Here is a 137,761-nt window from a genome sequence, read left to right on the forward strand (position 1 = left end):
CCAGTAAGGTCCCAGAGCAGGCCTGGAAGAGGGAAATGTAGGTCAGACGAGGTGCATCAAAAATGTGCCCTGAAAACAGGACATGACATTTGTTTTCATAGAAAAAAATATTGTTCACAATATAAGTGCAGGACCTACAGTCTGTTTTGTGGAGGGAATTTGGAGGGACTCATGGGTGGAAGTCAGCTGGGAGGATTGTAAACCAGCAACCAGTGCTAAGTAGGGATATCTCTGGGCAAATCCCAGAAGCACATGTCACTCTTGTCTGGCAAAATCCCTAAGTCTGTACAGAGTGGACATGCTCATTCTAGAAAGGATGGACTCTGTCTTGTCCTCTCCAAACCTCCCCACTGCCATCAAAACAAACCATTAACCTCAGCAAACTGAGCTTCCAGGGAAGGCAATGGGAGTATTTCCTTTGGCCATCATTTCAGAGTTGGAAAACAAATGAATTGTGCTGAGCAGTTTTGGAAGGAGGTTCAGAAGAAACGCTCTGTCTCCCACTGAATAAAACATGAGCAAGGATGTCAGGTGAAAAAGGCTGGTGATGGTGTAAGTTTGGAAATAATCCAGTTCCTCTCTGGACAATTTCTCACGTACTTCCCATGTGTGTCTGCTGACATGCTTTGCTGGAGCAGAATCTGGGCTCATAAATTTTCTAAGAGGTTCACTGAATCACTATCAAAGGGGAAAAAATATTCTCTATGGAGAAAGTAAAGAGCTAAATTCATGACTTGTGTAGCTTGACTGAACTCAGTGAAGTTACAACAGGGATAAATCAGTCCTTGATTTGGCAAAAAATTGATATAATGGCCTTTTCAGTAATAGAAGTCTGTAATGAGCAGGCAGTGCTCCCCTCAGAGCCGAGCTGGTGACTTCAGGAGGGCTGTTCAGAGATCCTACTCCTGTTCCAGCCCTGCTGCCCATCCAGACTTTTCACAGATGTGAGAGATGGAGCATCTTTGACACCAGAGACTTGGTTTATACTCAGTTATGTGGTGGCTCTGCTGGAAGATCAGTCATGCTGAAACAAAGGAGCTGCTTCCAAATGGGAGCAAAAATCCTAATTGGAGGTTTAGCTTGAAGCTCTCAAAGACACTTGAGATGTTTATTTCCTGGAACTGCAGTCCACAGTTCTGTACTCAGGTGAGAGACTCTGCAGGCCAGGGGAGTGTCCTGCAGTCCTGGCAGCACTGTCCCCCAGCAGGCTCTGCCTGCAGCATGTGGTTGCTGTTTCATGGCATGCCTTGCACAGGGATGCTCAGAGGCTCACCCCACACAGCACAGCTCTGAGAATTGTGTCACACTGCTGTACTTGGCAAGGAGGTGCACAAAATGGCTTTTGGGTATTCCTGCTGAAGAACTTCCCTGCCCTGGCAGTGCTGCTTTGAGCTGGTTTGGTCACCTCCATCAGGAAGCTGTCTGTGGGAAGGGCAAGGAGAGCTCCCTGTGCTCCAGGGGAGAGTGGGAACAGGGCAGCACTGTGTTCCATCCATCGCCCAGCTGCATCAGCTCCTGGCTGTTAATTCTGGCAGCTCCCAAGCACAGACAGCTTCCCTGTGCCCCCAGCCCAGCCTAGGGAGTTCTGTTTCATGAAACTCGGTAAGCAAATTAAAAATGCATGGGGAAAGAGAAATGTAATCTTTCAGTTATGAGATGAGCAGTATTCTCCTTTTCTGTCTTTTACACATGCACATATGTATTCTATCAACAGCTGAGGTAGAATTGTTACTCTTTGGCTCCCAGCTACCTGTCTGGCTGCAAAATGCCTTTTGAACTGATCCTCCTGTATGAACTACCTTCACAGCCCTGAGCAGAAGTAGCTATGGATGTCTAATGGGGGGAATTATAGCTTCCAAACATGTTCTGCCTTTTCAACAGCTTCCAGTTGCAATCTATTCCTCTTAGCAAAAGAATCTGACTTGCCCTTATGGCTATAGTTTGGGGGATGCAAATTTATGTAAAAATCCCCTCCCAAGTGGAAAGGTTGTCCAAATCATTGCTTGATAGTTACTGGGGCCAGTATGTCCTTGTTGAGTTCATGTACTTCTGGTTAGAATTATTGCTCAAAAAATATCATTCTAGACACACAGCTGGGCTCCAGAAAGAATCACACTTTCCTTTGAAGCTGTGAAAGTCAATCCTAAGCAAAAGTCTGGCACTTAAAACCTATTGAGGGTATTTTAGTGGGGCAGCTGCTTTTATTTCTTCCAGGTTTTGCCAAATCCTGGCAAGGCAAAGGACTGTCAAATGAGAAAAGCCCTAAGTCTGTTCCTATTCAGAGGCATTAATAAGCAGGAGAGACAGGCAATTGCTGCTAAGTCAAAACCAGACTTGAACTTTTCCTGCAGCCCAGACCCAGGTGAGAATATAGCAATAGGTTGTTTAGGGTGGCTTGTCCTGGCAGTACATAGTGGGATTGAGGGATAAAAAACCAGTGATCTCCACTTTGGACCTGTAGCTCCTATTATGACGTGTCTGTGGGTAGAAAAGTTCTCCAGGGAATGATACAGTGATAATTGTTACCTACTAACATTACTTGAGTTTTCCATCAACAGTCTCTCTCCAGCATAAGATGCTGGCACTTGAAAATGATCTTTTTTTTTTTTTATTGCTGTTGAAACTAAGCAGGGTCTTGAAGGGTGTTTTAGTGTCCAGCAAAATAAATATTACAGACACCTGATTGCTCCTCACTGTCCTCATATTCCATATTTTCAAGAATGGTTGTAATTGCTCAGATGAGTCTGTCAAGAAATGATAGATATGATGTAGGGGTTATCTCCTGTGCAAAGTTGATTTTGCAGGATGTGAGAGATTGCTTCTGAGGTTAGTATATTCAACTTTATGGGAAAATTCCTTATTTTTAGGGTAAATTTATTCTTCCACGAATGTAAATGCAGTACAACAGAAAGATCTTCAAGTACTCAGCTAGAAGTCAGTATTAATTACATTGACAGCTTCTCTATGAATTGAAGAGGAAAACATATTGAAAGTCCTGAGCTGCTACTTTAATTTCCTTTTACTATAGCCCCTAGGCTTCCAGGATTTTAGGTTAAGTCCTGTTAAATAATTCCTTAGAAAACACCTACAGAATTCCCTAGAAGTCATCAAACAGCATAGCAGTTTGGGCAGCTATGGAAAAATAAGGTGATATTTGCAGCTTAGCTGAAAACTGCTGGTTATCTCAGCTAAGAAAGTCACAGGCAGAGTGGAGTGATGCTGTCTGTAATCAGTACACTGTTCTAATAGAATAATCCTGTATTTTGTTTTTAGCTACAGTGTTGTTTGCTTTATATGGCAAAGGATTAAATTTGTATAAACAGAACTAATCCAGCCTGGTAACAAGGAGCATCCAAGAGTTTCCTGTGGTGGAGGTTCTGAAGTGCTGGGTCACTCCTTTCAGTGTCAGGTTAGAGAGGGGCAGGGAATGCTGAGCAGCCAGACTGTTCTTAACAAGCAGGGGCTTGCTGACTTTCATGCATCTTTCATTGCTCTCTGATCCTGTGCAACTCCATGTTTAAAAACACCTTCAGTCTGACCAAGAGGCCTTTCATCTCCTAGGTCTGGTTTCATTTACAGCATTTCACTTTCCTCTTGGGCTGCTGGGAGCCCTCCCACCATTGCATAGCCAGGAGAGCTTGCAAACAGCCCCACTTTCCACCTACAGCACTGAACAGGTTTTCAGGAGGATGTGATGATTGTCCTTGCTTTGTTTGCCCCCATGGGCTACACCAGTTTGCTCCTGAGAGCTTTAAAACAAAACCTGCCTTTTGCAGCGTGGGAAAGCAGCCTGCATTCATCTCCCTGTGCAGACCTCCTCTCTGGTGGCTGGCAGAGCAGGAGTTAACCACTGTCCTCTTTTCTGCCTTTGCTGGCTGGAGTCACTGGCATCCCATCTGGTCCAGGCTGTCCAGAGCTCTTCCCAGTGTCCTCTGGGGAAGGCACTACAATATCCAGGAATTTGAACAATCCCAAACAGATTGGGGGCCACATATGGATGAAAATGATTAGATTATAAGAAATCCAATCACATTTGCTGCCCTAGCTGTATATTTTTAAGCATTTGAGATCAGGCTTTTTGCTCAATTACAAATATTTTACATGCAGCATAGATAAAGTCATTATGTTTGTCTCTCCAGCTTGTCCCCAGAGGAATAGTATTGGTTTTAATGTTTGATTGGAGGAATTTGATGAATAAAATCTGCCACTTTTGTCATAAATCATCATTCTGTTCATGATAATCAGACTGCAGAGAAGGAACACTGGACATGATCATACTTAGGTCTATAGGAGGGGAAATGCTTTTTTCCATGCTTTTTTCTCCATGCTTTTTTCTGCCTTGTTTACTCCAGTGTAGGGTTTCTTTTCTGTGCAGTTAAAAAGAGATGGATATTTCATGGAAGGCCTTAGCAATAAGAGTTTCTGTGAAACAATTTTTTGTTTAGCAATGTCCTCAGCTGCATGGAAAGCACCTTCACACTGACATGGGCACCTCCAGGCCAGTCTGTTTCCTGTTCCTTGCATTCATTCCTTGTGGTCCTCCATGACTCCAGCACCTTGGAATGCTGTTCCTGCCCCATCTGCTCCTCAGCTCACCTGTCTCCTTTTCCTCCCTGGCTGCCACCTGCTCCTTTCTCATCTTTGCATGGGGCTGGGAAATGCACACACCAAGGGGCAGGAATACAGGTCCTCCCAAACTTGTAGAGAGCCTTGCAAAACCACCAATGTCGCTTTTTGTGCAAAGGGAAACTTAAAAGGTCACCAAATAGCAGAAGAATGCCCTGGGGAATGCTCATAGTGGAAAGAGGGAGCTAGCTGCTCTGGTTCTTCTTGCTTCCTTTCTTCCCTTCCCAGAGACCAAAAGTTTTGCCTGGGGTGAGTTTTCCACTTAGGAAGTTTTATTTTAAGAATTGTCTTGCTAATTCTTATTTTGATGTCTTGGATAAGATGTTAAGTCCTCAAGCAGCCCCTGAAGGAAGCAGCCTGCCAGGCTGTGGAAAGTGGGGAATGCTCTCCTAGGACAGCCCAAAAATCTCAGAGAGCTTTATCTGGCCCCTGACACTGGTCTGCATCAGAAATCTTAGCAGGAGGTTTTGCTGTGGCATAGTAGCACACCTAGGACCAGTGATTAACAGCAGTGGCTGCAGCCAGCTAATGCTTCAGGGCCTCTGTGAAAACCACACTGTTGATTAAAAAAAAAAAAATAAAAAATTAAAATTACTGCTTTAAATTTACAAGCTACTTTATAGACTCATTAATTTTTCATGGGGGAAGGATAAATGAGTGGCTGGGGAGGAGGTCAGAATATGCTATTTACACTTAATTTATAAATTATGAACTTGAAAGCTGACACTTTATGGTGCTTGTATCATTTCATAATGAAATGGAATGAATCTCTCTGCCTCTGTGCTGGATCTGGCATTAACATTTATGCTTGTGGGCAGTTCTGAGCAGCAGGGACTGAGCACAGCTCAGCCCTTTGGTGGAGCAGGGATTTCCTTGGCATTTCCCTTGTGCTCCCTCTTTCCCATGGCAGGTGTTTGACCTCACATTGTGCAGATTGCAGGTTATCCTTTAGAGTCCCAGAACAGCCTGGATAGCAAAGGTGACTCTGTCCTGACTCCAGAACCATGTGGCTCCATCTCCACCCCCATGGAAAGACCCCGCTAAATCACCTCATGAGGCCTCTGCAGCTCAAAGGAAAACTAGGATGGCTGCAGTGGCATGTTCTGAGCTGTCCAGGGCAGGGATAAGAGAGATTGTCCTTTCTGTGCCTCTTGTATTCAAGTGACACTCCCATCCCCATGGCCAAGGTGCTCTGACAGGAGGTGCAAAGGCAGGACCACAGAGGATTTGGGGAGCCCCCAAATGATGACCCTTCCCATGAAGCTTCCTGGGGCTGGGTTTGTCCCGAAGCAGAGCTGGGTGTGCAGGGAAGGTGCAGGGGAGACCTCAGGGTGCTCTCCCTTTGCTGACACAGCTACTGGAGTGTCAGACTGGATCTGTGTTAAAATGCTGCCCCTGATATTGGCTTGGCTCTGATGGTGTCCAGCTTTTCAGAATTATTCCTAGCAGTGGCCTCATTTATCTTACCACTTGGCCAGTGGCTGGTTTTCTGAGACTCGTCTTTAGCTTTCAGTGTGAAATTACATTTTTACCACCTTGTCAGTGCTCCCTATGAGTGTACAGCTCTCCAGGGAGCTGCTTGGAGCTGGATTTGGTGATCCTTGTGGGTCCCTTCCAGTTCAGGATATCCTATGGTTCTGTGGCTGCCTCAGCAGAGAGTGGTTTGAAAAGCCTGTCCCATGACTGATGTCCTGCACTGGCAGCCTCTTGGCTTCTTGCTCCATGCCCAGTTTCCTCTTGGGGGTTCAGGAAATGTAATGGCAAACCATTTCAGGAAGAAGTTTCTTCAAAGATTTCAAGAGGAGTTTGTCAGAGGAGTGATCATCAGAAATCCTTGAGCTTTACTTCTCCATCTGTGAATTTAATTTAGTGCCTTGGTCCTTCCCTACATGGAACTGTTCTTGGCTTGGGTCAGACTTGATTCTAATTTATGTCTGTCTAACACTAGGATGGTTACTAAGAGTAAGTTACCTAACAGTGTGACATTACCAGAATGTTGGCATCTGTAAGCACATCTGGAATATGTCAATTGACATTCAGTTATATTTTCTTTGAGCAATGATGACAGATTTCTTGTTGCTGGATTTCACCATCCATAAAACAGTTTATCCATAAGTATGGCTCACCCTGGGCCATAGGAAGCAAACCCATTCCCTGTTTTTGACATTCCCTGCATTTTTCATGTGGAGGGCTATTGGCGTTTAGGTGCTGTTTATTCTTCAGGCTGTTGGGATCTTATTTTTGTTACAGCTCAGAGTGAGAGGGGAGCTGGGGGCTGTCTCTGACCATTCCACATGGGGAAAAACCAGATTTCATTGCTCTGAAGGCACAGGATTGGGACCAGGCTGATGGTGGGGTGTTTCTGTCACAGAAGGGGCTCCTCTGTGGAAGCTAACATGGAAGTCAGCAGGAGGAAAAAAACATGTGGACCAAGATGTGCTGGTCCACAGGGTAAATAGCAGGCAATCCCTGAGCTTGTGGAGGAGAAAAGGAACAGAGCTTGAGGAGGTGTTTAATTTTCCAAGCAGACATTGCACTAGGAGGAGTCAGGGTCATAAGGCAGGCTCAGGACATGTCTCTCCTCAGGAGCAGCTCCCTGCTTCTCTTCAAATTCACTTAGGCTTGGAAGAACAAAAGTGCTGCTCCAGATGGCAGGGGTAGCACTGTGACATGGAGAGGGGCTGCTCTCTGAGGGCCGGGGGGGTGAGGGGTGAATAGGGAGCCAGGAGGTCAGGCAGAGGAGGGAGTGGGAGCAGCCACACCATTTTAGCTCCAGGTCACTGCCTCCAAAGGCTGGGGCTGGCAGGTGGGGGAGCCTTTTGACAGCCAGATCTCTTGGCTGGGACAACGTGCACGGCTGTGTGATCTGTTCTGTTGTTTCCACAACCTGGCATTACAAAGGCCAAAGAATAAAAATATGTCCCCTCTCACCTGGCTTCTGGGGTGGGCTTGTCTGGCGTATGGTATCCCAGATTTATAGTTCTGATTTATGGGAATAAATCCCCTTTTCCCAGGGGATGAGAGGAACAGTCAGAGAAGTAGAATTAGCAACTGCTGGGAAACCAGTGATCAATGTCCACTCCGGGAGGAAACATTGCTGACCAAAACTGCTCCCAGCAGTATTGTCAGGGAAGCCACAGCCAATTCCTAGAGGAATTAATTTCTTCATAATAATCTTTAATGAGCATCTTTATCATGCTAGCTGAGTGATTGCTCTGCTTCCAGCAGGGAACTTCTGCTAATAGATTAAAAATGTTTTTTTCACTTCTTTATGCACCTGACTTTTCTTATGGAGAAAAAAATCTGAAAATGCATCTTGGCTCAGAGAAAAATGCTAAAATAAAGTTGGAGGAGAAAGGTGGGGAAGTAAAAGTGGATTTTCTCAAAGGATCTACTTGGAAATACAGAGGAGGTTGTCAGTGAAATGCATTCAAGGGATAATGTCTCTCTGCCATCATATTTCAAGTACAAGACCACAAGGAAATGAAATTCACCTTCACACTCCAACATGCCAATCTGATCCAGCCATGGATGGAAGCAAAGCCAGGGAATGCATGCTGCAGCCATATGAAGACATGAAAACTGACAGGCAGCTGAGGAAAGTCAGCAGTCTAAATGGTCAAGACAAACGAGCTGTTATTTGGGCCAAGCTGGCTTTGTTCCTGGCTTTCAGAAGCCCACACATGAGCTCTCTGAACTTGGGAGCAGATGATCAGGTTAGCTCCATTGTGCTGTTATGAACCAATTCAAGAAAGTATTTTCAAAGTGCCGTTGGGGTTTTTTTTTAATATAAATGTCACACCTTTACAGAGCGACCCCATTTTCCTTTCTTCCCAACAACAGTAAAAGTGCTGGAGGGCCTCAATCTGCAAGTGCTGCTCATGAATTATTAACAAGGCTTCTCCTGCCAGAGAAGTTATGCACAGGGTGAGTGGTTATGGAGCTGAGCCTTTGGCCCAGGGAGCCCATTCTGCCTTAGAAAGGTGCTGAGAATGTGCTGGTAATGGCATATTTTAAAAAGCCAATTAAAAAATGATTAGTGCCACAAACAGCACAGCCTGACCTGCGGTGGGCCCCTCATCTATGAGACAGAACCCCCCAGTACACTCATTTTCATCATCTCTATGTAGCTGCTGAACTCACAAAAGGGGCTGAGAACTCTGGCAGTCTGACCACATATTTTCCACTTATGAAAATGAAACGTGTGCAACCATTTCTCCCAGCTGCCTCGAGAGTATCCTACCTATTAACTTTGCACGTAAGAGATTTCCCTGAGATTTTCCACTTCTCTGAAAACCCTTTCCCACGTTGGCAGTTCCCACAGGAGGATCTGAGGCTGCAGCTCCCTTCATTATTTGGGAAGCCTGAGGGGGAGGTAAGTCAGTACTGCTGTGCAGGGAGAGCACAGGTGCAGATTGTATTAATGCTCAGGGAAAGAGATTGCTTTGATACCCCAGTGAAAAACCTGCTCCCTCTCAGCTCCCCAGCTGTAAGACCTTTTTGGGGATAAAGAGTGGCTCAGTAGCTGTGACTTCTCTCCCTGACTGTTCCTGCTAGCAGACACCTGCACTCCACTGCCGCGTCCATGCTCCTTCCAGCTTAACAGCCAGGAAAAAGGCTGGAAGCTGCTCTTTCCTTGTAGGACAAGCTAAATGTCAAATGTGGCTTGCAAGACAGAAGAGCCCTCTTTGAAAGTAGAGGATAAAGCTTTCCTTTGCACAAGCATCAGTGTATACCAGTACTTAAATATACAGATGCAAAGGCTCCAAACTGTGCATGACTTTGAAGTCCTGTCACAGAGGTCTTCTGTCCAATTTAGATTTTCTTGGGCCTCTTTTGCTGATCCTGTCTTATTTGATTAAAAGAGAGAAAGCCTACTTTCTCCTAGATGCCTTTCTTAGGCTTCTCCTTCCTCGGGCAACAGGGTATGAAAACTGTGCTGGCATGATATAGCAGCCAAAACAGAGGAAGGCAAGTACTTTCGTTGCATTTCCTTAGAGCCCTGCCTATTTTCCATTTTCCTATTTTCTCTACATATTCCCACCTCTATCAATCTCATTTTATTTTCCTTCTATTCCTAATTTTGTCTCCACTATTCAGGCAATTTATAATTCTGGGCTGGTGTTTGTCTTTGGTCTGCCCTTTCTGTTCAGTGAGAAATACAATACTTTTACCTTCTTACTAAACCCCGTGTCAGGAAGATTTAAGAAATATTTACAAACCCTGGCAAAACCACAAACTGTTCTAGGTGCCAAAAATTAAAACAACTGAATAACCATCTGGAAATAATAACAAGAGTTTCACAGTTAACTTATAATAGTCATGGCATGGCTGAAGCTGCTTATATTTTACCTATAGTAAAATACCAATTTCTGAACAATAACAATAGAGGTTAGACTGCACTTTGTCAGTTTGTGCTGCCCTTGAAATTTCTGCCATCAAGCATATTTTAAAAAGCCAATTGATGACACCCTGTGTGGTGACAATACCTCTATTTCTGTCTGTCAGTAATGGGCAGCATGTGAGAGCTGGTATATCAACTTCTCAATTGCGTTGTAATGTATCAAGTTTCTTCAGCCTGGATTAGGTCTCTGCCTTTGACCTTGGGAGCCCTGAGCCAGCAGGTTTCCCTGCTGCTCTTGGCAGGAGGTGACAGTGAGCCCTGGCTCTGACACTGTGCATCACTGGGGTTAACAGTGGGGTTTGAGGGCACACAGGCAGTGAGGAGGGTGTGACTGACTGACAGACAAACCCTGGGTGTGACGCTGGCCTGAAGCAGCTCAAGGGATTTTGGGACAAAGCCCAAGCTTTGGTGGCTTTGGGCCCTCTCTAGGGTGAGCCCACAAAAAGGACCCTCAATATTTTCTGGGGAGGCTGCCTTTGTATTTAACACACATTTAGAGAACTGCAGCATCAAATGAAGACTGTGGTCAGATCTGTTCACTGGGTCACCTTGAATGGCTTTTTTGACTCAGTGCCATGCATGTTCATGCACAAGCCTTTCCCCTCTCCCATGGACAGAGCCATTCTCAGTGTGAACACTTCCAGCAGGATTATTTGCAGCAGGATCATTCCCTTGGCTCCCAGCACAGCTTTCCAAGCACCTCCTTTGTGTGAGGATGGGACAGGCAGCGTGGTGATGAGAGTACAGGTGGTGGGGACAGTGTCAGACGTGGGACTTCTCTCAGAGGTGCACCAGGCATGGAGATACTCCTCAAGAGAAGTCCCTGTGAGACAGAGGGGTGACCCTTGCTGTGTGGCAAATCTTTACAAACTCTCTAAACTAAAGCAGCTTTTTAAGCTAAAATAGAAGAGCGCTTAGGCTCTTTGAACACTGGCAGTACTACTTGGTGACAGATTTGGTACTTTCCCTGCTAGCCTGTCATTCAAAAGATTTTAGCCTGCGTTCTTGCCTCACCTGCTGTGCCTCTGTATTTTAGAAAGAAGAGGTTCCCTCTTTGCAGAGTTGCTGCTATCCAAAGGACAAAACACCAGCCAGCATGACTCCTGTCTCCTCTGTCACAGGTATCAGGAAAGAGGGAACCTTTATTAATGGAAATTTAATTTGTCATATGTGATTTTGCTGATGAACAGGCTTATTTATAATGCTGTAAAAGAGCTGTGCTGAGGGTAGTGGTACAAGAATAAATTTACTAGAATGAAATAATAGTACTTCCAGTTTAAACAGGGATCCCAGCCCTCTCCAGTCAGCCCTAAGAAAATGCAGAGCATTTAACATCTAATTCTGTACTAAGGAGTTTGGGGACGAATTCCTCATACTTGTGTGTCCAACCACAGAGCCTTTGGGATGCATCCTCTTTACTACACTGACGGGAAAAAATTTCACTCCGTAGACAGGGATGAGAACTTGCACAGTTAGTGACTCCACTTGTGTCACAGTGGGTGAAAATGAGAGCTCAGGTTGCTTGTGTCCCTCATGAATTGGTCTTGAGTCTTTAATTGTGTGACTGAGCTCCTCCTGCCCTGCAGTCAAGTCTGCTTGCAGACCATGACCCTCTTGTCCTTTCTCTCCTGGAGCAGGGTGGGGATCCAGCTGGGACCCAGGCCCTGAGCTGAGCTCCTCTGGGGAGGCACAGCTGGGAAAAGCTGAGCCACTGCTCTGCTCCTCAGAAGAGAGAAGTAGGAGGCAAGAGTGCTTCCTTAAGGCCTTCCTTCAGAGGTGGATGGATGCATTGTGAAATGAATGATAATCATTTAATCTGCTACTGCCTATGGTCTGTCTCAGGACATTTATCAGTGTTATCTGAGAAGGACTGGTGGGCAGGTTTGTACAGCACAGCTTGATGTTGAGAGTCCATTAGATTTTCATCATTTATTCTCTTTATTGATTCACAGCCACACTGCTGCTTCTCAGAAGTCAGGTAAAAAAAAATAGTTCCTCAATTTCCTGACCTTCACTGAAGTCCTAAATTTCTTTGCTGAGTTTCCAAACAGGTCCTCACCTCATTGATCTTTTTCTTTGACATCAGGAAAGCAACTTGATCACAAATCAGATCTCTATTTTGGACATGCTGAGTGCACATTGCACTGCAAGCCTTAAATTGATGCCTTGGGTTCCCAGTACTTCATTCTTCCCTCCAATTTGCTTTCTTCTTCACTTCTCTGGGTGAGAGATCTCTGTATTTCTATTTTCCTCCCAATACACCTCTCACTCCAGTCAGATGCTTTGATAAGGATAGAAACAAATGCCCATCAGCACAGTCAGAGGCTGTGCAGAACCTGGTGCCACAGAGGAAAAGGGCACACAGAGGTTACTGCAAACTGGATGGAAGCACCCTGAAAACTCTAAATAATAAACAAGGGTAATAAACAATTTAAATAGTTTTGAAAGAAGTTTTTAGACAGGGAGGCTATGCAGTCTCATTGCATTGAGTAAAACCTGAGCAAGCACACTGCTTGCACTCTGTGTGGAGGTGAAGCCACTCTCCAGAGCAGTTTGCTCCTGGCAGCCCAGGGGAAGGATGGGCACGGTCTTGCTGCACCTGGTGCCATTGTGTTTGTCATGTCTTTCCTGCAGTGTCTGCTCTGGAGGTGGACATGGGATGTCTGTCTGCAGAGCTGCCAGTCAATAACTGTCAGTGATAGTCACCAAATTTTTAGGCTAGAGAACAATCACACTGCACCAGGAGATAAGGCCAGCTTGATGTGTTCTGCTGTTATCTCTCTATCTGTGCTTTTCCAAGCCTCACACACAAAGTCTCTGGAGAGTTCACTTTCTGCTGGATACCTGACTGCTAAGTTTTGTAGGGAAATTAGTCCTTACCAGTCCCACTAATGGCCCTGCTGAGCCTCAGCAGGGACTCACCCACATGAGCCGTGCCCAGGTGCTCTGTTTAGGCTCAGACTTGGGTTGGCACTTCTGGCCAGAGCCCTGGTGCAGGAATGCTGGTCTCTGGCTCATTTGTGCTTGTGCCTGGATGTTTGGGTTTCTGCACTCCACAAGGAGAGTTTTGCTCTGCTTTGTCTCAGTTCTGCCAGGAAATGCTTGTGGAGCAGCACCAGGTTGGCAAAAGCAGCATCCTTTGTGTTTGCAGTCAGCCAGGCACTGTCCAGAAGTGCTGCATGCCACTTGGGAGAGCTGTTGGCATAGAGCCTGGAAAGATGAGGCTCTATAATGTACTCATTGTATCCACATCTCAGCAGCTGTAATTCACTTTTGGTTTGACTCCTTAAAGGTGAAGAGGAATTAGATTGTGCTCCTGTGGCTTCACAACTTCTTAATGCTGGCTACTTGTTATGTGGCAGACTGCTGGGTCCCAGTTTGACAGCTGAGGCAAAAGAGGAATTTAACCATTCTTTAAATAAAGCAAGAAAACAAAAATCAAATTTTATATCAACCCTCACAACTACAACTGTGCTGGGCTCCCTCTCAGCTCAGATGTGGAAAATGTGTCCACATGTGAGTGTCTGGAAGCAGTTGAGACACCTATTGTGCATCTGTCTTTACAGCTGATTCCTGAAAGTCTTTCTGTCCATCAGCACCCCTGCATGTGCCTTGTGAGCCAGCCCAGCAGGTGTGTGAATGCTGCTTGTTTGCTCTGTCACCAGAACTTGGCACGCACACAGAGTGGGCAGGGAGAGCTGCTGGCCCTGTGCGTGTCAGGGCTTCCTGTCCGGCTGCACAGGACACCGACAGGCAGAAGGGATGCAGACAGGGGCAGTGACCCTGGCAGGCTGTTTTCCCAAAAGGCCTGGGGCCAGCCTCTGCTCTCAGACACTCACCATCTCCAGTGGGATTGACAGGGATAACCAGCAGTGAGCAGTGGTTCCACGAGCAGATGCACTGCTATGGTCAGAGCAAAGCAGCAGTTAAATTTGATATTCAACTTGCCAAATTAGCTCAGCTGAAAGTAATTTTGCAGCAACTGTGCACAAACTCAGCAGGCAGCGGTCCTGGAGGTGAATTTGAATTACTTGATAAGTGCTCAGCAAGTCTCTGTCTGCCTTTTATGTTTAGGGAACCTTATTCCTAAATTGCCTTACTCTGCATGCTTCTTATTTTGGCTATGTACTTTGTAATTGGGAGTGAAGGGCCAGAGTCTTGGATCTTAACTGGAGACAGATTTTGGTTGCTGCCTTTGAAATTTTCTCAAAGTGGGATAGTGTTCCTTCATGGAACTATTAATATTGTTTGGAAGGGAGGAAAACACTGCCCCATATCAGCTGTGAATGTAACAACACCTCTGAATAGAGACCAGGTTCTTAAGTTAATTTCTCCTTCCTTTTAGGTTTGCTCAGACTGGTCCAGGATTTCTTCTATAAGCTTGTCGTTGTTCTTTCTAGAAAAATGTTTTAAACTAAAAAATATTAGTCACACTTGAATATCTGCAGTTCAAACGCCACAGGGATGGATCTACTAATGTTAAAAGTCTTTGTGCATTCACGCCTCATGAGATCTAATGTCATGTGGTCTGTTTGAATCATCCCAAACAACCAAATTGGCTTAATCAGTAAAAAATTGCGTAATTATCCAGTGTGGTTTGTAATTAAGGATAAATGTTTGAAAGAAGCTCCTGTGAAGCCTGTGGTGAGGAATGCTGCAGAGGAAGGGTAGGAGAGGATGAATGTGCTGTGTGGAGAGCCCGGACTCCCTGATGCAGCCTGAGCCACTGTTTGAAGGTGGGAGCAGGCTGCTGAAACAGGGAATGTTTTATTTACTGTGCCATGCTGTGCATCACACTGAGCATTTTGCTTCCTTTCAATTGCCTTCTGCAGCAAGTCAGATGGGATGTAAATCATTAATTAGCTTCAAGTGTTATCACTTGTCCTGGATCTGTACATGCAGCTATGCCATGGGAGCCTTGATTTCCAAACAAAGTTCAGGCAGGATGCAGAAAGTATAATTGAGGATGGGCCGAGAAAAATAATCAAGGGAGGTTAGGTATTTATGCCAAAAAGAGCCTTCCCACAGATACACTTGAAGGTGGGTGTGGAGTGAGGCTGCCCTGCCTGGCCCTTCCTCAGTGTGCAGAAGTGGAACATGCTGGGAGAGCTTAGAAACTGGAGTTGAAAGCATCTGTGCCTTTTTTTAAAGCACTGAGCCCTGCTCTCAGCTAAAGGTGAGCAGAAAGCTGCCGGGGCAGTCAGACTGTGCAGTCCATGTCCACACTTGGTTCAGTGTCTGCTTTGGTGCATCCTGTCTGCCTGACAGCCTTCCCTCCCCTCAGTGTCCCACTGCACTGGCCACTTCTGTTTCTAGACCCAGCCTGCTGAAAGGGCAAAGGGGATTAAGAGGAAAGCCTTGCAGGTCCTTCAGAGCCTGGCAGCCAGCAGGCTCTGCACTCCTGAGAGCCATGAAATGGTGCACTAAGTCTGCCCTTAGCCCTGAGCACTAATTCCCTTTCCCCAGTGACAGCATTATGCCCATTTCCTGAAAGCTTCTTAGTGCCAAGGGGTGCCAGAGGGCTCAGGCTCTGCTCTCTCCCAGTCCTCCCAGCTCTTGCAGAGGCACTTGGGCAGCCAGGGCTGGTGCCAGGGGTTTGAACAGCAGCACAGGGATCCTGGGGCTGGGCTTGCCTTTACTGCTGAGCTTGGATGGGCAGGGAGAGCTGGAGGGCACTTGGGTGTGGGAAGGCTGCTCCCAGGTGTGGAGACGGGGGATTTGGGGAAGGGGCAAGGAGAGATGCCTTTTTCTCTGTCAGACCTGTGTTACCCCGTCCCGTAGGATGGATGGACAGCAAAGCATTTGGAAATGTCTTCCCCTGTTCCCTCCCCATGGGGTGGCAGTGCAGCTCCTTCAGGGGGTGGGATACCCAAAGGCTGCCCCAAATGCACAGAAATGAGTATTGGCAGGTCCAGCTCCACTGGAACCCTGGGTCTCACCTCTCTGAAGCTTTCACTTAACCCCACTTGGACATGGAGGGCGGAGATGTTGCAGGCACAGGCAGGGCAGCAGTCACAGGAGCTTTTTTAGATGTTCCACTGGTATCATCCTGTTTCTCTAACAAACACAAGCCCTGCTGTCCTAATTTGCTTTTTAATTCACTATATCTGCTTGGTTGCAGACAGAATTTTTGAATTCCCCAGATTTTCTAGTCAGAGATGCACAGAGGAAGCTCATACCTGAGCCATTGGCATTGCCTGTTACCTCCTGTATTCCACTCCCTGGCATACAGGGAATCCACACAGATTAATTCCTGTGGGGCTCTCTTCCTCCCTCTTTGGGGTTCACAGCTGTCCCCATGTCTCTGCTGTGAGCAGTTCTCCATGGGAGTTTCATCTCCAGTAGTATATTTATGAATAAAAAAGCCAAATTACAAATGAGAAATGGGGCTCATTCTCCCAGAATGCTGTAAGGAATTTGCTGAAGTGTGTGTCACTGGGGCCAGGCAGGGACCTGTGTCCCCAGATCCATGTGCTGATGGCCATGCATGTCACCTGCCAGCTCTGTGCTCATAGATGAGCTGGAGAGAAATGTGGTGTGTTCGTGGCCAGTCTGGGAGATCCAAGGGATGTGCTGCACCAGAAGATCCCTCATGAATCCCTTGCCTGGCACTGATGGGAGCCCAGCAGCCATGAATGAATAAATATGCCCTCTCCAGTAAAAATTGGGTTCCTTAATGGAGATGCAAGGGAAGTCCTCCAATCTTCCACGTTTAAAACAAAATCTGCCTGCTTGTTAGCTGTCATTTGTTGTTTTTGCTTGGGTCCTACAAATGGAATGGATTCAGAAGGTTAAGCCCAGATGAGCTGCTGCTGTTCAGCTGGATGATATTAGGAATTAATCCCTTTGCGTGGTTCTGTGTTCTGTAATACTTCTCAAGCCTGATGATTGCAGCTGTATTTTAAAAGCTTTGTTTTTAAAGATAATCTGGTGGAAGCGTGCAACTGGTACAAATAAATATTCTCTTCTTTCCATAGAAAAGCCACAGTATTTGGTTCCATATTTAAACTTTTCTTTGAACTGGCTTGCAAAACAAATGCAAGATTGACTCGAGCCTTCCAGTGATGACTTGTAAAATTCAAATCTGTGATAGTGATGCAACTGGTAATGTTTCCCACAACTGCTACAAGTAATTAGAGGTCTCCTTCACATGTTTAGTGACCATTTTGTTTCGTGGCTGCTCAATAACTCTTTTGTTCCCTGTGGTTTGTCTTTGTGCTGCTGGCAGTTAGCAAGGCTGGTTTCTGGGAGCCCATGAACTGCTAGGTGTTTTACATAGCTCATCAGCCAGGTCATTTTGTTGCCTTCTGGCTGTGAGATAATTAAATGTATGTATAACAAATCTACCCTGTAGACTGAAACTCCAAGCATGTGCTTGGTTGACCCAGGGGTCCCAGCAAGGGTTGTTTATTCAATTCCACTGATAACAGAAGGTTTTGGGGATTTGCTGCTGATGGGAAATCCTTGTGCCAGGGTTCTGAGCCATCTACCAAACAGCTGACCCACTCATCCTGGCTAACCTTCTTGTTTCCATCTGTGTCACAGGACTCAGAGGGTGGAAAGTAACAGGAAAATAACAGACTTGCTCTCTTTGAAGAATTGTGGGAACACTGCAATGCCCTGAGTGTTTGCAACATGCCTCTGAGCTAAATGTCAATTAAAGTAAGCTTACTTTTGAAAGAAAGCCAGAGGATGGCTAACTCTGGCTTTCCTTTGAATTCTCCTGATTTTTATTTACGGCTTCTGTGTTTAAAGAAAAGGTAAAAGAGAGAGAGAATTCCGTATGGTTGCAGAGAAACATGATCTGAGCAAATCCTAATAATTGCAAAGTCAGAAAGCAGAGTAAAGGGTTTAGTACAGGTAAGCAGGCCTGTCTTTTAAGGTCTGAGCTAAACTTTAAAGTCTCCAGAGCACTGTGGCCTTGGTGTGGTCTGTCAGGAGCTGTGAGGAGCTCTCTCTCTCCTCCCAAACAGTATTTGTCAGTAGATAAATTAGATTGAACAGTATCAGCTGTTACTCTGAGCTCTGTGTGAAGAGTTGAACTCTGCAGCACAAGGCAGTGGGGCTGGTTTTGTGATCTCTGTGGTCTGTAAGTCACTCCAGCAATTCGGAGGTCCTGGCTTTCTGTTTAGGAATCCTTAGGGTTACCAGTGCCAGGAATGAAGCAGAAAGTAACAGAAATGATGTTTGGAGGGGAAGTAAGTGACAGAGGAGAAACAGATGGGAGGGGGAAAATCACCTTATTCCTATGTCATTCATATGTTTAATTTTTTTTTTTCCATGTGTTTCCTTGATTCTTTTTCCGCTCCTTCCTCTGCTCTCCTTTTCTTCTTCTCTCCTGCTTAGGTTCAAATATTTGATAGAAAACATTTCTTCCTACTTTTTACCTGCAGAAATGCATAGAAGAGATTAGAGTTTAAGGCACCCCTGGTCCAGGTTGGAATTTGTGCAACTAGAATAGATTAACAGCATGGAAATTTGGCCAAGAATATTTTGGCTCTTCTGTTGCTAGAGAATAGTTGGTCTTAGAGCTCATGAATTTGACTTGACTGGGCCAAATGGGAGGTGTAATTGGTGCTAAACGTGAGATTTTGGACTACTTTTTTTTTTTTGGTTTTGATTGGAATGGCTGTACCCAGAATCCAGTCCCCAGCACCTCCCTGGGTGGCTGTGTAAAAGTCTTTGGGGAGTAAATGTGTTGTTGGAACGTCCCTGCTGCTGTACTTTGTGAAATTTGGAGTTCCAGGAGGTGCTGCTGCCTGCTGAGCACTCAGCACAGCAGCTCTTTGTGCCAGACTGGAGATCTTCTGGGAGAAGCAGTGGGGAGATCTCCAGAGATTTCACCTGCAGGAGGTGACTTCCCATCCCCTGGGCCTCAGGGAACACACCTGGAAATGAAAGGCATTGCACTGAAGAGGAGAGAAGCACATCTGGAAAAGGAAGCAGAACTTCCTGCCAGCCCAATTTATAGAAATGATGTGCTTATTTAACAGGAGGGGATCTTCACTGGAAGATTTAGTGGGGAAGTGTTTCTGCATGCTGTGCCAGGGGAAGTGTCAATAATGAAGCTTTTTGAGCTCTTGTTGGACACATGTGTGGTTTCTCTTCTGCTCTGAGGTGTGGACTCTCCACTGTAATATTTCCAGAAAGGGGGGAAAGGAATAAATGTAGGCAATCAAAGCAGTAACACTGGCAGTTCAGGTATACTCTGTGTATTGTTAAGAATGTGACAAAGCAAGAGTGACATAAAGGTTCAGAGCTGTAAGTCTGACTTCAACCACCATTTGTTTTGCCTGAAGGAGTGGCTGAATTTTTTTTAACCATATCCTGGGGTGCACCAGGAGGTCAAGGGAGGGATTGTCCTGCTCAGCTCTGCACTGGGACAGCCTCTCCTCAAGTGCTGGGGGCAGTTTTGGGCACCACAACTTAAGAAGGGTATAAAGATGCTAGAGAGTGTCCAAAGGAGGCCATGAGGATGGGGAAGGGCCTTGAGAGGAAGCCGTGTGAGGAGAGGCTGAGGTGCCTTGGTCAGCTCAGCCTGGAGAGGAGGAGGCTGAGGGGAGACCTCACTGCAGTCACAGCTTCCTCCTGAGGGGAAGAGGAGGGGCAGGCACTGATCTCTGCTCTGTGCTGGCACTGACAGGAGCCCAGGGAGCGGCCTGGAGTTGTGCCAGGGGAGGTTTAGGTTGGATATCAGGAGAAGGTTCTTCACCCAGAGGGTGTTTGGGCAGTGGAACAGCTCCCCAGGGCAGTGGTCACAGCCCCAAGGCTGGCTGAGTGCAGGAAGTGTTTGGACAATGCCCTTGGGCACGGGGTGGGACTCTTGGCAGTGTCCTGTGCAGGGCCAGGGCCTGGACTTGGTGATCCCTGAAGGTCCTTTCCAGCTCATCTTATTCATTGATTCTACAACCTTGGTTGAATAATGGCTACTTCAAAGGAAATCATGATCCTCTAATTTGCTGAACTTCAAGTACCCCATTGAAACAGTGGACAAAGGCATATTTTGCTTGTGATCTCAAAAAAAATTCTGTTGCCAAAACCACTTCTAAGAGCTTATCAAAGTACTAAGCTATTATGGATTAAAGCAATGTCCTGCTTTACCTACAGGTTAAAAGATAAATGATGAAAAGCTTTTTAGTTAAATTTTATCGCAAAGCTGCATTAACTATGACATACCTCAAGATCTTAAGACCCCTGTTAAATTGCACAATATGCAAGGAACTATTTTTTTTTTTTTTTGAGTTTAAGGGAGATGGACGTGAAAGGAACTCCAAGGAGATTACAGATCTCAGTGCTTTCCAATGGCAAATTAAACACAGAATCAATAAATGCTATATAATGTCAAAGGAAAGAATTAATTAATTTAAAACATGAGAACTGAAGCGTTGATAACTGATTAATGAAGGCTTAGGAAAAGGCTTGAATGTTGCTGTGCATTGCTCAGCAAACTGTGTGACAGGTCAAAAGACAGGTAACTAACATATGCAGGACAGAAAAGGGGGCTGGAGATGTGCCAGAGCATGGGAGAGCTCTTACCTGATGCCACATTTGGTCCTCAGCAACCTGGGAAATGCATTAGAAAATGAAAATAACTTATATATCATATCACATCACAGAGCAGACAGTGTTTTGGGATCATGGCACAGTGTCCCCAGAGTGTTTGGATTGTGTGTCACACCCTGGCCTGGGGCAAGCTTGGGAATGCACACATTCACTTCAGACTTGTGCTTGTCTGTCTTTATTTGACATGACTGTCCAACAGCTTGGCTGCTTTTTGTGAGCCTGCACAGCTTTTCCTGAAATGGCAGAAAGAATGCAAGGGGAGGACTCTGCTTTTACCTGCACCCACTTGTGCCAGGGATGGATATTTCAAGGGCAAGCAGACACTTCTGCATCACCAGCTGCCAGGGCCAGCAGGGAGGTTGCTCTGGAGCCCTGGACCAGCAGCTGAGCCTGGTGAATATTTTGCTCTGCTTGGCTGGTGACTCTGTCATGAGTCAGGCCAGCTGTCCTGGCAGTTTGAAGGGACAGGTAAGGTCTAGGACAGAGGGAAATAGCTTGGACTTCACCTTGATCACACCTTTATGGTACTTTGAAGGCTGCTGGGTCAGGGCCAGCCCTTGGGTCTGCTCAGTCAGTGTGGACAGAGCTGCCTGTCCCTGTCACCTGATCCCAGCCCTGCAGGGATGGGGAGGTGCTCCCTGCCTGCTCGCTCATCTTTGGGCTCCTGCCCTAGGAGTGCAGCTCATGGCAAGAAATCTTCGTACACAAGAGCTGCTGAGCATTTCCTCCCTTCAAAGGTTTTGCTGTGCAGAGGGGGAAGAAGGGAAGATGAGGTTATGATGTGATGCACGAAGGTTTCTCCTTGGGAAGGAGGAGGAAGGAGCAAACGCCTCAGGCTTTCACCATTCTTTCCAGGTGACTGAGCAGCAATTTTATTTTTAACAAAAGCTAATGCTGGGGAAGTGAACAGAGCTGATGGTACATCTGAGAGCTCCTGTGTCACTTCCTGCACAGCGAAAATGTGCTTAGGCTGTGGGAGATGCATTGCATTGCCTTTTATTGATTTTTCTCCTTCGGGATCGGTGTGCCTGGGAGCTTTCTCCCCTGTGACAGATTAGCTCATCCCTGCTGAAGGTCACCGATGGCTTTCCAGCATCTTTCTCCTTGCTGGAGCTTGGGGTTTTGGCTTCTCTGTCTGTGCTTGTTTTGGCCAGCAGAGGGTACTAAATGAAAGGTTAATAAAGGAAAAAGTTTTCTCCTGCTGTCAGGCTGGGCTCAAAGTTTAGAACAAAAGCTGTGCTTCTGATAATAGGAAGGCTTCTAACAGACAAAACCCAATTAGAAATGCTGATATCCTCAAATTGGCTTTCTATGCAAGTTTGCTTTGGTTTATGATTAAAACATTTGAAATTAAATATTGCTAGTCATGTGAATGACTGCTGGTTTTATTCAGTATTCCGTTACCAGTGTATGTTGTTTCATGTCCTTGATGGCATCTTTTGTAGAAATTAATAAATGATAATAAGAAGGCTGTTTTTGCAAAAATGGAGCTATAAAAGAAGGCATGAAGAGATTTCATTAGGGGGAAAGAAAAAATAATTTACTTTAAAGAATGCATATTTCAAGCTAGTGCTTGAAAGCATCAATCTGAAGTGTTTATCCTGTAAGATTAACGTGGAATTTTCACTGACTATTTTTATCCTCTTGCCACTTCACTTCCTCTTAGGTCAGAGCTGGTGTAATCCATCTCTCATTGCCAGATGTTGCCTGTCCTGCACTGGGAGGGGCACTAGACCCCCCTACTCTGCCCATTTCCAGCCAGGCTTTTTGGACCAAGATCAGGCTCTGCCTTTCCCTGCCCCTCGCTGCCCTTTTCTGAGAGCCCCAGGCACTGTCAGTCCCTGTTCCAATGTGCAGCTTCCTCCTGGCTGGAGGGAAGGCGGACTGGAGGGATGCTGGGAGGATGCTCTGTGCCAGCAGCACCGTGTCCCCTCTGTGTCCCCACAGCCAATGCAGCCTGGCTGGCATCTGGAGCATGGTGACACAGGGGTGCAGGCAACAAGTGTCCCTGCTTCAGCTCATTCTGTGGCATCTCCGTGGGTTTGAGTTCCCCCTGGCCTGCCACCTCTGCAGAACAAAGGTCAATGCTGTAATATTTCACTGCAAAGTTGTGACCTGCACTAATTTTTTTTTTTTATTTTAAATGTGTTATTGCCATTTTGCTAACTTCTCCAGTCTAACCTTGTATTCCCATCTGGGAGTAACTACATGTGGAAGAGTGAAATATAACATTTGCCAGGAAAAAATAGGGCTTTCAGGATATATTGCTAGAAAAACAGGCTAGAAAGAAATAATGGTGGCATTTTTCAGCTTGAATTCTTATACAAGTTTATGTTACATCTGGGAAATTCTTTCATCCAACATTAGAATGGTATTTTTTAGCTGTATTTCATATAAAATGTTTATCTTTTTGTCTTCCTGTTTTGTATGTACAATAATATGACTAGTAAAAGTGACAACCAAGTATTTATCAGGAAATGCAATTTAAGGTTGAAATCAAATGGGAGTGAAATGGAGAACTGGGGTTCAAAAAAATCGCAGGTGAGGTTCAAATCCCACTTCTGCCCTGACCTGTGACACCAGCTCCCTGTTGGATGTTAATTGTCAAACAAACCCTGCCAGCAGCATAGGGAGCATGGTAAGCCATGGCTGTGTGGAGGCTCCCTCAGAACTGCTGCACAGTGGGTGGAACAGCCACAGTCCTTTGCTGTTCTCAGCACTCTGCACCTTTCATCCTATAAGCTGCAAAAAAAACCATGGAAAGCCACAACCTTTAAGGATTTTGTATCAGAAAGTGAGAGGGTGTGAAAGAGGTGTTAGGATGGAAGCTGGAACTGGACCCTGACGATGTGAAGCATGTGTCTGCTGGCTGGCAAACTCAAGTGGGAAAGAATGTTCAGAAACCTTCCCATGATCTCTTGCTGCTTCTCCAGTTTCTGCCTGCTCTCCTCCTCAGTGCTGTGATGAGGCTGCTGTCTGTCCCTGCTCTCTGGAGTCCCTTTCCTCCCAGCCTGCTCCTGGGCTCGGCTTTTTCTCTAGTGATTCTTCCCATGCCACCAAAGCCTCTTGAACACCACAGAGCTCAAATCAAGCACAGCCTCTTCATCCTTCTGGGCCAGTCAGCTGCCTTCAGCATCCCTCTCTGTGCTCTTCCTCTGTCCTTTGCCCTCTGTGACCCTGTCACTGTCCAGCCCTTTTGTCAGCCTTTCAGCAAAGTCTGCTGGAATGTTCTTCTGGAATGGTCTGAGAGGCTGCTGGCAAGATTACAGCAGTTTTGATCCCATTTTCTTCCTTCTCTGCAGCTTGGCTGCTGGAATTCTTGCCTGCAAAGGCCCAAAAGCACTTCCTGATGTGTAAACTTCAGTACCCTTCTCTCCTGAGATCCCCTCCCTTGGCCAGTCCTGCCGGCTCCGTCTCAGTGTCCACCTTAGCAGAGCTTTTGAGCTTTCCTTTCTGGCTGCTGTGGGCACCACCACGTGCTGGTGTGACTCGTGGTGCTGTCTGCGGTGTGTAGACCTCTGTAGATGTCCCTATGTACAAAAAGGGCTTTATTTCACAAGCTGACCTGGAGGGAAAGCTGTGAAGGATGCAGCCCTTCCTTTCCCAAGCACTAAACCTCCTGCTCAGACTGTAACCCTTCACATCTCTGTTAGTGCACCGTGCTCCTCTCCATTTTAGCAAACCTGCCTGCATGCTCATGGCAGGCTGAGGCAAGGACTTGGTCTTGATTTCAGTCTGGTTTGAGTTTCCTGCCTTCCCCCCTGCTCTGTTTTAGCACATGGGATGTTACTGACCTCTCCTTTGGCTGTTTTTACAGTCTAGTGCCCCTGACCCCTGGGCAGTGAGATGCCAAACCTTGCTTCTGACTGGCCCACAACAGCCCTTTGGCTATGGAAAAGTTCTTGTTATGTTTGATTTCAGTACAACAAATTTGTTCAATTCCTCTGGGCTTTCCACAACAAATACTAGCAAAAATTATACTGAAAAAAAAAAAAATTATGTGAATTTCCATCTGAATGTTTTCCCAGCTGTCCTGTGTCTCAACTACAGACTGAGAGGTTTAAGAGTCAGTGCTGGTGGTGTGCTGGGATTGCTGCCTGTCACAATGACCAGTGCTGTTTTATTGGGTTTGCACTCCTGTGCTTTCTCCTGCCCCTCCTGTCTTGTTCTGTACTAGATTTGAGCCTCTGGCAAACAGAAGCTTCAGGTTTTCTCTCTATATTATATCTCCTTCTAACTGACAGAAAGGATTAGTGGACAGAAGTTAGTGGACAAAATTAGCCCCCCCTACTATTCCTAAAATGAGCACCTAAACAAAAACTAGAGGAGTTTAACTTGTAAGCCTAGATTGCCATACCTGCCTTTGTTTGTTTGCAGCATAATCTCCCTGGAGAGACTCCATCAAGGTGTGAGCTGGGAAGATTATCTCCACTGCCAGGGATAGGACAGCCCTGCTGTGTTGGAAAGGTGATTGGCAACGTGGAGAGTAAAAGTGGGGTGCTTGATTTAGAAATCAGCCCCAAGATGCCATGCTGTGACTCTGAGATCAGGTGCTCAGCTGGTGCACAAACCTGCTTCCAGAGGGGGTGTGAGTTGTTGAGGGGGTTTAGGTATCACCTAAACTATTATTAGGTATCACCTAAACTATTATTAACTATCACTATTAGGTATCACCTAATAGTGCTGCTGTATTTTATATTGTGACATAATCCTTACTGATATTACCTCCTTGTACTGCTAGACTAATTCTTGAATTTCCTACTTTTATTTACCTCTTTCAGAGGTTTGTCTGGAGATCTCTATGCAACTCAAATCTTTAAGTGAAATTTAGGAATTTCAGTAATTTTCAATCCTGTTTTGCCTCAGTTATTGCTAAGTGTTCACTTCTGCTCTTGGATGCTCAACATGCTGAGCAAGTCAGATGAATTTTTCTAATTCCTAGATTTTTTCAAAGCCTTCTAGCATTTAAGCCACAGAATTCTCTCTAAAATCAGTAAAAGCTGTGTGTCTTCAATTCTCTGTAACTGCCCTGAAAGACTAACTGTAGCTATCATTTAATACTTCTACAGTATTTTTCTGCCTTTGATTCTTAGGAACAGCTGTAGGTTAATTAAACTATAAACTAAGCTTTCAGTGAGTGATTATCATCATTATTTATTCAGGATTAATAAGGCTGGTGAGCACAGGTCCTTGTGCTGTGACAGAAATTGCTTGTGTGTGTGTGTGTGTGTGCACTCAGGACAGAGCCCCACGAAGCCGTGCACGCAGCCTGCCATCAACCCTGCCAGCTGCACCCTTCATTCATGTTTTGTGTGGAGCACAGCTACACACGGAATAAAGATTCATTGTAAACCCCTCCCAGGGCCCTGCTGTGGGCCTGGTAGGTCAGCAAAGTTCAGCTCCCAACACTGGGAGCTTTCATGTGCCAGGAGCACAGGAGGAGGAGGAATCGTGTTGTACAGTGCCACATAATCACAGAGAGCCCTGTAACTGATACTGCTGCCCCAGGCTTGTTTTTGCAGTTTGGGTTAGACTTTACAGCTAGTCTGCTGTCTGAGGAGGGGCTGAAACGTGAAGCAGCCTTGTCCTGCTCACGTCAGAATCAAACAGAATGCTGGCCAAGACAGCCATTAGTGAGTTTGCCTCAGTTGTGATTTCACATCCTGAGCTCGTGTGAAGGAAAGCACAAGGAGCTGCTCACTGTTTTGCACTGCCAGGCACTGCAAAACATTTTTCAGTCTCTTAAAGGGCTTTGCACTGGTAATTAGAGTAACTAATGCCTCATAACTGCAGTGCACCCAGGAGGAACTCCTGCTCTGAGCAGGTGCCCGTGCCTGGAGTCTGCAGGAGAGGCTTCATCCATTAACACTGGTCTGAGAATACAAACCCATTCAGCCAGCTGTCAGGGCCTCTGGTTACTTTCAATTCCCATCTGGACAAATTTGAACCAGTGACATAAAGGTAAAAAGCTTGCTGTCCTGTTAAAAATCCCCTGAAGCTCCTGTTTCACCAGCTCTCTGTGCTGGGAAAGCTTTTTCTGTAATGGCTGCCTTCACATCCTGGCTGGATGGGGACTTCTCCCCATCCCTGGCCTTAAAATCCAGGCAGCCTCACAACTAAATTACAGTTCCAGACCATCAGTAATGTTTCTAAAAATGCCTGGCTGTCTTGGGCATCCAAGAAGGGATTAGCCCAGAGGCATCTCTTAGTCTAATTGGATAATCACCCTGTGCTGTGAGGGCAGCTAAGCATGCGTCCCCCCCACCATTTTTCATACTATTTGTATGTATTTGGGTGACATAATTACCAAAATGCTCTGAGTAGCTGTTGATGCTAATTACAAGGCTGCATCTGGAAATACTTCTAACCCCTATTTTTGCTATGATTTTCCAGTTTGAAAAACACTATCAGATTTTAAAGCTATAGATTGCAGCACAGAGAAGAGAATGTGTGAGCAGTCCCTTGGGATTTTGCTATTCAAAGACGCTTTCACAGAGTTTATGCATCAACTTTTGATTGTAAGGCATTGTACAATACCCTGAAATATCATTAATTCAGCAGAAAGAACAAAAAAAGCTCATCCAACTGTATTTTCATTTTTCTCACCTAAAATTCCACATCTTACAAAGTATTTTTTGTATTATTAGGGTAACCTTATTCCTGTGTTGAGGATGTAGTATCAGATCCAGTGTGGATTCTGTCCCTTTAAAGTGGAATTTAACCCCCCTGTTCATACAGGCCATAAAACCCCATCCCAGTGTATGCTGTTAAACAGCTCCCTTCATTAGGCAGAAATTGCAATGACTCCACAACAGTCACTTCCATATTTTATTTATTTTCTGTACACCTCCGTAGGAAACTCTCAGAAACCATTCAAGATTTGGCTATCCAATAAAGTATCTCATTTAACAAAAACAGGAAAGCAATTTATGTGAGACATGGGAGATGACTGTGTAAATTATATTTAGAAAATGTTTTTCTTATGTCTAAAAAGATTTTATTTAGCATAAAGGAATGCAAACTGTTCTGGACACTTTTTGTTTTACAGCTGGAATATTTTGCTTACTTCTTTTAATAGGTGAGTGTTAGAAGTAACATTTTGCATTTTATTTTGTTGGTGTAATGCTTAAGATCTAGAATTACTTATGCTGAGTTTTAGTTGTTTCTGCAGTATCAAGCCATGGTCCTTTTCCATCAGACCCTAAGTCTGGCTCTGTTGATGTGAGGCTTCTGTGGGAAAAGCCCCTCTCTGTCTTGTGGCATCCTTTGATTCCTTGTGCCCCACAGCTGAGGGATCCCACCCTGGGATAAGCTGGGGGCTCCCTTCTGCCAGCCCCCAGCACACCCTGGGGGCTCTCAGCGTGTGCAGAAGAGGAAGCTGTGCAACTTCTGGTGATTTGGGGTCTTGTTTATGTGTCTGGAAACATTTCAGGGAGGAAACAGTCCTCTCCCCTGAAGGGACAGTACAGCATTTTTACAGGGTTAAACCCCATAGACAGTCTGGATTTAGCTGGGAGAGAAGAGGGAGCAGCTCCTGTTAATGCCATGCAGCTGCTGGAATGAGCACATTGCTGGCTGGAGGCAGCAGCACAGCTGCTTTAAGTAGCTTATCCAATCTGAAGCTTTGCTGTTTACTGCTGCCCTTTTGTTTCTTCTCAAAACACGGACAAAAAAAAATTATGTTTGTTCTTACAGAATAAATACCTGTTCCACTCTTTCTCTAGGAAAAAAAAAAAATTGAAATTTTTTTCTTCTGAAAAGCAACACAGGAAGTTAAATAGTAAGCACAAAGATGTATCCCAGTTTCCCGTGCTTGTTAGGAATGGGCCCCTTTTCCTGTGGTCCAGACCTTAGGGTAGAGGTTTTTTATTTCTCTCTCTCTTTTCTCTCTCTTTCTTCTCTCTTCTCTCCTTTTCTCTCTCTCCTTTTCTCCCTTCCTTTCCTGATGGTTCCCTCTCACTGATCTCATGGAAGGTGGCAGAGGATTTGGGAAGAACAGAGAAAGCCTGGAGCTGCAATTAAGGCACGGAGTGAGCATCTCTGAGGCTGGCCCTGGGCAGGCAGGGTGGAAGTCAGCACATTGAACTGCTGCTGTTCTTCACCCCCTCAGAGCACATCAGGAGCAGAGGATGCTGAGAGGCCCCAAGCTGGTTCCAGTTTGTAGTGGCTCTGCAGAATCTGGATCAGGACCAGGTTTGTTAAAACAACTTCAAAGCACAAAGGTTTTACAGGGCAACCTCTTTCCCCTGCTCCTTTCCCCATGTGGAGCCTGGAGAATTGGGATCTCACACGCTGGCTTTTCACAGCCTTTGATACATGAGCATAAAATGCTGTAGTGCTGGTCAGTGCCTCATAGGCACATAAAAGAGGGAAAAATATTTCAATTATGTATAAAACTCAACAGCATAATTAAATCCCATGCTGCTGAGGCAGTAGAAAAACAAACAAACAAAAAAACCCAACAAAACCAAACCATTGGCACTCGTTCTTACTTTATTTATTTTAAAATGTGAAATTATTAAGTAGAGCATACCAGTTTGTAAAATTATTTTGTTATGGATGTCTTCAATATAGTGTGCAACGTGAATTCAAATCAAAACAACTGGCTACTAAGGAGCCAGCAACAAAACAATTCCTGTATGAGCTTGTGAAAGGAGTCAGCCTTCATTTTATTTTTAGATATGGGCCTGGAAACATCATAAAACTTAAATGGAATAGTATAGAGTGAGTAATTGCAATCACACTGTAACTTTATCTAAAACTGAGGAACCATTTAAATATATTTTCAGAGAACACTCCATTCTTTTGTAGAAATAAGGTTTCAACAATAGAAATACATTAATGAAAGCCCTTACTGAGAACTGAAATTAATTACTGAACTCTTCATAAAAGGACTTAAATGATTAAATTAATACAGCAGAAAATTCATAACATTAATTAAAATATAAATGGACTATGAGGGGAAAAAAACCCTTCAAAGTTACTGCTTCAATGGGATTCTTCCATTGACTTCAGGAGGGCTGGGTAGGGCTTTGATTGCAGCAGAGCTGGAAGGAAGGGCTGAAAGAAGGCAAGAAGTGAAGGAGTACTCAGTGAGCAGTGAAGGAGTAAATCAGTGAGCAGTGAAGGAGTACATCAGTGAGCAGTGAAGGAGTGCACCAGCAGTGAGCAGTTTCCTGGAGGTGATGCAGGAATGGGCCCCAGCTGTTCTCCCTGTGCAGGGGCTGCACCACCAGCCCTGCAAGCCTCCAGCACAGGGGTTGCAGCAGGCTTGGCTCTGCACAGCTCCCCAGCACAGGGAATTGGGGTCAAGCACCAGGCTGCAGGGAGGGACTGGACCTGGACAGCAGCAGGCATCAATTACAGCTCTGAGCAGTGTCAGGATAGGGGCTTGCAGGCACTGAGCTGTTCTGGGGCCAGCTGGCCTGACCCCAGGGCTTCCCCAGCTCCTGTGGGGCAAAACTGCCCTCACTGTGGTGTCCAGCAAGTGTAGCCCAGGCTGTGTCCCCACTGCTGCAGGTGCAGTCTCTGTCTCACATATGCAGATTATAGGGGCTCTTTTTGGTGCTCTAATGTCTCTGAGTGCCAAGGATTTATACATCCTAGCATCCCTGTGTGCATAAACCCTGTCACAGCACCAGGTATTGATGCAGCTTATCTGTCAGCTGAGGAGAAAAATCTCTGTCGTTGAGGTGCTTGTGACTGGAATAGAAAGAAGTGGCTCATCCAGAAATCTCCAAAATCTGCATGTTCCACCAGTTCCCTGTGTTGGTAGGGCAGTCCGTAGAAATGTCCTGCACAGATTCCTGCTGTTTGTGATCAGGATGGTCATTAAACACTGCCTGTATACGGGAGAAAAGGGCTTGGGTGCAGTGGGGAGTATTAATCTCCCATGCCTAGGTGCTGCCATGAGCAGGCCTAGGAGCTGGGGTAGGTAGATGCACATACCAACAGGAGCATGTGGCAAGGATACTTTAAAATTAAACTCTTTATACTCACCTAATTAAAAATGGCTATGCTGTTCATTTAGCATTTCTGGGCTAGAACTTAGATGATCTACTTCAGGCTATTGTACAGCTCGAGACAGTTTAAAAGGAAGAAAATGGCTATTCTGGATAGGAAAAGCTCCTAAACTATAATTACTGCATCAGCACTTAGATCTGGTAATTTAGCTACAAATGTCATTGCAGTAACTCAAGAGCAGATGGACAGCATGCTCTGTTCATGTGCTAACTGCTGAAACTTTTTTTCCTTTTCTCCTTGGATTTTCTCTCCCCTTTTGTTTAGGCTGGATTTGGTGTTTGGATATTTTCAAACATCTCCCATGAGCTGTCATACACTTGGAAGAGTTAACCTGCAATGTGTTCCTCATACTGCATGTAGGCTTAAACTAATAAAGGGTGCTTTGGAGAAACAGAGGGAGCTTTAATCTGCTTTGTAGCCCGGGGTGAGCAGCACTAATGCTCTGCTCTCCTCCAGAGCTGCACCGTGCCCTTGGGAAGTGACCTTTGGGAGGCTGAGTGCCTTCACAGGGTAACAATATACTCACTGTACACACAGCTCCTGAGGCTGCTGGGCAGAAACTGCCCTCCTTGCTCTTTCCTTGGATGCTCAGGAGGGAACTTCAGCATCCACTGTGCTCTTCCTGAACATGGTGTCTCAGAAATGACAGCCCCCATGGCCAGATGAAGAAAGTAACGCATGCAGTATTCTGGAGTGGCTAGGGTCAGGCTTCTAGCACAAGCAGCCTGTTTCTCTGCTGGCTCAGAAGCTCCCAGACTGATGACAAATGACTCAGACAAAAAGCCAAATGACCCTCGTGCAGCTGGCCAGGTCCCTGGAAGATGGCTGTGTCCTTGCCTTTCTGCAGCCGGCCTTGTGAGCGCTCCCGTTTGAGACCGCAGAGATTTTAGGATGCCACAGGGTAAATGCTTGGCAGAAATGACTGTTATTACTGTTCTGATTGTTGTTATTACTGCCGTAATTATGGTGACGGTAAGAGCCAAAAGCCCAAGAGAGTAGCCCATTGATCCAATTTGAGACAGCTTCTCGAATTTTCAAGCTATTTACATACAATGGACAAAAGACAAAAAAGAGAAGCTGGTTTATGAAATTGGATCAGGCAGTGTTTGAGCTGAGTGCATTCCAGCCTGCAGCCAGTAGAGCTGTTACAGCTGGGGTGGGGGGGAACTCCAATTAATTTTCTATCAATGTCCTGTAGCTGTTGTCCCTTGTATTAGCTATAAGGAAAATTCTGTAGCATTTGCAGGTTAAACTTCTGTGCGGCAAACATTTGTTGATGCAGAATTTGCTGGATGCCCTTATACAGGTCCATTTCATTCTCATAAGCACATTAAAATCTATTTTAGATAGCTATATCGAGTGCTCAGATACCAGAAAAATTCCTCTTGGATCCCTTGGGGTGCAGCTCCCTCATTCTGCAGTGTCATCCTGTGGTGCATCATTCTGCTGTATCACTGCAGACAAATCAATTCCCTGGCCCATTCCATTAACCCATGGGGCTCTGGTGCCTCCTTAGCACATGGAAAGCTTTTCCTGTTCTTTTGATGGTACAAGAGGAGCTCCCTGCTAAGGACAGAATGTACCAATGGTGAGCAACACACAGGCAGCACTGCAGAGCTTGACTCGGTGTACTTAAACTCTGTTTTCACATTCATAAGCAAATACTCCTGTAAATAATAGTTCAGACCTTCCATAAACATTCATTACCGTGGCCTAGAAAGAAAAGTTTGTGTTCTGCACTTTAATATGCTGTTATGGTAATTGAAAAGTGTGAAAACAAAGAGTCTTACTGGAATTGGCATTGTGGGAAACATCAGGAGTATTCCTGAAAATGATGGGAGGTAAAAGCTTTTGCAGTATAAGTGTGCCCTTGGGTTTGTTTGCAAAATGTTTGTCCATGCTCCTACTGGAAGTAACTGCTAACACTTGCAGCTCCACAGCACTCTAATAGTGAAGTTATATGTCAAACTGCCTGGAGATTAGTGGAGGAAGAGCTGGGATAGGATTTCTTGCTTTTGCAGGAGGGTTTTCCTGATCTTATTTGTTATCTAAAGCTTTGCTTTTGCAAAGGATTTCAGCAAGTGTGCATAGGTGTGTTCCACTGTGCTGTGTTTTCATAGGCTCCTTTGAAAACTGTAGCTCAGTGGCTTTAGATAAAACATGAGAGCAACTCCTCTTACTGCCATTCTAACACCAGAAGACAGACCCTGAGAGCTGTTCCAGTTCTGCTTGGGCAGCTTGAAACAGCATATTATGCAAATCTGTACCTCCAGACTGTGCTGAATTTGTCCTGTCTCATCACTGGTGCCAGAATATATTGCCAGGAGCCACCTGAAGCTTTTTCTCCAGTGACTGGCTGAATTGGATTTACTCCATGCTATCTGGCTTTGCTGACAAGCACTCCATTGACTAAAAACTGTTTAGTGGTTACAAGCTCCACATTAATAAGGTAATGCAAAAATATTAAGTTAGTATCTATGTATCTGTCAAGGTGAAGCAGAAATATTGTAAGCATGGATGAGTTATCATTGATAAACAAGGGAGAATAATATGTGTAATAACCGCACTAACAGTTATGGTGAAATAACTCATTAATATTTTTCACGTAAGGGCTTTGGTGGGCACCTCATCTCCAGCCTTGGTTAACTGAACAGAGAAACCCAGATCTTGGGGTTTTTTTTGGTTAGTATTTTCTTTAGGCTTGTTTGTTTGTTTAGAGGGTACAGTGTGGTAATTCTCTCTCTGAATTTGTCCCAGTTATGGTATCAAATAGTCGATATGTAAAATAGTTCAGCCCTACATAAAATGTTGATTTTATGTAAATGTTGAGAAGTACGAATACAAATACAAGGAGATTTCCATTATATGATTAACTAAGTATAGGTCAAGCTTTATTTTAAGTCATGTGATAATTATCCTGTGAGCATGAATGTATTTCCTTACAGTACAGTTAATAGAACTGGATTCTATTATAAGTAATAGTTAAGCACAGCTTTTGAATTTAAAATCTCAGAGAAGCCAAGAAATGAAAAAGTGTAACAGACTATTCAAGTCCCAGGCAAAGCCTGCTGTTCATTTCAGAGAAGCACAGGATACCCTGAGCTGGAAGGGAGCCTCAGGGACCATCAAGTCCAACTCCTGGCCTGCACAGGGCAGCCCCAAGCGTCACCCCCTGTGCCTCAGATCATTGTACAAACGCTTCCTGAGCTCTGGCTGCTTGCTGCAGTTGTGCAGGAAGCCAACAGACATCACCAAATCCTGTCCTGAGGTCGTGTTGGAGCTGGCAGCTGCCACCCATTCCTCTGCTAACTCCACATTAGAAAGATTAGAGAGAAAAATAGTATATCAAGCTGTTAGAAGCTACTTGTTGTTTTCATAATTAATACTAACGGGATATTGGTGTTCCTGCTGCCATTGGGCTTGAGGGACCCAGGAGAGGCTCAGGCCAGCTGGACAGAACTTATCTAATATCCCTCCCTATAAAAATGCATCCCTGGTTCATCCCTTCTGGAGAACTTGGTGTGGAATCTGTCACTACAGAATTCCAGTTGTTCATCAGTCTGATCCTGACAAAATGTCTGGCGGTTGTTGCTGCATCTGTGTTTTATTGGCAGATCACTGATTGCCAGTGGAGAAATCCAGAAACAAGCCTTTTGTTCTTTGTGTTCCAGAACCAAATATCTGGACCTGGAGGTTAAGTCTGAGTTTCTTGCCAAGATCTAGCAGTCCAGAGTTGGTTGGAAATCATCTCACCTGTCAAGCTGAATGTTCCTAAGCCTTGCCCTTGGGAAATGATAGAAGTGATTCATTTAGGGTAATTAGGATGAACTTGAAAAGCTAGAAGCATCTCTTTTCACTCTTGAGCTGCACATAAAGTCAGCCCAACTGTGTTTTAGCCAAAAGAATGTAACCATTTAATTAATCCTCCCTCTCAGCCACCTATTCAGGCCAGTGCAGAGCAGCCAGTCTTGATACTTCAAATCTTCCTGGCAGCATAACTAGGCTGTGTGTCACAGAACACCCTCATGAGGAAAGAGAATATTCCCATAAAGGTCTTGTGAGGCTGATCAAAGCAGATTTTTTCTGCCACTGCTGATATGCACAAGTAAGCAACTTCTGTGCAGCTCTGCAGCGCTGTTGTAACTCATTCAGGCACCTGGGATGTTCTCTGAGTTCATGGATAAGGATTTTTTTCTGAGCTAATGGATAATGTGAAGGATAAGGATTATTTCTAAATTTTCCCAATCTAGCAATCATTTTCCCAGTTTAAGTTGCCTCCCTGCTCTACTACAGCTGCTGTACAGTTTTGCAGGAAAATACTGTAATGGGGAAAAATACTACTAATGGAGAAAAAATTTGAAAGCATAATTTGGAAAGGTGCATGTGCTTTCTTTGCCCTCCTTCCAGGAGGCAAAGGCATGGCCAATGGTTTATGTTCAAGAAACACGGCCATGGTCTCCAGATTCCCTAAAAAACTCTCTCATTGTGGCTGCTGATAATGTTCTATTGCAAAACAATGAGGATGAGAAGACCTCTTCCAGAAAAATGCAGCCTCCTGCACTGTCAGTGCAGCTAGCAAATACACAGTGGTTTCTAGAATTTTTTAATCCATTTGGTTAATTCAAGAGCCTTTTTCAACACAGAAAGAAACAGCAAGTTGTGCATGAAAGCAAGAAGAAAAGCATGAAGGGAAGAAATGCAAGGCAATAAAGTACATTGAATATGCACAATTATGGGGGGAAAAATACAGCAAATCTCTTCTTCCCCAAAATGTAGACCTGTAAAAACAGTTTTTAAACTGGATGCCGTGTTAGTAATCTAACTGCTGTTGTCTCTTTATCCTACAAAATGCTCCTGTCCATGGCAGAATGAGCTGGAATCAGTAGTTAAATCCTCTTTAAATAAGCAGCAGTTTCCAAATTGTTTTTGAGCTTAACACATGGCACGTGGGCCTTCCATAGCTTTCCTGCCTGGAAGGCATTTTTGGTAGGATGAAATGAACTATTCCAGCAGTGTTCCAGGACATGATTGCACTGTGAGGGCTCTGAGCATCACTGTGTGAGAGCTGCCAGGATCACATCTCTTACCTGTTGGGGTGATGCTCAGATGTCTCTGATCTAACTCAGGTGTCAAAGCTGGAAAATCCAGCTGTAATGTATGAACTGACTGGAGCTTAAAGTTTGGGGTTAGATGGACTGCAGCTGTTTGGTGCCCTTCACCTCTCTCCTTCACCCAAGACATCAATTCTCAGCTGAAGAACAGAGCCCGTGCTTTGGTATTTTGTGTTTAGCTTTGCAGACTGTCAAAGGTTCTCACAGGAATGACCTTAAAAACACTCCAGTAATAAAATCCTGCAGAAAATCACAGCTCAACCCAGGATAAATGCTCCATTTACATCCCAATCCAAGGAGCAGCACTTGTGACTGCTGGCTGGTGGGCCACGGTGAATTCTTTTGGTTCTGAGCAGCGAAATGGCCGAGGATATGCACAGCAAGGCAGATGGGATTGAATCATTAGAGTTCAGTAGGTTATCATTGCTGTAGGAATAGGTAATGACAGATATTCTAATTAGAAAAAAGGACTCAGTGTTAGGGTAAATTACAGGCTAGAGCTGATTTGACCCCAATCAGTACAAATGAGGGTACAGTGCTCCATCATGCCGACAGCACCAATAGCATAAGGGTTCAAAAGCCAGCTGTTCCTTCCAGCCTTTTTTAAAAGTGTGCTCAAGGGTGTTTCTAGGACTCTGGTGTTTCAAACTTCAGTCTGTCACACAAATGGGAGTGAGCTGGGCTTCTCCAGGGCAATCATTTTAATTCTCCTTTAGGTCATTGTTATGTTTGGGTAAATTTAGCTCAGAATTACCATAATTGCATTAACTGGAAACTTCAGCTAAGTATTATTTCATTTTCACTTGAAAGTAATAGATAGATCTAACAGTTCATATAAATGAAAACACCAGTCTTCTTTGCTCCAACTCATGGATTGGTGTGGGTGGTCCTGGGCTTGAACAGGTATTGACATGGTAGCTTCCCCTCTGATCTCATATTTCTGGTCATTTTTTCAAGTCAAAGGGCTGGAAAAGAGTGTTTAAGCCATTTCAGAGATGATAACCTTGAGGCATAACTGCAAGGAAATGGAAAAGTGAATGGAGGCTTTTCACATCAACTACAGCAGATGCAGAAAGGAGGTGTGAATGTTTAAACCAGCTGGGTAAATAAGTGCAAGGATTCACAGCAAACCTGAGAAAACAGGATTTCAAGTTTTACCCACCTCTGTGTTCAGCCCCTTCCCAGGTTTCAGGGGACAGTGTCCCATTGCACTCAGAGCTCTTAGCAAGGACTAAAGCAGCCTGGGTTCCTTTGGGCCTGGCTGTGGGGGACATGAAATCAGGGATCTGATGAGGAACTGTCACCAGATACTCCCAGCTGGAGTCCCATGGGTGTCACGGTCATATTTTCTGGAAAAATCCCCTTGCCCAGGATTCTTCTCCTGGGAAGCTGAGAGGCCTCAGAGAAAAAGGAAAACAGTATTATCTCATTTGCTTCTCCTGTGTTTTGCTGCTTTGGAATGTGGTGGGAGATTGTTTATCCAACAGTGATTGTTTCATTGGTTTCATGTGAATTGTTTTTGGCTTATTGGCCAATTACGGCCAAGCTGTGCCTGACTCTGAAGAGAGAGTCACGAGTTTTCATTAGTCTATTTTAGCCTTCTGTCTGTATCCTTTCTGTGTTCCTTTAGTATAACTGAGTACAGTATTCCTCAATATAATATAGATCTTAAAATAATAAATGAGCCTTCTGAGAACATGGAGTCAGATGCATCATTCCTTCCAGTGTCAGGACACCCTGCAAATACAAGACACGGGTCCTGAAAAAAATTAAAGCAAGGAAGTGCTACAGTCTTGCAGTGGCTTTTGCAAGTCAACCTTGGAATGTTTCACTTTTATGAAAATGTGTGATTAGCAGTCAAGGTCTTGGTGATAATCAGAGATTTTGTGTTTAAGTATTCCCCTTATGGATGAAATCTTTAATTGCTAATGAAAGTTATTTAAGGAAGAACATATGTTGAGATGTCTGACTTAAACTCACTGTAAATTATTTGATAATGAAAATCTACTGCCATATAAGCTGAAATACGGGGTTTTTTGGGATCTGTGTGCTATCCTGGAGTATCAGGAATTTTAGAAGAGATATATATTATTATCCATATCCCACTTCTGTTGAAATGGAAAAATAAATCAGTTAAGGAAGACTTTTTCATACAGTCCGAATATGGAAGAAAATTTCTTGGATAATGCATCATATGACTTAGCATAATGTTAAATAATGCTAATTGGATCTTGTATGTTAGAATAGAATGTTTACTTGAGAATAAGAATAATTTTTAAATTAAAGAATAAGAAATAATATCCTTTTTTAAAATATTAGTTTTAAATTTTTGTATTTTTTGGACTTAGGAAACCTAACAGAAATATAAAGAAATAAAAAGTACAATCAATACTTTGCTAAAGAAGGGACAAGGTCCAAAATACAAACTGAGCAATATTTGCTTATTTTGTGTAAGAGAAACCTCGCACTGGTATAACACTTGTGTGGTTTTGATTCCAAAAATAGGGAAATAACCTTGGGGTAAGCTTTCCATATTAAAGCAGCTTTTTTCAGTTGATAAATATTGGCAAAAAGTCTTAGGAAAAACACAGCTCTTAAATGAAATAATGCATAGCAATGTATGATGTACCCAACTTTAAAGTACATTGTAAAGCCAGTTTGGGAAGACAGAAATGTCTCTTTTTTTTCCCCCCTTTTTTACTTTTTTCTATGTAGTTCTACCTTGTTCATCAATTTTTTTCCTAACAAGATTAGCTAAAGTGGAGTTTAGATTCCCTACCCCACTTAGTTCAGTTGTTTCAATTTATGGATTGCTGATGCTTGCCTCTTTGGTAGAGAGGTCTCTCTTCCTCAGACAATTATTTTTCACACCTTGGACCCTGCTCTGCCTAGGCAGCTGTACAGGAACTCTTAAGCATCTCCAAATGCTAAAGTTCAACCTGGATCCCTTCCAGTGAGGAAAAAACATTAAATTCAACTAGTTCTGTTTACTACAGCTCTATCCAAGGTCAAAATGCTCAAGAGAAAGGATGTTTCAGTCACAGCCACAGTTTAAAAAGATCAGAAATAAATAATACAATCCTATCTTTAGTAACTGTTTAAACCCCACTGGCTTACAGTCATGTGGGGGACTGAAAGTCTGGTGGGGCAGTGGCAGGTTTCCCCTTGGCTGCTTGATTTCACTCCTTCAAGTGTCACTTCTAACCTGTGGAATGCTTTGATGAAATTAAATTTAAAAGTTCCTTTCTACTTTGGGCTGTGATAGTTCAGATTTTGCATAAAATTTTACTTTGTATTATTGACAGCTCAATACCAACACCAATAAACAGGGCTCAAAGAGTGGGGAATTGCTGTATCAAGCCCACCCCCTCTGTGACATGGGACAGGAGATTTGTACTGCCAAGGGCCACTTCAGTGCTGAGCACCCCCATTGCTGGGGGAGCAGCTTGGCAGAGCAGGGTCTAAAGGGCTTCCTGGGTGCAAGCCCCTCCTGTGTTCCTGTCACTTCTGCAAGACAAATCTGCTGCCTGAAGTGAACATCCAGAAATGTTGCCTGCTTCTGAAGGCTTCACTCTGTGCCTTACTAAAGTTCACGCAGCAAATTTTACAGCAGAAGCAGGATGCAAAATTTTGGAGCCCAACTCAGTGGCCTTAACTCCAGTGCATCACAGGCCATCAGTTTTAGTGTGACAAAGGTTCTTTGTCAGAATGTGAAGGAAAAGATGCAACCAAACAGCAGCATCCTGTCTGCTGCTAGGCCATATTTTGTTCTTGGGGTATTATGTTGACACAACACGTTTTATCCAGGATAGAATCACCATATCACATTGCTGGAGGTGTGACCTGCAGTGCAGGGACTTTAATTCTGAATAATTCTCTCTCTATGCCCTGAGGAGAAGAATCAGACTTTAGCTTTATTTTAAGCATTTCTTGAACTGCTTGGACTAAAGGCTTTCTGTTCTGCTCTTGGAAGCATTAAAGTCACACATGAAAGGGAACCACAGATTAATTCCTCTGTTCTGCTGTTTAAAGGCTACTGTGAGAGCACAGAAGCATTAGTTTACAAAGCTTTAGGATCATGTTTCCTCTTGTCATGGCTGCTTTTTGATCATGAACTCCATCTTGGTATTCCACCAATGGATTTGAACACATTGGGAATATGCAATCTCCATGTATTAAAATTGGGAGGGAGGGCAGGAGCAAGGCAGGGAGAAAAATTCTGTTGCTTTAAAAAGGCAGCAGGGATTTAGCACCTTGTGGGATGAGCAGGACAACAAAACAGCTCAGTTTCAGAGGTTTTTTGATCAGATTAAAAGGTCGTGGCAGAAATCTTTGCAAATATAGCTGAAGAGTAGAAACTCCATGGAAGAAGAATTCACTTAGAAAGAATATCTGTTAAATTACAACTAATTAATTAAATAGGTCTTCAACAGCAGATGTCACTGAAGCCTTAAGATTTAAGAGAGGATTTCAGAAGGCAGAGGAACTGTAACAAATGAGCCTTGCTGTCACTTTAACCTTGATCATACTTAGCATGTACATTACTTTTATTACTCTGAGACTCTCATCTCTGGAAGATGCAACAAATTAGCATTTTTTAAATTGCACTCATTACTGTTACATTTGACTCCAGCTTTGCTAATTTACAGCTGTGCTTTAAGTTTTTCTCCTTAAAATTGCCTTTCATATTTATAACTCAATTTTATCAGCAAAAATGCTGATAGGAGTCTGCTGTGGAGGAGGCATTGGGATAAAGATTGTTCATGTTTCCTTCAGTCTTCAGCCCCTGATCAGGATGAAGACTTATCCTGCTCTGTGCAGCCCTCAATGAGGAATGTGTTGTTGTAGCCTATTTAATGCAGATCCCAGTGACAAATGTTGCTTAAGAAACGGCCTGCTCTCAGGGAGCTGAGGATCAGGGAGAAGCTCCGTGGCCTTGGGGCATCCTCTGGGATGTGTGGCTCAGCTGGGAGCTGTGTCTGCAGCAGGGCCAGGTGCTTGTGTGGCTGCCCCAGTGACCTCAATCACTGCAGGACCCAGATCTTCCCTGGCCCAGACAGGGCGAGGTGTCAGCAGAGGCCCTGAGAAGGAGCATCCTGAATAAAGACAGGAGAGATTAGCCTCCACATGGTGACAGTGATATTAAGCTGCTCAGTTGTCCCACTTTTTCAGGTCTTCTTAATAATGCTGCTTAAAGTGGAAGGAAGCTTAATATCTGTGTTTGTAGAGTGGTACAGCTCGGGACAGCAAAGCTGTGTGTAAGCAGGGTCAGACTGATTTTCCTGTGCCAGATTTTAACCTTTCCTTAGATCCAGCCTGTTTTGTCGCCCTGTGTTGACATAATGCAAATGTAATTCAGTTTTCAAGAAATTGACCCAGCCTATCTGGCTGTTCTAAAATAAAGTGAGTGGACAGTCACAATCAATTAGGGCTGGTGTGGATAAGCCCAAAAAATCCCAATGCATGGAGTTATAAAACATCTACCTCTGATTTTGTATGTTAGACATTTGTCTTTTTAAACACCTTTTGATTAGGGTGGGAGACTCTGGGTTATCCAAGCTGAAACTTTCATGGAGGAAGCTTAGGAGAATGAATCTACAACTCTTCATTTCACACCCTGCTGAGATGATTTGCATAAGAAAATTTAGATCATGGTATAAACATCACATGCTTTCCTGTTAAAATGTATGATGTGAAAAAGGTTATTTTTTTTCCTGTTTACATTTGCTTCTATTAAGCCACTGAAAACAAGTCAGCTTCCCAAGGTCTTCTGAATAGCTTCCTAACACAAAATATCTGAAAGCACCATTATTCATGACAGTAATTAATTCCTGTTGTGTAAAAATAATCTACATCAAGGTCAGAAAAACACCTCACATTAGAATCCTAACCTTAAAGTGCTGGAATTGTAATGAGATGGTCTGAACCCCCAGGTAAATGTGCTGAATTTAGGTGGGCTGAAGAGGAAAGAAAAAAATTCCAAGCTGGTCTCCCATGTGAGCAGAGTGGGATGTGGCAGAAGAACTCTCACATCCTGGAGGTGTTTGGCACCACGTGGTTGAGCAGAGCTGCCCTTCCCTCTGCCAGTTCTCACCAGCAGGGCTGGCTCTGCCTTTCTGGATAATCACACACTGCCTTCCTGCCCCGTGCAGCACGGGGAAAGCTGAGCACTGCTCGACTTACACGGATGAATAATGAATATCGTGCTGGAGATGTTCAGGCTCAGCTCCTGCACACCTTGTAAATACTGAGAGCCTTAGTAATGCTCCTGCTTTATTACAGAAATTCACCAAAGGACACTCTTGGTGATTCACCTTAGAAATTTCTGAGCTGTTTTGCATTGTGGAGGAAAATCTCACTGCACTGAGCTGACAAGATTTCCTGGCACACACACAGGCTGTATTTCATACCTTTGCTTTTGGCTAAGTGATTGCTAATAATGAAATCTGTAGATAGTTTTGCCTGTTGTTTGTGAACAGCCACAGGTCAAGAAGACTTCCAGTTTTTAGCTGTGCTCTCCAGGGGTCACTGGGCATTCTCCTAGACAGACTCCATATAAACAAGCAACCAAAAACATTTCAATTTATATTGTAATATTGCCACAGGTCCTATAAGACATTGTTAAAGAGTCTCATCCTGTCAATTTTAGCTATTTGCTTAATTGTTCAGGTTCAGCTTACTCCAAAGGAGAGAGTACTCTCAGGCACGAAATAAATGGGATGGCATGGAGATGCTGACAAGCTATTTAAACATGTCTGTGAGGTAAAACACAACATCTGCAAAGAAACCAGAGTCAAAGAGGAGGCAGTAGGTCACAGTGACAGAAGAATTACTGAGGGGAATAAAGACACATCACAGGCTATACCGTAGTCATTGTATAGGACTGCAATAAAAAAATCACAACTCTGTTAGCAGCACATGATGGTAAGTAAGCAGAGACTGGAGCACAATGCGTGTGCACCCAGAGGAAGGGATGTGCACTCATGCTTGGAGTTCCTGAATAATGAAAGCTGAGCCATTTAACTAGAGAATTTCTCCTAACCATTTTTTTAATGCAGTGCTTGTTAACTGGTGATAACGCTGGCAGACACTGAGGAAAGAGAATCAGAATACATTCTTTTCTCTCACTGCTGTTATTCTGCATCTGTTTCAGTCAAAAGGCAATTTCAAGAAACCGTTGATGTTTTTTTCAAATAAACAATAACCAAAGCAGAGTATGAAATGAAGCACATAACTTTAAAATAAGTATTGATTACTGAGAATGCACATTTCAGAACTGATCTGAGTGCTGCTATGTCCAGCTGTGACAGCTGTGCCATAAAGAGAGATTGTACTGAGTTGCCAGTTGCCAAGCAGAGAAGCCGAGGTGGCCAGGACAGCGACAGGGGCTTCTATGTTTGTTTGGAGACTTGCTTCAGTTCCCAGCACTGCAGAACACTTCTCCAAAGCAAGGATGCTTTGCCTGTCCTAAATTTAATCTAGTGGAAGAAATCTTTTAGATTTTAGCTGTGTCCTTTACTGACCCTCAGCTCTTACCAGTAGGTCGTGGTGCCAATATCTTAATTTTTCATTTTATGCTGCTTGCTTTAACAATGTGTTCTTTGGCAGGCAGCCATGTCTACAGCACTCTGCTATTAAAATGTCTGCTCTCTGCTGCAGCTGTCCATTTACTTTATGAACTGATCAGCCAGTTGAATGTAATTTAAGAGAATAGGGATAAGTCATAGCTGAGGGCACAAAGTATCAGCTGATGTGCTGTATGCAGGTCTGTCCTTCAGAGATTTCTGAACCTAACTTGTCATGCTACATGTTTATTTTTTAATTAGTGCAAAATGGGAAAAGAATGACTTGGCGTGCTGCACATAGTGGGTGAATAAAACTAATCCTGCCCTTGTGGAAATGCTCTTGGTACCAGGAGCACTCAGGAGTTGACAGAGTGAACACAGAGCATAATACTTTTCCTACTTAAATGTTATTACAGGTCTAGAGGGCAGACTAATTTGACTTTGTAATGGCATTAGCTTTAACATTTAAATAAAGATGGCCAGTTCATAGGGGCCGCTAGAACCAGACTGTAAGCTGGATTTTTATGTGAGAGACACTTCGTAGAATGTCCTATTTGCCTGTAAGAATGGTCTGTGAGAGAGGGTGGACAGAGTGCCTGCAGGAGGCCAGGAAACAAAAACAGCTACTGGTACAACCCAAGCACTGGGTTGACATCATGTCTGGTAAACAAGGGAGGAAAGGAACCAGAAATTAGTGCATCATAATTGAAGTGCTGGCAATTAGAACTAACTGGCAGGCAGGGCAATGGGGGGTGTGACTCTGCTCCTTACATTTTCTGAAGTGATTAAAAAGTGTGGGAAGTGGCTGTTGAGAAAGGCTGTGAGGATGGAAGGAACTCTGCTGTCATCTCTGCCATCTTTAGTATCCCTGGGATTTGGAGAAGGACACCTGCTTCCCCCACACCCTCCTCAAAACTGCATCCTTGTTGGGCCTGACCCAGAGATGTGCATTGATGAGATAAGGCAGAGATCAGGAATGTTGAGACTGCAGTCTCATTCCACCAGCAATGTGGAATTTTCTTCTTTGTTCTCTGCCTTATTTTAAGTCTCCCAGCTCTTTCTTTTAAAAACTACACATTAGCAAGCCATGGGAGACTCTGTCTTAGTACTTCCATGAGCTGCTGGCCTGAGAAGCATTTACAGCAATGTCTGAAATGGCTCAGCAATGGTGTCCCTTTGCCAAGTCTCCTAGCAGCCAGTGGCACTGAGTGCTTGAGTTCATTCCTCTGAGGACAAGCTGCCAAGGCTATCATATAGATACATATATATGATGTATATCCTTACAGATATAAATAGATGTACAAAATGGAGATAGGAAAATGAATGCTAAAAATAAGCATAAAATATGTATCTAGTTTTTATTCTTAAGTACAAACACGGAAGTACCAGATGTATCATAATGATGATTTTTGCACCTTCGGTAAGAAAAGGAACAGCTTTGTAGAGAGGTCTCCAGTACATTCCTTCCTTCTTATCCTTTCCCCAAGTTTATCTGTAAGCTAAACAATACAGAATTTACTATGCTGTTTAAAATACAGTCTCCTGCTGTTGGCTGCATTTTGATACAGAAATGTATTCTCACTTGTATATATTATTGTACAGAACTCTGTTGCAGAGCAAATATAAGCCCCATTCTCACTAATCTGGTTTTACTCTTTCTATCCACATGGATGAACTTTCAGTGCCAGCTTCATTCCTTCTTGGCAGTGACCAAAGACCATCTAACACAGAGCTTTAAACATATTATTAGCCTTTAAATGGTAAATTTCATATGAAATTACATGCTCTACAAAGACAGAGGTAATGGATAATAAGATCTTTATCTCAAAGGAGCTGTAACGCGAACATAGTGAGATTTAATTCACTGTCACCAACTGGGTCACATCTCAGTGCAGGCAGTGTATTATTTCTGACAGACAATATGCTCTGATGGCTATTAAAAGAGCAACAGAGTAAGTTTTAGTCCTAGGCTAGTCCTCAGAGATCAAAGTGCCACTGAAGGATGGTTTTCTCAGTGGTTATCAGCATTTCAGTCTTGTGACCATGTGCTCTTCGTTCCCTGAGATTGAATGTTATGCATTTTGGCAAAAAGGCCACAGACTAATTAGACATGGGTTCCAAAGTGTCTTTTCCTCTGAAGAGGATTTCCTAGCTCTGAAGCGAGATATGTTGGCAGTAGAATGTATATTCCCTAAAGCTGTTTCAAAGTCATGTAGAAATAGAGAATTATGGTTTTCCAGTTCCTTAACTTGGTACATTTATCATCATAGCTTTCTAAATTTGTAAGAAGCTGAAATCGTCCTCTGTTGAATTATTAATCATGGAAATATCTGAAAAGATCCATCAACATATCTGTGGGTTGCTTTTCTTCCAAATTAACTTTTACTCTAAGAGCTGACATTTTTCATCTGCTGTGGACCCCTGCAGTAAGTCTTGGTGACAGTAAGCTGGAATAAACATAATTTTGGGCAACATCTTGAAGAAGAAAGCAGACAGCTCAGTGATTTTCATGGTCCCTAACAGTAGTGAGAGATTAGGTTTACATATTTTTTAAAAAAAAGACCTGTTGAGATGCAGGAAAAATGGTTGTGTCTTCCAATATACCCTTAATTAAAATACTAATGTTTAAAATTCATTTATGAGGGAACATTATTTTAAGCAGTAATTCTGTATGTTCATTGTGCCTAAGTCAAAAGCTTATGAGGAAATGCTTGCATATCCATTATGCACCTACAGGAAATACATGTTTGGAATAAATTAATTTTAAAAATATTTGAAAATAAAATATTTGAAATAAAATACTGTCCAAGCTGATATTGGATCTACAGTTTGTACCTGGAGAAGCAGGACAGAAGTGTCAGAGAACTGCAGATTCTTGCTTAAGCTTTTTTAAAAAGCCAATAACCTTGGTTACTGACATACCAACATTGCCAGGTAAGCATTTCTGCATTTAGAGCTACAATGGCCTCCCAGGCCTCATGGGATGGCATCCATTAATCCAGTGACAAAGGGAGAGTCACATAAACACTGATTCAGAAAGCAGATCTAAGGATGATTATGCTTCTATCCCATGCTTACATTTTAATTCACTCACTGAATATGCAAAATGTATGTTTAGCCAAGTACTTGAAATTGGCTCAGGTGTAAAATTTTACAGATTGTGCTTGTGTCTCCCCAGTGATTCCCTTGTGTACCTCTCTCATTAGGGATGCCCCTGTAGGAGCATCAGGAATTAAAAGCAAATGGAGAAAGTGCAAAGCAGGGGCTTCCACCACTGCAGGGGAAAATGACTTTTTTTTCACTTCTCTCTTCAACATTTCATGAGACCTGATCTCTTATTAACAAGGTCATCTTCTCCTTCTGAGTTAATAAACTATTTTGTGACTCATTTTGCAATTTTCTGATTCCCCTTCTTCCTAATCTCTTATCTCCCTCTGTCTTCTCCCATCTTTGAACCACTCTGGGCCATCTGCACCTGGAGAAATGACACTTCACATTCCTATCTGCAGCTGCTTCAATGCTTTCCAAAGCAAAGTTCTTTCACTGGGACTACAGGAGAAACACAGCTCCAGGGAAAACCAAGGCTCATTTTTCTTAGCTAGAGCCTGCAATACTGCTCATGATTTAGGTGCATCAGCAGCACAGGGTACTATTTCCTTAATGTTGAAATAAGTCACTTCAAATGCACACTGTCACACTGTCTCTGCCAGGATGAAGGGTGCAGTTACTTATTTAGGAGATTATACCTGTAAAGAATTTTCTCCTATGGAAAATTACCATAAACCCTTTTTTTTTTTTTTTCCCAACCAATTTCTCTCTAGAGATGTACTTTAGAATCAGTAGGAGAACTTTAGTAGCTGAATTTTCACATCAGTGAGGGTTTCCATCTTGGCACATTTTCACAGGACTAATAAGGTATCTCTTTTATAATGAAAATGGCTCCAAACCCCTTTTCCCTCTGGACACCACAGTGCATCTTGAACTAATTATGGTTAGACATTCTGGCTCCAAAAAGAGTTTTTTCCCCTAAACTGCTCATCTTTCTGATGAGCAAAAGAAGATTATGTTCCATGCAAAGGTGTGTAACACTGAGTGTCACTCACACAGCAGCAAAATCATGAGTCTTAGCAGAAATTAAATACTCCAAGAATTCAGTGATGTGTGTCACTGTGTGCACTGGGAAAGCCTTAATTCAGGTAGCTCCCTTCTCACTGTGGTAAGTGAACCATGCAGAAGAACATCCCCTTTCACCAAGATCCTTCTTTCCCCATAGATGCTGTATTCAAACCCAGCAGCTGTCATTATGTTACTGATTTCATTCTCTAAAATATTTGTCCTCACTTTTTCCTGCAACTTACAGAGTCAGGTTGCCAGAGTACCATCCTGGCCTTGAAAAAGGATGGAGATGGATTATAAAAGTGTAGCATAAAAAAAACCCAGCAGACATATAAAACATGTTTGCAATCAAATAAACAGCTTAGAATTATATTAAATGGAAGAAAGCCAGGCATTTCCCTAGAAGTTTATCCACTTATCTGGGCATTCTGCGTAGGTTTTTAATTTTCTACGTGCTTATCTACTAATACTTCCAATATGTGCATCATTGCAGTCTGAGTTAGTTCTGTACTTCAACTGCCCTCTCAGTAAGGAGATAACCCCCAGCTTCTTGGAATTGTTCTCCTTCTGGGAGCACCCCTGGGACTTCTGGAACCTTGGATTTAACCATCAACATTTAGGCAAATATCCACAAACACTATTTCTGTTTACTCACAGCTGTTCCTGTTAAAGCTTTTTGCACTCAGTTCCATATAGGGTCTGCATGGGTCAGTCCTAAATGTATGGATCTGACAGGGAGGAATGGTGGATTCTGCCTCTGTCTCTGCCACGAGCTTGCCAACTTGATCCTGGCACCTTTCTACACCTCACTTTATTTACAGTTAACTAGAAGTAACCCTAACTCTGTCAAAACAAATTCTGAGGGTACATTCAAGTTTGAAGCACACCAGGAATTCCTTGATTTTAAAAGATCTTGAGTGCAAAATATTTCTCACACTGTCTTGATAGTGAGACTGAAAGAGCAGCAGCTCTTCCCATAATTTTGCATTTAACTTTTTGTCTGCCAACATTTTCTATTTCCTACCATAAAATAAAACGTATTTTCATTAATCCTAAAACATATTTTTAGCCATTAAAATGCCAGACTAATGCTGTTAAGAATTTGTCATTGAGCCTTGTGACAACCATGGAAAGTATTATTATTTATTGCATACATTTCTAAAATAGTTCAGTCTCTTTCCAACTTGCCACTATCTACAATTAGAAATTATCAACTCAGAGAAAAACACCTTCCACACCTCCTGATTTAAAATCACAGCAAAACCTTGCTACGTGCCTTCCTAGACAGAGCAGTGACTGATTCTCTGGTGCCAGTATTTCAGGAAGCTGTCAGAATCTCTTGGGATAAATTCCTTCAGAATTCCATGTATCAGGGGCAGTTATAATAATAAAATTTCTGGTTGTCTTTGTGACAATCCAGCTTTCTTGACAGGAAAGCAAGAACTTTTCACTCACTGCAACTGAACTATGTCAGACTTTGAAAACAATGCCCAGAAAGATTCAGTGTTTGGGAAGCAACCTGGAGGCAGACTGAGGCTCATCCTTTGGCTCATGCTGAGCTGGGCATCCCAACCCCATGTGGAGGAACAGCCACTAATGATCCAGTAAATTGTAGCTGCAGCTGCCCAGGGTCCATATTTATCAATCATCTAAACATCCCTGCCAGTCTCCAGATGATTCCCAATACCTACAATCATTTTTATATTTTTACATCTCTATATATGTACACAGAGAGATGTATGTATATGCATACATATACACATACATGTAAATGAAGGTAGATGTAAAAGTTATGTTTTATAGAAATATATTTTTATTTGTATACCGGTCCATATATAAGCAATATTTTCCTGAGTAACCAGGGTTAATAAAATAGGAGGGATGGAGTAAATATCAAAGAAGAAGAAAATTTTAAAAAAACCCTTTTTTTGAGATAATATCTCATGATTTTCTAAGCTTGGATGATTTTGGGCATATAGTGTTACCGTTGTTGATGTTCCTGTGGAGCTCTGAAACACTGTTGTTCAGTTAATTACTGCTTGGTCACACATGATTTGGGCTAAGGTCAGCTCACTCCTCCGTGCACGTGTTACTGCCACGTGCCCAGAGGGAAAGCAATTGCATCTTTTAATCTGATCTTTGGTTTTCGTTGCCATTTAATACTGCAAATGTAATGGAATTTCAGCTTTCATTTTTTATCTTCTGATGCTTTGACATGTTCAGACAAGAAAGATTAGGATCAAGTATATATATGGAATAAAACTGTTTTTAAAGTCCTGACCTGTATTTTGAAACCTTTGTGTGCTGCTGGAGCAGTCTTCTTGTAATTTTTAAGATAATTGAAACTAATTAGTTGCATATTAAAAAAATAGCATGATTGGAGTAGTATTCATGGAAACAACATCACTTAGAGTCAATTCCTTTCTGCAGTCTGATTCAGCTGTGAATCAAGACTTGAAAAATATATGAATCCTCTTGAAACATCTTCATGTTTGATGTGAGCTGGCAGGAAGTATTCCCTGTGGCTGGAATCCTGCACAGGGATTCCTGACTGCTCACACACCAGGTGCTCAGCCAGGGACTGGCCTGGGTGCACAGGCAGCAGTGGGAGGAGAGAGGAGCCAGGCTCAGGGAGGTGGAACACGATCTGCATCTGCCAGGCCAGACTGAGCTGTGACTCTGCTCTCCAGGAGGATTTGTAGCCTCATCACTTCAGGCTGCTGTGGCCAGAATCCCTGTGAAGTACAGCAACAGTGCAGGATCTGTTTTCTTCCCTGTGATCTCTCTTATCTATCTGCAATGAAAAGTAGGTAATTAAATTGTATCTGCAATGAGAAGTAGGTAATTAAATTGATCAGAGGACATATTTTAATAATTAGTGCCTCCTTACAATATGCAAAAGCATCTTATGTAATAGTTTTCTCGTATAATTCCCAAATCAGTGAGTGGGAATTTTCCCTAAGAAAGGAAGGTGGGGTTAATCTGTAAATCTGTCTGGTTTAGGATTCTTAAACTGAAAGAGGGAAGGTTTAGATAGACATAAAGGAAGAAGTTATTTTCTGTGAGAGTGGTAAGGCACTGAACAGGCTGCCCAATGAATGCTCAAGTCCTGGGACTGTTCTTGACCGGACTGGATCATGCTTGGAGTGACCTAGTCTAGTGGAAAGGGTTCCTGCCTATGGCAGGGGGGCTGGAATGAGGTGATCTTTGAGGTCTCTTCCCATCCAAACCATTCTGTGATATCACTCTGTCATTCTTATGTAGTCTCTATTGGTTACAGAATATCTGTCACTGGTACAGCATCTAAAGAAACAAAATTATAGCTTATAAAGGTAATTTTGGGCACTCCTGAAACCTCTGTAGCAAAATAGCAAATGTTACAGTGAAACAGATAAGGAAACAATGCAGGTATCTTATTTTAAAAAAGATTTGAGAGAACATCATATAATCAAGCTATTGTTAGGGCTGGTGAGATGACTGGCACTCCTGGAAGAGAAGATGACAGTGAGTTTGCCAAGGATCAAACTGCTCTCTCTGAATCACATTTAACTGTGTGCTAACAGCACGTAGGAACCTTTGGTCACCACACCACCCAGGCGTCCTGTCCTTTCTAAATATTTTTGCACAAGACCCAGAAGAATCGTGTTTCATTCACTTCCAGCTGTGAGTCTTCCCTGTGGATGCATGTCAACAGGAATGCTGTTCTTCAAGCAGTCAAATGAACACATAATTATGATGCTCTTGCTCTGTTCTTCTCCTAGAGGATTTCTTTCCTCTTACATTTCTTAATATGTGCATTGTTGGTCCATTATCCACTGTGTTGTGTGCTGACTATAAATAGATTACAACTTCTGCAAATCTCAGGATTAAAAACTGTAATGATATCGTAAAATGGAGAACACTGCCTATACAAACAAAGAAGCTATCATTTCATCGTCATTAAACATTTTAAGGATTGTAGAATTTAATATGTTATTAAATTACAAAATCAGCAAACCCACAAATTATCCACATCAATCAGTTTTGGGATCAGCATTAATTTAAAGCAGGCTCCTTTGTAACGGTGTTTACATAAAGATAAGCCATACAGCTGCAAATAAATTTTCATCTTTATTACTGATTTCTACTGAGATTTCATTGAATTCCAGTTAACTTTTCTCATTCTGTTAAATTTGAAGGCCATTATTAGAAACATGACTGTTGTCTTTTCTCTCGTGTAACTGAATGCCTTCACAGATAAGGAAAGAATCCCAAATACACGAGATAAAGTCCTTTAACAATGTCACTAGTAAAAGGCTATTTTTTGACTTCTGAGATTATCAGTCAACCTTTCAGTTATAAAATGCAACAAAAACATTAATCTGTCCTGATTTAGAAAACAAATTAATTACACATAAGAAAATAATTTCCATAGCTGTATATCAAGCTGAAATAAGGAGTTTTATTTATGTTCCAGAATCCTCCAAAACCCCACCGAATAATGGAAACAATAGGCATTTGGATTCCTTTGGCCTTTCAGCCTAGATGAATACAAATTAAGTCACAATTAAAAATAAGGAAGAAACGGTATCAGACTTAAATGTGTTTTAACATTCAGACACTGAGAAGCAGTATCTTCTGTAAGAAGAAATGAAAGTTGGCACACTTGGATTTTAGAAATGTGCCACACCATTTTAATGACTGCCCAGAAAAGCTTCCCTGTGTTTGTAAAAGTGGTGTGGATGGTTGGAATGTGGCTGCTGAAGACGGTGCAGAAAAGAAAGTCTGTATTCTAGAAGCACCTTTAACCAGGCTTCTTAAATTGTTTAACTAGTCTGCTTAAATAATTTAGGCTTAAATAATTTAGATCTAAGTAGGTCTAAATTATTTAGACTAATGTAGTGTTTTGAAACATCATGCATGGTCAGCCCTCAGAAGTAGGAGCCCAGCAGCAGCAAGGTGTAGAGATTCCTGAGGTGGGTTTCAATTTTACTGAACTGGTCCAGGCTCCTACTCCAGCAGCACTGAAAAATAAGAACAGTTTAAGCCCGTGTAAATTCCCTGTTTTTCCCCACATGGACAGACAGTGTAATGCATCCTGAGCATCTCTGAATGTCAGCAGGCCTGGCACAGAATAACACAACAGAGATTTAAAAACACATCCTGGACTGATATGTGAATATTCTTTGAGCAATGTTCAGAAGAAAAGTTTGACCAAAATAAACTTTCCTGACAGAAGGGTATGAAAGCTCACCAAACCCATAAATACAGCAACACTGTCTTTGCAAGGTAGACATCTGAGACAATTATTTAAATAACAAAGCAGCTGAAACTGTAATGACCAAGTCTTCATTTAAACATTGCCCTGTTAACTAAATATTATTTAGAAAGTGGTAGATAGCATTAAGGCCTGAAAAGATCCCAAATCTTGAATTGCTTAATGTGGATTCTTTTTCAAAGATAAGAAAAACAAAGGACTTAGTCTTAAATGTGACAAAGTAAACGTGAATTTCAGCGGAATGAGTTTGAGCTCATCTCTGTGTTTACCCTTCAGTAAAAAGGGAAGAAGATGCATTGATGGGGAACCACTATAAAGACCTCAACTTGTACCAAACCGAATTCTTTTATTCCTATACAATTATTTAGTGCAGAACGATACAAAGTCTCATTACTTGTGGACACTATGCATGGAAATAATACATATACACATATATGACCACACTCATGGTATTTCTCTATGTGACATTAGCCCACTGTTTTCCTTATTATCTCAGTAAACAAGTTCATAAACTTGAAATAACCATTTTAGTGCATATTTTTAAGGTAATACAAGACCAAAATTACCAGTATAGTTTAAAAAGTACAAGAAGTTGAAAAGTAAATAGGTAATTTTGGAGGCAGTGACCCCTTAATGTCAAAAGAAAATTTGTAAAATATAAGGGATATATTCCTTAATGAAAAAAAAAATATTTGTAGAGACTCAGATTATGAAGACAGCTGAAAGTTCATTTTTGATGCCTGTTGATGAATGCATTTTACAGAATCATGAGACATTTTGAAATGAAGAATTTCAACCCCTAACCGTCCCACTGCATGCACTGTCATATATTTAATCAAAAGTGCACCTAGACCCCAAGAAGCATATGGCTTCTAATTTTAACATCTTTTTTCCTTTTCTTGAATGTTGGTGAATTAGTGAGAATCCATGCTGCAGTCTTTTGTAAAAGTGCCCACAATTAATACATAATTACTTATATGTGGGGGGAAAAAAAAGTGTCACCTGGGTGCTTAGCCCTTTTGAACCTGAAAGAATGCAAACCAAGAAAATATAGCTTATCTGTCAGCATAAAATCTGAGCTCAAGCAGAATGTGTTTGAATGCAGTAACAGAAAGTGGATGCACAAAGTAAAAGCGAAATTATTATGAACAGATTAGTTTGCAGCAGTCACAGCATATGAGCTACGGAGGAAGGATTTTTTAATGGACATCATGGCAAAGTAATTTTTATGAAGTGATGCAGGAAGCAGACTGTCCTTGCTTTGAGGATAATTTTAACTCAAGCAGATTATCTCAGCTTCATTGTAATGAAGAGTATTAAGAATATCTAGTTCATATTTTTTAAAGTATAGGGATCTGCTACATGGTCAAATTTGAGAAATCCTTCTCTCCTTTTCCACTAGAGTGGAGTCCTTGGCATGTGAACTCTTGGGGCTGGGAGAACATTCGTGTGAATATCACTAACTGCACATCCAGCTCTTCTCGGGGTGGCTGCTGTCACCCACTGCTGTGTCTCTGGCTTTGGAGGCAGCACACTGCCAGGTCAGTGAGCAGAGGGGATAATAACAAGCTTTTAGTCCATCTCCCAGTGTAATATTATGTCCATTTAAATCAATTTAATAGAAAATCAATTCAAGGTGAAGACCTCAAGCTGAAAACATGCGATAATAAACTGGTAGGAAAAGATACTGCAGTTGATCATAGCTGGCCCTCAGTCTGCAGTCTGTCTGTAGGGGGGTTAACACCATTTTCTGAGGCAAGCAGTCAGAAGATGGAGTTTTGTATGTAATGCTTCCTTTTTCAAAAACTCTGAATTCTGCCTCAAGACTGGATCTTAATCTTTAGCCTATATAAGCATATGGAAATCTGTTAAATGCCTAAACAGATAGTGGAGGTTTCTCAAATCTGTCCTAAAATATCTCTAGGTTGCTTTCTTCTTTTACATGTGGAGTTTTCTTTCAGAGCTCTGTTTCATAATTACTTCCAGATTATAAAGGCATGATCTGGAGTTAAAAAATGTGGTTATACCACCACTTCCAGGTCAGCACACACAGCACATGTGCCTCCTTTGTGCTGGTTACAAGGGTTCCTGGTTCTCTGATCTCTATTCCTTGATCTTGCCCACTGTGCCTCAGAGATGCACCAGGGGAGCTCCACCATTGCTTTGAGAGAGAGAATTTCAAGTTGAAGAAGCACCCGCCAGTGCCTGAAGAAAGGCAGTGGGAAATATAACTCTCCCAGTGAGTCTCTAATAGAATTTCTTTAATTTTGGGAAGGAAATGGAGAAGAAAGTTATTAGGAAGAAATTTCACGGGGAATGGGGAAGATGTTTTGATGAACAAAGTAGGGAGAAATCAAATCTATGCTAATGCAGTGGATGCTCAGAAGCTGAGAATGACTGGCAAGAAAGGGATGATTGTGTGGTTAAAGCACCCATGCCTGACTGAGGAAATCTGAGTTCATTTCCTGGCTTTGCTATCTCTTCAGCTTTGAGCAAGAGATTTAATCTCTCTGCTTGCCTTTTTTTTTTTTTTCTTTCCCCTTCCTGTACCACAGGAGAGTCATTTTACTTCAGATTGTTCTAAGAATAAATGCATTAATGTGGCTAGTACATTTAAGTTTAAGCAGAAAAAAAACAAAACCAAACCATATAAAAGCTTCATTTCTCATTCCTTCGTTTCCTATGAAGGCCTTTCTGCTGGGGCAAATGTACCCAAGTCTTCATGCCCTGTGTCTAGAAAGATGAGGAGGCATTGCAGTGCCTGGGCTGACATCTGGGCACACCCAGCTTCTAGTCAAGAGGTGAAAAAGGCTTATCAATTACAGGGTGTTGGTTTTATTTCTACACAAACATAGCCTGAGGTGACTGCACAGCTTCCTCCCTCTGGGAGGCCTGGCGAAGCAGGCAGGCAAAAGCTTAGAAAAATTTGCTATCGAAACTTCTGAGAGAAAAGAAACTTAGGACACCTGATGCTGAAGCACAGCAATATGAAATGCTGTGACAATGCAAACGTGAAGGCCCCAAACCAGGAGAGATGCAGAAACACAAGCCCCAAGGCAGAACATTGGGGTGCAAATAATGACTCAGTGATTCACCTCACTGGCAAGGAACTTCCTGAACCTTCTGTCAGTGCCTTCTAATTCCTAGCACAGGCTGAAAATTGGAGGAAATTAAACTCTCAATTAACACTGTGAGCACCGGCATGGAGAATGCCTGGTCTCCCGTGGAGAGTCCTTCAGGATTTTTGTACAGCTGGGTCACCGCCTCTCTCCTTTGAGTGCCTCTGTTTAGTGCGGGCAGCAGGACCAAGGCAGGGATCATGTCTTCATTTCTGGGCCCCCACTTTACAAAGGACATTGAGGGGCTGGAGCGTGTGCACAGAGGGGCAACAAGGCTTGTGAAAGGTTTAGAAAATATGTCTTGTGAGGAGCAGCTGGGGGAGCTGGGGCTGTTTAGTCTTGAGGAGGCTCGGGATGGGGGACATCATCGGGGTGGGGACATCATCGCTCTCTGCAGCTCGCTGAAAGCAGGCTGTACCGAGGTGGGGCCGGTTCCTTTTGCCGTGTGTGGGGAGAGGTGGAAATGGCCTTAAACAGGAGAGCTTCAGATTAGATTCTAGAAGACCATTTTTTTCACAGTTTGGATGGTTGGGCATGCATTTTGGAGTAGGTTGTGCAGAGGTGGTATGGGTTTGCCATGGGGATCTGGCGCTGGCCGATGCTCAGGGCTCAGAGCGCAGCGCCGGGCGGATGGCCACACTGGGTGCTGTTAAATGTCTCTTCCACCCCTCACGATGCCGCAGGGCCGGCACACCCGCAGGCCCATTCCTGCAATGCTTTTAACAACTCCCATTTGCCCTTGGTTCTGCCAGCCACCTCGGACTGCCGGGGCGGGCTGGCAGAGGCGGCCCGCGGGCCTTGCGGGAGCGTCACACGGCCGGTGGCTCCCGGGGCACGGCGGAGGGGGCGACGAGGGGGCGATGATGATGGAGATGAGGCGATGCCTCCCGGCCGCGCCGCCGCCATGGGCAGGGCGGGGCGGCCGCGCTGACGTCAGGGCGGGCCGAGGGGCGCGGGGCGGCTGCGTGTTCCCGCCCTCCGCCCCTCCCTGCGCGGGCCGGCCGGCCGGCGGGACCCGAGGGCGCGGAGCGGGCCTGCCCCGGGAGCCGACAGCGGCCCGCGCCGTCCGCCGGTGAGTGCGGGGCGGCCGCGCCGCCACCCCCGCCCGTCATCGGGGGCTCTGTGCCCGCGGGGAGCGGCCGCTGTCCTCCTCCCGGCGCCGCCGCCGCCCTGCGCCGGGGCGGGGGTCGCGGCTCGGCCGGGGATGCTGCGGCGGCGGGGCTGCGGGAGGCCGGGGCCGGGCGGGCGGGGCGGCCTCAGCGCTCACCTGCGCGCCGGCTGAATGTCACGGGCGGGCAGCCCGGCACGGCGGGCCCGGGGACAGCCCGGCCCGGGGACACCCGGCACGGCGGGCCCGGGGACAGCCCGGCCCGGGGACAGCCGGCACGGCGGGCCCGGTGGAGGCTGTGCGGCGGTGCTCGGCGCGTCCTGTAATTCGGTGTTTTGGGGCAGACGCACCTGCAGGTGCCTCGGGAGCAGCCGCCGGCAGCCCCGGTCGCAGAGGTCTTGTAGCGTGAGGTTTCATGTCTCGAGGGTTTTAATCTCGAGGAGCAAAAGCACCCAGTGTGTGTTCATAGATAGCAGTTTAAAAAAAATAGTGACGGTGGAAACGAATTGTAATGGTGGCGTTTCTACTTTAGGAGTGGTCTGTTGAGATTTATACCAAGGGGATGTTCGGTACGTTGTGGTGATTTCACTTTAATGACACCGGGACTTTGCTTTCGTGACCCAGAGCCTGCTGTTCCCTTCGCGTTCTGTCAAATGTACTTTGGCACAAAATGAAACGTAGGCAACCTCAGCCTTTAACTTTGAGCTGGAGGAGGTCGAGCTGTTTATCTTCAGTTTAAGAAAGCAAAACTGCATGGGAACTTCATGCTCTAGCACAGCGTTAGTGTCCAGGCCAGACATCAAATTAAGGTAAGGATTGTCGATCTGGTACTCCGTCTGGTATGCTGTGTAAAGACATCTAGCACTTTTCAGGAGAACTGGCGCATCTTGCAGGGTTAGAACTTCATGTCGGTAGCAGGTTTGTTCTTGGTGTCTGTGGCCTTTGAGCCCTGATTTGGTGCAGAATAGAATTTTTTGTTACAAAGGTGTTAAAAGTGAAATGAAGTTAATCTCTCATTTTGTTACATTTTTATAATTGAGGCTGCTTCACATACGTACTGAGACTTTAGTAAATTTCTCTCTTCTGGAGAAATATACAAAACTCTGGAGTTAGCCTGAGGTAGTAAATATTTACATTGTTTGCTGATAATGAATGAAATTGGCAAGATTTTTCTCATGTTTCAACGAAGGCAATTGAAGGCAATGATCACATGCCTCTGAATTCTCTGGGCCCATTTTGAATTACATGTGTCCAAGCTGAAGAGGTGATGGCCTAACAAATGGGACATGAGTAAGGATCTATGTCACTATACAACTTAGAGTAGAAAACTTGTTTTTGAAGTCTAATTTCTCCTCATGGATAGTATTTTTCATTATGAAAGTATCAATGTTTGGGTTCCAAAAACTGCCCAGTATTGTCTTTTAGCTGTAAAGCTGTTGGAAGGGTAGAAATAGCCTCAATTAACATAATGATCTCATTTAATGTATTGTTATACTAATGAGTAATCCTGTTTAATGGAACTGTTCGTGTAAAAGCTCATTGGAGTAAAATCCATTACTTTTGGACCTGATCATCCTTTAAGAGGGATTGGTTATTGGGAATAAACCAGTTAGTAGGAAATATTGGCACGGGCTCTTTAGATAAAAAGCCATCATGCCATCAATCTTGAGAGGAACATTGCTTGCCTGGAATCCTTAGAAATTGTGGATCTCTCAAAATGGAGAGGAGATGAAGGAATATATGATTACAGAAAGTAATATGATGAAATATTTCAACAGTGGTTGTGGTGTTCTCTTTCAGCCACTATTCACTGTAAACAGCAGCACCATCTTCTTAATTAGAAGCTTTCAGGCAGGGTTAAGTCCCGTGCCAGCAGGGATGCTAAGGAGATCAAAATACTAATGGTGCTTTTGATAATTAGGTTGAAAATCCTGTATTGTGTTTCAATTGGAGCAATAAAAACAGATTAGGTAAATCTCTGGATACCTGCACACATGTATGTTACAGTAAAATCCCAACAGCATTAAATACTTGTCCCAAGGTTGAAGTTTGGCTGGTCAGGAAAGGTCTTTGCATTTCCTCACAGCTCTTGGACACACACCCCAGCTCAGTCTTAAACTGCTGCCAAGTTGGTGCATTTTGGAAGATATTCTGAGAATGTTGTTTTCTCCTTAACCAAAGTAGCTGGATTTGCAGAGTTCTGGACTTTGCTCAGTAGTCATTCTCTGCTCTAAAAGGAGGATTCAGCTGCAGCAGTTCTGCTGACAGTATCTCACAGGAATTGAAGAAGGTCTCCTCAGGGTGGGGGTTTTGCTTATCCCTGGTCACATGGGGAACTGGTGTTGCAAGTTCTTGCTAAAATGCCTGATTCACTGCAGGTTGTTGGGTTTTTCAGGAGCACTTAGTCTGTTCTGAGCTGAGGTCCTGCTCTGCAGAGTGCATTTTAATGGCCTTTATTGAAGAGGTACTGGCACTGCTGGCAATGTCCTCACTGCAAGGAGGCTTGGCTTCTTAGCCAGAGGAAATGGCTGATAAGGATTTACTTTGATGAGGTGGCTGAACAACTTACGGATCAGGAATAACCCTGAAATTGTACATAATTTCTGCAATTATTCCCTGAAGCCTAAGAAATTCTGTGCTTTTAGGCTAATCAGCCCAGATGGCTTCTGACACACACAGCACAAGAGAAGCATCCAGGGAGAACTGAATGTCCCAGCTTCTCTTGACTCAATAATATGCCTACTTTAAGTGGAGATTCAAAAATCTCTTCTTTTGAGTAGCCTTCATCTCAGTAAGGCAAACTTGCATAGGTAGAAACTTGGCAAGGCCCAGGCTGCTGCTGCTAGCAGGAGACTTGAGGGGAGGAGCACAATCTGTCAGCCTGCATAGCCTTGTCCATCAGTAAACAGAGTTAAAAACAGAAGAAAAAAATCTTCTCTGTGTAAATCTTTTAATCATGGAAGCTTTCTGAAATGGTAATTTGGATACGTATAGCTTTACTATGACTCCATTGAGATCCTGATTAAGCAAAACAATATGTAGTGCCTTTCTGTAAATTTGAATAAAACACAACATAGATGACTAACTCTGAAACTGATCCTGTGACAAACTGTCGCTGGTAACTGAAGTTACATCTCAGTTTCTTGAAGAATCTTTCTTTTTTTTTTTTTTCCTTCAGTTTCAAACCTGAGGACATAACAAATATCTGTGTCTTCCATGTTGTAGGAAACTGACCTCGAGAAGTACGTTCCAGTATAGCTGTCGGTGTATCAGAAAGCTGGTAGGAAAACACAAAACACACATTAAAATCCTGGAGGCTGCCAGTGTGTTGTCAAAAACATGTTGGTGTTTGTTATGCTGTGGGAAACTTGCAAAGTTGTTTGGTACTCAGACATTTTCAGGGAGTCTGGTTTTGAGACTGGAAACTGATTTATATCAGTGGAATTGTAGACAGAAGCTGCATTGAGTCCATCACTATTGAAATGAAACTCAATAGCAAGAAAATGATACTTTGAAGGTGTGTTTTACAAATAAGCAAGTTTCAGCTGAAAGCTGTGATACACAGATGTGTGGCTGCAGTATTTTTGATCAAGGGTGGATGTTAAAGACAAGTCAGACTTCAAATAATACAGTGTCTTTATGAAAACACATAAATGTGAAACAAACTGTTGTGTTTGGTAGCAAGGAGAGCATGTATCAGGTACTGATACATTGCCTCTTCTGGCCATGTAGGAGGTGTAGAAGCTGTTTTAATAGTTTTCCTTGGGAATTTGTATAAGACAATAATATAACCTTGAAAGAATTGTTTTTGTTATTGGGGCTCTGGAACTCCTTGCTTAAGGCAGTCAAGGATGCAAAAAGTTTGGGGCTCAAGGACAGGTTACATGAAATAGTGGACAAGAGATCTATGGAGGGTTCCTGAACAAACTGCATCAAATTTAAGAAATTCTGTGAGTTGAGAACAGTTGAAGGTTGAGGAAGTTGCATTCTGGCTTTGCCCTAATCATCCCTTCCCTGGTGCATTTTTGTTTTAAGGCAACCACCGCAGTTAATGGGGTTTTTGTATTCCTCACCTCTAGAATAAAACTGACTGGAGGAACTATATGGAGAATTTAATTGGGCATTGAAGTGCCATGATGCACACACAGTGAAATTCCATGATTTATATAATATTTCCAGCTTATGCAGGATTCACTGTCTGTCTTTCATCATAGCAGTGTTAAGGATTTTCTCTGTCAGTTCTTTTTCTAGTATTTTTTCAAATCCAGCAGTGGCTGACTTAACAGTATGATTTTTTTAGATACATAGCAATGTGCTGATGTGTTCTTGTTTCAAGATCATGATCTTCTGTGAAAAACTGAACTATGCTGAAATGGCATTGGCAATATGTAGGAAAGAAAATCTCACAACTATTTTTTGTCTAGCTTCTTTCTGCTTCATCTTGTCTGATCTTACTCAGTTATCACGTGTGAACCTCTTGAGGCTTATGGAAGATGTCCCAGAACCAGTGAGTTTATGAATTACGTGCAGTCTCTTCCAATTTTCTCTGCTTACTATTCAGCTTAAGCTATAACTAGAATTCTTACTCAGGCAGCAGGAGAAAGAAAGAAAGAATGAGAAAGTATCTGGCTGGAGGGGGGGAAAAAAAGCAACTTGCATATTGGTTGAAAGCACAGCCTCATTGAAGATTTAAACCCATGGAAATTCTTAATCTTAAAATACCCACATAGATGAACTGCTCAGTAGCAGTTTAGACAGGAAGTATTGTTTCTGTTATTAGTCATTATTTAATCATTACTAAATATATATTGAAAAATATGTTAGTACCAGTGTGAGAGGCTTCTAGCTCAAGACAGCTCAGTGTTTTTACATGGAGAACATGCATCAGTTGAATAAACAAACCAGAGGAGTAGGATGGACAACATGGCGGTCCAAAAAGGGATATTTCCAGTTATAATTAGCTGCATACCAAGTTTCACTTGGCTTTCAGCCTGGCTGTTCTTATGAGCAAGAAAATCCTGCTCCAGCTAACATGTTTGTATGTAAGAAGTAGAAAACAGTAACTGGTAACCAGCTCTTTGAGTTTATTACTGAGTCAGTGGTGAAGTAAACCTTTCCTAGAAGAGTTAGAGATGGAAATAGTGTGTTTGGATCACTAGGTAACAGTGGAGAGTGCTGAGGAAAAAAAGGTTATTCCTCTGTTTTTAAGTGAAATATTTGCTGGAGAACAGCAGGTAATTCCTACTGGTTTGCAGTAGGACATTGCTTTTGAGACAGATGCAGTCTTCCTGGATTTGTTCTTACAAGGCAGATTAAATTACCCATGTGAAATGCTGCTGCTGAAGGACTAATACCATCAGCAGAAGCTGGGGCCTGTTTCTGCTGTCAGTTGCTTTGATGCTGACATAATCACAAAATGTTTTAAGGAGAGATCAGGATCTGACATTTCACTGGTAGAAAGCTTTAATTCTAGACTGCAATTGATGTTTGGGATTTTTCAGTAACTCTTAGCCACAGCATAAAATTTAAATTGCCTTTATGATGGTGATGCCACCTTTAAAACTCTTCTTAAAGGCAGGTTTCTGATTACCTGCTGCCTTATTCTTCATGTAAGAATGCCAAAAATGTTTGAGAAACCTTGGAAAAAAGATGCTGATGGGAAAGAGGAGAGTCTTCCCAAAATCTATGTACTTGCACACAAGCATATACACAATTATGGTTTATCTTTCAGGACCGAAATCTTGCTAAATGCAGGGACGTATCAAGACAGCATAGGGACCTAGATAAAAATGTGCTTTATAGTCAGAGTATGTTTGTTTGGGGTTGTTTTTTGAAGGGCTTGGGAGGTGGTGCTGGTGAATGATTAACAGGTTTTGGCTTCTTTGTAGGCTTGTGACTTCGTCTCTAGGTTGCAGAGCATTGGATCTGCAAGGCAGGCAGACAGTGTCTGTCTTTTCTTCAGTTTTTCCCCTTTCTGTTTGTTAACCCTGCAAATTTGGTAACAATTTAAAGTATCATCAATGAGAGAAACAAGTAAAGACTTCTTGTTTCTCTGACAAAGACATTGAAAACATCTGCATCTTTTGCATTTAAGAGCTATTAAGCAACCTTAGTGAAGAAGCTTGACTTGCTCACTGGGGTGGAATCTCCTGGGTTGGTTCAGTCCACAGGAGGCTGTTCCTTGCATAACATAAGGAGTGAAGTAATCCACATAATAAATTCCTTCTGGCAGGGGTGTTTCAGCCACGGAGCCAGATGTATTGGTCATGATTATGGTAATTGTTTCTGATACATGGCAATATATCTCTCCCAGCTCTTGCAGCATTCTTGGGGTCAGCACACTAATGTAGTGCTCTTATCATCTGGGCCTTGGATGCCAGTGAAAGCCACTGTGCTCTGGGTTTTGGTTATGCAAGGGCTGCCTGATTACCTGACACTGCAGGTACAGGCTTGACCTTGCAGGTACATATCTGCAGGTACAGGCTTGACCTTGCTCATCCAGGTTGAACAAGGTCTGCTGAAGAAAGGAATTGATGATTTCCTGCAAGAGGGTGCATCAGATGCAGAGCAGGTTCAGAGAGGAGTTGTGCATGTCCAGTGCTTTATTCCAGGTTTTGGCTGCCCTGTCCCTGACAGCAGTTAGGCTGTCAGCACTAAGGCAGTGTCACTGCACTTCACATCTCATTTATGAGCAATTCATAATAACCTGCATTAACACTTAAGAGGAACCTGAAATTGCACTGTTTCTTCTTGTTTACAGACCCTGATATTCTCTTTTACTGGGAGTAATTTTTCTCTACCCTCAGATATCCTCTTCCATCTTCTTTTGTTTGTGCTGAAGCTGTTCTTTGCTGCAGCTGGCTAAACATCTGGACCTTGACTGCCTTCCACCTTGTTAGTTGTGTAAGAATGCCAAAAATCAGTGCAGCTTTACTTGTTTGAGAAGCAGGTTTTTAGCAAAAGTTTTTCTTGTAGGCAAAATTTGCATTTCTGTTTTCAATAAAAACTAAAGGGGCTTATGATAACTCATACCCTGTTTTGTTTGAATGTTTTGGTTAGGTTTGATGTAGAAATTTGGAGTTTAAAATGCGTAGTTTCTGTTTGACTAATATGGAAAGCACAAGTGGTGGGCAACAATTACAAAGTATCCTTGTGTGGGCAGATAACACTTAGCCCTTTTTCACTTCCTTGAGGTGCCTGATGTTCTGTGTAAACAGCATTAGTGGCAGAGTGAACTGGCAGAGTGACCCTGAGGGACGCAGAGGGAGTTTTTGATTCTGGAAGTATTGTGGTAGCTTTCTTCTGCAAAACAGAGCTGCATTTCCCAATTGCTTTTTCTCCAGTAAGTGCTTATGTCCTCTTGCCATATCAAACATTAAGAATTCTGATGAATAGCAAGAATGCTTTTAGAGATGACAAGGGATGTCACATTTTCTGCTGTATTGACCAAAGATATTGCTCAGTGTTAGACATGCTGAAACTCTTTGTGATGTATTTCTTGCTTCCTTCTTTCTCCCTTTATTCATTATCATGTTCTGCTCCTGTTCTCTGACCTAGTATGTTTTGACAGTAAATTGAGCACAAGAGCAACCAGGATAACTGGTTGTTTGGTGTTTGCTAGATCAGCCCTTCCAAGTGAGTAGAACCTCATTAGTGTGAAGGAGGAAAAAGAGAAAAGGGTGTGTATCTAAGCTGTCTTGACGCCTGAAAACAGAATCTCACAATTTGGGACACACAAAAGCAAGGTAATTTCAGAGAAATAGAACAAGAAGCCCGCGCAGTCTTGGAATTCCTTGCTGTACTTGCTGACTGTGGTACCTTCAGAAGGCAGTGTCAGGGAACTGGTGTTAATGACTGCAGCTTGGACATAGGAGTGGGACAGTGGCTGAAATTTAGGGATGCCTTTGTAAAGCACTGGGAATTGATTCAAGAACAGGTGTTTTGGAGAAATGGAGGACAGGAGAAGGAAGGCAGGCTTGGAGGATTCTACTGCAGAGCTGCTAAATCTTACTGGATCTTGGAGCGAAGGTGGCACTTTGGCCTGAACTGAAACCACACTGTGCAGAGTAAACAACACAAAAAGTTGTAAATACTCAAAGTTCAATCTTGAAGCCATCAGAATTCCTGGTTGCATTCTGATTCATTTTAATTCATACAGCATGCATGATTTCCTCAGGATTCATGATCTTGAATTCCCCAGGGCTTGTCATGCTCAGAGCAGGTGTTTGCCAGCTGGATCTCTTGCCAGTTTCTTCCATTCTGTTAAGCTCCCATGGTCCTCTTAAAGCTGAAAACTGACTTGCAATTGTGCTCCTCATGTTGCAGTGGTCTTAAGTGAGTGCTAAGGAAGCCTTTTGCTATTTCTGCTGCAGGGACCTCCCAGATTTTTTCCCTGATGACATTCAATACCTCCCTACTTTGGTGGAAATAAGATATTTTCACATAATTGATCTAATGCGTTTTTAATAACCCAGAGGTGTAAGAGGTGGTTTTAAAAGTTGTGCACAGGACACAGTTGAAATACATGTGCACTTAAATTTCTGTGAATGAAACCCAGATCTGAAACTGCTGCCATGGCAGGAGGACTGCAGAGGGGAATTGCTCTGGCCTGTCACCAGTCAGATGTGTTCCATCCCACACTGCTGTGACAAGAGGAGGGGAATTCAGTCCCATTGAGGAATCTGGAGCTGGAAAATGCTGTTATCTTCCTGCTGGCAGGGATGGTAGGGATTGCAGTATTTTAAGATGCTTAAGATTTCAAGTGTATGAATCTTTCAGCTGTCTTCTTCTGTAGGGCAGAGTCTCAGATGCAAAGCTGGACTTCGCTGGCAAGCTAATGTATAGGAGACTGCCTTCCTAGTGGTGCTGAAACAAACTGTGAATGAAATTACAGTGAATGTTGTCCCTGTCACTTGAAACTAAGAGTGCAGGATTTTACTGAGGTGTAAATAATCCTGTAGAGGAAGTACCAAGGAGGGTGAGAATTAATATCCTTTTGCTTATCACCAGGATCTTGAATATCCTTGAAGGTAGGGATGCAGCAGCTTTTCAGTTAATTCAGATTATACTTCAGGGGGGGTCTGTGGATTTTAACTCCTTTTCCCTGGATCATTATGTAAGGCTAGGCTCTTTATAATTAGCTTAATTCTGATTAGGCTTGTGTGCACTAGATAATGTATTTCCCAAGGCAAAGAATATAAAACTTATTTGCCCAAATGCCAGTTTTTAAAAAATCCATTGATTGCTTAAGTCTAAAAATACTTTGAATTTCTTTATAGTACAGTAGGCTGCAATTTAAATTGTATTGAACTTGAATCTTCTGGGATGCAGAAATCACACTCTAAGTGGTAACAGTGCTGCTTGAAAAGGGAGTTTAATTGTGAGGCTGGTGTAATCTTTCCTAGTACACATAGCTAAAGATTAAGGAAGTTTTAGAGAACTTAATAAGAAAATTCCCCATTTTCTGGAAAACATCTGCCAGATATGATGCTGTTAAGTTTTAGTGGTTTTTTTGATGACATTGTGTTTCAATGAAACAACTGAAACCTGGGCTTGAGGAGGTGGCACAGTAGTTACAGTTACATAGCTAATAAAATACAGAGAAGTATTGTTTGTTTTTTAATTTAATTATCTGAAGTGTTCTGGGCTATCAGTATGGTTTTGTTGAAGATAATGTGTTGTCTTTGCCTAATCAAGGATAAATGAGCAAGAACCCTTCCTAGAGAACTCTTAAGGTCTCCTTTTCAAGTTTAATTTGCAGCACTTGGTGGAGGATTAAAGTAATCTAATTAAATGGCCTCATTTAAATTTTGCAGTCACCTAAGAGATGGTAGACAGATGTGAAAAGGGAATTATCCATAAAGCATGCAAGTTAAATTAGCAGCTTTCTAATTTAACTTTTTCAATTTGGAAGATTTCTTCAGGAGACTTGCCTTTTCTTTAGAGTTAGGTTATCTTCTGAGGGATCTGCATTATGATGCTTGCTGGGATGAATTCATCAGCATATTAAAGGCCGTTTTTTATTCATGGAGTTATTAAAAAAAGTGTACTTTATTGTATGTAGTTGACATGAAATAAATATCTTTGATGTTGCTATTAAAGCCTGATGATATTTTCCTGTGCAAGGTATGCAGGTAGGCAAGAAGTCTGGCATTAGACACTTCAATCCACATGCAGGCAGGTGTTATACATGGTGAATGAAATGTTCTGCTGGTCCCGGGGGGAAATACTCTTGTCCTTCTTTGCACACCTGGGTGAGGGCAGTGTCTCTGGTGTGTAAGATTTCACTGAGTATTTGAAAAGTCACAATTTGTGTGTTTCAAAATGGAAGTGCACACACCAGTTGCAGAATGTGGATTCGGATGTTTTCACAAGTTAGGAGCCCCTAAATGCCCTGTCTGCAGTACCTTTCTCTTTCTATCTTTGTAATGTAGATCTGCTTCCAGAAGTACTGCTCTGGGGCATCCTATTCACTGGCAAATCCTAAGGGTATTTCAGTTTGCATGAATTTAATGCCGCTTCGATCTTATCTTTGATTTTATCTTCAATTATATCACTGAGAATTTAAATGTTTCTTATTGAGTCTTGCAGCTTGGGGAGTGATTCACTTTAGGGTAATGATTGCTGTGGTTACACAAGATATTCTGTGTACTTTGAATAAGTAGAACTTCTGAATTTGCTTACCAACACTGACCTTATGCAGCTGTTGCACTGTACTTCAGGTTTTATGTGTGAATAAGATAATTTCCAAAATAGACTACAGTCTCCATACAAAGTGGAAACAATGGCTAGGAATGTGAATCTTGATTTGGGGATATCCATAAGGTCTGGGAACAAAAAATGTTGTGGTGAGATGCATGATGAGTGATTATTTCCTATATTTTAGGCATTGGGGAAATGGAAAACTATCTCAAAAAATTAGTTTTTAGTCAGGTTTTACATTATCATTTTTTGCAGGTTTATGTTGCTGACCACAGGTTTTTGCTATGTCGTATTTGTTGCTTTTTACAAAATAATAAATCGTAAGTTTATAACTTAATAATTATAAGTTTATAACTTAATAATTGTAACAGTTGAAAAGTTCAGTTAGTTGCTGAAAATGGGTAAATGAAAAAAAAAAATGAACAAAAAAATCATCCAACCTCTTCTTGAGTTTATTTTGTAGATTATAAAAGGAAAACAGAAAAAGATGGTTTATGTAGAGAATGAAAGTTGGGAGAGGGAGCTGCCATCTGAAGAACATATTATTGCCAGATAATTGCTGGAACTCTGGAAATGTGTCTGGGTTACTCTTTTTCAGTATGGTGGAGTTAGGCACAGAAATCTAGGAAGTATATAATTGCAAATGTATAGAAAACTGTGTTTAATGTGTGGTTAATTCAGGTTTAATGTTGTTTTATTTTTCTTTCTTAGATTCAAGCACCCTTTAAGGACCAATGCACCCAATAGCTCATGGAAGAAAAAAATCTAAACAGGACATCCTTGGTTTCCAGGCTACCGAAATATGGAACGAAAACTTTAGGGGCTGTTTTGCAACCTATGCCAAACGGGACAGCTGTGAGCTTAGCAGGGAGTAACGGCGGCAAAAATTACAGCAAGCACAATGGCACTGTTGGAATGTCTTCCTTTGCTTTCAACTGGAAAAAATCAAATAAATATCATCTTAACGATCAGAATGGGAGAGAGGCCAACACCAGACGCAATTCTAATGAAAAATTAATTGATTCTGAGAAGTACCCTCAGTCTCAAGGAGCATTGGGCAATGATGAGCTCAGGGTGGGTTTGAACAGTACTGCTTCAGTTGCGTCAAAAGCAGCAAAGCAAACCAATATGTTTGTATCTTCTACTGAGGAGTTAAATCCAAAGTCTATACCTGGACTCTCTAGTTCAGCTAAATTCACCAAAGGTACCCTGTCAGGAAGGACATACTCTGGACTCAATGCTCCAAGATCAAATTTAAATGGATTTTATGGAAACCGGCCAGTGGTAGGTTTGCAGAGGCCTAGAGCTAATTCTGGTGCCACAAGGACAAGTTCTGGAGAAAGCCTGGCACAATCTACAGACAATGCTGGCAAGGCTTTTTCCTGTGACAAAATGGTAAGATCACAAAGTTTTTCACATTCCATTCAGAATTCTTTCCTTCCCACTGCATCTCTAACCAGGTCACATTCCTTTAATAAAGCTGTGGATCTTACAAGGCCTTACCATAGTCAAAATCTCGCTGCCAGGACGCCTCAGAGGTCTGCTCTGCTGTCAAGAAACGCGTGTCAGCTGGATGTACCCAATGGAAATGAGCCGGTGAAGTATGGATTTACCAGAGCGTACTCGGCTGTGTCAGCTCCCTGTTCCAAGAAACCCCCACTGTCAAATGGATCTGGGTCAGCACCTTCCTATGGATACAGATTAAGTCGGCCTTCTCTGCTGAAGCCTGCCAGGCAGCGGTTTGCTGGGAATGCCGTGGTGGATGGCAGCAAAAGCGCGGCTCCCAACGCGCACGTGGTGGAGAGCGCGGAGATTTCGGCAACCATCAACAGAGCCGTTGATAAAAACAGCATTCTGGAGAGCAGGGCTCAAAGAACAGAACCTGGGGAGGCCTTGCATGAAAGTCTGGGGAAACATGGGTCAAAAGTGATGTGCATGAGCGATGATGGAGATGAAATATCTATATCTTCTTTGTCATCCTCTGAGAAAAACGATTTGAGTGAAGACTTCAGCGACGATTTCATAGATATAGAAGAGGCAAACAGAACTGTACAAATCCAGCAGAAGGAGAGCTGCCTTCAGGAATTAGAGCGTGGGAGCAGAACGTCCATCGAGCCATTCACATCTCTCAAGGAAGGTGGAGGATCTTGCTGTAATGCTGATGAGTGGCTTGATATAAATGTGTCTGGTAAATATATTTTTATGTTCTGTTTGAAATTTTAGGTAAATTCTAATTTACCTAAATTTACAAAATTCTGTAATGGTAATTAAGTTAATATAATTGCCCATTGCTTCCGATTTGTTTCAGAATGGAACTGCTCTATGCTGACATATGTATTTGCTTGTGCCTTTTCTGCATTATAGGGTTTTTTTTTTCCAAGCATTATTTTGAAGAGGTCTTTGTGATAAAATTGAAGGTGACCTCCTTTAAACACATTTGTGTTGTGGTTGTGGGATCCCTCTTATCCTTGCTATGCCATTCATTTTCTGGGTTGATGATATTTTAAGAAAATTTCACCTCGTGCTCCCTCCACCTCTGTAGGCAGAGAACAGCTGTAACTGCTTCTACGTAGTGGAAATAAGTGTAGGATGTGTAATTGAGTTAGTTCAGTTATAAACAGGATTGTTACTGGGTCTTTTTTTTTTTTTTTCTAATGCATATTAATTCTTTTAGTTGAAGACAAAAGAAGATGCTTTTGAAAGTCACATTTTTAAATCTTTCATGGGCTTCTCATGATAAAAGCTTGTTTGAGAGATGTTGCAATTGAAAGACTAGATCCAAAGGGCATATTCTTGGACCCACCTTCTAATATGTTAAAGAGATGCAGATTTCTAGAAAATAGCTTCCACAGTGGGTGAATTAGGGCAATGTAAAAGGTTAGCAAAGATGTTGGTTGGAAGATTCCTTGATTGTAGCTGCCAAACCAGCTTGAGCTTTTCCCCCTTCTGGGCTGAGGGAACAATACTGTAGGAAGCTTTCAGGTATTTGTGCTACAGTACAGCTCCAGCAAAGGTAGCACACCAGTAACAGACATTTTAACATTTATTTTCTGAATATTGGATTGTTTCTGTAATCTTAACTGATGCTGTTTTCTTTAAGCAGTGGATGACAACAGTGAAAGCACAAAACACACTACTGACAATGTCATCTCTTCAGAGATGAACTACAGAGCTGGCTCCTCCTTTGAGCTTTCTCCGTCTGACAGCTCTGATGGCACATATATGTGGGATGAGGAAGGGCTGGAACCCATAGGAAGCGTCCATCCGTGTGGAAGTTACGACTCTTCAGAAATGAACAGCATAGTATGTACCTGCATTCATAACTTGCATTACTACAGTGTGTTTAGTTTATTGCTTATTAAGTTATTTTTTAATATTAGTTCTTAAAAAAAAACTATAATTGTTTCTTCCTTCCGCTGTAGTTGATTGCTTTGTGAAACTTCTTGTTTAGGACCTCCTGTTTCTGGACAGGTGACCTTGATCAGGCTGTTTGCACACATGTTTTTCTTCCTTTATTCTAAAGTCAGGACAAAACAGGTCCTTCCTTATGTAATCTCATAGCAGTGCTCACAAAGAGTAAAGGAACTTGATTTCTGCAAAGGATAGGTTCAATACCTCCTACTGATCTCTAAACATAGGAGTGAAAAAGCCAGAAAATAGCTGTTGCCTCTGTGGCTTCTTGCATTTGTTGTTCTATACTGTGTGCTCATAGGGCCCTCGTGAGCTGAAGCAGACATTTGATTTCTCTCTTCAGTCAATCATATCATCTTTGAGGTAGAGACCTGGCTGTAGCTCACTGTAGCAGGGCTCTTTGTGCCTCTCCAGTGGGATACACAAATGCAGCACAACCTTTTCCTTGCTGCTAAACTCAAACTGATGTACAAGAATCATGAAATATAAGGAGAGTGGATGGAGAGTTGTTGCTGTGCTGTGATCCTTCATCTGAGATCAGAGAGCCAACCTGGGAGTTTTAGTGGGCCTGAAGAAATTCTGTCTGTCTGCCCTTCTTTATACTTCTTTATCTGCACAAACTTCTGAATCAAGCCACTTGGATTTTATTGACACGATGCTAACAATCAGAAGGTTTGACAAAACCAATTTGGTTTAATCAATGTGTCATGCTTTGTGTGTTTCAGGTGTGTTAGGTACTGTGTCACCACTGCCAGTTTAGTAATGTAGATACCACTTTCAGACTTGGGCACAGATAGGTAATTATATTCTCTGTGTGTAACTGAATATCAATTCCTGATATATTTTCAGCTGCTTGTGGTATTGTTTGCTCTCAGTCTTAAATTATGATGTTGGGATCTAGTGCTTGAAAGAGTTTAGCAGTGGTTATTAACTTTTAGTGGCAATTGTGACCAGCTTGGAAAAGCTGTTAGAGATTTTTATAGTGTGAGTTTTGTAGCTTTATTGGTGTTTATAGGGAAAACCCAAGTTTCATGGAGGCCACTGCAAAAACAAACACCCTTGTCTCCACAGGCACGCACATGCCTAGAAAAAAGGGAAGTTTTTAAACTTTGTCCTTGGTAAGTTTTAAACAGAGGTCTTTTGATACATACTCTGAAAAGTAACAAACTAATGGAAGATACTTCTTTTACTGTGCTTTTGGAGTGTACATCTAGGTTGTGATACATGTAGCCCCCTTGAATTAGTTTGTGAATGGATATGAGTTCTTATTGAATTAATGTGCTGATTGACAGAAGCTGATCTAAGCAGATGTGGAGCAGAGGTTCATTAGAAGCCTTTGATATTCTTGTTCACTATTTTGGATTATTTCTTTGTTTATTGAAAGTAAAGAGTTTTTAGAGAGGGCTTAAGAAAGGAAGAATGTATTTACTCGTTTTTGAGGAAGTGGAGAAAGGAGATTTTAAGCCTTGATGTTGAATCTAGAAGATCACATGTTGTTTCTATCCATCTTGATTTTTTTTATCCTGTTACTGCTTTTCCTGAATTTCAGTGCTTACCGTACTGTGACATTTATCTGAATGAGAAAAGCATCAATAGCACGTTTTATTTTTGCAAGGCAGAAATGTATTTTCAGTAGGATGGGTTTTGAGGGGAAAAATGTAGCTCTGAAGTGTTGAATTGCCTCTTAGTAGTGGGATTTATTTTTTTTCTTGTACTTGTGGTTTTGGTAGAAATTACGATATATTTGATTTCTTCAGCCTAAAGATTAAACAGTGATCTTTTGTAATCTGAAGATGCAGAAGAATTTCTGATGCAGTTTTTCATTCTTTCTGAGAAATAGTACTCTTGAGTAGGTTACTGTAAGCTTTTGTTCCATGTTTTTCCTTTTCTCTGCAAGCAGGGAGTATAAAGACAAAAACGTGCAGGCACTGAGAATAATTATTGTGATTAGTCAACACGTCAGATGTTTTGATTGCTGGGAGATACGTGATCAAATTATGCAGTTTCTATCCTCTAGTGTGGTGAGTTAAAAGCATTTCATATCTGTGTGTCAAAATCCAATTGATGAGAGTCAGATTTAAGAATTTGGAGTGCTTGGGCTACAGCCAGCCTGCCTGCCCCTTGGATTAAGTATTTCCAGGGCAGTCACCAAAGCAGTAGTTCTGGAGTTCCTGTGGCACCAGGCTGGGGTGAGTAGAAGCAATGTGGCTGAGTGACAATTTAGGGAACTATGTGCTGAGTAATTGGTAATGGCCTTTTTCTTCCTCATTTCCATCCTGCTGTTGTTCTGGTAGTCTTTTAAGCTGTATCCTTCTTAGTATCAACAAATTCTAAATGCTTTTCCTAAGCTTTTCCATAGATGGCAGTGCAGCTCCCACTAGGGTGATCTTAGTTTAGGAGTGTTTGGACCATCTTTTTTTGCAAAGGGGATTTTAACTGTCTTTCTGAAAAGAGAACCAGCATAGGAAGGCAACAGCAGGAGCTTGTTGGCATCTGAAGCTCATTGTTCCTTTTTGGGGAGCAGAAAAGCCAATATATTTGCCATTCTCAGTGCATCTTGGTTTTAAAGACATGGGGATGAAGAATAAAAATACATTTGGCCTTGATTAGTACAGGCCTTTTGTTCTTTACTAACTGAGTGAACAGCTGTGGAGAAAATGTGTAATCCAGTGCTGGAAGTTTAAAAGTCATACAAATCTAAATAATATCACAGGGAGAACTTAGAGCTTGGTAGGAATGTGTGGGATTTTTGTAAAGATGAAAATATTTTTATTGTCTAATTGCATAAGAGAAAATAACTAATTCCACTATCCCTGTTGTTCTTGTTCTATTTCCACTTTTGGATGGAAGTTTTGGTTATTTTGGATAACTTTCTTAGTGCTGAACTGCTTTCAAATTTCTAAGCACTGGTTTTGTTGGTGCCCTTTACAGTTTTTTCAGCAGCTGGTCTGTGCTGCTGAGCACCAAGTTGAGTTCTGTGTGAGCAGACTGATGCTTAGCAGAGCAGTTGATGGCTCTGCAGCTTAGCAGGAAGGGCAGTCTTTATCCATAAGTGCTCTCACTTGATTTTAGCTGTGCTGTTTGCTCCTGTCCTGGGTTTTACTCACTGCCTGCAGTTCTTTTAGTGCTTCATGGCAGAAAGCTGCTCAGCAGTGTGAGGTACAACTCCTGGCTGTAGTTGCGTCTTGCTCGATTTTTGTTTTCAGTGATTTTGTCTGAAAATACTGTTCACCATACATGTCAGCAATGTGTTCTCAAACAGGCATCCTGACTGGAGTCTCATGGCTCCTTTGCTTGCCCTCTCTTGCTGTAGCAAGGTTTGAGGTGTTTGCTCATCTCCAGCACATTAAGTAGGCACATGAGAAACAGAAGCTTTAATGTGTGTTTGTTCAGAGTGAAGCTTTGAATGTTTTTGGCAAGTGCAAGTCCTTATTTGCATTGAGAAGGGTCAGTACTACAGCTGTTCTTGTTCTGAGGTATCTGCTTGTTTTTAAAGGTGCTACAATATTCTAGAGCTCAAAGTCTGCAAGAAGTAGAACTTTAAACTGAAAATATTCCAGTAATTTTGGCTACTTTCTGTAATATTCTCTGGAGAAGAAGTTTTTGCGATGTAATTCGGGGTTTGCTTTTTTTTGTCTTTTGAAGCAATTTCATTTGGGTCAATAGGTTTGGACAGGAAGCTTTCAGAGTGTTCCCTGTACTGTCAGATTGACTTTTTCCTGTAGGCTTCAGTAGCAATGTGAATCTTTGCTCTGTGTTCATTTTTCCTGAAGTAAATAAAGCCAGTGTTTTTGGGTATGTGCAGAGTCAACATCAATGTAATTATAAGGGCATAGGATTATGGAATAATAATTGAAATCTGGCTTGAGGAGACAGATGGGTTTTAACTGCTTTGCTGAGAATTTAATTGCTCTTGGGATGAAATCTGGATCTCATTGGGATGAATCAGTTTGACACATGGGCAGAATTTTAGCCAGAGTATGAAATAGTTACATTTTTTATTCTTCCCAGAAATTTTTGAAATCCTGTAAGATTTTTGTTGTTGTTGTTTGTTATACTTTTTCCCCTTTGTGGCTGTAACTTGGGCAGGGGCAGTTCTGAATTAGTTTTTGAGAGGGGTCAGAATGCTTTGTGTCTCCTGAAACATTGGTACTCAGTGAAATATTCTCTGCTTCTTAGAGAAAATGAACTTGCTAAAATAGAATTGTTTAGTTTATTAATTTCTTTCAGTAGTTATTTACAAGTAATTTAGTGTTAATTAGCTTAATTTTTTTAATAATTCACTTCTCAAAATGACTCTGTAGTAAGGTTTAAATTGCTAGTCTGATTTCTCAAGTGAGTAATTTATTAACGTGAATTCAGACTTGTAATGTGTGTAGTTCTAATACATTTATTTCCTTTATTATTTTTATTTATTTCCATTTGTTGTACTTGCTTGATATTACCTTCTACACATCCTCCTTTCTTTACTTGAACTTTCTCTTCAGGAGGTTAATGCCAAAACACTAATTCTTGTTTTGTGAGAAACTGGGATTTTTAAACTTTGTGATGTTTGGTTACAGCTGTAATGAAAATAAAACTGCAAGTAAGCTTAAGACAATGTAAAAACTATGTAATCTTTCCTCAGCACAAACTTTCTTTTTTTGCTATAACTTTCTAAAAGAATAGTCATGAACTGAGTCCTTCAGGTGCAAGCTGGTTACAAGAAGCACGCATTAAAAGCCTTTCATTTAATGAGCCAGTTGAAATTCAGGTTTTTTTTCTCTTTACATTTTTCAAAGAACAATGAGCATCCTGCTCAAAGCAGAGAAGAGCATTAAAAAGACACATATTTTTTGACAGACTGTACTCAAATGAACAGTGTTGACTTACTGCATTTCCTCCTTTCTTAGAATACAAAAGGCGAGGTTAATAAAGAGAATAATTGCATTTTGTGCTCCCATGTTGTTTCCTAAAAGTAATTTGTGTACTTCAGTTGAGCACTTCTTAAAGAAGTGTCTGAGTTTGTTCTGTACTGAAAGCAAAGGATGCTTTCACCTCAGTCAGTGCATTTTGACTAAAATTCATTATGGCATTAATAAATACACACTTCCAATTTTGTATGTGGTTTGAGATTTTAAATTTTTTTTTTTTTTGCTAGTAAATGTGATACAGTGAGAACTGATGACACTGTTAGATACCCAATCCTCTAGTGAGGTTGGAAAGAGAGAGAAGACATTATTTAATGAAGTACAATTGTTCTAGTCTTAGGGAATCTTGTTACATACCTATGCTGGGGTGATTGGGATTTTGAAGTAGCTGTTGCCTTTTTGCTGCCTACCAAGCCTCAGAGATTTTAGTTTTCTTGCAGCTGCCAGGTTTTATCTGGCCACTGTTGTGACAGGACCGTGGAGGAGGAAAGTGGGCAGCCTCTCCCTTCAGGTGTGAGGGGATACCAGGATTCATCAGTGTGTCAGAGGAATGAGACTGTGAGAATGTTTGTGTGACTGCAGTGCCAGTGAAGGAGGAGGTGATTTTATCTGCCCAGGAGGTATTCAAAAAACAAAGGTTTTTTTTCCAGTGAATTCAAATGCACTTGTGAAGTCACCTCATGCAGGTGTGGAGGTGTGTATGGGCAGTGATAGAAATCCTCAGTGGCAGATGCTCCTCACTGGCTGTGGGTACAGTGTGTGAACCTCCTGGGAGTGACTGAGAGCAAACCCAGAGAGAGTCAGATACTCTGCAATTTGTGTTGTCCCTCCTTCAGCATTGCCCTCCATGCCCAACATAGAGGAGAACACCTTCTTTGGATACAGAACACATAGCATCACTAATGTTGTATGGTCGTATGGAGTTCTGTTTTCTGTCTCTGCTCAGAGAATTTTCATTATTTACCTTCATCACCAAAGAAATTCTGTCCTGTAGGACAAATTGAATTCATTGGTCCTTCACACTCCTTTACCTGCAAGCCTGACTTTTGGGTTAGACCAATAGATCTCTTAGCAAGAGATATCACAGTAGCACATGAGGTCTTCTGTGAGGTTTTAGCTTTTACTGATGCATTCTAGAAAATGGCAAACAATGTGTGAATTTTTGCTTGGAATATAGAAAGATTTCTTGGAAATACATTATCTGAGAAGCTACCATTTCTGTAGTCAGACTTCCTGCCCGTGTGTGTGTGTGTGTGTGTGTATATATATATATATATATATATATATGTATATATACAAAGAGTGATTCTGGGATTGGAATCTAATACACATGTCAGCCTTGAAAGCTGTTTTTCATTGGAAGCTGCTTATTGGAAGTTGCTGTAGTTGATAACTTCTGTTTAAGCTCCTAAATTCATGTCTAAGTTCCAGGTACTTTTGTCCCAATAGCTTAATGTCATGTTCCAGAATCTGATAAAAATTACTCAGATTTACTTAAATTGTACTGTTCTAACTTCATAGTTTTAATTTTTTTTCTGATAATACAACTACAGAAATCTGTGGCAATTGTTTTTTTATCTTCTTAATTTCTAAGAAGCCTATACCTAAAAATGTATGTTTGGAAAACTGCTAGACTGCTTGGTTCTGATTTCAAAAACCTCAAAAGTCAGTGTCATCTTTTTGCCCTTAATCTTCATTATAAACAGATAATATTAGTGAGCATACTGAAGTAATGGGAGAGCATCCTTGAGTAATATTCCCACCATTAAGTTTTTAGTAGAAAACTGCAACTGCTGTGAAAAATTCAGTCTGTATTGTTTCTTGTCAATACAGAACTAAGGGCACAAACTCATTTCAGTGTGTCCTGTCAGCTCCTCAGCCATTCTTGTGGTGGAGTTTGCTGGCAGACAGTTTTCTGCCCATGGCAGAGAAAGGAAATGTCATTACATTAGAAACTGATTTTTAGAGTGAAAATAGCCACCATCTACTGTCCTATCTCTGCTCCATTCTTTAACTTCTGAGTTTAACTGTAGCAGCAAGGAGAGGTGGTGAGAAACAGAATTACTTAATGAGATGGCACTTCTGTCTGTCCTGCGTTATGTGGGTGTCCCTACTGTCAAACATTATTAGGAGGTAGTATGACTTTATTACAGTGCACAAACCTCTTGTGATGCTGGTCTGAGAGACATGGCATTTGGTGAACATCCTTTTATGGCAAATTACCTTTTTTCCTTTGGGAAAGCTTAGATGCCTTTGAGAGCTGCATCCTTCAGAACTGACACAGTAAATCTTCTCAGGCTGTTTTGGCTGGAAAAACCAAGGAAAGCAACTTTACTTTTACTGATGTGTTCTGTTCTTGCATCCATTAGTTACACCTTTGGGTTTGTGTTTTGGAAAGAGTGTGGCAGCTGCTGTGATGCTGTGTGAAATATGAGAGCAAACACTGGTAGAAGTTAGCACTAGGTTCATTTCCTAGGCTTGTAAGGGATGTTTTGTGTATGAGCTGGTACCTGCATGTCCACGTGTGAGCTGGTTCTGAGCTTTTGTGCTCTTGGCTGACACTGTGGAGATGTATCAGGATGATGTGGCATAAACACATTTCTGCAGTAAAGCAGTAAATGAGGGAACACTTGCTGTGTTGTTAGTTTGGAGAGATTGGTCAAAATAGAATCACCCCAAAGTAGCTCAGAGGTATTTGAGGACGGTTTTGGTTTTAATTAGAAACAAGTATATTAAGCTGGCTGTGTAAGAATAGAACACATTAATGCTGTGTAACGTGTCATAGTCAGGTTACTCCAAAAGTCTCTTAGGGTAGAATTAAAACTCTTGCACAGAGGAAACAACTGAGCTCCTGGTACAGCCATGCCCATGCTGTTCCTCTGAGGTTTTTGTTTGGTTCCTTTCTCAGCTGGGAATTACTCGAAGCATCTAGATTTTCCTTAAACCAAGCATTGTACATTTAATACAAGTGCAAGTCAGTGGAATGGGAATCATTCACAATCATTTCTGCCAGTTAAGAGTAGCTGTAGCAATTACACATTGCTTAATAGGGTAAAATGCTCCATTGTTGGTTAGATAAACTGTAAAAGCAGTGCTGAACCTCTGGTACTGGTAGCCTTTTTGTGCAAACAGACTGGAGGCAGTGAGTAGGAAGCACTGCTTTTCCTCCTCCCCTGCTCTTCCTCTGTCACTGTTTGTACTCACTGCTGACTGCTTTCTGTGATTGTGTTTAAAAGTAAACAGGAACTTCTCTATTTAAAAGCACCAGCCTATTTAAAAAAACCCCACAAACAGAAAATCTTTTAAATTTTGCTGGAATTCTATAGAAAGATGGTTACAATGCTTCCCCCTTCCAGCTTTCCTCCTTGCTGGAGGCTAGATGGCAGTCAAGGAATGCTGCATGTGGCAGTGGCTGTAGCTTGGGCTGTGTGTTTGAAAGTGCTGTTGCTTATGAATTGGTCAAGTCTCAACAGAATGGCTAATGTTTCTAGTTTTCCTCTTTCTCTTCTTTCAGTGTGTTACTGAATTTCAGATTTTTTACAGAGTCTGACATCTGATTTTATATTTTAAATAAAAATTAAAAAAACAAAGTATAGATGCTTTAGATATAGCATGTAATAACTTAAGCTAATAATGAATTCCTCTATACCTTCAGTAAACCTAGGTATAACATGCCTCTATAAAAATGTTTTCAAGAACTGTAAATCTTTCAGACCATTCTCCTTAACAGTTAAACCAAAAATATTTTGGATTTTCCAAACCAAGTTGTTATTACATGTGTTGCCACAGCAACCTTCAGTTACAGAGCATGGACAAAATTACAAAATACTTGTTTGCCTGCTTGGCCTAATTATCTTTAATGTGACTTGTACACAGTACTCCTTTCCTATTCTGTCTTTGAACTTGATAGAAATCCTGCAGAGTTCTATCCCACCTCTTTCCCGGGTGGTTTTCTCTGTTTTAAGGACTTCATTTACCATGGGTTTTTCTCTTCAGCCCTTTAGCACACTATGTGCTGTTCCTCTGTGTTTTCTGCCTTCACTTAAGAGTTCTGTTCAGTTCCTATATAATGTTGCCTTTTTGGAGACTTCCTATTTCCTTTTTTATCTCTATCTCGGGTGTTGTCAAATGCTGAAAATAGCATTGAAAAAGACCCTGGAGGTTTCCCTCTTTTCTTCTGTCAGCCTTGCCTTGTGTTTGACTTTGGCAGTTATTCTTTAGCTGCCCTTCAGATGACTGATTTACCCAGTCTATTTTCTGTTTGTTTTTAAAAGCCATTTCCTTATTTTCATTCCTCAAAGTGCCTGAAATGATGATTTCTTAGTTTCGGTGCTGCTCTCAAATGCTTCACTTGAGTTTATTGGCCTGATTCTTTTGTAGTTCTTTCCCTTTACTCAAACTTATCTTCTACTGTGGTCTTTTTTCAGCATCATCAAAAGCAAGACCTAAGTCACTAAATCAGTAATAAAAACAATTAGTTATTTTCCTTTAGCTGCTTCATAAAGGTGGAACAAACAAGTGAGGTCTGAGATTGTGAGTTATGGAAACAGGTAAAACGTTGTTCCTAATGCTCACCACCAGTTCATGACTCCCTCAAAGCAATTGCTTTTCCTGCAAAATATCCTACACCTGGCATTGGTACTTTGAGCTCAGACTCTTCTCAATTCTGGTAACGCTCTGTGAAATTAGTTGAGGGCTTTGCATTTCTGCCTGACTTCATTTTTTTTAAATTCCACTGTAATATACATTGTCTTATAAACTTTCACTGGTCAACATTTTTAGTTTAGTAGGGAGAAAATGCAGATATCTATCTGCCTTCTATTTTGGGCACTTTGTGCTTTACTTTGATTGCATTATAACCTTATAATACTTAGTGCAAAAGTAGGAAAGCTGAGAATCAGGCCTCTTGCCTAGGTTCAGCTGTTAAGCTAAATTGAACTCAGATTGGTTGGTGGACTGAAAAATAGCACTCTTCAGTTTAAGAAAAAGCTTATGATGCATGTTGTTGCATGAGGAATTTTTGGAAACTGAACTTTTTGAGACGAGTATTTTTCACTCCAGTTCATTATGGTGAACATTGCATTATAATGAAGTCTGGAGTTTTGCTTCAGCAAAAGCAGCTCTTCTGCATAGAGTTCCCCAATCTTCAAAGCAGTGGTCTTGATGTTGTGTGCCTCCCTAGAAAGAGGTGCTGGGCTCCATGCCTCCAACAAACTGGGTTAAACCCCAAGCTGTTGTGGGTGAGCTGTTGGGTGTGCTTGCTGAACCTGTGGTAAAGCACAGCATCTGAGGACAATCACTCCAGACAGGATTTGCAGAACATGGAAGTGAACTTGCTGAAAGTGGTAAGACACGTGTGGTGTGCCTTGCCCTTTTAGCCTTTTCCCTTCTCCTTGTGCAGAATGAGGGCTCCCTGCACTGGGGTGCTCGGGTTCCTCAGTTCTTACAGCAGGACTCACAGATGGTCTGTCTCACCTCATGCTTTCCCTGTCTGTTGCAGGAAGCCAGCAAAGCACGCTGCCTGTGTCCGGTGGAAAAGCTTTGTGGAGAGAGAGCTTGGGGACAGCACTATAGTTGGACCTGGGATTTCACAGTCCCAAACTCAATCTCTTCCTAGGTTGTACCAGCTTGAAAACCTAGTGCTGAATCAGCCTTTTGAAAATCATACCCCTTTTAGTATACATTACTCTTTTCACTTATACAAGTAGAATGGGATTCTTCTTTTTCTGTGACTAGTAATAATTGCTGAAACATGTAATATTCTGTAGGGTTGGAGCTGATGCACTTGGAAAGAATTTCTTTATTTGCTGTTCTTTTTGAGCTCATTGTCCTGAATCACTTCATGATGCTAATTGCTGTTAAGCACACATTATTAACTATGTTATTCCCATGTAATTACCTGCAGTTCCTTATGCAGTAGAAAGAACAACAAGAGAAGTATCTAAATTTTATTTTTTTTAAATGCACTAATATGCTGATGAAACTTGTACTTTATCTTATGGCTATTTCAGGATGACATTGCTGACACCTATTTGTATATTGTGTTTCCCAAGTACCTCACAGGGGAAAATGCTCAAAGTGCATTCACACATGGCCCAGTGATTACAAAGTCTTGGTATTTGCAGTTGTGGGGTTTTTTTGTAGCATGGAGTTTCCTTTCCTCAGTGTGGTGAAGAATGTGTAATTAGGGAAGCATAATGGAGTGTGCTGTTGACAGGAAAGTATGTCTGGAATCTCAAATGCTGACCTTGTGTGACACCATTACACTTCCAAAGTTCTCATTCAAACATAGTAAGATGGCTTATCTAGGTTTATTAGTAAACATTCTGGCATATTGTGTTTTTATTTTATGCATTTTTAATGCATTTGCACAGTAATGGCAAAGCTTTTCCACTTTTTGTGTTTGTGGCCACTGTTTCCATTTTATTTGTCATGCTCATTAAAGTTCTCGCAGTAGAAGAAAATAATGCTTGTTCACACTAATTTGGAAGATGAAAGCATGGCATAGAAATAATTTATCAACTACCAAACCAAAGCTGCCTCTCAAACATGCCTGTATTTTGCAGAATTGCTTGAAAAAATATGCATTAGTTTAAAAACTCCTGGTTCCTTGATAAATGGAAGCAAAAATAGCATAAATATACAGGCATTTTCTTGTCTTAAGTATTAAATCCATGTTTCCTTTAAATGGCTTCCATTTTTTTGTGAAGCTTTTTCATAGTTGGGTTTATTATTATTTCCAATGCCTTGCTGTGTAGGTTTTCCTGATTTTTCTTGTAAATGCAGAGAATGCTATTTGTGGACAAAGCAATTCAGATAAGACTTTGAAATATGACAAAAGGAGGTGGTTTTGTCTCAAGTATTCCATCTTTCTTTTGTATTGCTCATGTTTTACAAAGTGCATAATAACTATTTTCATATCACACTCTCCCTCCTAAGTAAATAAATAACTTGCCCTGCAGAAATGCAAAATGTTTAATGTCCTGTGTCACAACCCAAATCCCCCCAAAAATCTTAAAATATACTTAGCTCTTTTAACCATTTGTAATAAAATACAGTAGTGCTTTGTGAGTGCTGTAGGAAGGCTGCTGAAGAACAGCTGAAGAAACATTTCAGATAAATGCCTCTTCTTCCTTTTCACCTGTGCATCTGTGACAAAGAAAATTTAACAAATGATGGCCAGCAAAGGGGTGGCGTTGCAAGGGAATTGTTGTGCAGTGTGTTGGTACCCTATATGCCAGTATTCATGTTAGTATTTAATGATCACATTACTATGAGAAATAATTATAAAATTATAATTTTGGTGCTAGGCATCACTTCTAGGAGTAGCCAATAAACCTAAGAAAAATCTATGGTTTTGCTGTTAGGAAAGAGGTGTGGTGCCTAAATCTGGTCTCAGGCCTTAAAGGTGTGATTTTCACTGGGAACTCAGGAGCTGGAGCTGGCTGTCCATAGGAGTTTCCTCAGGCCTGCTGTGTGTGATTGTCACTTGGTATTCATGGGTTTAGTTTCCTTGGAGTAGTGGAGTGAAAGGGTGTCTGGTTCTCTGCCCAGGCTGCTCTGGCTGTCCAGCAGCACTGGCAGTGTCTGAGTGAGCTGTGAGCTGGGTGTTCCACAGCCTTGACCTCCTCAGTTCCTCCTCCTCTTGGAATTCTTCAAGCAAGAGGGGTCAGTCTCTGTCTTTTTAACACTGACTTGCCCTCATTGCAGTCCTTTAATATACCTGACTGTATTTAATACATATAATTCATTTAGCACTAAATAGCATTTTTCTTGTGCCATTAGCATACCTGTGCAATGTGATGGTTTATCAGTCCCTTTAGGAACAGCTTTATATGAACCACAATCTGAAAGGCAAAAAGAAGCAGAGTTTGGTGCTCATAATAGCATGTTTGAAGCTTTGTTGTCCCAAAAAGTCAAGATAACATATATTTCCCTCACTTCCTTTCAATGATTTCGTGATAATGTGAGAGCTGAAATAAAAGGAATTAACATCATCTCTTCACAAAGCTGTTTTTGAATTCCAGGTAAACAAAGTAGTTGAGTTTCAAAATGCTCTCAGCTGCGGAGGAGGCAGGATATTAATGAATAAAAAAGTCTTTGCAGTGTTCCATAAGCATCAGGCAGAAAAATGTTTTAATCCATCTTTGTTTCTTCTAGCACTGTTACTGTGTCATATTAGCAGAGGTGTGATGATTGTATATTGTATTGTTTGTATACATGGTCTGAAATAAGGCTGATCTTCCCTGAGTAGAGGAGGCTGCTGGTAACATTGGATGTTTGCACAATAAAAATGTAACAAAGCTTTTTGTGACATTAGGGTATATAAAGTATCATAGAACCAGCTGTATCTCACTTTTCCTTTCTTGCAGGATATCTTGAATAATCTTGATTCATGTGATCTTGAAGATGATGATCTCATGCTTGATGTGGACCTGCCCGAGGACCCACCTCGTGACAAAGGTGAGTAAGGCAGCCAAGCAGTCTCACTGTGAAACTGCTTCATGGGCTTAAGAGACTTTTGAGTTGCTTTCTTCTGACTCCTGACTTAATAAGTCCATGCACTCTTCAAGTTTGGGTGGTTTTTTTAAAGTAACAACTCTTTCTTTTGTGAAATACTGGGAGATATTTCTGATTTCCCAAATACAACTCTTACATTTGAAAAAATCTGAATATAGAAATGTACTACCTTGAATAAAACTGCAACCTTGTTTCATACAGTTTTTTCTTTGGGATTATTTCTATAGAATAAATTTTAAATTTTTAAGTTAGTCTTTCAGTCTCATGATTCAGCTATATTTGGAAATGCTGGGATAGTGTTTTCTTTCAGCTTTGCTGAATGGCAGCATAATTCTTTGAGATAAATAATTTTCTTCTACAAAATGAAAACATCTAATAGATATACATACACGTCACGGTAGCAGAAGATATAAAATTTAAGATATGTGTTTTCAAATTGTGTTTAATGTACTCTTGTTTTCACTGAGGGTGCTGGCAGACTTTTCACAGAGAAGGCAGAGGTACCTAGATGCCCCTGAAATAGAACAAATTCAGGATAGAGTGAACCTGGTAAAGGAAATTACGGCTGCACTTTGTCAAATCTCAGACTGGAAAGGCATTTGCTTTGTTTATGTTTGAGGCATTTGCTTTGTTTATTCCTGGGACTGATGAGTATTGTTATTATTATGAGCTACTGTTGTGTGAATATGGGTATTAGTTTCACCTGCAAGTTCAGTGGAGGGCAGTCTATCTTCAAATGCAGAAACACTGAATGTGGAGCACTGTCAGCCCTAGCCAGTGCAAACAGGCACTGAAAGGAAGGTGCCTTTACTTGTTTTGTGTAACATTCAGCTGCTTGCTGAAGTAAATTCAGAGGTTTTTGAGAGCACCTCTGAGTTATCTGGGTGAAGACTCCTGTGTGCATGTTAGATATGAAGCCAGATTTACAGTAAATAAAGCACAGTTTTCCATCTGCGATGATGGTGACACATCATGTTTTAATTCTGTGCACATGTGAAGTGCAGTTCTTAATCTTTTAAATCTCAAAATGAGCTTTTCAAAGTTCTTGTGTGAAATGATTGAGAACATTGCAAGTATGCAACTTTTCAACTCTGACAGGTATGAATTTTTTACTTTTTTACTCATTTTCCAGAATGGGTAACAGTGCAAGCCTAAGGCATATTCTTTCAGTAGGAGTAATTTAATTCTGTTGGGGAAAAGCTAAAGAAACAATTTTAAAGGGTAGATCAATTTCTCCTAAGTTTCCTTGTTTATATGAAACATGCACTGCATTTGCATCAGTAATTCCATTACAAGTTATTAATTTGAAAACTGCTAGAAGGGCATGTTTTTAAAGGTAAATGGTTACCGCAAAAACATTAAAACTAATTACTGCTACTTTTGACGGTTTTTTAGAGGTTGGGTTTCCTTATGAAATTAGCCTGGCATAAATTGGGTATCTCTGCTTCTTATCTTGAAAATTCTGTTTTCATCAAAGAGGATCTGAAAAGAAGAATTCAAAAGCCACCTCCAGGTCTTCCCTTATAGACATGACCGCTTGAAAAAACAAAGCTTCTTCTTGGTTAATGTCCACCTGTCTTTACTCAGTGTCTCAGTGTTTACTTTTCCAAAGCTGAAAATCATAATTGCTTGTAAACTTACTGAGCGCTTATTTTGTTATTAATTTTCATGTGTTATGAGCTGTAGAAAGACACTGCTAAAGGAAAATAAATCTTGTTAGTTAAGGTGAATGTTTATTTTATTATGCAATTTTTTGGTTATTTGCTAGGTGAAAAAAACTGAATTGTAGGCATGAGTACTTGTTCTAGTAATGTTTAACAGCACTTTTTGCCAACACTTTTTCCATAATTATGTGCGACTTCACTGACGTCAGCCTCTTAAGACTTTCCAGGTCCTAGGAAACTCTCCTGGTTTCACTTTGGAGCCTGGGATGCTGCTTGGCCACTATTTATAGCAGCACTTGTAGCTGCACAGGCATGCAGGGAGCGAGGAGGGCCGTGTAAATCAGAGGGTGACGCGGGGCTGGCTCCCAGCCCCACGCAGGCTGGGAACCCAGCAGGAAAGGAAGGAGGGCCTGCTCGGAGCCGTGCGCCGCGGGGCTCGGGGGCAAACACCGCTCCCTTGAGCGGAGCTGCTCCCAGGAAACCACTGACAATGTGAGGGAAAGCTCCTTGGGTAAGTGAAGGACGAGGTGTGGTGGCAGAATAGCAGTTTAGGATTGTTTTTCCCTGGTCTGACTCCTGGGTAGATGTTGTTTTGGCTTTCTCTCAGTCGTTTCCGGGCTGTTGCCAAATTTAGCATTTGTTCCCTTAAGACGTTTGTGGAATTCCTGTGGCTTTGCAGAAGTTGGTGTTTTAAAGAGATCGTTTGGTTTCCTTGTTTTAAATCACGCTGGTTGTCCAGTTAAATACAGATTAAATGTCTCTGAATCTGAAAACCAAACCATCTGAATAGTGTGAGGTATATCTGTATTTTAAGTAACAAAGTTGTTTTGTTTTTGCAATGCAATACTGGCCTTTTTTTTATCATGTTGCCTTTCTGTGTTTGTGTGTTGTTAGAACTTGTTGAAGGCCTGGAGATACCACCAGTAAGAATGAGAGACAGGAAATTGTTACTTTTAAATTTATTTTCTTCCATAACCTCTATCTCCTCCAAATGATTTTTATTTAAAGTGGAAATACTGTTAAAGCTGGATTCTTCTGTTTCTGCTACAGGTTGCTATTCTTGTAACAAGTTTATACTGTTTAGGATCAGTTAAAAAAACCAAAACAAACCCCACAGACTTTTCACTGCATCTGTTACCACCACATAGTTAATATTTTATTTGCAAGGTCCTGGGAACAAGTCTTATGATTTTTTTTTAACATTATGCTCTCTGTAGAGGAATGTGAAAATATGAGCCGCTATGAGAGACAAGACAGAAATACAAGACAGCATCAAGAGGGATTCTGGAAAAGAGCACCACAGCAGCGATGGAATGCACAGGAGCACTATCATCTTGGCCATACTGACCATTATATCCATGGTAAAAATGATTTGAACAGGTAAAGCACTTTTCTATATCCTCACAAACATTTAAACCACCAGTGAGCAATTCCTTTTTGGCATTAAGGGATCTCAAGTGATATTGAGTACAAGTACAACATTTTCAGAATAGTTGTGTGTCTGAGTGGAAGCACCGCTGAGGGTTCTAACAATTTCTTTTCAAAACTTATGCTTCTGTTTTCAGTCCAAGTACTTGTTGCTCATGTTGATACAATATTATACAAGTTGATTCAAATAGCTTATGTGTTCAATGGAAAACAATTGCAATGTCTTACTACTTGTGTTTTGTAAGTTTGGGCAGCTTTTTGCAGTTTAATTTGTTGGTAAAGCAAATGTAACCTTATAGTCTTTACAGGGTTGAATGACAGTTGATAGAAATTCTGCTGTACTAACTGGTTTTAGGGTACTGTAGTTTATAGTCTGAGAGGGGTCTCTGGGAGTGGACAGGAAAGCTCTGTATTTAAGTGAGATAGCATTGACTTTTTCAGATTTATTCATTTATTTTCTGCTGTATGCCACAGTATGTAAGTACAGCCCGCATTGCATAACACTTTCCTTTTGACCAACCGCCGTCTAGCTCCAGTTTGTCATGTGTAATTTTCTGTTTTGGGCTTTTTTTAGGGGTTCAAACTACCTGGAGCCTGGGGCGGGCGGCGGCTGCGCGGCGCCGCGGGCGCTGGCGGAGAACACGGTGATGCTGGACGAGATGACCCTGCGGCACATGGTGCAGGACTGCACCGCCGTCAAAACCCAGCTCCTCCGGCTCAAGAGGCTGCTGCGCCAGGTGAGCTCTCCACAGGGACTAAGGCACTAAAGTAAACTGGGGACTGCGCCTAAGTGGTTTTATGTTCTGTTTGGCCTTATTAGGATATTGGAGTTTCATTTGTACATTGAGTTACAAAGTTCCAGAAAGTGACTATACCTTTTATTGCTGCCTCCAGTAGTGCCTTGTCAGCACTTTGCTGACTGCAAAACCCTCTAAATACCAAATTTTTTAATATCTATTCAATATTAAAATTTACTTCTCTGAGGAAACATCAAATTTAAAAAAACAGCGTATGTGAAAACCAGCTTTTATCCAATAAGATTCAAAAAAGCTGGGAGTTAAAAATAAATTAAAAAATATTAAAATTGATCCCATTGATCAAACTTGCATTCAGCAAGTCAGTGCTATTAGCTTTTTCTTAAGGCTTTGTTTTCTGTGGTAATCATATTTTTTAGAAAAATCTCTTTGCTTAGGATTCTTCTCTTGGGAAGCTGAGAAGCCTCAGAGAAAAAGAAAAACAATATTATTTCATTTGTTTTTCTTGTGGTTTTGTTGCCTTGGAATGTGGTTGGGAATTGTTTATCCAACAGGTGATTATTTCATTAGTTTCATGTGAATTGTTTTGACTTAATGACCAGTCAGGGTCCAACTGTGTCGGGACTTTCTCCAGAGTCACGAGTTTTCCTGAGTATCTTTTAGCCTTCTGTAAGCATCCTTTCTGTATTCTTTAGTATTGTTTTAGTATAGCATTCTTTAATATAATATAGTACCATAAAATAATAAATTAATTTTCTAGAAACATGAATTCAAATACATCATTCCTACCATCATCTGGGAACCCCACAAATACAAAAGTTTTCCTCATTCTTTTAATCTTTTCTTTGTGTTTTGACAAGAAGCTTAGCAAATCCTGCTGGGTTATCTCTACTGGAAGTGTTCAGACTTAACTTTCCTATGTTATGAAATTGTCATAAGCTTTTAAGGAGCTTTTTTAATGTACCTCAAAACATGGAAAGTTGTGGGAGTTGGAAAACTGCTGAATGACTCAGCAGATGTATGGCATTTCAGCTACAAAAATTTCTTTGTTACCATAATAAAGAACAGTCCATGAGGCTTTCTTTCAAGGCATACACAGATTAGCATTGAAAAGTGTATGATGTTGTCTTTCAATATCAAATTCATTGCTGTTCTTTTCTAATAGGATAATGTAATGAAAATAACTTTGTGCCTTAAAAGTAAAGAACTAAAAACACAACAAAACAAAAAGCAAGTCAACCTTGAGGCTAATTCAAGGGTGTGATTGTGCCTTTTAGAAATGCTCTTGCTTCCTGTGGTGAGATCTATTCCTGATTTTGTCAGGATGAAAAACAATTGTAACAAAAATAATGCAGTGTTAGAAGGGGAAGGTGTGTTCTTAGAACCCCATGTCTGAGTGGTGGGCTGCATAAACTGTGCCCCAATCATTAATACAGAGGTGGCAGGGAACCTTTACCCAGGACTTTTAATGCCTTTAACACAAGGACAGTTTGACAGCTTGATGGATGATCTGTGTGTGTGGTTCATGGTATAAAGGCTTACACATTATAGCCAAGTAATGTGTGGCCCTGCAGAGTATCATGTGTAAAATCTTGATCTGGTTTATAATAGCCAGGTTGCAGAATAAAAGCTTTGCATCAAGTAGCTCAGCTTAACTTTTTTTAAAGAACTTAAATGTACAGAATGAAGCAGTTACTCTTAATATGTCTGTTTGTCAAAATTTGCTCCTGGTCTTGACAAATGCTTGATCCTTCTTCCCTGTAACAGTGAGTCTCATAATAACAGGTATTATTCTTCCCTTCACATTTTGTCAGGCATACTTGGCTGTATTTTCCTGACCTAAATCAACCCTGTTTTGACTCACCAGTTCCAAAACTCATCACTGGACTTCTGAATATTTATTCTACTCTCCTGTGTGTAATCCTGCCTTTTAATCAAAGAACATGAATAGTAATGTAAAAGTAAATGAGCCTGCTACAGAGGGGGAACTTCAGACCTTTACTACCTTAATTTGCTAAACAATAAGGGAAAACTTGTATGAAATATTTTTTTATTACATTAAAATGTTAAGCCTTTACTGTAAACATTGTGCTTCATACTAACAGGAATGAGTAAAAATACCACAATTTGTCTTTACTTCTTGAACAGAAATACAGTTTTGAAAACAATTAGTTGAACTTTAGCATTCTGAACTCTGAACTAGGACTGGATCACAAGCAGCTTGCAAAATATAAAAAAAATCAAGGTACAAAGTCAATTGCTTTCAAACCCCAGTTTTATTATGGAAGCAGAAGTTCTTCTGTTAGCTCCACCAACATTACACATTTAAGTGTATGTGTTGTCTTTCTCCAGTTGTGACATTCAGCAATAATATTTAATTTGGATAGGTAGAAATAGAGCTGTAGTCAGGGCTTAGGCTCGAGGTCCCAGAGGAACAGTTACAGTAAAATAGGAAGAGTTAGTAATTAAATAAAGTTTTATACAATTATCTCATCAGCTGTAGTGTGACTTAGTGTAGAGCACAGCACGTAATGAATGTATACCTAGCAGATTCCTGGGGAGACTTAATGTGCTGTCCTGGATTCATTGCTGTGACTGGAGCTCACATAACTGCATATAAATTAGCTGGTGTATTGCTAGCAACATAGCTGCAGCACTTGGGGCTGGTGCTGCATTTCCAGTTCAGCTTGGAAAAAGAAATAGTTCTTGGAGTAGCAGAGCCTTGGCTGAGCTCAGTGTGAGCAGTAACACGTGCTGGCTGCTTACTCCTCACTCACTGCCATCTTCTGTGCCTGCAGACAGTGAAATCAGCAATAGGAGTCACTCTCATACAGAGCTTAGAAAATTTTCACAGTAGTGGGTCTAACCTTCTCTGACTTCTCAGTAATATAATGTAAAATAACCTATATGGAGTGAAAAATGTGGCTTGTTCTTGTACTAAATGCAGCCATATTTACAGAGGTGTACTGCTGGAGAGTGTTCTCTCTTTAATGCTTAACTGGAGTGCTAACTTTGGATTGTAAGAAGAAAATGTTTTGGAAGTCTAATTCTAGTAATAATTGACATGTAAATGTTAATCCCTCTTAAACATTGACTAAGGTACTTCATTTGCATGATTATTAAGAAATAACTTTTCTTCTGATCTTAACATTTCTTCTTCCTCCTCAGTTTCAAAACTTGCTGCTCTAGGTGGAGGCTAATGTGTTAATACAATTTTAAATAAAGTTTTTCTGTTGCTCTGGAGCCTTTGATCTTTGCAAGGATTGACCATCCTCTGTAGTAACCCATCAGTGACTTGCAGCCGCCCTGTCTTATCTCAGATCATCACTTGCTGCTCTTGTAGGGAGGACTGAAACATGAAGCAGTTCTCAGAACTGTGAGATCTGTGAAGCTCTTTTTTCTGTGGGAGGCAGGTTTTATTAAAAAAAAAAGTTTCATTTCAACTTATCTTTCATGAATGGAAATGAAATTCTATTTTTCAAGCACAGCTCTTCACTGTAACTTATCAGATACGGCCCATTTGTATGAAGAGCTGTGAATGAAAACATGAACCATGTACTGCAGATTTGTTAAATGCATCAGTACATTTTGCTGAGGCTTTAGATCACTAAGTCACTTGTGTACCTTTGAAATACATATTCATTGTGTTCTTTTCTTTTTGCATCTGGTGAGATCCACAAGAGAGATTCATCTTTGTTTATGAGAAGCCTGAAGTTGAGAAAGAAACAGAGTTACAAAATAAAAAGACGTTTTTGTCATGCATTAAGTTGTATAAACGCCTCTACAATTAGTATTTTTTACTAGCCACTCACTTCAGTGACTTAATTGTGCTTGAAAGAAACAGAACCAAAAGAGATGAACAAACAGTAGCAAATCAAATTGGCAAATTTGATCAGGTTTAAGCCATGGCTTAACTGTCAGATTGTCACTGTGACACTGTTTGACAGTGGCAGTGAGATTGACATGGCCTGGATGAGACTGCACTCAGAATGCCAAGCAGGCAGCAGGTGAATAGCACCCTCTGCTTGATGGCCACTTTACACAGCTTCTGCTTGCTTCATTATTATTATTCTATTCTGAATAGACTCATTAGCAAAAGAGTCTATTCAGATCAGTGGTTTGTACTGAATAAAGATGGGAATTGGGAATCAAAACCTAGACCTTGGTAAAAATTCACTAGATCCTGATAAACTTGGTAATGCTCTGGATTAGTGATTACACCAAAATAAATAATGTGTTCTGCTACTGTAAAAGTGTTAGCAGTAGCAGTTTTCTGTATTGCCTGTTGTGCTGTGATGGGCAATGTGGTGATACCTTTATAGTTTATTGTGTCTTTACCAAAATATTTAAAGCAGATGTTCTCTCCCAAGTTTCCAAATTATTGGCATATTGCTATACTTCTTAGTATTATTTCTAGCCTACCAAAAATAGCATATGCATATAACCAGGTGCATTTTCTTTGCTAATTCTATCATTTTTTCAGTAATTCTGATATCTTTTTTTGTAAGATATTAGATTACTCTGTTTTGCTGATTTCCCCTGTTTCATTTTACCAGTATAATGAGAAAGAAACAAAAAGCACAAGAAGACAGACTTCATAGATTAATCTTAGCATGTGTTCAAACGGAGGCATGAGTTCCTACTGATAGAGTTAGAACTGTTTCTTTTCCAGTTGTGCTGTGTTCTCTACATGTGTACTGAGGTAATTGCAGCAGTGGTGAGGGAATTGCTGCAGGTGACCTTGGTCCCTGCTTTGCTGGTGAATGAGTCAGGTGTAGCACAGGCCTGGAGTGCTGATTTAAATCACCAGAGAGTGTGTGACATACTAACCTTCTTTGCAATCAGGTCTTAATCTGCTGTTGTGGAATGTCTTATTGCTCCACTTCCCTGCATTTTAATAGCAGTAAAATACTGGAAGTACAGAGCTTTGAAAAGCCATGTGAGATACTTTTGCTTGAAATAGTTTGTCTTGTTTTGTATTTTTTCCCATTCCCATGGTGACTCTTTCACAGTTGTAGCTGTGACACCATCTGTGACTTCGCTTCTGAATGTGCGTATTTGTTTGAATCGTTGCTTAACATAAAATGTTGGTGAAATTTTTTAATTGGGGAATAAAAAATAAATATAAAATACAATATAAATATGCAAAAAATAATTTGCAAAACTGAAAGTAATTCTAGGATTCTAATTGCTGCATTTTTCCTCTAGCTTTTTACAAATGTTTTGAACTAACTAATGTTTGTGTTTTTATGCTATTGCTGTGCAAATTATTTCAAAGCACTCTGGTAGAACTTCTCTGTAACATGGTGTGTAAACTGCTGCTTCATCAGTCTTTCATTTGCTGGCCACGGGCCTGGAAGGGATAAGCAGCTGCTTGAGAACTGATGAGAACTGAGTGCTGGACAGTGTAAACTTGACTGTTCTCAAAATTAACAGTCAATTTATTTAAAAGCCCAAGAAACAAAAAAACCCCAAAAGCATCCAAACCAAAACAGCACCAGAAAACTGTGAGATGTAAAGTTCTATCAAGTTATAGAAATGAAATGTAAGTGCCTGTAGCATGGGCATTACCTGGGCACTGTACATAGGCTGCAACAAGGGTTGCTTTACTGTTGGGGGGGAAAAGGAAACTTGCTGTTTCAACAGGTGATTCAAACTTGTATTCTTGTCTTTGTCCCCTGGTAGAATGATGAAAATGTGTCACTCCAGGACATCACATTCTCAGTTCCATCGAGTCCAGAACCGCAAGAACCTGAGTCAACTTTTAAGGTAAATTACATTGATTGACTCTAAGGAATAAGACTTGTTTATGTTTAGAAAACACACCCAAAGCTTGTGTGTTAATGAAGTCCTGCTTCTTGCATCTTTCTTTGTTTAAATGCTAACCTAGGTGAGCCCCACAAAGTCAGTGGCTAGTTTATTATTTTTTTAGAATGGGTATTAAAGGCAGAAGTCACAATAGGTATTACAAATGGGGTCATCTTTTATAGTTGCAGATTTGTAACATTGTGTTTTCTGTGGTGGTAATGTTTTGTAGCATTACTTGGCTCTTACTGTCAAATCACTATACAATGATCACTAATTCTGTATTTATGGGAAGGAAACATTGCTTACTGGAAATATAACAAGGCTATAAATACTTCATGAAGTTGAAGAACACTTAAAATCTAATGCTTGTTTGAGTTCAGTAATTGATAGAGAGGACTGTAGGTAGTATTTGCTGACTAGGCCTTTTCATCTATATAGTGTCATTTGTTTGCACAACAGTTGAATTAGTACTTCAAAAATGCAGCTGATTTACTTACTCTGGGAGTTCAGTGGGTCAGCTGAATTTGGCCTCTTAAAGGGACTTTTACTCAAGTTTCTTCACTCTTTAACCTGTGTGCCTGCAGCCCCTCTCTGTGTGAATAGAGCATGTGCAGTGTCACTGCCATGCCTCCAGGCATGTCTCATCTCATATGTGCTGTAGAGGTGTTCCTTAGATCAGGCATCCTTACACAAAACCTCTGTTCTGTTGCAGATGGATGATCTGCTGAACGAGATCAGGCAGCTTAAAGATGAACTGAGGAAAAAGGATGAAACCATCAACCAACTCGAGCAGCAGCTTGTAAGTATAATCTAAAATGTTTAGCAAAATCCCAGGTGTGCACTGCAGAGTGCAACTTCAATAGGCAGTACTGATGAAGGCTTTGAGAAACCTTAGCTATTTCTTCCTTGCACTTTCACTGTAACAAAGGTAGGTTTGGGTTCCCAGTTGTGCTCCTGGGATCTTTAATTCCATGATCTGGTCATGATTTTTTGTGGCACTAAGCAAGGATGTTTATAATGCTGTTGAAGGTATTTAATTTCCAAAACAGTTTTGAACATAAAATTCTAGAAGCTGCTCAGTAAAAACACTGAGGAAAAGATAAGGCTAAACTTACAATGAATGAGGATTGGGCCTATCATTCTGCTTAACGATTTTGTTACTGTTTTTTTTTTTTCCCTCTCTTGTCCATTATCTTAATAAAAAATTACACCATAAAATTTAAAGCTGAGCAAAGTCGTATTCTAAGTTGGTTGTTTTTTAAGGAAACAATACAAAACAAGTTGAATAGTCAGATTAAATCTGCCAGCTAGGAAAAAGTTGTGGGTCACTTCATCATAAATTAGGTTCAGGTAGACACAAAGCCTAAAACAAAAGTCACATGTGCCTTTTACCTTTTTGCTCTTGTTCTGAGTTTAGATTTGCCATGCATATCTTTGCATTTGGTTTTGTTAAATTCACCTACTGTGACAATTCTTGTAAAACAGCCCCACATTTTCCAACCATTTCAAGCCACAGCAAGATCCTACATGCAGGGTATATGAGATGCCAAGAGGTGCACACCATATATGTTTATCATAGCTAGAGACAGTACTTGTGTGACCATTATCTCTAATGAAATGTTAAACACATGCTTTTGTAGGTGTGTGAAGAAAAACTGAGCTGTGGCCTTCATCCTCTCCCTCTCTGGCTTGGGAACATTCCCTCTAAAACAAAACTGAAGGATGAAGATTTGGTGTTTGCTCTGCTGTTTAAACAGCCAAATTCCAGATCACAGCATACCAAACCAAATTACCTTGTTTGTTAGCATTTAGCAGTAAGTGTTGGGTTTTGAGTACACTTAGTCTCACTCTTAACAATCAGCCAAAATTCCTTGAAGGAAGTTTCTCCTTCCCTGCTCAATTGTGTACCTGATTACTGGAGTAACCTGTAACTGCTGCAGCAGAGGAACTCTGCTGTAGAGATGGGTAAAAATTATATTTGTAATGACTGAAAGATGACTTGAAGAACTCAGTGCTTCAGAAATTTAAGTGGAAAAACTCTTTCCAAAAGTCAATATTTATTCTGGATAACTTCACAGTATCCTTTGGGAAAAGCAGCAGTTGTGCAGCGCTGTAAATAGAGGTTTCTACAGTTTAATCGTATTGTGATCTACAGTCAAGTCATGCTTCAGGTTTGAACACTGGGCCTTGACTGTACTTTGCAAGAGGCTCCCTTAGTTAATTTCTAACTAATTCTTGTTTGTTTTTCTCTTTTTGGGGGTGATTAAGGCCACTAGATGTAACTGCCAGAAGGACAGTCAAAAACCTCCAGGGGCGGTGCGCGCGTGTGCCGATAAATTCACACAAACCTCCTGGAGGAGGAGTTCTGTGAGTAAAGTGGGCCCTTCATGCTCGGGTGCCTCTTTCTGCCTTTCATTCCCCACTTCTATAACCTTGGCTCTCACACAACTCAGCCCTGTTTAAGAGATTCTGTACTGTGTGTGAGTAGTGTCCTTCCCACTGTGCAACCCTTGCATTCTTTTGTAGCCCTGTTATGTAAACAAATATTGCAAACATTTATTTCAAAATAAATAATTAAACTCTAGAAATCTTCTCTTTAAATAATCACCCTTTGCAGTATTTAAGTTACAGCCAATTCTAGTCATACTTAAGAGATTTTCTTATATCCTGACTTCAAAGTACTCTTTGGGTTTTTTCCTGGTCAAATTTTCATTGTTTATGTTTTCATATTTGTTGAGGAAAATAAACAGTATATTCTAAGTTCTGGTGCATAAGTGTAAAAGCAGAAGTTAATATTGTTTAATTTTTCTTTATAATTCATTTTAATAACTTTAATAATTAAAAAATAATTGTGTGAAAATCACTTTGACAAAAGACATCTTCATTCCCATATGTTGTTGCATGGATCACATTTGTTTCCACTATGTAAAATTTACATTCTTCATAAAACACCAATAGAATATTTAAGATGGGGGAGGGACAACATATTTGTTATTATATAATAAGAAGAAATTCCCTTTGCTAAACAAAGCTTTTGTTAGTCACCAGCAAATAGCATTTGGATCTTAAAGCTACTGCTCTAGCTAGAAAACCTAGGACATTTTATTAAAAGCTTAAAAATGGGTTTGATTTTTTTTATTTCTTTGTTTTTATCCTACTTTGAGTTACTTGATGTAAGCTTGTAATAAAGATTAATCACCCTTCTAAAATTGCTCTATTAAATACATAGCACTCTAGGGCAGAAGCACCACCATGCTGTGTGTTCACCAGTTACTGGCAAACAGCCTTACCCATGTTATCCAACCTCCTTCTTTCTGTCATAAAAGGCTGTCAAAAGGTTAAAACCTTAAGTAGCTTTTGGTTTGCTTTGACACCTCTGCTCCCCCGTGTACATGTAACCTCTTGGTTCATCCCATGTGTTTCCTCTTTTACTTTGGAGCTTCTGAGCCCTTGCATTGTTTCTTTTTCCCAATTTAATTTCATGTGTGTGCTGTTCATGAGATGTATTTGTGCACTGATACCATTACAAGGTTAGTGGCTATTGTTTCCATCTTCATTTTTTTTCTAGCTCATTTATCACATGGCTTCAGAGTCAAGATTAATAGTCATAGGAAGTCAGTTGCTAAATACAGGAATTTTAGTTTGTGCAGCTTGTGGTGTTAATTGATAAGATAAAGATAGTGGAGAAGATGGGAAATTTGGGTTGCTGTCTGAAGCACAAGGAGTCACTCAGCACAATTGTCTGGTGTGGGTCAGGCTGGCCAGTATATTTTTTTTAAGTTATATTGTAGTTTTGTTGAAAAGGACATATTTTTTTGTCAGGAGGAAGTTTGGGTTAAGGGACAGTATCTTTAAGAAGAGCTAGAGGAGCCTGTGCTGTATTTGTGGTTGGGTGGGTGGATATGTGCATATGATACCCATACGTGTTTCTGGGCACGTGATCATTGCATGCACAATCCAAACATCTTGGTGTTTTTATCCATGTACAAAGTTTCTCATGAAATTGATAAAGGACTTAGGAAAATTCATAAAATATTAACAAATCTTGAAACTCTTCTGCTTTTCAGGACCTTTTAATAGCTGGGAGGTTTTGGGCAGAATGTTTTGGGCATGTTTTTTGGGTTTTTTTCAATGTCTTCATGTGCATATTTATAAGTTACAGGCTTTCTGTCAGCCAACAGAAATGGGAACTGTGTAATGTGGGATTTCTCCAAGGAGGACAATGGTCTGGCTGGTGCAGCTGAATTTCTGTTCCAATGGTCAGACCTCAACTTTCTGGTTTAATGCTTCCTCTGCTAACATGCATTTGGGTACTTCCTTGCATATAAAACAGTTTTTGATCTGAAACCTAATAACAAAAAACGTCTCTTGCAATAGAAAGGAGACACAGTCAGCTCTTATTTTCTTGAGGTAAGAGTACAATAAACAGAAGGAGACACCTGAGTAAAGTGTATTCTCACTACTCAAATCTCAAAAATGTCTCAAATAAATTCTTGTGCTTTATTAACACTCCTGTTCAGTTTAGATTAATGGTCTTGACCTAAGAATCAAGACTAAGAAAAATCATGTTTCTTGGTCCTATATATAGTATAAATCTTGAAATATTGTTAATGTTTATGAAATTACTCGGGTTTTATATAGACTAGCTTTTTTATATAGATTAGCTTTTTTACTTTTTTTTTTATTTTAACTAAATTGTAATTGAAGTCATGGCAATGACAGAGTGGTTCCTTTGAGAAGCTTAGCTTTTTGCTTCTTTAAGCTTGTAATAGTTTTCAATTTTGATGAATATTTAACTATTTCAGTTTTTCCTGTTAGTGTTGACCTGCCAGTCATTTTAAATTATGGTGGATATTAGGTATTTCAGGTATCAGAATTTTCAAGATTCATCTGACTGTTTATGAATTCTTTATATTCTATGCAAATCAGAACTGATACAATGTGTTTATTCCTCAGGAGTCTGAGAACTCAGTGACTTAGTGTTCCAAGGAATACTTTGAATACTGAAACGTGCCTGATAAACATTGTTAGTGCAGTGTGTCATAAAGAATAAATGCTAATGAACTAGGAAAGACCATATGAATTGCAGCAATTCAGTTGGCCATTTGAAATGGCTGCTATTTCTGATCACTTCATGGTTCTGCCACTAAATAAATAAATGGATATCACTAAACATATTCATTGTTAAAAGTCATGTTCACATAGTTTCTTTGTTATTAAATATTTCTAGAAAATGGCCCATTCTGATGTGATTATAAACTTGTCTGGTGTTGTTCTCTTTAGGGACCACAGTTTTTCAAAGTACTTTTAGTTTTTTTCAGATTTAAAGGTAAATATGTACATTAGTGGAAGTTATATAACTTTAACTTAATCCTTGAAACTTAGTGTTCACATAATAACAACTAGGGGCTGGAAAGAAATGTTTGGGAAACTTGACTTCTTAAAAATTGATAGGTAGCTACCTATTGCCTGTCTGCTGTGTCTGTGACATGGTATTTCTTGTAAGTGTCCTGGCAGGATGCTCAAAATTTAGGTAACTTCTAGGTTAAGTTTGTGTTTTATTCATGGTTAACCATCCTTGGGATGAAGACTTGTACAAGTATTTGCTGGCAGGGTAGACCATGACATTTCTGAAAGGATCTCTTACAGATCTCTTATACAGAATTCATTCCAGTTAGTGTGTCTTACGATTTTACTATCATGTAAGAAAATAACCAAGCCCTTGAAGAAGATAAAAATTACCTGAAGAAACTCGTGTTAATGAACAGCTTACAAGAAAGAAAAATGTGAGCATCCATTGCCACACTTGCAGCATTGTTTCTCTAATAGTAAATACTGATGTTTTTAAGACTTTGAGGGTAAAGGGGTTAGAAGTCAAGTTTTTGTTGGTAAATCATTTGGATCTTGGGCTGGGAAGGATGTTGGCAGATGCTGAGAAGTAAATAGATGAGGAAGCAAACTGCAAAGCCCTGAATTTGGTCCAAGATACCTGCAAAAGATTCTGGCCTGTGAGGACTAGTTCCTCCTCGTTGCTGATTGCTCTTCCACTCCCTGCAAGAGTAGGTAGTGTACACAGTAAAAGCTGGGTATTTCCCCTTGGTAACAGCTCACAGTGATGAGATGAGCTTTGCTGCCTAAATGTACATACAAGTTCATTCTTGTCTCTGCTGAAATGACAACAGAACCTCTCACTTTGCATGGGAACGTGCATGGTCTTGTTCTTTGCTCAATCTTTTCTCTACTTTTGTGCTGAGATATTCTTTGCCTTCCTTTTGAATTTTGTTCTACTTTGTCATTCCAAACCTTTCATGTCAATTGTTTTGATGAAGCTCTGTAATCCTTTGTCTGTCTTTCTGTATTGTTGACCTTCTGGTTTTAGTATCTTCTTTCTCCTTAGCCTTAAACATCCTGTATGTGTCAGCTTCACAACCATTAATTTAAGCTTGCAGCTTTTGAGGTCCAGTCACTGTATGTGTTCATCTTCACAGCCAGCCTCTGTTTTCTGTCACTGTCCAGTGCTCTGCTGTTTGCTTCATGTTCTTATACATGTACTTGGTGAAACAAAACCATAGCTGGACTAGGTGGTCATGTTGTGCACCTGTCTCTTGTGCTGTGACTGTGCATGACATGTAGGGACTACACAGAAGAGAAGTCCTTGAACCCTTCACAAGCAATTCTTGTTGGTTTTGTGTCAACCAGCACATAAAACTGGCTTGGTGAAGTTTTTCATCTAATACTTTCAGAACTGCTTATTCATAATCTCTTTCTGGGTGCTAGACCAGTAAGAGAAGACTGCTGCAGAAACATTTTGTTTACCTCAGTAGTGAAGTCTGTCATTCTAGGTTTGTTCATGATGTGGAGCTCTGAGGGTGTATGAGACAACCGGCAGTGCTTGGTGAGAGACAGCAAAAATCACCTTCTCATTGAAGTGCTCAGAGGCTCCAGCTGTATGGATTAAGAAAAGGATCTTTAATGTATTTGTATTTGTTTCTGCAGCAAAAAAGACTTGTTAAAGCAGTAGCAGTTTTGCATATTGGGAAAAGAACTGGAGTATCTGGCTGTTGGACTAAAATGACTGTGTGGCAATAGCTTAGAAATACTTTGCTTCTCTTTTTCTGGCAGAAGCAATTGCTTTTATTCACATGATTTCTTATTCTAAGGTTGAAGTCTGCTCATAACTAGCAATGGAAAACTCTGGCCTTTGTCTTCATAGTAACATTTAAAAGAAGAAAGAGCCACGAGGTTTTCCCAGTGCAGTTAGAGTCCAAACTTCATAAAGCAATAGTATAATTCATCAGCATCTCAGAAGAATGTTTGTCCTTCTGGTTTGTAGTCTGCCCTATCTCAGCTGCTCTTACTTTTCCACTCCTGAATCTCATGTTGTTTTAAAGTTCTGATTCACTTCTCTTTGGGGATGCCTTTGCTATTTCACAAATCCAGTGTCTGGAAAATAAGAGGAATGGGATTTAAGAGTAGGGGCTGGATGCACATAATAGCTGTGGGGAGGGACTGTTCAAACTGCTGTCTAAATTAAAGTCTTAGAGGAAAAAGTTGCTTCAGAACCCAGAAGAATCCCATCAGATATTTTTTGTTTGGGTTTGTTTTTTTTTAATAGAAGTTGAGGTAAGTCATGTTCTCATCTTGTAATTCTAGAATTCTTTGGTTATGAGTTTTATAGACACTGTAATAAATAAGTGGTGCTTCAGGGTTTTTTTTCTTTCTTAATTTTAGTAGGAAACTGCCACATTATCTGTGCATTTTGAATATGTAGTATCATCTGAGGAGATGTGGTTTTTAGTGTGTTTCTTTTTTCCTCCTCTTTTGATTTCTTGGGAACCTTAGTGCACATTTGAGTAATAGGAGATGAATATGAGTTGATGTTTAAAGGACAAAGCTTGGTAAATTTGATGGAATTTTGTACAACAATTACTATTAAAAGAAAATGAATCTTTTTGTAAGCCAGGCATATTTGCAGATACTTAAACCTTAACATGGTATATCAATGGGATTGCTACATCCATTATAATTTTTATAATCAGTTTAAGTCATAACACTCATCTTAATACATTCCCAGTGCTGTATCTGCTGATTCTTACTTTTTCAGTTGATGTTGATTTCATTACCTTATTTGTTGTACAATTAAACAACCCTGGTTTGGGGTATTTTTAGAAAAAAAATTATTTATTCATTTACTACAGAAAAGAAATCTGGCATTTATTTGAAACTCGCCTATATGGAGCAATGTCAGCTGCAGCATTTGGGAGAAGGGAATTAAAATATGCCTGGAGACCAGTTCAGCTGGCAAAAGATTCAAGGAAGTTACTTGCACTTTCTTCATCTGCCTCTCTAGTCAGAGCAATGATAGAGTAGCATGAAGAATTACTGAGATGACTGTACTTAGTGCTGGGCTTTGAAGTGCTAATATGGATGCTTAAAAATTTCTGGAACATATCAAGACATGTAAATATTTCATTGCCTTTATAATAGTGTCTTAACTGTTATGTAGCTCAGATAGCTTGTGCTTCTTTTAATCTCTTTTCAGAGAGTAAAAGGGAGAGATATAAAATTTTCACCTCCCTTCTTAATGTGTTAAAAATTTCAAAGAAAAAAGCCCTTTGCCAACTCAGATGAGTCTCTGCAAAATCAGACTTGTGCCTGGTGTTGATGTGTTTTCTACTATGTGAAGATTCGGTTATGATTAGGGAATGGAAAGAGTTTTACTTGGTGTTCCAGTACCCTGACACAATTTTGGATGAAATGTGACCAAACATGTAAAATGTAGTGTTGTTTTATATGGCACTATGAAAATCCAAAGCATTTGATGATTTTCTCACCAGTCATTGCGTGTTAATTCATGTTCCCAGGACTATTTATGTATCCAGTGTATGTACCTGTTCAACTGATGCAGCGCATTATATTATTTTGTCCCATTTCTTGACTGAAGCTGGTACTGTTCCAGTACTTTCATGCAGCACTCTAAAAATTGTGATCTTAATGACTGCTGATGGAGGACTGTAAGAACCCATTAGGTAATCAATACCTCCATCTAGAGATAATCAGACTGAAGAACTTGTTTCATTTTTCCCCTTAGATTTTGCTGCAATAATTGTTTCATCTCAGCTTCTGAAGAACAAGAAAGGAGTCTTGTCAGGCTTTTTTCTTTATTTCCTCTTCTAGATGAAAAGTGTTCTGACTAGCAGATTCTAAGACTTGGTTAAATGCATGTGTTAAGTTTCATCTTAGCAGTACTAAAACCTGGAATAGTGCTGGATAAAATCTGATTAGGTAAGGATAACTGGAAGATCAGGGAGGTGTTTAAAACTTTCCTAAGACAAATAAAAGCATAATATTTATTTATAGAAAGAATGTGATGTTTAGCATTGTTTTAAAAGAATGGAAATCGAATACTTTGTTATTTGTCCAGCTGTGGCAGTATGGTCTGCAGCAGGGAATCTGGAGGTGGGGGCAGACTGGGTTCCTGTTTTCTGTGCTGTGGGTGCTGTTCAGGTAGCTTCAGCCTGCTGGCTCACAGGGTAGCCACAGTTAGTTGCTGTTGGTCAGGAGGTAGTGGGGCAGTCATTATTGTAGTGCCAGTGTTCCAGGACTTAGAAAAGCAGTTTTCAGCAGCTTAGATAGCAAAAGGATTGTAAATACTTAAACCTGCCCTGCTGAAATAGGAGATCAAGATTGTGTTGTTTAAGAGGGAAATTGCAGCTTGGATTTGCAAAGGTAAGGATGTGGGAAAAAGGAAAAGTAATAAGAAAATTGCTTTTTCTTCTTTTGAGAGCGTAGCAAACACAGTGTGTCACACTTTTGGTGATTGGAGAGCTCTGACAGGCAAACTCTGCATTGCATGGATCTGCACAGTTCCCTGATCCTTTAATGGAAGACTCAAGCTCCAAGAGCAAAGTGCAAAGAGAACAGTTCTCTGTCACCTGTTCTCTTCCACAGTAAATAATACTGATGGAATTGGAGTAAAGTGGCCTCTTAAGCACCATGACTTGCTGGAAAATTTGTTTCTATGCATTAGAAATTTTTGTTGTAAACTACAATTGACTGGTTGTCCTGTCGATTAGAACTTAGCAAGCTACTACTTGGTGAGGCATTTCTAAAACACTTTTGAAAGCTGTGTAAATACAATTTTATCATAATTTATAATTATGAAAAGCTCAGCTTCTGTACTCTTCCCCTAAAACTACTGAGGACAGAAATGTGTGCTTATATATTGAATAAAAATGGAGGTATTTTGTAAGATTTCCAACTAGTTTAGGGCATCTGGGCTCTGGTAGCATGTAACATTTGCTTTTACAAAATAGAACAACTGGAAATATAACGATACCTTTCTGGGGGAAAAAGAAAAAGAATGGTGTGGCTTTTTGGTGTCTTGTTTTTCCCTGTTCTCTTTTTTTATTATACTTCTCCCCCTCTCTCTTTCTGCACAGGGTGGGTATTCTGCTCCCTCCTTCTCTCCCTGGCAGGGCTCATTCCAGGGCATCCCTCGGAGTGTTCCACCGCACCGCAGACAGAGTGAGTCTGTACCTCTCACTCATCTCCCTCACCGTGTTCCAGTAGAAGCTTCCCTTTGCACGCACCGTTCATCTCGTAGTCTCCTCCTCTCTCAGGCAGATCTCCAGGCATCCACCATAGTCTGTGCCTAACAAACCGCTTCCTTCGGCCAGCCTACGAGCAGCTACGACTCATAGCTTTATAACAGTTATTAAATGCCAATAGACCTCAGCAGTTCTTCAGGCTAAACCCGAGTAGGCCCTTGTTTCCAGTCTTGTCTTAACATCAGTTTTGCTTGCTGCATTTCCCTGTTTTCCATGGCTGTGATGCACTCTCCTCTCCGTGTGTGTGTTCTGTTTGCTCACGCGTCTGTGGGCGCATTCACGTCAGCGCCTCGTGGTTGTACAGAAAAGTGTTGGTGGGAAAGTGTCACTTGCATTGTCTCTCACAAAAAGTTTTAACTTTTCAGAATGGCTTCCCTCAAACTAATTATTTTACCCCCATCTCTCGGTATTTGTTGTAAAAAGGCTTCTCTTACATTGAAGTGGCTGTTGCACAACTTGCATGATTTATTAACGTTCCTTATGTGCTAGCTACAATGTGGGCTGATATGACATGCGTTTGTTCACTTGGCTTGGATCTGCAAAACAAAAGACAATTGCTGATTTTAAAACTGTATGCTTACGTAGACATAGAGAAATGGTAAGTCTTATTTTGTGCTTTGGTATTGCATTTTGAACAGATAAGTGTTTGAAGAAATATAACTACTTCATAACGCTAAAGTTATATTTTTTAATGTACTGTAATTTGCAAAATTACAGTGTTTGCCTAGCAAAGCTCAAGAGTGTATTTGGACAAGAAATAAAGGCAAAGTAAAATTATGGAAACAAAGCACGATTTCCAGGGCCAATGCAGACCTGAAGAGTAAGCTGCACCTTGGAAAACTAAGCTTACATATATTTCACACTGCAATAATCTTTACTTGTATCAATCGCCAGAAAAAAAATCCAATATTTTGTAAACTGTTCTTCAAATACTCTCTTGACGCTTCTGTGACAATGTTCATGTAAACAACTCATCAGGAATGCACAGCCTGTTTCATGGGCTTTTCTCTGTGCAATAAGGGATGTGCTTCATTTTTCTGTGGTGTTTGATGTGGGACTCTGTGTGTGTAATGAACATAGGACCCCAAAATCTGATGATTGTGCCTTCTGTTGCTGAGTGGAGGAGCCAGCAGTAGCACAGCCTGCGTGATTCACTCTCCTAGCCACAGAGACTGATTTCAAGATCAGTTTTAGATCTGAGGATCATATAAATGTTATGGTTTTGGGGCTTGGAGACTGACTGGAGGGTCAGAATGGGAGGATGGTGTCCCAGCTGTGAGCCTCTGGTGTCACATCATTCACAGTGGCTGCTTAGCTGAAGAAAACTTTACTTGCTAATCTCACTGGTTTTCTGAGCCTCTACTTCATCCCTCACTAACAAAGCTGGCCTCTTATTTGGGATTCTGTAGTAAACTTTTATTACTAAAGCAGGTTGGATTTTTTAGTATGCATCTTATATATTGCATTCAATGAATTGCTAGAAATGGAAGTGAAGTAAATGAAAACGTGCCCTTGACTAGCTAAACTAAACTATAACTAATGTATTGTTTAGGAAAGTAAGTTTCCACTAGTGGAGTGTTCCTAGCTTTTTTCTTTAAGCCTTAGGTTTACTGTATAGACCAATCCTGGGAATAAAAATAAAGTATACATTAGGAGTTTCCTTAGACATTTTAAATGAAATTCTTGAAAAATCAATGATTTATCACTGTGTGAACAGTTCTGTAAAGTAGAACATTACTGGAACAGTCACTAGTATCCGTCTTTCCCACTTGGTTCAGTGATTTCAGTGTTCAGGTTTTGGAGCTGGTATGAAATGCCAAATATTTAAGTCAAATGCTGAGCTGAGCATCACCACTGAGTGTGGGACAGCCTGAAACACCAATGTCAGCGTTCTTTTGCACTAATACAGAGAAGATGATGGAAACATGAAGCAGTTTCAGACTTTGTCTGGTTGTGTTTTCTGCATAGACTTGGAAGTCAAGCATTTCTTTCCTAACTTCTGGATCCTGAACCTAAATTATCATCTCTGCATGTGAAGTCTGCAGATTTCTTCACTGTGCTATTGATGGGTGATGGACACATAGATCACTTACAGGCACTGTACATTAGGAGGATGTAAATCTGTACACTGTTCACATTACAGTGTGTAAGCAGCTAAATAAAATTTCCCTTCTGCTGTACAGGACAGGAAATATATCCCTGCTAGGCAATATTACACTAGTGTAGGTTTATGGCTCTCTAAACACCAGTCACAATGTCAGCACACCTGCTGCTGAACTTGCCTTAGCATATCACTGCACTGCAGCACGCTTCAGCACTGGATGTATGTTTTTCACTTTTAATGACAATTAATTTTTAATGCTTCCACATTTATTAATTTCATGTTTTTTCTCCAGCCTTGGAAACAATTCAGCAGTTTGCATTTCATAAGCACTTTGATAACAGTACATTAATTTTGTCATTTTAGGAATAAAAACCAAATTGTTTTGTTCCTGTAATTCCCACATGTCTTGAACTAAACTCCTGTGTAAGGGTCATTTATTTTTCTTTCGATCATGGGATATATTTTGATGACATCTCAAACTTTGTTCAGTACTGTTAAACCCTTTCCACTTGTGTTCTTGAAATGAAGCAATTATGTGGCTCTAGAAATAAAGATTTAGAATACACATTGGTAAGGAAGCAATCATGAGTTTGTGTTGTAATACAAGAATATTACACCACCTTCTCTAGGCCCCTTACCCCAAGTGCTTTTCCACACAGAAATGCTGATCAAAACCACTTTGTTATTCAAGCATTGCAGTTGTTACATCTCCTCTTACTGTGCATGTCCTTGGAAGAAGTATTTAGACTTTTTGTATGTAAGTATCACAGATAGAGATAATCTAAGCAATTCTAGCAGGTGACACACAGCTTGTTATCACCAAGAAGAAAGCTGCTCTGTGCCCAGTGACTATAAATCAGATCCAGGCTGTGCTTTTTCATGCATTTTCTTTTAAACAAAGACATGTTGCTGAAATGTTTCCAAAGCTTTATGGACTGCTAGAGCTTTGTAGGATGTACAGAGTATTTGTGTTAGCAGAAACAAGTTGCTCCAGAGCATTAGCTGGGAAGTTCTGGGACAAATTATTAAAAATATCCTGGAATCATTACATTACTGCCTTTTTTATGTAATTATTTTTGCTCCAAGAGTGTTCAACTATATGAAGAAGAGTCTTTTAGGAAAAGCTCCTTTCCTCCCAACTTCAGTACTTGCAGAGTCAACTACAAGAGAGAGGACTCTTGTACCAAACAGAATTTGTGTTTGCAAAAAACCCCTTGATTTTGTATATGGTCATATTTATCTGCTTGCTGCACATAGATCTGTATTTGTGGATGAAATACCTGTCTTGATGTAGTTATATATTACTTGAAGTAATTTTTCTTTGAAAAAATAAAGTGTTCCAAATTGGGGTTTCTGCACAGATTATGCAGAAAGAATAATAATGCTTTGCCACATTGCCAATTATTTTACTAGCCTCATGGCTGTGGTGAATGATGCTTAAAAAATATGGTTGTTTTGTGTCATCATTTGAAGTCATTCTCCATACTGCAGAATCTACATTTTAATGCTGAAATATGGATATAATACAGCTAGATCAAAGGAAAAGAAGAAAAAAAAAGTTCAAAAAGAAGGTATTAGCATGCTACAGATTTAAGGTGTGAAATGTTGATGTTTTCCAGAGCTGGAAAATGAGAGCTATCTGGTGCAGCCTTTCAGCAGGGCTGTGTCTGCACAGGCTGTGGTTTGAAATGACAGCTTATCCTGTGCCAAGGCAGTGAGAGGAGGGATGGCAGAACTGATGAGGAAATGAGTTACATAGCAGAGCTTGTGACCCTTCCCTTCCACCCCTTTCCAAAAAGAACCTGTGGTAGTTGTCTCTTCCAGCTTCTGAGTGAGTTGCTGGGAAGACTGAGTTATGAAAAATGAGGGCAATATGGTCCAAGGATGGAATGCTGTGCCTTTAATGACCTTGCTGTTCAGGGTTAGTTATTGAACATGCATATACATGGATGCAAAGATTTTTCTTTTATGCAGTTTTAATAATACACACAGATCCTAGTTGCAGTATTTGGAGTATAAGAGATTAATTGCTAAAAACCTTGAAGCTGTAAAAGCAAAGTCTTGCTGTAAATGTTTTTTGTACTGCATTACTTAAATACTGTTGCTTCCTTTGTTTCTTGAAGGAGGATTAAAAACCGATGGGGACACGGTAATTGCAATTGAAGTGGTGAAAAGTTGCAGTTTGTCATGGCAATTGCTCATTGTTTTGTCTTGGTCCTCTGACATCATTGTCCTTGTCTTTTTCTTGTCTCTGCTTTCCATTATGCCATTGGCAAGGAGTTGAGAAGTTAGTCCATTACTTCTGTGATAAAGCGTGGTACAGTACAACTTCAGATTTATTCCCATCTCCTCCTCATGCATTTTCACTGTTGGGTTTTTTATTTGCCCTGTGCATGATGCATGTCTGTGGGAGATGTGCATGCAGTTCTCAGATTTTCCATTGCATTGCTTCCCTCCTTCCTCAAGACACTGCAGGGAGAAAATTACTTTATTTCATTCTACAAGGCATTGTAAAGGGAATCAAGATGGGGATCAAGATAACCAAAGCAAAACTGAAGGGACTTTTCTAATGAATTAATATCACGGTCATGACCACATTTTTAACTTCTTTAATAGTCTATTTAACTTCTTTAACAGTACAACGTGATGTTTCAGTTTTCCAATACAAAGCTAATACAATCTCAGTAGTTTGATAACTGTACAGTAGTGGTAATCCTTGTCGTGGATGTCAACTTTCTCTGGATGGTGTAACAGTCAGTTTTACTTGAGAGAAGTAATAGGAAAATCTCTTAGGCTAACAAAGTAGGGAGTGATTTGAGTAATTTTAATTAGTACATCAATATTTGGAAGGCTTTGAAGCTCTTGCCAGTACAGAAAAATCAGTTTCTTTATGCAGAAAGGGGCATGTGCACAAAGCACTTTGTCAAATGTACTTTCAGTTTGAGGAGGACTAAGTGTCTTCAGTTACATTATACTCGAAATGTTTGAGTCCAGCTTTGAATTTTAGGAGCATCCCAAAGGAGTGCAGGTGTTTGTCTACCTGCACATTTTCTTTATGGGACATAAATAGAAGTCTGGGTAGCATGGCAGTCTGTTCCAAATCATGCTCTGTCCCACCCCAGAAATATTACCAGAAGTGCACTTGAAACAATGCAGATGAAACCCTATTTTAGGACTCGTGTGAAATAAAATACTATGCCTGGAAAGCAGAATGCTTCTTTATCTATTTTTCTTCCTTCATGTGATGACATTCACCAGGTACTTCAGTCCTTCATCTGGCTTATTGTTTTTACCAGTAACATGTTCAGAATTTCAAAGATTTCCTTTGTAAAAGGAGAACTTGTATTTAGTACAAAGGTATGAGCTGTGGGTGACAATAATGTCAGTGTTGGATACCTTGTGAACTATTACGTGCATATTTTGCAAGTGGCATTTTGCTGCTCTTAGTGTCATTTTGAATGTTAATGCATGTAGAAATTGGATGATATTAAAAATCTGTCATTGTCATAATTGGACAGATCTTGAGCAGAAATACACAGTTACAAAGCAGTAAAGTATGTAAAACAACAGGGCAAAGATGATACCAGAGCTTTAGTGTCCTCATAATTCTGAGCATATAGCCATTTTCTACCTTAGTATCACTAACTTTCTGGGTAATAAGCTGCTTAGACCATTTAAGGTTATGAAGGATAATGAGGAAAACATGTATTTGGCTATTTTTATATGTAAGATACAAAATTGCCTGAAGGGAAGAGCTCAGATACTACGTAGCCTTTGTCAGAAGAATGCAAAATAGCATTATTGAAACCTTGATGGCTTTGTTGTACTTCAGGTCTGTTTGTGTTTAACTCAACTTTCCATACAAATTTAGTTTCTTCTGTAACTTACTAATTTTTAAATTTTGTTGATTAGTATTGCTAGAATTATTTGATATTAAGTTAGAATTTTTATGGATTAGATTAGATATTTATCTGTGTTTTTGAAGACTAGCATTTAAAAACCCTAGCTGAGGGACAAAAATTTTCTGACAATTATTTTTCCAATTATTTTTAAGTTATTTGACTCAATACTGTGGGCTATAAATGTTTTAACTTTTTTTTATTTCAAGTGGGATTAGGAAATAAGATTTGTTGTAGTATTTGCATGAGAATTAGGTACATATTGATTTGGTTTCTGCATTCATTAGCAGTTTTGGTTTTGCAGGTGAGATCTCAAATCAGTAAATCATTTTGGCTAACATCTGGCTGTCAGCTCCTAGACTGGAAGAATAATAACTTCTGTAATAAACACTGGAAAATGGAAAAAATATCTGGAGGACTAATTTTATTTAAGGTGTAATTCTTTCAATGTATGCAATTACTCCTTGTGTTTAGCATGTCCTTCCTGTAGGATTGTATGGTTAAGAAGGATTCACAAAGTTAAGCTAGTTTTGGGTAACATAAGGAATAATGTTTTGGTACTCCTTTGACACCATTTTGGAGGCTTTTTTGCCTTTTTTTAAAAATCTTTTCCCTCTTTCCAAAACAATCAGGTTTTGACTGCTCAGGATATTTGCCTTCTATGTCTGTCAGTGATAGTGGATGTCACTGGTCCAGATTTTGCCTTTTCTTATGAAATAACTGTTCTATTCTAATGGGAAAAACTGCCCATAAATAAAAAATAGACTGAGAAATCTTGATTTTCCTTTCATTAACCTTTAATTTTTTTTCCTGATGAGGAATTTTGAGGATTCAGTTTTCAGTAGTAATACTGCCAGGGAAAAGGTGAAAAGCCTAAAGAGTCCTGAGATGGGCTATGGCCCTAAATGTGCAATGCCAGGAATTCTGGCATGCACAGCAATCATTGCATTCTTCCTGCTAATTCAAAGAAGAGCAAAGAAGACCAGACAAATAATGGGTTTTCTCTTTAGAACTTTTGAATAATTCAGGAGAGTGACTAAAATGACACTTTTAGTCAAATCTCCCAAACACAAACATTGCTTCTTTTTTTATTTACTCTATTTCACTAGTAAATGGAATAATTCTGTTTACTGTTTACATGCAACCTGTCAACTGGTAAGAATCCAAGTAGCTGAGTGATGATTAGTTGACAGGGGTTCAGTTCCCCTCCTTTGTAAAGAGAATGAGAAAAATAATCCAAACCTGCTAAAACCATAGTTTAGGTTTTAATAGGTTTTGGGTTTTGCCAGGAATTGCAGAACTTTTAGTAATCCAAGTTGCAGTCTAGGATGTATTGTGAAGCTAGTATACCATTAATCTTTTAAGTCTCTTTACAGGGCAGAGCAAAGAGAATAGAAATTACCCAGAAGAGGTACTGGCAATTCTCTTGTCTGATGCGTGTCTGATTAGATTGTATCTTCTGATAAAATGTAAAATCTTGTACAGTTCTCTTTATCCCATGGCTATCAGTGTGGTAGAATGTGGTCTCTACTTTCACATGAACTCTGTTTCTTTATCAACCCATTTGAAATAAGTTCAAGATAGAGCAGTTACCTAAGCATAGTCAGTAGCCTGATTAGCACATACTTCCACCAGACTTTCTGGCCTCAGTAAGGCAAGGAAACGCCCTGTAAGTCCATGTGGTCCATCCAACTCCTTTTCTGCCTGTGCAGTGAAAGGGTTGGGGTAGTTGAGGTCAGTATGCAGTGAGCAGAAATTGAAGCTGGACACAGCTGTTGCGTTGGGTTGAGCACTTGGTTAGAATTGATCTGCACCAATGTGAATTCTCGTGCTGTCCTGCAGATTTGGGTGAAACCATCGACCATGCCTTCTTCATCTTTCCTTTGTAAGCCGGTCGGTTTCCTTTTTGTCTTTACATTGTTGTTTATTTCAGTGCTGGTATATTTTTTTCCACTTCAGTTATGAGTTCCATTTGTGTGCGTCCCATGACCCATCCTGTTTTTGCCGAAGTCAAAGTTTTGATTTAAAAATCCAGATATACAGCCCTTTTCAAACATCCAGTCAGCTCACGTTGGATTCTGAGTGTATCTGGTGTCTTCTGTGCCTAATATATTCTTGTATTATTTTCTCTTTAACAGCCTCAAGTACTACAGCCTTCCAGCAGCCTTCCCAATTCCACAGACCTCGCCCAGGGAAAACTAATAAAAACTCCACATATCGAGGCCCACAGTGAATATCCTAAACCAGATCTGCATGACAATGGAAATCATCAGAATCAAAATGCTGCAAATGTCTCTCTCCAAAATAGCCTGAATGACGTAAACTCTTCAACAAATGTACAGTTGAACACAAAAGATGAAAATGCATCATATTTGGACAATTTGAAAAACAAAAACACCGAAGACCCTGGAGAGGTGGCTAGTAATAAGAAAGGTACATTACCACCTCGTTCCCACTTTCAGACCTCTGCACGAGCTGATGCTCCAGAGGTGCAGACTGGATTACCTGTGAGAGGTCAACCCTCATTCACAAACCAGGCTTCTCAGCCAAAGACTTCGAGAATTGTGAAACCCCCAACTGCTTTAGTGCCTCCTACCATGGCCGTTCCCGTACGATCTGCAGATCACCCCGCTGCTGCCAAGGAACGTGAGCTTCTACCACTGAGTAGTTCGACTCAGCCACAGCCACCATCTGGGCAGGATAACCTAAAGGGTAAACAGAGTCAGAAAGTGTCTAAACTTCGCCCGCCAACTACGTCCTTTGTCAAATCCAAGCAAGTGAGCAGTCAGAAATCCACACCAGTACCTCCAGAGCCTCAGAACGCCTCCCTAAAGTCTAACATCCCAAGGCCACCAGTGCAGAGAAAGGAGAACGTGCAGACACACTCCTCTGGTGTGCATCCCGGGGACAGCATGCCCTCCGGCCGGCATTCCCGCCTCCCGAAACCAAAGACACACTGAGGCCCTTCCACATTCACCGCCCGATGCCACACCATGTCCCACTCCCCTTGTTGTGACTGCCTTGGAGCCTGCTGTACCTGCAGCCCGCAAATCCTGAGTCACTGTTCCAAACTGCATCTTCTGTAGGGTTTGCATTGTCCATCCTGCTGTGTTCTGAGGCTGATGTTGTGAGCTGTGCAGTTTCTCCTAAGAGTGCTTTATTTTATCGTTGGTCTGTAATAAAGATGGTATTGCAATCTTTGTAATTAAGCAAATACTGAAGTCTGTGATGACCACAAATGCCAGAATGCTGCACTATTTATTTCAGGATGGCAGAAATTATTTCTTACCTCTGTTTGAGTTATTAGACAATGAAATTGCTGTTCTGTTGAACTTCTTGGTTCTGAGTACTCGTTAGGTCAGAGTGGTAGAAAGTTAGACTGACTAGCAGATGTTTTATTGGCCATAATTCTGACTCTGTATTCCAGAGGCCTATGCAAAAATCCTTGTATTTATCATTCTCTCAAGACTGACATATTTAATGTTATTTAATCTCATGGGTTGGGTGGGTTGTGTTGTTTTGTTTTGCTGTAATCTGAAGTAGCTCTGTTCTTTATTTATCCTGTTTTCACTGTTCACAGACATTAGGCAGATTTCACAGGGTGAAACGAATCTTCTCTCTTAAACATCCTCATTTGTTAAATGATTGTGGTATGTTTTTATTGTGTTGGATAGACACATTACTGGGTAGATTCTTGAAATGCAGTGCTAAGGATGTTTGTCCAAACCTTCCAATGCAGGCTCTTAGGAATTGGTAAGTAGGGAGCCTCTGGGAATAAGGGGTCCAGAACACCGATGTTGAGGTTGCACAACATGCATTTTAATTAATATTTTAAACTTTTATTGTTCTGCTTGTATTTATTAATTTCTGTTTAATATTGAAAGGCTCTGAAGTACCTGACTTGAAATTTTGCACAAACTTTGCCATATGTGTAAGAATTTGAAACTATTTTACAGAATAAAACTTATATTAAAAATGCAACTATTTTTTAAAAAGGAAAAAAATTAACCCCACTTATTTGCTTTGAGCAATCCTATTATGTCCTAATCCAGAGCTGGTACTCTTAAGAGTTTTTCAAAGATGTGTTATTTTGGTTTTTTTTGTATTTTTCTTTATTTCTTTATTTTTTTTTTTGTAATTTCTGAAGAAGTGCATAACTGGTAAGGAGCTTCTTGGGGAAATTAAACAGAAGAAAAAAAATCTACATTTTTGTGCTCTCTAGGAGAAGTATTTTTTTCTGAAAGTAGTCTTGGTGCACTCTGGGACCATGACACAAATGATGCGAGTTACATGCGCGCATATCCAGTGAAGCTTTCCAGAACTTTGATGTTGTGTCCCATCTCCAATTCTTCCCATCTTTACCATTACTCTCTTGGTTGTTACTGGGGTTTTTTTTCCTGTTCTCGGGTTGGTTTTCAAATCAGCAGCAGAAGGCTGCTGCAACAATTTGGCCTAAAATCTGTTCCTGAAGAGCACATAATGTCAGTAAAATGCAACACAGTGTTAGTTTGTTCTAGGCTCTGGCTGTAGGACATTGACATGTTACAGTATTTTCTTTGAGAGAATTCAAGTGAGTAGGTGTAGACATTTCATAAATGAATTCAGTATTCAGCTTCTATAATATAAGCCCTTTAACTGGGGGTATCCTGATGGATGCCTCAGTTGGGTGAAGGAAAAAAGAGTCATCTCACCTGAGTTTTCAGTACATCGTTGATATTCAAGAATTATTTTGGATTTCTTACACTGTAATTTTATTTAAGTGAAGATGAAGTGGAAAAATGAAAAATTTGGGGAGGGAAATGGGTAGGGGGAAGATTCTTTTTCTGAACGACTTAGATCAGTCTGAAATAAGGGACCTGCAGGATCTTCTGTGAACTGAGGTGATGACAATGTAAGCAAGACATAACAAGACATAATGTTAATTGTTATAGTTGGTATAGGATCAGAAACCACAACCTGAGATTGCAGTAACAATTATGCTCTGGTAATAATTTATTTCCATGAAAAGCATTGAATTAGTGATATTTAGTGTACGTATTTACTTTCAATAAGAAAATAAAACTCACTTTTTATATTCCCCAAAACTAGCTCCTGGCAGCTAACTGTGTTTCTCAGGAGTTTAAAGACTGCTGAGGGAATGATCAGATTCCTGGTTCATTTTCTGGTCCATATAGATTTCTATGGAAGGTGTGTTTTTTAAGTTTACTTTCCTTGAAGAGAAGCTGATTTTATTGTTAGTTTTGTATGATTTTGTGTAAAAATACAATTTTCACCTAATGTTATTGACAGAAATTCATCATCTTCTGCTTCTTATCATGGAGGTATCGCCAGCCTGATTTAGTGATGTTTCAATTTTTATGTTTACATTTAAAAGTATAGATATCTATACCTTTATTCATATCTGCACCTTTACTGAAAATTAAGGAGATAATCAAAGCAAATTAAGCAAAGATGATCAAAGTTTTCATTAAAAAGACAGTTCCTAATTTTTTTTTCCAGAAGAAAATCTTATATTTATATGGGTGTGTATATATGCATTAAAGGAACATAAGTAGATTATAGTCCTTTTTTATAGCATTTCCCCATTTTGTTCTGACAGGTTAGTGAGACACTGAGCTGGAGCCAGCAGGATTTGATCATGGATGAGACAGATGCTAGCCTGGCTTGTGTTTGTGTTCAGCTGCTAACCTCGCGTCCCTCTAGGACAACTGCATGTTTGGGCTCTTCAGAATTTGCCAGGGGAGGCTCTGTTGCACGTATAGTAAGTCCAGAGTATGGCAAAGCCTGTCACAGATGGGCAGCTGGGAGAGAAGTGGTGAAGTGAGGATTGAAGCTTCATCTTGGTGAAGGATGAGGTTTGGGGAGTGATGGATGAGAGGGCACTGAGAGTGCTTGTCTAATGGGATTAAGTGAGTGTTTTCAGGTGTCATATCTACCTTATGGAAGGTGCAGATATATCATCAGTACTGGTGATTATCCAAAATGTGTACATGTAAGTATTTGATATCTTCAGGGTTTCTTTTTTTTTTTAGGTTTATAAAACTGATTTATTGCCATTTTTTTGTTTTCATTTCTCATTCTTTTGTGCAATATTCACAAAAGTATTAAACTACTGTTCAGTATGTGTGTACAGAGGCAATTACGCGTTTTAATAAGTGAATAAACACAAAAGAAAAGAACAGAATTGCACTTTAAATGAGCTTTATTGCTTGGAGTTGTGCCTAAAATAATCTAGATGCCTCCTGCTGTGTGTGGCTTTTGTTTGAAACAAATTTCCCTGGTAGTGTTGCTGTTTCCAAGGTATTTTCACATCACTTTCACAGGATCGATATGCACTCTAGCATGTTTAAAAGCATTCATATAGTGTACTGCGTTTCTGTTGTGCAATGACTTTAATTTAACTGTGGAATTCTAACACTGATGATACAGCCAGATCATTGTTACCCTCCCCTTCCCTGAAGTTAGCACTTCCTACTGCCAATCAAAGCCAGTGGCAAAGTTTCCCAAGGACTAGCATAGCTCTTAAAGAATAATGGTCCCAGAATATGGTTGTGAGAAAAGAAGTGCAATATTATCTCTCCAGCTTTCTCGAAACAATTACGAAGGCCCTGAAAATCCAAAATCCATTTTGATACAGTTTGGAAAAAAACAAGGGGTTCCTCAGCTTTCCATTTTACAGCAGTGAGAGTAGGCATAGCAACTAGACTGCATTACAGGTCAGTACAGTTCATTTCAGCCTTGATCTACATGCTGATTTGTTGTAACGATGCCTGAAAACTGAATACCATTTGCGTGATTTCCTTTGTTTGCATGTCACAGCCATATGCACATTCTAAAGTGTCATACTGGGGTAGGTTGCATGTTGGGGGGGGGAGGTATTTCTGGTTTTGCACAGCACATAATCCTCTTAATATGGACATTTTCTTGCCCTACAAATGGAAATCAGTTCTTGAATTGGGCTTCCGTAGCTGTTTCTTATCTCATTACAGAGGCTTTTTCTGAGCAGAGTGGATTTAATGTGGCCCTGGTGGTAGGGCTCAGTGAGGTCATCTTACAACTGTGCTTTCAAGGAAATTCAGTCACTGTTATGGTAAAGCTGCTCACTGCCTACTAATTGTAAAAGCACCACCATAAAACCAACATAACTCCTGTGTAGCAAAATCTTCAATTCAATACTAGCTAAAACAAGAGGTACCCTTACTATCTGCTTTGTTGTTTTTGGTTTTTTAACCCAGGCCAGAGTAAATATTGTATATTGGAATTTGCTTGTAAAGTTGATTAAAAAACCTGTATGTATAAATTCTTTCCTCAATGTTGCTCTAGTGAATAAAAATAAAAGTCATAATTCTAATAAGTATCTCTTTCTCCTGACTATTCATGTCTATGCTTTTTCAAGTCATTGTGCAAAATGCAGACAGAACTGTAGGCAGAAAATCTGGGGGGACAGGGAGATTAGGCTCTTACACTTACAATAGACTTTTTTCTTGGAATTGTCTTTCTCCAGCAGAAATGATAGGCTTTTAGCATGAGACTGTTATTAAAGGAAAAAAGAAAAGGAGGGAAAAAGAAGAGCTAAACATTTTAATGTATTGATTGCAGATGAATGTGGGCTGACACGGTTAATTCTTAAAGGTATGTTATGGCACCTATAGTGCAGTTAAGACAACTATTAAATACTCTTCCTAAGTATTTAACGAATTGAAATCTTTATTATAAGGTACTTTGAGAGAGTTACTTCCCCACAGAAGTCCAAATGAATACAATATGTGTGAATATGCAAGTCCTAATTGTATGTCAGTGTTTTGCCCATGGTTTGAATGGTTTGCTGTTCTTGAGATGAAAGGAAATCTGCTCCATTAATTAATCTGACCTATTTCAGTAGAAGGAAGTTCAAGTTTGAAATTGTGATCAAAAAGGGAAGAAAATCCTGTAGTTTGAACTAAGAGCATTTTAAATATACTGTAGGCAGGGACTTGTAATCTTTAACCTAATGTTAGCTTCAAGATGGCCTTTGAAAAATTGCATGGGTTTTGGGGGTGGAAAGAGCTACACGGGGTTTCCAAGTTCAAACCAAGAAGAAAAGAAGGGAGTGTGAATGAATCCTTCTGTAGTCCCCGTGGGTGAGTGTGCTTTGTTACTTGTGGCTCACACTGTGTTACTGTGATGTCTAATCCTTATCAGTGTGATTATCAGGTGTTAAACAGCTGATGCAATGACTATGGAAATAGCGTCCCTAAAAGCTGTGATTGACAGCTTTCCTGTCTTCCTCCTCCAGAGGCAAAGGCTTCCTCAATCTGCTGCTGTCCAAACTGAGAACGGTGGTTTCCTGACTCTGGAGCAGAGCTGCTGTATTGCTGTTGGGCAGAATGTTACACGTGGGGAGAAGGTGAGAGAGGGTGGGACATTTCAGACATTTCCCTTCCTCTGCAACCCAGACTGAACACCCCAGGCACCTTCCCTTTGACAGAAATGTCTGAGGGTTTTATGAGCACCATTGAATACAGCTGAACCACAAGACAGGCTAATATCAAACTGTTTGTAACATCAACCAGATTTGTGCAGTTGCTGCTTGCCCTTATTGGTAATGGGTATTAGCTTGCCCTTATGGGTTATGGGTATTAGCTGCTCTTTCAACAATAATTGGCTTGTATTAGAAGGCACTAAACATAAAGGCTCCAGCTCTAAAAATTAGTTGCTCAGATATTTAGTGCTAATCAGTCAATCTGAAAGCTAGAAGGGTGGGTTTCTGTTAGGATTTTTGATAGTTTTCTCTAAAGCCCCAGGCAGTAAGAGCTCTCGGGTCTCTTACAACATCTGGGGTGCACTGCAGGCTTACTCCAAGTCCTCACTGAAAACAGTACAAGTTCTTAGTAAGATGCTGAAGGCAGAAGTAATTGACCAGCAACTCTGTTTTAAGAAGGATTTTGAATATGATTATTCCGAAGCAGAGCACAATCTGAAAACTTCTGAGATGTTTAAAATGCTTCCCTCCATCTGAGAATCGGGCTCTGAGAATCTTTTCAGTTGTCTAAAGCATTAAATGACACAGGTTGGCTTTTAAAGCCTGTTACAGTGCAAGCCCCTGAAATAGTCCAAGACTATAGTCCAAGATCAGTTGTAGACATGGGATATTCCAATAGTTACTTCACTTGGGTTTGGTTTGATTTTTTCCTGAAAATTCCATAGAAATGCAGCAATTTGGGATTTAGATGTAGATTTCAGTGCAGCTTCACATTCTGACAACATGTGGTTCTCAGCACCTCTCCAGTCAAAGCAATTATTTAGATTTTATTTTGAAAACACCTGATAACATCATTATCTTGGGTGCTACATTTAGAGGCACCCTTGAAAAACAGCCTGTGCATTCCCTCATTTGCTCATGATATCAGAGCACCCTTTGTGCACACAGTGGTCAGTCTAGGTTTGGTAAATATACTAATTTAGCTATATCACAAGCATGTGTATATAAAAACCTATGAGCCTTTAAAGACTTGGATCATTTGGTGTGATAGGTTTCAATGCTTAGTAATACAAAAATCCAGCTATTCCCACAATTCCATTTTAATTGCTACTCAGTTTGACAAACTGTACTAATTATCCCACACTACCTTTAATCTCTCTGCCTTAGTGTCCTCATAAATAAAATTTGCTAACTGGTGTTAGCAAAGTCAATGAATGCTTGCAAGATTCTATGCTGACATCATGAAAAAGAATTCCCTGAGGAAACGAATCCACCCTTCTTTTCTTGAACACTTTATTAATCTTACTGCATTTGCCTGCTCAGGAACCTTTAATTATTTTTTCTGAAGTAATTCCTTGCATGCAAGTTTTGTGGACCTTGTTGGGACTCTTTTATTAGATCGAGTGAATTTCCATCTTTTAAGAGTTCCATGGCAGTTATTTGCAGGAATTCATGAAGTGTAAATGAGAGGGAATGGTCTCTCTGTGTGAGTTACATGCAGCACAGCAAAGAAGTTCTCTGAAGCTCTGTAAGGAAGTCCTTATGGAAATCTGTATCCCAAACAGCACACTGGCAGTCTCAGGGGGTGGTGGGAACCTGTGGCCCTGTCTTCCAGGAGGATCCCTAAGGTGTTCATCACATTTATGCAAACAGTTGTGAATTTGTGGGATCCTTCCTTTTCAATTCCACCCACCTTTGGCAAAGTGATTCCGTGTTACTGAGACCGCTGCAAGCAGCTCTAAGCACAGCCCAGGTTTACAGTTCTGTGCTGTGTAGTTCCTGTGGTTGCTGCTGTGTTTTCCTGTCCCCCAGTGGTGAGGCAGCAGCCCCCAGTGACAGGGGACAGCCCCTTGTGTGAGCTGCTGGATCAGGCAGGAGGAGGGAGGCAGTCATTGCTGCAAGACACAGCAGAAGGCTGTCAGGCTGGGCTGATCTGCCAGCATCTGAGCTTATGTTTCTACAAAGTCTGATGTTCAAAGCATATGCTTATAAGCTGTTGCAGATCTGGTGTTCCCGTGCAGGAAGCCTAATGATGCACGAGCTCTCTGCCAATCGTGCTCCTGTGCTTTGCATCCCAGCATTCAATTCCCGACTTCAAAGGAATTAGTTGTGATCTGTGCATGAGCGTTATATTAACAGCTGTTAAAAGCTCTGTGTGTGGCACTTCTGGCACATACAGGGCACTGAAAAAATACTGTGTGTTTGGAGTTTGTATTTAGGCATGAAAAATACATATTTCTGTTAAAATGTGCTTCTTATGGCACTTTTTTGAGCTGTTTGAGGGTGTTAATTTTCTTAAGGGATTATCTTGGTGAGTTATTATTCTGCCAAGTAATATTGTCTGATTTCATAGAAATTTATTTGTTTTAAAGGAAAGAAAGGTTCATAGAGGTTATTTCACAGAGCTGTATTACACTTCTTACGTTACTGACACAGAAGAACATGGCATAATTTTTTTTATATGGTTTCGGGTGTCCCATCCTGCAATGTGCTAGTGCAGGACCAAACTAGCAAATTTGAGGAGGGATGTTAGAAACACACTCATGGCTACATGATGAATGTTATAGAAGGGCTTTTTAGCTGTTACTGCAGGTAGGAGCATGGGTCTCTGCTTGTGATAAGTGCTCTAAGCTCAACTGCCCAGGCCTTAGCAAACATGTTTTAGGCAGTGTCTGAAGGGTTAACCCCAAAATCTGATAGTACACGTTTTTTTGGTAAAGCACTTGGAGCTCGACTAACAGCAGACAAGAATTAGGATTATTGCTTTAATTGTAAATTCATAGCAAGCAGGTGGGTAACAGTGAACAAGTTGAAATGCTTTGTGTGGGGAAAGCCCCGTGGAGGAATCCTCCCGTGATTCCCTTTCTCTTTAGGTGAGAAACCCCCAGAGCCAGCGGGTGTTGCAGCCGTCGGGTTCCTGCGCGGGCTGCAGGGACAGCAGAGGGCACTGCAATGCAGGCAGCCAGCTCCTGTCCCCGTGTGTCACCGCCTTCCCAGCCACGGCCAGGCTCTGGAGATGTGAGGAGCACAGCACTCCTCAGCCTCTCCTCTGGCTCCTTCTGCCCCCAAAGTCAGCGCTACTGATTTATTGTGCGGTGCTCAGTGCAGAGAAGCAGTCCGCCTTTGGGAGGCGGAGGGGTAAAGCAGGCGCTGGAAATCTCTGCTGAGGAATCTGTGTAGTTTGAACGGGAATAAATTGGTTGTTTTCCCTGCTTGGTCTCTGTGACAGGCTTGCCTTGTTCCAGCCTGCTGTATTTATTGTTCAGCTCACTGACTGCTCAGGTGGGAAGCCCACAAGAGATGGGAGATAAAGACTAAATGCTCAGATGTGTTGGTACCTCCGAGCCCCTGCAGAAATCTTTGACTGCTCTTTCAGTGCACAAACCCTGCAGAGCAAATCCTGCTGGGAAGAAATGATCATTTCACTACACCAACACAATTTGTTGTGCTGGTAGTCACTGTTAGAAAATTACTCAAGGAGAACTTCTGTGTATTTACTTTCCTGTTTAATTGTGTGTAAACTTTCCTGTACATAACACAGATGAAATAAGCAGAAATCAGCCTCACTATCGGGTCCTGTTTTCACTGTGTTTTAAATGAGCCTAATTTCTTGAGCATACTTCTGTTACGTCTTAAAAAAAAAAAAATAACTTGCTCATATTGTTCCTTGAATTTCTTATCCAGTAGGTAGCACTTCCTCCTCAGACCTTGGAAGTGATCACTTGTGCTCGGGGTCAAAAATTTATTTGGATTTTATTAATACGAAAGATGAAGCCTGTTGTGATCAGATTTAATTTAAAGAAAAGATTTCTTTAAATAGAGCAAGTATGAACTAAGGTTAGAAGAACTTACCAATTACACATTACTGACCTGAACTGAGACAGATATCAGCAAGCAGTTTTTCAGGGAATTTAATTAGTGATGTATTAGACTTGGGTCTTTTTGTTGGGAGTCTCTTTGTTTGATCTGTCACTCTGTGAAACCTTGGACTCAACCTTTTTTATATTTCTAGCAGTTCTGTTCCAGTACACAATGAAAAGATTCTTAATAACCCCCTGAAATGGAACTGTTTAAAAATGTCTCTCTGACCCTTCAGGTAAACTGAGTCCACATAAGCCTCTCCCCATGTTCATATACGATTTTTCATTTCCTGTGTTTATTTAGAAAATTTTTCCTCATCGCTATTTTCAGATGGAATATATTTTAATCTATAGCAAGCAAATCACACTTAAATGATGATTTATGTTAATTTTAGCAGGAAGCAAAGCAGAGCTTTATTTATGTTAGCTCTGTAGAAATACAATGTGGTACTCTGCAAACGTGCTGCTGCTAGATCTGTGTCGCCTTTCAGGGCAGTTGTGCTTTGTACCATTCTGTGAAATAATTCATTTTTGCAGACTGAATCCACCAGAGGGAGTTCTTTGGGTTTTGGTTGGACTTTTTTAAGCAGTGATGGCTTTTTCTCTTATGTTCCACAGATACCATAGTGAGAGTTATTGTTGGTATCTCCCACCAGTCTTCAGAGCAGGAAGGTGCTGCTGCCTTCTGGCAGTGTAGGCTTGGCAGTGGCTGTTGAGGGGCAGGAGGATGCTGCACTAGTGGAGGTGTGGGAGAAAGCTGCAACATCAAATCCTGTAAAATCTCTTGGAGGAAGGGACAGGGCAGCAGGGTCCAGTGCAGGCTTACTTTAGACTGCAGTAACTTTTAAACCAGTAGCAGAGCAACTATGTTAATAACTATCTCTGTCCCAGCTCAATGACAATGCATAGTGGCTGAACCCAAACACACCATTTTCTTTTTATTTCCCTGGGATATTTTCTTACATGTCCACACTCCTGTCATGCAACTGCAGTGTTCTAGCTCTTTACATGTGTGGATTCCTCTTCTTTATAATTGTATCAGCCCAGTAACTTAAGTAATTTTGAATCTTTTCCCTTCCTCTGTGTTTTAAATCAATCTGTAGCTAATTTACTCAGGCCAGCTTTTGATCTCCATGTCACCTTGCCTGCTTTTCCTGTCAGTCATAGATTACATTTGGTCTTTGTACTTTGTGATTTGATTATTGGTAGCTACTTCATTGTTCCTCTCTTCCCCAGTGAGCCACGGGCATTACTGAGTTTGTCTTTTCATTGCCTAACTGCAGAGGACACAAACCTTTCAACAGCACAGAGCAGACTGACAGGGAATTAACCTCTTACTTGTGGAACCAAGGAAGTGTCCCGAGTCTGCTCCTCAGAGATGTTCCCTGGCCATCCAAAGCCCTATTGTCAGCCTCTGTGCTATCAAAGGTGTGGGAATAATTAATTCTCAGCTTTGGCGTTTGGGTGGTTTTGTGAAAAACAAAGCAGACACTGTATGGGTTCATTTTAAGGATGCTATTTATAAGCCTTTTTGAAGCTGCAGCTTCAATAAGGATTCCACCTCTATTTTCTTCCTTTAATTTGCTCCATTAAGACATGCCTGACCTCTCAGCACACCTTTGGCACTTGCCTGTGTCTGACTGGCTGCAGCTGAGCCTGCTGCCATGGCAGGGCACCTGAGAGAGATCTGATGGAAATGTACAGCCCTTACTCCCAGAGCAGCTGGCCCAGCTGCTGGCAGCTCTGTACAGAGCTGTGCCTTGTCCTTTTCTTTTCTTTTTGGAAGTTAATGGCCATGGCTCAAACAAGACCATTTCCCAGAATGGACCATTTATTCTGACATGGTCTCTGTGGTTGTTTTTTCTGGGGTTCGTTGGGTTCTTTTGTGGTTTTGTTTGGGTTTTTAGCTGCACAACACTCAGGTGCCTTCCTGCCTTGCTGGAAGGTACATGGAAATCTCTGGCCACTTGCCACTATTGAATGTCCTGCAGACTTTGCTACCTGCCTGTTCAGCAGTTGCAGAGTTCGGGTTGGATGCACATGGGTGCCTTGGCTCTCTGGTGACCACAGTGACCACTTGTCATGACTGACCTGATCAGTCTTGATGCTCAATGTGGCCAGCAGTACCAGTGCCAGGGATTAAGGAATCACTCACACCCTCAGCCCAGGATCTCTCTTAATTTTGTGCTACTCTGACACGTTTTTTGGTCTGGGGGCTGCAGAAGGCAGCCCTGAGATTTCTCTGAAGCCTGGGAGTGTGTTAGACCAGGAGGGAACTGCACATTGCAGCCAGATCAAGGCAGCATTGTTCTGGTGCAAAGATCCACATCTCTGGAGGTTTCTGGAAGGGGAATTGCCATTGGTGGGCATCATACTGGTGGGTGACAGGTCCAACTCCCTCCTCTTTGGCCATTTCATATGTGTGACACAGGACACCCCCAGGGGCAGGAGGCAGGATTCTCCAGTGCAGGGGAGAACTCCCTGCACTGCACTGCACTGCAGACAAGGCTGTGAATAACCAGCTGCTGGGGAAATTTCTGGAAGAGATGCTGTGTAGCCCTGTGGTCTTCAGGTGTGTGGTGCTCTGTGCAGAGGTTTTTAGCTAAAAGATTGCAGCTGGAGCACCTGGTGTTGGACCAGATTCATGGAAAGGATTAACAATGTGTGTTACTGTATGTGGGTGTGATTCATGAAGGGGCTGAAAGGTACAGAGGGTTTCTTGGCACTTTGAAAGGGCTGTTACTTTTTCCCTCTAAATACAGGGATTGAAGAAAAGAGTTGCTCAGTTTGAAAAGAGGAAATGGTTTACCTTTTTTTGTCTTGGTGCCTCAGGTGCTCCATGGAAGCTGGTTCAGTCTCTGTGTACTTTGCACAGCATCAGTCATTCAGGTGACATTTCCATTTGTCTCACTGCCAGCTGAACAGCACCTTATGGGCTCCCAAGGAGCCCACTGACGTGAGTGCCCTGACTACAACGTGTTCCTTTCCCTCTTTGGGTGCCAGCACTTTGAGCCAAGCAGCTGCTGAATGTCAGACTCTGTGGTAGACCTGGAGTTTAGCTGATGTATTCCTAAGGATGAAGCTGGGGACAAAATTCTGACCTGACATCACCACTTGTGCTTTAGTGGATTTAATTCTGCAGGCAAGTGATCTGCTCTATGTAAATAGCTGATGCTGGGTGTCCTAAACCAAATTGGAACAATTCCTGCCGAACGTGAGCAGTGGACTTGCTGTCTGTATTTGTGTATAAATGCTTTTGCATCATGTTCATGAGTCATGAATGGCCACAGATTTTCCTCTTTTCCAGAAGGTTCTGCCACAGAAAAACAACTACATTTTATTTCTCAGGTACAATGAGCTTGCTCGCTGCTCTCTGGTATCTTATTAATGAGTTATGTCTGAAAATTAGGGATGCAGCCACTTTTGGGCAGGTTCATGAGCTGTGGTGCTTTGCTAAAGCCCAAAAAGATGTTATTTTTGGCAGTGCTAGAGATGTTATGAAAGAACATCAAAGATCATTAATGCATCTTTTGTAAACACTGTCTCTTACTAATCTCTGTGCTTCTGCTTCTGGCTGGATAAAAGCTGCCCACTGAGATTCCTGCTTCAGCTGCTGCCCCTTTGGGGTCTGGTAAGTGTGAGGCTTCTGAGCTGGTGCTCATTACTATTAATTAAGGAGCAGCTCTGTTCTTGGCAACCTGAGGCACAGTTTCATGAATCAAATGCAAACTGTTCTGAGCTGATCAATAAGAGTCTGTTGCTTTTTAAAACTGGAACCTCTGGTTTATAATGTAGTGATATTGGGTTACTTTATTTGTAAGTTAATTGCTATATGATCAGCCATAAAAGGTGGTCCAGTAAGATCTACTTTCTCTTGGCAATCATTGTCCTATAATAGTCCTTCACTTTCCATTTGACTGATTTGGAGGCAGATGTGTAGTTTTTAATTGGTTTTTAATTCTCCTCAGCTCTGGGAGGTGGTGACTGAACAATCTCCAATTTATTTATTGATTTGAGTTCACAGCTCTGAATTATTCTTTTATCAGCATTTATTGCTGGTTCTTCTCCTTGCTCATGCAGGAAGCTAGCACTTTTTTTTTCTTTTTTAAAGAATGAATTAATAGAAAACAGTTAAGTAAAGCAGCAAGTGGAAGTTTTGAGCTGGTGCTCAGCTGAGTTCCTGTCTGTCTTTTCCAGAAGCCTCAGGAATGAGCACAGCTTGTATGAGGGAGCCAAGGGTGAGTCACTTCTGGAGCCATGGACTGAAGGATCAGATCATAAATTCAAGCTGACTAAGTGTTTGCTGAAGTGCTTTACCAGAAGGTCTTAATATCCTTCCTGATAGTCTCTGGTGGCTTCTGTACATGCTGTTTATCACGCTGCAGTTTGGGACCCATAAAGCTGCTACCTGAAGCTCACTTGGAGCTCTTGCACAGCAGAGTTTTCTCAACACAACCTCAGATGGGCTGGAGGCACTGTTAGGAGGGGCTGAGCAGTGCTGGGTCCCTGTTTCAATCCATCCTGCCTTTTGTTTGAGGGTTGTTACTGCAGACTGGTCTTGCAGAGTGCAGGGTGTGCACGTGCATGCTGTAAAGGTGAAAATAACACTGTTTGCATTGTTTCTCATTCTGCACGCCTTGCTGTGTTGATGTGGACTTAGTTGGTTCCTCTTCTGCACTATTTTATACTTACAGGTTGTTTTGGGTCAGGGCAGGTGAGCCCACCAGGGCTATTCACTTTTCTTCGGGGCTCTGGGCATGATGTCCTACAGTGAAATGGCCGGGGATGTGTGGGTTCCTGTCTGCCCCCCTCACAAGTGTAACTGCTTCCAGCTCCCAGCAGAGTCTCTGGTCTTGCCCAAGTCCACTGTAGACACCAGCCATGGGTGTGTTTCAGGAGGGGAAAAGCACACTCCTGGAACAGTTGAATTTCCTACCCTACCTTTTGGAGAGCTAGGAGAAGAGAGTCTGAGAGTGGGGGAGAGAAAATCAATATGGACATCGCCCATCTGGAAAGCTGCAAGGATTTTCCTTGCCATCAGCAGTGTTCCAGCTGTGGGGTGACCAGCTGTGCCACCCCCTTGCTTGAACAGGAAGAGGAACAGGCAGAAAAGAGATCTCTCTGCTTCCAGCAGCAGCTGCATTCCTGGGTTGAGTGCCAGAGGATGATGCTGCCATGCTGGAGTCCTGCCCTGTCATTGAACAGCATTTTGTGAGAGCTCCTGCTGCAGTGCCCAAGCTTGGGCAGGGCACCACTCTTGGTGGGAGCTTGGTAATTAAATCTTGTTGTTTCCACCCCTCGCATGCATGTAGTAATTAAAAGAGCTTGTAATTAATGGGGACTGGGGAGGGAGATCAACTGGAACCTGTCAATTTGAGCTGTGTTCTGATGGTGAAGATTTACTCAGCCAAGTAGCTGGTTTTCTTTTACAGCTTTTATGGGTCATAGCTGTACCTGGCCCTGTGAATAGCCAGTGAGGCTTGGCATACCAGGGGGAAAAACCTGAATTCATTAAGGATTTTAACCATCCCAGACATTTCATTTTACCTGTAAGTATCTGAGACTGCCACTCTAGTGATACAAGAACATATAGCTTGTGGGAGGGAATCCTTGATTTAAACACATGTATATTTCCTTTAGCTATGAGAAAAGCTACTCAAATACTAATTAAAATAGAATCCATTTGTGTTCTCAAAGAGGTACATATATGTGACCCTGAGCCAAGGATTTTTGGACATCACTGTAAAAAAAACACCCAAAAGCTGTAAAATAACCATGAAAATGATGCCTATTTTTTCATATTTTGGTGTTTTTCTTCCTTTTTTGCAACAGACACAAACAAATTCTATGTATTTGTAGGAGCCATAGCTTTCAGGTTCAAGTGGCTCCTGTGTTGGGAATCATTCCTGGCCTTCTCAGTAGTCTCTGAACAACTGAGAGAGTAACCAACCCTCCCAGCAGGAGTGGCCATGGTGGGGTCTCTGCTGGGATCTTTTCAGGAACCTGCTGCTGCAACAACAGCCTGAATTTGTACTTCAACGTAAATTTTACAGCGTTGTTCCCAGCATCCAGAGCTCTTCATCAATCAGGAGAATTAATTTACAAATAGGTTTAGAAAATAATTGAGCTGTATTGGCCAGAGAGAAATCAGGCTCCACAGGAGTGGCAGGAGGAATGCAGGTACTGTATGGGAGGGGATAGACTTGTCTATAACTGAGATAATTACCCCACTGAAATGACATGCCACCTCTCTGGGATTTAAGAAGTGTGACATTGGAAGGGATTCTCCTTGCTCTAAGTGGCCCTGGCCCAGCTCACAGGATGGCCTTGGCCATGCCATGCACTGCAGCCCTTCCAGCTGCTGCTTTCCTGCCAGAGATGCCTGGAGGATCCAGCCTGCCCTGGAAGCTGCTCAGGCAGGCTGGATCCTGAGCAGCTCAGTGTCAAATTGCAGAGTGCAGTGGGCAAAAAGCCCAAGCCAAACTGCAAAAAGCCCAAATCAAACTGCCTTGGAAGAGCAAAATAAACTGCTGCTTTGGAAGCCTCAGTAACTTTTCCCACATCTGGGAAGCTCTGAAGAAGAGTAGTGCCCTGTGTAATGAGGCATGAAGGAGGAGCTGCCAGACTCTTCCTCAATGTCTTTTTAGAGCTGCTGGTTTTACAACAGCCAAACTTAGCTCATCTATTCCCCCTGTCCCCTTTCCTGCAGTACCTGCTCCCTCATTCCTCAGCCTGCCCTCCCTCCTGCAGCTGCTGAACCGAAGAGAGACACCTGAACATTTAGCAGGTAGCTCTCAAAGCCTTTTTAGGGGTTTTAACTGCTCACTTCCTGCTGTTCCTAATGGAGCCAAGCAGTTAAATCCTGAACTTGAAAACCTGAAAAGGTCAAAGGCAGTTAAATTCCAGGTGTGTGGTGTTCCGAGGTTGTCCCTGTGCCTGCAGGAGCACTGGTGACAGTGTTTAGTGCACAAGCTGCCTCTGCTGAGCCCTCCCTTAAGCCTGTGTGACCCTGATCTATTAGCAGGGCCATCAGTCATCCTGCTGCTCACAGTACCAATCTCACCCTGATTGCTGAGAGGGCACAACACGAGTTTATCCAGGTAGGTGTGGTCCTAGCAAGTACCACCTTTTGAAAACAACTGAATATGGACTTGCTTTCAGCTAGTTTTCTAATTGAAAATATCTTAACCAAACATGAGGTGAACTGGAGAGATCTCAGCTGCTGGATGAATGGCAGAGAGGCTGTTTTGGGGTATCAGCTGGAAAACACCTTTACTAGGGGAAGAATATTAACAGGCTAAATCTGTACCTTATTAGCACGGAGTGACTTGATTTGCAGAAGCACTTGAATAAATCCCTTAGGAATTTATGTGAAAGGGTCAAGACAGATGACTTTAGTGAAGAATTTATGTCTTTAAGGTTTTTTATTTGCTAAGTGGTTGTTTTTTGTTTTTGTTTTAAGAATTGCCTTTACATTCTACTCTTCTCATGGATTTTCTCTCTGAAGTTTTTACAGGTAGTAATTTTGTCTCGATTTCAGCCAGCTACTGCTTTTAACTGGCTGAAATGTGTATTGCCTTGTGATGTATTCCTTGTTTTGCAGTCCTAATTAGACTATTGAAAGAGTTAATAGATGCCCATTTCAGAGGCTGCTTTCGGCATCTTAATTGCAATATAAGTAATTCAAGCCTGTGTGAGGTGTACTTATCAATGTAAGGTAATAAAAGCAGCCTGAAAAGTGCTTGTAAGTGTTTAAAAGATTCTCCCTCTGACTGATATTATGAATCTTTTCAGTTTGTGCAGGAGTCATCAGTGGTCAGTTCTGTATTGGCAGGTCAATCTTCTGATTGACCCTATGGACCTTCCAATCCCCCAAAGTTACTCCATTTCCTTTTGGATTTTAAATACTTGGGTACTTCCAGTGAAGTCTTTCCTTGATTTTGTTATTATTCTCAGTTCTGGAATGAAAAGAAGCACTAGAATCTTATTCCATCTTATTTGGTGTTATTTTTATGTGTATAGAGTTTGTTCTGTTCATGGACTGCACAGAATTCAGTGGAAGATGATATATCCCCTCATAGATAGGGATATTTAAAGGAGGAGGATGCTGAAGCACTTTAGTTGCTACCAGTATTTCAGACATTTTCAGATATTTTATCACTGGATTTCATTGCATATTTCTTGCCATTTTCAAATCACAAAGAGAACTTTCATAAAGAATGATAAGACAGGAGATAGCAGCTTTCTTTAGCGTTTCAATCATGCACATTTCTTAAAAGAAAAAATGTATTGCTGTTGGGTTTAGCTTTTACAAGCTTGATGGTGGGCACAAATAAGAGAGATTTGATCTGTGTCAAAGTAATATGACTGAACAAGGTTGAAGGGTCAAAAGGAGAAATGTTAATTTTCAACATTCAATTAATCACCCCTTAACAGCAAGCTGATGATACACTCTTTGATTCACAAGAAGCAATTGCTCTTCACCTTGAGGGACTCAGAGCTGAGCATCCAACCAAACAAGAGGATAGGACTTTACAGCTCTGCCACTCTCACTGTGTCACCCTGTGCAGCAACTGGGTGCACCTTATTTTATGTGAGCTGCTACATATGCTTCCCATTTCCCTCTGCTTTCAGTCCTGGATTTGGTTCAACGTACCAATGAACAATAAATTGGTTGTTCTCCAGTCTGGGAAGTAGCTGTTTCTGTGCTTTCAGCTGCTGCCACTGTTGGCATGGCAAATCTGTGTCTGAGGGCTGACAGCATTGTGAGACCCAAGTCTGAAATGGCTTCAGTGCATGGGTCTGCTTTCCCCTTTCCTTTCACCAGCCCTCAGCCAGTGCTCCCTATTTCCCCTGAGCTTTGTTTCTGCTAACTAAATTGACCAAATTCTGCTCAGAGACCCAGGCTTGTGAATTAGTTTTAGACTGTGAAAAGCTGCCAACTGAAGAGAAGCCTTAACAGCATTTTGGGCCATTCCCCTGAATTTAAATCTTAACTGTGGATTAGCTGCCTCAGGGGATTAGGACTGTGACACACCAAACTTGCCGCCTTTGGATTCCTACCTTAAGTGGTTATGAACTGAGCTGGGTCACTAATGAATGTTTTTTGCTTCATGAGGCCTGGGTCCACATGCTGACCTGTCACCTGTACCAGTCCTGTCATGGACAGGTGTTTGCAGTTTAAACCTGTCTTTCTGATCAGTGCAATTGCTGCCTAATGCACAACCTCTCTCAGTCTGTAGCATTTATGCTGCTGTGATGAACAACATCCTTAAGTCCAAGTTAATTAATCGATGTTAATGAGCACTCATTGTCCACAGTCGCCCACACTCCTTCAGAGGGTGAAGAGAACAGTCACTTAACATCCCAGCAGCCACAGGAGGCACGAGGGAGTTCTGCTTCTCTACAGCTTTTTGTTGGAAGCTTCTCAAAGTATTCTTTCTCCCTGCCTTGAGCTGACTCTCCAGCATTTCTTTGTTGTGCCTTCCTTGAAGCTCTTTGAGCTGGCGTGGGCACGTGGGTGTCTGACACCCACCCAGCAATGGCCTCTGTGCTTGCGAGGTATTTGTGAGGCTGTGAGGCTGCTCTGTGCCTGAGGTTGCTTTCTGACTCCTGCTCTAGTCTGATGGTCCTGGTGAGCAGCTCTGCAGGGCAGCTCTGGGTTTGCTGGAGAGCTTTGTGCAGGACCTTAAAGCTGCTTTTGTAGCTTTGGTCATGGGACTCTGAGGGAGACACTGCCAAAAGAGATGAGAAATCTGTGCCCAGGGCTATGGCTGGAGGATTGGAAGCAGTGCCCTGGGGGACCTGGCCTTGTGGAGTGAGGGTTCAGGTGCAATGTGTGGAAGGGAGTGACCCTCAGCATGTGTGAAACTATCTCCTACAGCCTAATGTGCTATACAGGAGAGCACCTGGGGGGAGTTAGAAGTGCAGTGCATAAACCAGAGCTCTCTGTTTCTGCACAGTATGAAACAGCTTTCACAAGCCTTGTCTCATGCTCTGCATGAAGGTTTAGAGCACATCTTAACTTGTGCTAGTTCTGACAGTGTTTTAGACACTTGCACCTCCTTGTTTTGGAAGTAAGGCACTTCCTGGAGTAAGGGGTCATTTTTGTTCTCCACAGAAACACTTTGTCCAACAAAAGAGTTCCGGATGCATGTTTATAAAAGTTAAATCTCCCTGGGTTTTATTCTGAAATATTTTTGAGTTTCTGCTGTTCTGTCCCAATATCCTGAGCTGGGTTTGAAGTATGAAAAGTTCATGATCCAGTTGCATCGACTTGCAAAGAAAGAACTCTTCCCTATACCAATTTACCAGGTGTAAAGAAAAAAAGAGATCTGTGAAATTTTTTTCTCCTTACTGAGCTCTATTAGTGCCTGAGTAATTCTACAGGTTTTGTCCCATTTTCTGTACCCCTGGATCTTTGCAAATCAGCTTGGAGGATACTTCAGAGAGGCAAGGTTAAGAACTGCCTGGTAAGTGAAAGTGTGTAGTCAAAGTCTGCCTCAGTCTGTTCCCTTTCTCTTCTCTTTTGGGGAAAGAGAATGGAGCTGAGCTCCAGCAGCGATGGAAAGGAACACCCTTAAATGAGGGACCATTGTGAACATCAGTGCTTTAAGGAAGATGGACAGTGAGACTTGACTACCTCCTATAGACCACAGTTTTGTAGGTTATGCAGAGTGAATTGATTGCCAAGAAGTAGTCTCTGAGCCAAGTGGCTTTTTCTTTCTTATTTCAGTTCCATATTTATTGTTGCAGTAACGAAGATTGTGAGAACAGCTAATAATCTTGTTGCTGCACCAGAGTGAAGCTAGAGGGGGGTGATTATTACTGTTTTTCTGCTTGTTAAAGTGGCAGGGAGGTTGTTTCCAGCAGGACATATCCATATCTGTCTATTTTCTACTTAATGTTTAGTGCAGTTATTAATTGTGAAGTTGCAATGTCAGGTAGGTCATGTATACCTTTATATATATACATATATATATTTTTTTAAATGTTTTATATATTGATATATATTTACATTTAAAATATATTTTTTATATATATATACACATACATATATATATAACATATATACATGCACACACACACATATATATATATATATACACCTGTAGAGCTGTAGCTTTACTGATCAGACCCAAAGACCTGAGGTTGTCCGAGCTGTGAAAAGGACCAGGCCTTGCCTAGATGTGCAGTGGAATTAGAGAGATGCATTAGAGACAAGATAATGGTGGCAGGATGGCAGTCTCACTGTAAAGATGGAAGTGACACTGAGGGCTCTTTCAGTCTGCTTTGCTGTGGGCTCACTTATGAAAAGATTATTTTGCAATGTAATGGCAGGGAGAGTGTACAAAGCATAGAGCCAACACCTTCCTGGAGATGTTTAAGGAAAGGATGAAAGGCATAGAGACAAATTACAGCAAGGGAAATTCTCATTAGTTATTAGGAAAAAAAATTGATCACGAGGGTGGTGAAATGTTGGAATAGAGAGCAAGCTCAGCTGACTAACCTGACCTCAGAGCACCTTGCATGGAGGGGGACATTGCGCCTAGAGGAGCTCAAGATTCTTCCTCTACTTACTTTTTCTATGTTTTTTGCTTCTAATTTTGACAGTTCTTGTGCCTTTTGGAGAAGTAATGTGAAAGCCCAGTTGAAAAAAATCATATATCTTTGATGAAGTCTGCTTGTGCCTTCTGAGCACTCCTGAGGGAACAGCCAGTGTGGAGAGTGAGGTCTGATGCTGAGTCTGGTGATCTAAGTATTCCAGTGATATTACAAATTTGGCTGATATAAATCACAGTGCTCCTTGAAATCCAGCAAATAACAAATCCCACTGTATTTTTAGCCCCATCAGCAAGAGACAATCACCTCCTCACATTTAAACACATCCCTGAGGCAACTTCCGCGGCATTAAACACAGCCCTGTGCTGCCTGTGCCCCACTCCCTGCATGCTGTAAATCCAGGAGAGGGGAGCTTTCTCTTATTTGCAGATGTGCAGTAAAATATGTCAGGACCATCATGGAAACCATGCAAAAAGAAAATTGTGGCACAGAAGCAGTCACATACTTTCTGGATCTGCTAAAACTAGCCTGGGCTGAGAGTGTCAGCCACAGCAGGATGGTGTGGGTGAATTGCCATTGCTGTCCCACTGTACTGCCTTGAGCATTCCTGCCGGGAAATGAGTTTTATAAGACTGTTTTCTTTGTTCCCACAGTGCAGGTAACAGGGAAGTTGTCCCTCTGAACAAACTCCTCAGTCGCAGGTGAGAGTCTCACTCGTGAGGCTGGAAGGAGGTGTGCTGCATTTGTGTCAGAAAGCAGCAGAACTTGAGGTAATACTGCCAAATCTAACAGAAAGATTTGTGGAAACAAAACAAGCAGGGGGAGGAAAAAGTGAAAATCAATAATTATGAACCAGAGCCTAAACCAAAGCAGGAAAGAAAAATTTAGTTGTGGACAAGTTTAGTTGTGGAATTTCTTTTTTGGACAAGTTGATATGGGTGGGGCAATGGATCACAAGGCAGAAACCATAACTTTAATATGGTTTCTATGATGATGATTCTGAATTCAAATCACAAAGCACTTAATCACTGTTACCTATAGAGGACTGTTGACTTCTAGGCCATTAACAAAATGATATAATGTCCCAGACAGGAAATAAAACATCCTTTGGAACTTGCCAGGTTGGGTTAAACAGCTGAGGCTGGCTCTCCTGAAGGCTCCCTGCAGCTGTGAGGTAGCTGGCACTGGATTCAGTGTCCTCAGCTCCTAAATCAGCCATGGAGCAAGGGAGCTGGAGCACTGGCCCTGTCACTGTGTCCCTGGCAGGGGCTGCCCACCTCTGGTGGCACAGAGGGCTGACAGCAGGAGCAAAGCAGCCAAGAGCAGTGCTGCTGCTGGCTGCCTGCAAATTAACACAGACTGGCTGTACCAGTCTTTTCCTAAACACTTCCAATGTTTTCAACGTGTTCATTTATTTGTTTTGGTCTACAAAGCATGAAAAACAGTATCATCATCCAGAAAGAAATGCTTCAGTCCTGTTTTCAGCTGGAATACAGTGAATTTCTTCTCTGTAGCTAATACAGTGCTGTGTTTTGGACAGTTGGTGTTTTAGACTTTATCAGCCTGTGATGTTTTACTTGCTGTGGGACTTGGAATGAACCAAACATCAAACTTTTCATGGCACATTTTAACCACAGCTGCAGTTTATCATCAGGCACTGGTAAATAAATAGTATGTGGCAGCAGGGGTGGGTGGTGGATTTTCACTCATTTTTCAGTTTCTCAGCATTCAGACACACTCAGCGTTTTGGAAAGCTGCTCAGTATTGTTATTGTTTTAATTGTTTTAATAATAAATCCAAACCTTATCTTCAAGCATCCTGTCTTTGTCCCATCATTGTTCTGATAGTTTCAAACCATGTGAAGACTCCTCTGCTAATATGAATGGCAGGTTTCAGTTCTGTGGAGCTGCTCTGCATGCTGGAAGAAATCAGGGTGGAAAAGGGCAAAATTGACTTTCCCAGTCATGTTTTGCTCTGATGTGCTCAAATTTCTTCTGTGGCACTTGGAATCAGGGCTCAGTGGCAAAGAAAAGGAGCAGAAAGTTGTGTGCACACAAGTGGGTTATGAAGGTGGACCAAAATCTGAGGACACCTGGACTTAAACATTATGTTTACAGAGTTAGGTCAGGTTTTACTTTTAGATGTACCTGTTTTTGCCTTTGCCTCAGAGAGCAAGGGAAGACAGAATCATTATTACTTGAGAGAATTAATTTTTTTGTTTTAATTTTGTCATTTACCATAATAACATGCAGCTAGAGACAGTAGATGTGATACAGATTTCTGGGAATGAATAAATAATTAGCAGAAATATGTGGGCTATGCTTCTACAAAGCTTATTTGTATTTCAGACCAGGACAGAAGCAAGTTCACAATTGTTCCTGCACCAGAGCTGTCTTGTCTCCTTGTCAACAAAACTCCCATGTCTTTTCTTGGCCCTTCCTCTATTGTGTACATGCAACAGTTCCTCTGCTGGGGAAAAGAGAAACCTTGGACTTGTGTTTGCATTAAAGATTTTGTTTTACATTTGCACCAGCTTTTCTGTACAGAATTCTTTACTCCCTCTGCTCTAAAATACCAGCATTTCCCTTTCCTTGGACTTGTTTCTTTTGAAGAGCATTTTACAATGTTACATAGAAGAATGCAACCCAAAATTAAACAGTGTGCCATTGCCTCAGTGTATTGCTTTTCTTGCAGCTCAGACCACGTTATCTCTGGCCAGCAACAAGGCAATGACATGAGAACCTAGAGCTGACTGTACAGTGTTATTTTTTATTATAGACAGAATAATAGGCTCAACTTTCTGCCTAATGCCCTTTCTTTGCCACACCCTTCTTACCTTCTTCTGTTTGTATAAGATTAGTGAAGTATAGAGAATGTTTAATTAAGTTTAATTGCATGACAGCTTAAAAGTGGGAAGGTAATTACTCATTTAATTATTGTGCTGCTTCGTGCTTAAGGTGTGTGTATAATTGCTCTTTTTATAAGGACAGTCAACTTTGCAAGCTTGCATGAAATTATAACAGCCCCACACCTTTTTAAAATGAAACCAAGCAAGGGGAGAGGTGCATTCTGTTACCCTAGGACATTCTCCCTTCTCCTGTCAGGTTTGAATGGTGTTGCCCTCCCTCCATGACACTTTTGCTCTGGGAAGGACTGTAACATTAATCACAAAACCC

At 41.3% G+C, this 137,761-nt stretch overlaps 1 protein-coding gene and 3 long non-coding RNA genes across 13 annotated transcripts in view; 3 read left to right on the top strand and 1 right to left on the bottom strand.

The window, feature by feature from the left end:
• The window catches only part of LOC135305849 (uncharacterized), a 49,113-nt gene extending 23,922 nt beyond the window's left edge, over positions 1–25,191 (top strand). The window contains exons 2-5 of one of the 4 annotated variants that reach the window (XR_010366829.1): positions 8,942–9,001; positions 11,067–11,151; positions 11,983–12,008; positions 14,376–16,471. This is a non-coding gene — a long non-coding RNA (uncharacterized LOC135305849). Of the gene's footprint in view, positions 1–8,941; positions 9,002–11,066; positions 11,152–11,982; positions 12,009–14,375; positions 16,472–24,970 lie in introns of those variants that run through there. The other 3 variants (XR_010366826.1, XR_010366827.1, XR_010366828.1) reach the window with 3 other exon arrangements.
• Positions 25,192–56,715: 31,524 nt separating this feature from the next.
• Positions 56,716–118,059, top strand: CCSER2 (coiled-coil serine rich protein 2). 7 transcript variants are annotated; one of them, XM_064430065.1, is made up of 12 exons: positions 56,716–56,856; positions 68,305–69,781; positions 70,694–70,896; positions 84,287–84,377; positions 87,316–87,478; positions 88,101–88,263; positions 93,967–94,050; positions 94,802–94,888; positions 96,358–96,456; positions 104,532–104,616; positions 109,081–109,120; positions 112,841–113,042. In XM_064430065.1, exons 2-12 carry the CDS (start codon positions 68,344–68,346, stop codon positions 112,902–112,904), a joined length of 2,517 nt encoding a protein of 838 aa, XP_064286135.1. In that variant the 5' UTR covers positions 56,716–56,856; positions 68,305–68,343; the 3' UTR covers positions 112,905–113,042. The 7 variants fall into 7 exon arrangements, with proteins under 7 accessions (XP_064286135.1, XP_064286137.1, XP_064286132.1 ...); XM_064430067.1 differs by having other exon boundaries at positions 70,697–70,896; XM_064430062.1 differs by lacking the exons at positions 104,532–104,616; positions 109,081–109,120 and adding an exon at positions 57,517–57,701 and having other exon boundaries at positions 112,841–118,059.
• LOC135306351 (uncharacterized) lies at positions 75,386–78,768 on the bottom strand. Its single transcript, XR_010367151.1, has 3 exons — positions 78,425–78,768; positions 78,138–78,221; positions 75,386–75,566 (listed from the first exon to the last, which is right to left on the bottom strand). It is a non-coding gene; the product is annotated as an uncharacterized LOC135306351 (long non-coding RNA).
• A 7,605-nt stretch (positions 118,060–125,664) lies between the features above and the next one.
• Positions 125,665–126,428, top strand: LOC135305850 (uncharacterized). Its single transcript, XR_010366830.1, has 3 exons — positions 125,665–125,728; positions 125,856–125,912; positions 126,027–126,428. It is a non-coding gene; the product is annotated as an uncharacterized LOC135305850 (long non-coding RNA).
• The last annotated feature ends 11,333 nt before the right edge of the window (positions 126,429–137,761 follow it).

Source organism: Passer domesticus, chromosome 8 (assembly GCF_036417665.1).
Source record: "Passer domesticus isolate bPasDom1 chromosome 8, bPasDom1.hap1, whole genome shotgun sequence".
NCBI classification, from domain to species: Eukaryota; Metazoa; Chordata; class Aves; order Passeriformes; family Passeridae; genus Passer; species Passer domesticus.

Excerpts from the sequence above, each read along its gene's own strand:
- CCSER2 (XM_064430062.1), top strand. The coding sequence starts at position 68,344 with ATGGAAGAAAAAAATCTAAACAGGACATCCTTGGTTTCCAGGCTACCG. Across the intron at positions 88,264-93,966 it reads TCAAGAGGCTGCTGCGCCAG|AATGATGAAAATGTGTCACT; the intron begins GTGAGCTCTCCA and ends GTCCCCTGGTAG. Across the intron at positions 94,889-96,357 it reads ACCAACTCGAGCAGCAGCTT|GCCACTAGATGTAACTGCCA; the intron begins GTAAGTATAATC and ends GGGGTGATTAAG.